The sequence below is a fragment of the Phoenix dactylifera genome, chromosome 17, assembly GCF_009389715.1.
Source record: "Phoenix dactylifera cultivar Barhee BC4 chromosome 17, palm_55x_up_171113_PBpolish2nd_filt_p, whole genome shotgun sequence".
NCBI lineage: Eukaryota > Viridiplantae > Streptophyta > Magnoliopsida > Arecales > Arecaceae > Phoenix > Phoenix dactylifera.
Genome location: NC_052408.1, coordinates 8406980 through 8551158, shown reverse-complemented (window position 1 = coordinate 8551158; position 144179 = coordinate 8406980). Strand labels below are relative to the sequence as shown.

The following is a 144179-nucleotide window of genomic DNA, read 5'->3' as shown; positions in this document are numbered from 1 at the left end:
AAGACGAATCCTCTTGTTGCTAGTCTCCTCAGCAGCTGTCCTGTTTTCCTTGGCTTCCATTGAACACCTCTTATATGGCTTGAATCCTGTTCGATGAGACAGCTTCCCCTGACCAATTTCACTTGTTAAAGAACTTTTTCCAGTGTTATCATTGCATCTGCTTGACATCTCCTTTGTAAAGCTATGAAGATGATTAAGACTGGCTGTCGCACATGCCTTCTTGTTAAGATCGACTAGCAAGGTAATAGCTTCTTTGTTGGCCATTGCGTCTTCAGTTTGTGGAGGCGAAAAGCTTTGTGGCAGCACTTCTCTACTAAAGAGCGCTTGGAAGGCAAGTCGACCCTAACAAAGAAAAGACAAAGATTGGGTAAAATTAGAACAGCGGTGATGGGTGTTCAAACACGCTAATGATGAACCAGAAAATTTGCCTGATTACAACCTCCTCGGAGACCTCTTTCCATGACTCGTTAATGCTCCCACTGTTTCGAGATCTGCGGCTGTTAGTCTCACCAGCTAACGGACTACTGAAATAGGCTTGTTTAGCTTCATCATCGACTTTCTCATGCCTATTCACTATGGTATCTGTTTCAACTTCACTGCTGGAAGGTGTATTGGAGCCACAGGAAGAGCGATCTGGTTTCTTCTTGCTCTCTGTCTTATGAGAATCATAAAGTCCAGTAGCTGCTAATGGTTTAAACTCACTAATTTTTGAAGCTTTGACCTCCGTGCAATGTGACCTTTCACCGCTTCTGCTATCATCTGAGCCATCTGCTTCTGATGACGCTGACTTGGGAGAAGGGTGTTGTGTATTTAAAGCCACAGATTGATCTGAATTTACTACTTGATCTTCTTCTACAATGTTCTGAAATGCATCTTCTTTTCCATCTGTCTTATCTTCTGGACCCTGGGCTGTGGCCATTGTGGGAATTGTAGTTGTGGGTGCTGGATTAAATGGGAAACCAATGTGAGGAGAGAATATTGGACATAGTCCCTGAGTTGCCCACCATGCTGATGCAGCTGCTACCGTAGCAGCAGCAATAGATGCCAGGCTTGGATAAGGGTTCATGTGCCTTACTGGAAATCGCCCAGCTAGGTTTTCTGGAGTTGAATCAGTTGAAGAATCCACCTCTGCAGATGGCCAGAATGATGCTGCCAGGTTGGCTGCTGCATGAACTGCTGGATTTTGTAACAAGGTATACACAATGAGACTTGAGAAGGTGGATGAGATGTTGAGGAATGACCTATAAGCATCATGATTGCTGTGGACTTGGGTAAAAGCTGGGAAGGCTGGAAATGGTTGGTGAATACACGGTATTGCAGAACTGTTGTGGAGCTTTGATGTGGCAGAAACTGTAGGATTGATGAATGACTTAGAATTTTCATCAGCTCCTCCCACTTGGCCGGTCACTGCCGTGAAATTATGCCCATCAGAGTCTGTTGTCTGCTTGCCTTCAGCACTGCTTCTTCCTGAAAAATGCACAGGAATATGTTTTGAGTTGCTTTGATTACCTTGCATATTGTCCCTTAACAAAGAACCAAGGTTCTCTTGCTGCTTTAATGCATCTGCATCCTCTCCATGAGCTAAATTTGTTTGTGAATCTATGCGAAATCCTTTAAGTCCTTCAATCTCCTGATCTCTATAGGATATGCCGTTTAGGTTTAGATCCTTATTCACTTCAATAGAGACAGAAGATTTATCTGTTGCAGTCTCTTTTATTTCTTTAATCTTGGTGGCAAATTCTGTGTATGTACAAGGATTTGGATTTGACAAGCTCTTCACAGAAGAGATGGAAGCAGATGGAGCATCTTGAAAGAAGTTAAGAACTTCTGAGCAGCTTCCATCTTCAGAAGTCTCTTTCCTTTGCAATGTTATAGTTGCAGCAAGTTTCTGAATAATGAATAAAGGGGCAAGAACTCAGGAAAGGGGGAAAAATGAAAAAGACAACTAAGAACCACACAAAAGTTTTTATAATGTAAAGCAACAGGGGGAGACAAATGTGTACCTTCTGAGGTGCATCACTTCCCTGTTCCAAGACTTGTTTACTGGTGCCCACAAGAGAAACAGATTTTGATGATTTGTTGTTCATTGCATCACCAGTTAGAGAGACAGAACCTACCCTACTCTTCCGAGGATATGGACCTCTTGGCTTCCTTTTAGGTCGTGGGGGAGGAATATCTATATCATGAGTTTGTCCTGGAGGAATGCCTTTCATTACAGCTTCTTTTTCCAACTGCAATTTGATTACTGTTAGTCAAGCAAAACATGATTTTCAATTACAAATCTATGTCAAGACAATATTAATGACCACTTGATGCTAAAACATATCATTTAAAAAGTCAGTGAACATCTAGTTCGAATAGTGAAGCTAACCACCACTAACACAAGAGCATTAAACTGTCAAAGTACCTATTAGTTCAAGCATATTATCATTTCCTTCAATTCCCAAGTGAACATTGGTGAAAGTTCAGCAAATACCCAAAATTACTAATGAAAAGGAGATTCAAGGATTATAATTTTTTTTCATCAAGCTGATCTTTTAGTACTTCATTAAACAAATAAAAATTGCAGAAAGCGGCATGTCTATTGACCAGGAATGGAGGATCTTAATATATTTTAGATATGTACAGCACTTCTATTACTCTATGGCATTCTCCTATATATGTGATCTAAATTTGTATTTTTTATTGCACCGAAACACTTCCAACATCTTTGGTATTCACCATCTATGCAGGCAGTCTTTAATCAAATGATTAGATATATAAAGATTTAAGTTCATGTCAAGATCGACGGAACCGGTACCGAGCACCATACCAGTTTTCCAACGACACGAGTCGGTACAAGCCGTGCCAAGCCTGTACCGACGGAGGAGAGGGCACGCAGACCGTGGGAGAGAGCAAAAGAGAGAGAGGAGGAGAGGGAGGCCGGCTGAGGGTGGCGGATGCCATGGCCAGTTCCCGTTTCTAACCTCCGCTGGCCTCTCTCCTTCTCCCTCCCTCCCCCGCTCGCTTTCTCTTTCCTTCTCCAGCTCCGGCAACGGATTTTGTTTCTATTGCCGAAACCGTACCGGTGAGCAGCCGGTATGGCTCGAAACGGCTGGAACCGTCCGGTTCGAAACAGTTTCGCCGACCCTAGTTCAGGCTAAGATGTTTGTATGTTAGATCTGGATTGCTGGTTGTAATAGGTAGTACAATATGAGTTATTAGGGAGACTTTATTCTTCTTCACTAATAAAGCCTGAGAGACATTTTGTGTTCCATATAGGCCAATAGTTGATATTGATATAAGATAGAAACATATGCATGTAAATCATGAAAATATGTGTCCATACCTATGTAAATATTTAAGTATCAAACAAGGATTTTACGTGCCATAGGCATGGGGGCAAGCTAGCTAATAGCCAGCATTGCATATTTCAAGCCAAGTCAGCAATTGTCCCCTTTTCCATTGAAGAGTGAAGGACTTAATAGGTTCATGCCTGCTAGTACAAACCAACACCATCAGCTTGAAACCATGGTTTCAAGTATTGCATCCAAAGTTTGTTAGCCCATGGTTGGCATGATATGCACACTGTGTGACACTTGGCATGCATTGATACACAAAGAAACATAAGTCTGTAAGAAGATTCATAAATTAAAAGCTAATACTATTATACAATATTCAATTGTTATAGAAATAGACTAACCTCGACCATTTCTGCTAGTCTGTAATTGTGTTTGTTTAAAATAAATAATTTTTAAAACCTATGAAAATCTAGTGTCATGAATCATCCTAAATATCAATATCCATTGTTGTTTAATGAGTGTTTTGCAGAAATTAACAAATATGTCATACAAAATTCATTGCACAATTATTACATTACAAAAGGGGAATTAAACTACACTTTCATATTAAAAATATATTACAAATGTTTTTATAAATGTTGTTGGCATTTTGCAAAGCTTATATACTACGGTTTATTATGATTTCAATCCCAGTCCATCACTTCAGTTTTTAATTGAAGGAATCTATAGATAGGGCTTCTAATCCTCAACAACATGGAAAATATTCATAATGGCAGAGTTCCAAACCACATCTTAAATGGCGAAAAGGTTATATAGAATGATTAGACAAGGGTTTAAAACATAAAGTAGGGTAGCCCATACCGTCAGTATATATAATCGTGCAGTCATATTTGTTGGCTCGAATGGTATTGAGGGGCACGCCCCCTATACTCAATCGATAACCTGTCGGCACAACGCACAATATAAATACAATATAGTACAATTAGGCAGATTGATCCTTGGTTTATATATATACACATATTATATAATCATGTATTTATATGAATATATGTGTAAATACTAGCATTAATATACACACACATCTATATATAAGTATTTGCATGTGTATAACATCACTCTTGCCGATTCCAATCCCAAATAGAAAAGGTGGGCTGGCTGACATCAAGTAGACAAATAGTTCTAAAATGTGTCCCAAGCTACGTAATATGTCCGAATTCGAAAATTGGAGATGCAAAGGCATCCCCCTTCCTGTGAGGATGCAAAGAAGTTTTAAATAAGATAAAATTGCTTAAATAGGCATGTTTAGTGAAGGAGAAATCACAAAGCAAATCTCGAGTAGTTTGGTCAAGGATTAATGGTTATAATTATGGCTGGTAAAATGTGTATTAAATTTAAAACATCTCATTAACTGATAGTGGATCATACATAGTGGTTGTCCAGGATTAAGGATCACGTAGTAATGTTTGAGTTCATTAGATATTAGTAAGTACATGAAGAAATATGGACTAAGGATAGCTGTTCAAGTATGATAGTGATGGCATGTGAATTTATAATTAACCTCAATATGCTGGATATCAATTAGTCAATCACTAGAATAGCGCTTGTGTTATTACCAAGGTTCTAAGTGTTGGCTGATGTTAGCAGGTAGAACCTTGCCAACTCAAAGGCAACATCCACATTTGGTCAGCATCATCAACATGGTACAACATGTACATGCTACCGACCCAAGAAACCTTCGTTATCACAAGAATGAGGGGTAAATACATTAAAAGAAACCTCATATCGCTACGATGCTTGGAGGTTGGGATGAAAAATTGTCATGCTTGTATGACTCACAGAAAATGAGAAATTTGACAAGAAATCATTGTAGTGACAGATTGGCAGCCTATCACAAAAATTGATGTCTTAATAGAAACAAAAGCTAAAACAGAGAAAAGGGTAAGAGTTGGGGCATGGTGATTCTGCCCTAAAAATTGCAACACAGAGAATTGCAACACAGATAGTCTCTGTCACAAACAAACTAGCTAACTACATAAATATTATAGTTATGTTAGGATGAAAAAAGTGCAAGTAGATAATACTGACACCAAGGCAATAAGTTATGCAAACCAAAAAAAAAAGTTCTACCATCTTTAAGCAAAAGACTTACACAAAGCATAGTGGATGTTCAAGTAGTCTTAGTTTATGTCAACTGACTGACTGAACATACGAGATCACAAGATCAGTCTCTTAAAACTCAAGTGGGCCAACCCATATGACATGTTACTTACTATGACATGTTACCGACTAGACCTTGCAAGCAAGCTGATCCAAAATCCACAAATCTATTTAACTCAAATAAGTTGTCAATCACGACAACCTTTCAAGTTGTTGATGTCTGACGATTGTTCAACCATGGGGCATCAATTAAATGCATAAAAACAAAGTTTAGTCCCTCAGATCTACAACACCATTGGACTGATCTCTCATGATCTCTCATTGCCTGATGGCTATTGCCCATTAGGATCACTAGAAAGGTGAGGAAACATGACCGATCCCACATCATGAACTCCTCGATCCATCCCTTGATCAACGTTGCCTATTCATGACACCAGAAAGAGGAAAATTGTTGCTGATGTTGTTCATTACCATATTGAAAAAGAGCAAACTAGCTAAGGTGGAATGATGGGCTTTGTAGGTTCCTAAATTGGCCAAATTGACCTCAAATTCCTAAAATTACGGATATTAAATCATGATCTACCTTTAAGTCAACAAACTAGGCAAACTGACCTATAAAATGATAAATTAGGAAAACCAAATAAATTAGACTTTGAGTAGGAGTGGCAATTGATCAGACCAGATGGAGTTTAAGCTAGGTAAAGTAGGACACCAACATACAGAACCTTGAACCATACCCGACCCAACATGACAACAGGTCAATACCACTTGATCCATACCCACCCACAAGCCATCCTGGTCGCTTATAACATCCTAACCTAATCTATTTTGCAAGACAATCCCTAATGGACCTAACCAAACATATCACATGCAATCCTTTATCAATTAGTCCCAGTGTGTACCAACCAAGGTCAGCCGAACCGGACCAAATTGCCTGGTTTAGCCTGTACCGAGCCGACCCAGTCAGGGACTAGGTTGGTTCGCCAATTAAAATCGGGACCAGATCCAAACTGGCCAGAATAGGTCTCGAACTAGCTGGAACCGGTCGGAGACGTTTGGAACCAACCGGCTCCGTTCAAACTCGGTGTGAACCGGTCCAACCGGAACCGTTCAGAACCGCTGATTCTGTTCGAACTCGGTGGGAACCGTCCGATTCGCACCGAGTCGGCCCGGTTCAGAATCAGGCTCCCTCCCCCTTTCTTTCTTTTGTTAAAAGAAGATGTTGGGAAGGCTTTTCCAATATTTCTTCTCTGTAACGTTTAGAGGTCTTCCGGCTCTCCCTTATCCTCCAATTTGCAAAATCACACCAATTCAGCATGATTGAAAGAACATCCAAGCCTCAATACAGTATACTTCCTCTTTCATATCTCATTCCCTCTATTTTTTAGAGGGCTCCAAAAAATAGCTCAAAATTTGCAAAATAAAAAAAAAAATCATCCCAAGATTTTTGATTTGGTTTTGATTTTATGATATGTTGTAGATCTATAGATGATCTACATAGTGACATAAAAATTTTTAATTTTCAGATTACATATATTTTAAAAATTAAATATATATTTTGTATTAAAAATAAAAAATACAACAAAAATAAAATTCGAAAAAATTGTAAAATCAAAAGCATATTTAGGAACATGCAAGCTACTCTCCAGCAAAATTTAGTATCCATTTATTCATATTGTAATACGATCATGCGCAAAGTGGCCTAAGCCTAAATTTGAAAAAAAAATTAAAAAATAAGTAGCCTTTAATGTATGTCCACAGGTCTAGAAAAATATATGTAACATCAATTGTTGGATTCTACATACATCTGAGCTGAAATTAATTATTTAAAATATTTATATTTAAAAATTATTTTTAATTTTTTAAAAAATAATTAAAAATATATAATTAATACCAAAAATGAAAAATTAGTAGTACATATTACATAATTCAGAAGTATTTTCTGCAGTAGAAAACATATTTTTCTGAATTTATGATATTTAAACATATTTTTAAATTTAAAAATTATTAAAAATATATAAATAAATAAATAATATAAAAAATTAGAATTATATATGAGATAAATCAGTTGTATTTTTTGATATAAAAAATTATCTTCATCATAACGAAATTTTGCTATTTTTAATAATTGATAATTGGCGTGCTTTATAAACCTGCAGGAATAGAACCATCAAAGAAAAAGGAGCCAGAACGTGACATTAGTTAAGATCATGGGCAAATACTCTTAAGTTGGCACTATTGGAAGTGAACTGGTGCACCACAAAGTTCAAGGAAGGAGAGGTAAGCAAGTTGAAGCAGCACTTAGCTGGTACTTATTTCGACGTATCTATGTGCTGGAAGGTTCGGCAGCTAACAAAGAAGCATTTTGCTGATTTTATAGCGGCGAAGAAAAAGGTTTCCAAGAAGGCGGAGGTTCAAAACCGACACGCCCAAGTGTACCATGTGTTTGTACCCATCCGCTGACCGGTACAGATCTCGGTACCTGTTCGGCGGATCTTGCTACCCACCGTACTGTATTGTACCGATACCAAATTGGTATGTGGTATAGTGGGAGTACCGTTTGTCGATATACCAAACTAGCCGCCATATCGAGCATAAGCATACCAACATAGTAACAAGATAGTACTAGTATGGTGTCCAGTACTGAGATGGTGAACTTTGGTGCTTACAACTTTTACAGGTTGATTCCAAAATTATTTAAACAACTAGTATTAAGAAAAAGGCCAACCATCTTATCCAAGATGATGACATCCCAGCATAAATTGTTTGATCCAAATAGAACTATACCTCGTGATCCAAGTCGGGCCAAAGCTCCAACCCATACCTGACTCATTTACATGGCTCAAAAAATTTGACCCATACCTGACCCTAGAAAAACTAAACCTCACCCAATTAGATAGAGTTGGGTTCTCAAGTTGGGTCAATTTTTGCCACCCCTAGCTTCGAGTCCTTGAACAAGGAAAGATGGATATCTAAAATTCATAAATTTTAAGGTTATATTATGTCAAAAAATGATATTATGGTCAACTAGTCATAAACGTTAAGGCCAAAACTATCCATTGCCTAAATTCATCAATTACATGAGATGCTTTCATAAACTAGTGTTGTGCTTTTTTGATGTTTCACTTCAATCACATCCCTCACTGAATGATAGCAAATCCTAGACTCATAGGAGTCGATCTACCACTCCTTATGAGATTGCGAGCACCTATCTAGTTAAGGAGGTTGAAGGAGCAGAGCCATACAATTCCTCCTCCACAAAGCAATGGAACCTAAATGGTGTGACAATCACGAGATGCTTGGACCAGGCTGATAGAGTTCGGTACAACTTCCTTGTGTACTCTAATAAGAAAATTATCATGCATTAATCTATTGATCCAACAAGGTATATTATGAACCATTGTATAATCATTAATTGTAACTGTAGAGGGATCAATGATTAGCATGTTCTCTAGGTGGTATTGAGAAAGAGCAACAACTATGTTTAGGAGGAATTGATAAACAGATATAAGCATCAGATCTAGACCATATAAGTGGCACATTGCATAGACTTGATCTTGGATATAGAGAAGAACAAAGTAAGTTGTTAAGATAGGGAAAATCATCATAATGTTCATCTTAAAGCATCTTACTATGTAAAAAAGCATCTTAAAGTTGTTAGGACCTGATCATGGGTTCTTCCCTTGATGTGTTAAAAAACCTGGGGGAGTTGTCGAAGCCTAGTGTGACCAGGTGCGTTTAATTTTCCATTGTAGTAAGAACATCTCGAAAAGACAGACTGAAATTGTTTAATCTATCAAGTAGGTGAAATCTGAATTTGCTACAACTGCGAAAAGGAGTGAGGTCAAAAAACTTTTCAATAACACATTATAGGATAAGGTTTAAAAGATTGTGAGCTCCTTGGAGATTTTGTATATTGTGTTTCAATTTGTCAACGGTGAGAAACATCCTTCAATGAGAAATATATACCATGAAATAAGCAGTGCTGCGTGAACACAAATACAAGAATCTAATTCAGACGCATATCAAGTGTTTGACTCGGCAAAGGGAAGAAGGAAATACAGGAGATATAGGATAAGATATAGTTTTAGCTAAAGTGTATATTTATGCATGTGAAAACTGTTTGTTTGAACATTAAAAATACTAAAAACATATTCTTCATTAAGATCTTTCAATTAAATTGTTTCTCATTCAAACAACCCAACATAAGGATATAAGAAAAATAATATCGTGCAAACTTTTTTTCAATATGTTTTGACCGATCTCTAAAAAGAACGAATACTCACTATCTGACATCAAAATAGGGACATCATTAGAAGAGTTCAAACCTCTTCCAATCTTTAAAAGTGGCTACAAAAAACTTCATAAGTATCCAAGTGTTTGGTATGTATCCAACATAAATTTTTGGAGTTGGATGCAAGTGTCCAAGTAAAAATAAAAGAATCAGCAGAGATATAAAAAGATTGATAAATGTTTAGGTCGGCAAAAAATTGATGCTAATACATACATGTTGGATATTCCAAAAGACATGGGGATGGCCGTGTTTAGCATGAAAAAAGAAACCCTAAAAGGGTGCATGTGGGAATTTCTTTTATAACCTTCTTTATCTTCACCCTCACACAACATGTCTCTAGTCTTTATATCACCTCTTCCAATTACTCTTTCTTGCTTATGTTTGTTCACTCTTTTCCGCTAATGTTTATCCAAGGAAGGTTCCACTGTTTTCAGAAAATCACCATACACAATTGGCAACCATATGAATGAATTACCCAAACTCATCCCAAGTTGTGACCAGTTTATAAAGAAGTATTCCTATCAAAGTTGCATATCTTCCCAGTGTAAGGAAACTCATACTACCAATAAATCACATCCATTATGGATGAAAAAAATAAAATTATCATCTTAAGTGCCTCATTAAATTTTCTCATAAAGTATATTTGTAGCTTTCCACCTTTACCACCACTTCATCCAATGGTTTAGTTCTGATATCTCCCTAACCACTAAATGTCTGAAAGTGAATATCTTCAACTACATGGAGAAGGCACTAAAGAGCTTTGAATTCATCAAGAAGTAAATAAGAAAGGTCAAAGGTTACTATTCTTGCACTTCCAAACTTCAGCGATGTCTGAAGTGGACTATGGCACTTCAAATGTAGAAATCATGTGATGCTTAACCAGGAAGGCAAACTCATTGCCTTCTTTGGCAAGTAATTGAATATCCCACAAAATGTATTCACCCTATAATAGGGAGTTAAGGCAGCCACCCAAGTTCAGACCTGTATATGGAAGTTAATATTATGGTGAAACATTTTAACCTATATTTTGATCCTTTATGTCTTGTTTGCAATCTTGCACATGAAACCATTAATCATATTTTCTTTGATTGTAGGCAAGAAAGGAATACAATGAACCTAATCTAAACTGAGATGGGATGGATGCCTGGAGATGTCAATGAAGCAAAGAATGGGGTTTGGCTTCAAGAGGATTTTTGCATGTTAGAAAACAAAGAAGTTTTCGTTAGTTATCTTAACATAATTAAGGACAAGTATAATAAAGCGGTTACTAGTATGAGAACTGCTGATGGTAAAACTAGTGAGTCTCCAATTATAATAAGTTTATACCAAGGATCTACTCTAAGTCCTTATTTTTTAGCACTAGTTATGAGCTTACTAGGCATATTGAAGATGATATTTCTTGGTAAATGCTATTTACAAATGATATAGTTTTAGTGATGAAACTAAAAATAGAGTTAATCGTACATTGGAATTACATATGAGTGCATTAGAATGTAAAGGTTTCAGGTTTAAGTAGAACCAAAATGGAATATATGGAATGTAGCTTTAATAAAATTAGCAAAAGAGATGTAAATGGAGCAAAAATTGAGGATCATGAAGTTTCTAAGAGTGACTATTTTTGGCATTTAAGATCGATTATTTATAAGAAAAAGGAGATTAAAGAAGATGTTATCCATAGGATTAAAGCAAGATGGTTAAAATGGAAAAGTGCAATTGGGATATTATATGATCGTCAAATACATGCCTAGTTGAAAAAAAAAATATAGGATGACCATACAACTAGCTATGCTTTATGGTGCAAAATATTGGGCAGTTAAAAAACAATATATGCACAAGAAACGCGTAGCTAAAAAAAGAATTTTGAGAAGGATATGTGGTAATAGCAGAAAAGATAAAAGTAAGGAATGAAGCCATTCGTAAAAAAAGAAAAAGTAGACAATATAGTCTGCCAAATCAGCCCAAACTGCCCGGTTCGGGCTGTCCCGAGCTTAATCAGAGCAGAACCAGGTCGGTTTGACTGTGAAGATCGATTCAAAGCAGAAGGTGAAGAAAAAGAAGAGAAGGAGGAGAAGGAGGAGAAGGAGGAGTAGGAGGAGTAGGAGGAGGAGGAGGAGGAGAGAAGGAGAAAGAGAAGGAGAAGAAAGAGAAAAAGAAGGAGAAGAAGGAGAAGGAGCAGGAGGAGAAGAAGGAGAAGGAGCAGGAGGAGAAGAAGGAGAAGGAGCAGGAGAAGAAGAAGAAGGAGAAGAGAAGGAGACGGAGGGAAAGGAGAAGGAGAAGGAGGAGGAAAAGGAGAAGAAGGAGAAGAAGATGAAGGAGAAGGAGAAGAAGTAGGAGGAGGAGGAGGAGAAGAAGGAGAAGAAGGAGGCGAAGGAGAAGGAGAAGAAGGAGGAGGAGGAGGAATAGAGAATGCAACTCAGATGTGGAGAAAAGAAATTCAATAACTCCAAAGGTCTGAAAGGTTCTTCCTCAACAAGGGTGAGGAGGTCCCCTTAAATAGACCCAAAACAAAGTTGGATTCCAATTTATTTTGGAGTCCGAAAGTTAGTTCTGACGCTCGTGGCCGACAAATAAAACAATGACATGACTAAAGAAAGAAAAAGAAAAGACCGAAAAGACTCAAAGTAATTTGCTTTCTGGAAAGAAAAGCATCTCGCTTTTACAAAAGCAACTTTTCGAAAAGTTGATTCCTTTTTCTCTAGACTGGAGTGGATTCTTCCGCCTGAATAAAGGTCGATGATGACTTGATGTGACCAAAGCTTCTTTTATTAAAGTAGCTTTTCCAAAAAGTAGATTTCTTTTGCTTGCTAAAGAAGATAATGCTTCGTCCTCATTGATGTGCTGGCAAAGCTGATTTGACTTAAAGCAGCTTTAATAAAGAAGATTCTCTTTGTTGCTGGGTGGAGGAGATATCTTCCGCCGAAAGCTATTTACTAATATAGACACAACATTGATATGACTCCGCCGAAAGTGGATTCCTTCGGAAGGATGGCTAGTGACTCAGCTATTACTTTGGTTGATCACATGGCTGTCATTCTGCTGATGATGTTCAGTCAGAATGATGGGCTGGCTCTTTGCCCTTGTCTGGATTGAACTTGATTGGTTGGAATTTAATTGCTCATTTTCTTGGTCTGGTGGCTAGAACTTTCTGCCACATGGCTTCTATCAGTTCCTCTGCACGAAGCTTCTGTGCATGGAGAGATTGTTCTTCTTTAGGCGACTGGGTATTCACTACATAGGGATCCTGAGATTCTCCTGCTAGACATCTGTACTTGTTCTGATCTTCAGGTGTGGAACATGATGAAGTTCTTGATACAGTAGACTTCATGAAAATTGTCCTGATTGGATTTGCTTCAAATGTAAAGCAGAATTGTTGCTTCATATGGTCCAAACATTTGGCCATGATTTTCTCATTAATACATTGAGGATATTTTCTAGAGAACTTATTTTTTAGGCTAATAAAATAAGCATCATCCGAGTCAGCTGATTGCTGAGATATTGCATGATCATTCATGCTCGTAAAAGAAACTATATTAGTTTTTATAGTGGTGGTTATATCATTATATTTATCCCTGGGCATGCCCAGCCACCACTTATATAAGAATTTTCTTTTGAGCACAGGAATATTTTTCTGGTTTCTATTTTTGCAGATATGACCCATTTCCATATCCAAGGTATCTTGTTCTCAATTATGAATATTATTGGGCAAAGCTCTGAGGAGATATAATTATCTTCGGGCTTATTAATGGTGGGATGATTGTCTACCCATTCTTCAAAGTATTTCATTATTTCTTTGGGCAACATGTTAAGGTCTGGCCCAAAGTACGTCCACTATTTGAGGAACTAACCTGGCAAGGGCTTCTGTAGCACGTCTGGATTAACCTGCAAAAACCATGAGTGTCTTCTTTTGGGATTCTCGTAGTAAAATACACTAGTAAAACTTTGGACATAGTCCCAGTAATTAACTAATATTGTCTACCCATTCACCACAATCTGCTTGCCCTGATTTGGGTCAAGTCTCCATTCATTGGGTCGAACCACCTTGTGGATTGTGCACTTGCTGAAGTTAATGATGTCACTCCTGATTGAGTAGGTCGTTGGTTATGATGCCTCACTATTCTATTTTTTCTTCTAATGAAGAATAACCCCATTCGTCAAAATATTTTTGACGTATGAACTATGGATCATTCAGATTATTAACTTCATTATGATTCAGATACATAATTACCTCCTCGGATTTTTTTTTACCGAGTAAGTACTATCCAGAAGATTATCCTATAGTACTTCCTTCATCGTTAGGCTCGACAATGAAGTTGGCTGCAAAGTAATTCCTTGCGTAACATCTATTTGTTGTTCTTGGTCAACTTTCTTTTGTTCCCTTCCGAGATAAGTTGCCAAATCCACCATTTGTGGAAATCTTGTGGGAAGTGCATTTGCACTGCGTCCCCGGCCATAATGAGTCAGAATATTTTCAGTACTCATGGGAAGTGCATTGGCACTGCGTCCCCGAACATACCGAGCAGAATTTCCGCCTCGATTATGATATGATCCTCTGCGAGAAATCATCCCTGCAAAAATTTTCTGTTAGAAAATCAGGAAGACAATTATCTTCAGATCTAATGAATTCAATTTGAAAATCAGACAATTGTGCCTGTCATTTAGCAAATATTTGCTTGGATACCAAATTTTTGACATCCTTTTCTATGATCTGTTTAACTGTACTGCAGTCTATTCTCGGCAAGAATTGCTGATTCAACAGATCACCTTGGAATTTAGAAATGCTTTTAACTATTGAAAACATTTCCTTTTTAATTGTTGAATATTTGCTCTAAGTGGGATTCCACTTACCAGAGACAAATCGTACCAATATTTCTTTACCAATATTTGGATCTAATTGTTTTAAGATTCCTTCAAAACCAATGTTTGATGCATCGGTTTCTACAATCTTAAACCAATTAGAATTTGGTAAAAACAAGCAAGGTAGATTTCTTACCTTAGACTTGATTTGCCTTACCTTGTCAATGTGTTGCTGCCTCCAGGGTACAGGTTCCTTATTTAACCTGCTGAAATTCTGCTCGGTATATTCGGAGATGCAGTGCCAATGCACTTCCCATGAGTACAGAAAATGTTCTGGCTCATTATGGCCGGGACGCAGTGCCAATACACTTCCCACAAGAATTCCACAAATGGTAGATTTGACAACTTATCTCGGAAGGGAACAAAAGAAAGTTGACCAAGAATAGCAAATAGATGTTATGCAAGGAATTACTTTGCAGCTAACTTCATCGTCGAGCACAATGATGAAGAAAGTACTACAGGAGAATTTCCTGGATAGTACTTACTCGAAGAAGAAACCCGATGAGGTAATTATGTATCTGGATCATAATGAAGTTAATAATCTGAATGATCCATAGTTCATACGTCAAAAATATTTTGACGAACGGATTTATCCTTCATTAGAAGAAAAAAATAGAACTGTAATGGAGGCACTCCTACTCCATACTAATTCTGCAAAAATTAATCATAATTTCTACAATAATTTAATCAGGAGTGACATTATTAACTTCAACAAATGCACAATCCACAAAGTAATTCGACCCAATGAATGGGGATTTGACCCATATCAGGGCAAACAAATTGTGATGAATGGATAGACAGTCTTAGTTAATTATTGGAACTATGTCCAGAATTTTACTAATATGTTTTACTACAAGAATCCCAAAAGCAGACACTCGTGGTTCTTAAAAGTCAATCCAGACGTGCTACAAAAGCCTCTTCCAGGCTGGTTCAATAAATGTTAGACTTACTTTGGGCCAGACCTCAACATGTTGCCCAAAAAAATAATGGAATACTTTGAAGAATGGGTGGACAATCATCCCACCATTAATAAACTGGAAGATAATTATATCTCCTCAGAGCTTTGCCCAATGATGTTCATAATTGAGAACAAGATCCCTGTATATGAAAATGGGTCATATCTGCAGAAATAGAAGATAGAAAAAATATTCCTGTGCTCAAAAGAAAATTCTTATATAAGTGGTGGCTGGGCATGCCCAGGGATAAATATAATGATATAATCACCACTATAAGAACTAATCTAGTTTCTTTTAAAAGCATGAATGATCATGCAGTATCTCAGCAATCAGCTGACTCGGATGATACTTATTTTATTAGTCTAAAAAATAAGTTCTTCAGAAGGTATCCTCAATATACTAATGAAAAAATTATGGCCAAATGTTTGGACCACATGAAGCAGCAATTCTGCTCCACATTTGAAGCAAATCCAATCAGAATAATTTTCATAAAGTCTACTGCATCAAGAACTTCATCATGTTCCACACCTGAAGATCAGAACAAATATAGGTATCTAGTCTCAGGATCCCTATGCAGCGGATACTCAATCTCTTGAAGAAGAAAAATAGTCTCTCCATGCACAGAAGCTTCGTGCAGAGGAACTGACATAAACCATGTGGCAGAAAGTTCTAGCCACCAGACCAAGAAAAGAAGCAATCAAGTTCCAACCAATCAAGTTCAATCCAGATAAGGGCAAAGAGCCAGCCCATCATTCTAACTGAGCATCATTAGCAAAACGACAGTAATGTGATTGGCCAAATTAGTAGCCATCATCCCGAAGGAATCTACTTTCGGCACAGTTACATCAACTTTGTGTCTACATCAGCAAATAGATTTCGGCGGAAGATATCTCCTCCAGCCAGCAACAAAGAGAATCTTCTTTATTAAAACTGCTTTAAGTCAAATCAGCTTTGCCAGCACATCACTAAGGACGAAGCATTCTCTTCTCCAGCAAGCAAAAGGAATCTATTTTTTGAGAAAGCTACTTTAATAAAAAAAGCTTTGATCACATCGAAGTCATCGTCAACTTTTCTTCAGGCGGAAGAATACACTTCAAGCCAGAGAAAAGAAATCAACTTTTCAAAAAATTGCTTTTGTAAAAGCGAGATGCTTTTCTTTCCAGAAAGCAAATTGCTGAGTCTTTTCGATCTTTCCTTTTTCTTTCTTTAGTCATGTCATTATTTTATTTGTCGGCCACAGGCGTCATAACTAACTTTCGGACTCCAAAATAGATTGGAATCCAACTCTTTTTTTTTTGGTCTATTTAAGGGGACCTCCTCACGCTTGTTGAGGCAGAACCTTTCAGACCTTTGGAGTAATTGAATTTCTTTTCTCCACATCTGAGTTGCGTTCTCTATTCCTCTCCCCCCCTCGGTCCTTGCTTCCCTAATTGGTCCTGCCTCGCTTCCCTAATTGGTATCAGAGCCAAGTTGGCATTGTTCAGTTCATAGTCCTGAGTTCAAGAGAGAGGCTACTGGTAGTACCTCGGGTCAGTTTGTAGGCAACTACTCTTGTGAGGGTTCATAGGCCAAGGGATAAGCGCCAAGGAAAGGCCTTGTCGAGCCAACCTCACGAGGGTAGGAGGAGGAGGAGGCGGAGAAAGAGAAAAATAAGGAGAAAATGGAGGAGGAGGAGGAGGAGGAGGAGAAAAAGAAGAAGGCGGAGAAGTAGGAGGAGGTGGAGAAAGAGAAAAATAAGGAGAAAATGGAGGAGGAGGAGGAGGAGCAGGAGAAGAAGAAGAAGGAGAAATATCAAAAAAACATCAAAAAACATCAAGAAATATAAAATTATACTTAAAATTATTGAAAAAAATTAAAAAAAATGATTACCATTAATTCAAACTTAAAAAACTTTGAAAAAAATTAACGTGCCGATTTAGAACTAGCACGTTATTGCATACTGTGTATCGTACCGTACCGAACCGGCCGCTAACCGGTACGGATTCAGATTCTGGTTCGATGGACCTTGATAGAGATAGCATCAATTTAAGATAGATTAAGAGAATGATGACTACATTGTTTGGACATATACAATACAAGCCCCAAAAGACACACTGATGAGAAAGAGAGACAGATAGATTAAAAATCATATGTGATAAAGTAGTAAGGAAAGATCTGAGATTGCTACATCTTTTAGAAAGTTTGACCCTAAATAGAGTGGAATGAAGAAAAAGAATTCTTGTAGCCAACCCTAACTAGTTTAGGACTAAGGATCAGTTACTTAAGCTGAGTCGTACTAATTTAGGATATATTTTTAGGTAAGTATTCTATCTCACAATTATCACAAGATATAACTAGTGGGAAGGATTAGTTAAGAATGCTATACCATAGAATGCAATACCAGCCCAAACTGTCTAGTTCAAAATGTATCAAGCTGTGTCAAGAGTGGATTGATTCGGTTCCATCCCTCGATTTGAGAAACCGACTTCATTTAGACACCACAAAATAAAAGAAAAAAGCACTCGGCCCTTATTTCGTTCGAAACAAGGTAACTGAGGATGGAAGCCCTTTTCCGACCCTCCCTCTCCCTCCCTCTCTCTCATTTCCTCTCTCCTTCTCCCTCTCCCCCACTCTCGCCAGCTCTCCCTTTGTTGGTACGTGCCAGAACAGAACCAAATGGTACCACACGGCCAGCCAACTGGAACAGGTGCTGATACTGGTATTGCATATCTTGAAAGTAACACTTTTCAACAAAAATAACAAACAGGTATAACACAGAAAATAGTAGAAAGAAGAAAAATAATATAGAGAGCAATAGAATACAAGACAAAAACATTCTTTAGCTGCAATTTTTTTTGGCGATACCTTGTAAATGAATATCATACTAAGGTTCTTATTACAGTCATATCAAGTTTAAGGGTTTTTTCTAAGAGGATACTCAAAAAAGAGGACAGAGAAAAGTGTAGGTTATAGGTTAACCTAGCCCAAGAAAACACATTGCTTCACAATGCCAACATCCATAAGGAAGCTTTGGGGGGTGTTAAGAATGGACACTTAGAAAATATGTTCTTGTTTCAATACTAATGTACATGTGTTTCAGATTTTTACATTGATGCCTGCTAACAAAAAAGATTAGCATGCATAGTTTGTGAGTGCTCATTAATCACCATAGCAAGCATGAATCTTCATTATATTTTCAACATTCTGATGGGATGATAATGAGATGCAACGCAAAAAGATAAGCTATGCTTCATGAGAAAATGACTGCATACTGCATTATCCAGACAAAGCAATCCCAACAATTATGCCAGCTTAACCTCTTGTGTCATGATTCATCTCAACTTTTCGTGCATTTGTAAAAATTTCTAACACACAAAATCAGAACACCAGATAAATATTCCTGAAAGATACATAATAAATGTTCATGAAACCAAAACAGCATGTGTAGCAGCAAAATACATGAATCTAAAAATGCAAGTTCTTCACTTATTTATCTATTATGAGCTTTCAAGTTAAGAGAATGATCTTTAAGTTGGCTCGTTAATAAAAGGTGGTTTTAGAAATTAATTAAGGTCCAAAAAAATAAATGCATCTAGTCAACTGTTCTATTAACAATGACTAAGAAAGTCGTAAGTGGTAAAAGGGCACTGGACCTTTGTGAAGAATTTTTGCGCATGGCTCCTAATCTGCACAGCTGTCTTTGTTCCTATATGCTCTGTGACAGAAGACAAAGGGTGAAAAGCATGTTTCTAAAAACTAAAAACTCGATGTATATTATAGTTCTTATATAAAAAATTCAACACATCTAAATTCAGGTTACAGAATATAAAGTACTCAATTTGGATAGGTCCCATAAGAAATATTTAAAATATATACATATACACAAATACATGTATATATACATATATACATACACACATACATCTATATACATCCATATATAGATGCATACATGTATACACACACACACACTATACATATCTATGTATATACATACATATGTACACACACACACACATATACGGGTGTGCCTTTGTGTACATCCATACATATATACGTATGTACATACATATACATATGTGTGTATATATATATATATATGTATATATATATATATAATTTAGGATGAGTGTGAGAAACATAGACTAGATCTACAACCTTCGATACGCTGCCAAGCTCTCCCATACAGTTTCAGAGCTTCCAGGAACCTATTATGCTCCTCCTCTGTCCACCTCTCTCGCTGCTTCGTGATCGTGTAAGGCTTCCTAGTCTACATTCCCATTCACATACATATAGTCATAATCAGAAATCCCTTTCATCATCCGAAACAAAACAAGAGCATGGGAAAAAGACAACTTCACGCATAACTAAATCGAACCATAAACTCACCTTCCCAACCAACTCTTCCCCGAAGGAATCCTCTTCCATCTCCAACCCCAAATTTCAGCAGAGCAAACACAAGAAAACAACCACAGATCACTTCGAGTTCAAATCATCCACAAACAGCAGCGATCCTCCCTCCATATCTTCAACCAGTCGCTCCATTTGCCGGAGATAGTACCTCATAACTCATCAAAATCTACTCCAATTCAAGAAAACAGCAACCAAATTCAAGAACTCATCCAAAAAAGGAAACTGGTAAACCCAAGACCACTACCATCAAATTCCTCACCAAACCGACTGAATCCAGCCGCCACGGTCTAAGAACAGATCAAGAAACACGAAATCGGCAGTCATAACCAAGAATCACGAAAAAACCAAACCCTAGGCGAGGAGCTCACCTCAGGCGACCTCCATGGCCCATGGGCACATCAAGAACACCCGCAGCTCATCCGTTCTCCTCCGCCCACTACCAGTCTCGCATCTCCAACTAGCCAACGATCGAATCTATCAATGGGCAAAGCAAATAGAGCTCGAGGTCAGTGGCAATGGCGCCTTGCGGAAGCTTCTCGGAGAAGGAAGGAGAGGAGGAGAGTAAAGCCTGCGTCCGGGCCTCGCTTTCTTTGTTTCTCTCTCGCTCTCGCTCTCGCTCTCGCTCTTCAGGGGGTGAGGCCAGGAGAAATCTCAGCCACTAAAATTTCTTGTGGGGGACAGGGGCAAATAAAGAAAAAGAATTAAAAAAAGGCATGGATGGTGGGGTTTTATAAACTTAAGGCTGGAAGTGGGCGGAGGGGAAAGACAAGGACCGCGGCGCAGGAGCTGGTGCCAAGTGGCGAGAAATTAGTGGCCTACTCAGAGGCCAGGTGCGAAAGGAAGAAGAGGTGGCGTGCCCTGATCCACAGGAACTGGAGCTCCCTGTCGTGCGCTACAACTCACCAGCGCTTGCATAAACGTTTTATGCGGGAGAACGATCAACCACTAATTCTAAAAGTAATGGCTCCGTATTTTTTGGGTAGTTCTATATACACCCCCCCTATTGCTCAGGACACCCCCCAAAAACCAAAAAAAAAATACCCAAACTAACCTTTAGTGTAATTACCATATTGCCCTTGAAATTTTCTCATACACCCCCCTTCCTCCTCCTCCGTTTCGTTTTGAAAAGAAAAAAAAAAACACCCCTCAAATCTCCCTTAAACCCCTCGATCCATTTACATCGTTTAGGCGATCTTTGAAGGAGATTTAAGCCCCATTCGAAGCATGGACAAGCAACTAGTGATTTGGGACGAAGAATCGGCCACAAAGGTACGTGTTCCACCTTGTTTCGAAATTTTTTTTTTTTTCACGGTTCGTGCTCCGTTCGGCACTGGATCGCCGAACAAAAGGCTTCTGTTCGGCTGAACAGTGCCGAACAGAAGCCTTCTGTTCGGCAACCCTCAACCGAACAGATCTGTTCGGCTGCACAGTGCCGAACAGAAGGCTTCTGTCCGGCACTGTTCAGCCGAACAGAAGCCTTTTGTTCGGCGATCCAGTGCCGAACGGAGCACGAACCGTGAAAAAAAAAATTTCGGGAGAAGCCGGCGAGGTGGTTCCGGGAGAAGCCGGCGAGGTGGTCGGAGATCGGGAGAATGCCGGCGACGAGAGGGAGAAGGGGGAACGGGGGGGTTTTGGGCGTTGGCGAGGTGTTTTGGAGGGGAAGAGCGGGGTGGGGGGGGGTTTGGGGGGTGTAGAGAGCAATTTAGGTGAGGGGTTGGGGAGGGTGGGGGGTAATTTAGGAATTTTAAATTTTTTAGGGGTGTCCTTAGCAAATGGGGGGGTGTAGAGAGTATTTAATTTTTTTTTAATTTTTGGGGGGTGTCCTGAGCAATAGGGGGGTGTATATAGAACCACCCGTATTTTATATATATATATATATAAGGATGTTTTACCTAAATACCCTTCTAAATATTAAATTTTACATTTATATGTATTTTCTGGTAAAATATTTATTTTACTATTCTATTTTTTTTAATTCTTATTTTTATATGAACCCATGCCAAAGCGGTTAAAAAATTAGTCATTTCAAATTAAAATGACTAAAAAAATAAATATTTATAAGGCGATCGTGATAAAGGATAAAAATAATTTTAAAATTTTATTTTATTTTTAATTAAATAAATATGATTTTTATTAACGGTGTTAGAATGGTTATATTAGAAAAATTTGTAGAAAAATAGTATTTTATGAAGGTACAGAAATAAATATAAATTTTAAAAAGATATTCAAGCAAATTTAAATTTTTAGAAAGGTATTTATGTAAAAAAAACTCTATACATAATAACATGAAAAAGATAATATCTATTGGAAGAGAAAAATTAGTATTATAATGATAGGTTGTAACACAAATAATGATTATATGTTCAACATAAGATACTTTATTCTAACTTAAAATTTAAAAAATTCTAAAATATTTGTTATATTTAAAAAATAGTTTTTTTATTGTATAAATAGTGATTTGAAATAATTATTTTTATTTCATTGTATTCTACTACAATATTTTTACAACAATGGTTATGATCTATTAATATAACAAAAGAACATTATTATTAAAGCCTGGGACCATCTTCACCATTTGAATAAAGGATAAGCGGATAGGATGGGAAACCTCTTATGATCACGCATAAAATCTTCTAGGCGGACCAGCGGGATGGGTTTGTGGGTGTCGCGATGCTTCTCGTGAGTGTGCGGCAGCGCTCTATTCTCAGCAGCCGGCGGCGGGACCCACGCGTGAAGGGGACGTGGCCCACTTGCACCATCACCTTATCTAGAACCGGTCGCCCGCTGGGCCCCAATTCCGGTGTTTTATCACGAAGAGCATAGGCCTTGATGGGTACATCACGGCCGTCCAAATAACTTAATTATTATTATTATTATTATTATTATTATTATTATTATTATTATTATTATTATTATTATTAGTATGGATACATCTAATAAAATCAGAAAATAATAAAACACAGAGTGTCCTATGCAACTTCTTCTCTCCCGCCCACAGAATACCTCCATAGTGACAGATCATAGAAGAAATAACTCAACTCGCAGCTTTATTGGCCTAACAATAGCTTGATTATTAGAATGGATTTGCGGGCTTTCCTTACGTGTGTTGCATGGATGGACATGATAGAGTGGATAGGTCCCTTACGTGTTGGAGAGGGCATAGCAAGCCCATGCTCCAATATCAAAGCAAAATCTAAGCATGGGATCCAGAAAGGAGACACCATGCATGTGTGTATTGTTTTGTTCATGCAAGCTCCATTGATGGGAAGAAAGTGACCACGGGGAATTTGCTATAACCTTACTTGGTATTGCGTGTGGAGTTAAAATTACACAGGCGAGGAACAAAGATCTCAAATATTTAGCTTCAATAGACTGGCATGCTAATTACAGCTATCTTGCAACAACTACCTTGTGATGATATGTGATATGGCAATGGTGCATGTGGAAGATGCAGGTCATATGGCAAGGGATCATATTCGACATCTCAATTCATAGGTGTCCTTCATCTCTTATAGATCATCAAGGATCAATTCTATCAATTATTTTTCTATACATGTATATAAAGATGATGGAATATTAGAGTTAATAGGAGATGTGAGGGTTAATTAATAGGTAAGTTCTCTTTCCTCTTATCCATGTCCCATATGGGATCTAACTATAATTTTCCTTTCACTATAAGAGATTAGCATTCTATAACACCCATTATATATTCTATTTTAGCCTTGTACTCCATCACAACTTGGATTACACCTTGATAGAGCCAATATAATTTAATACAAAAGATAGATCATAGTTATAAAACTATAATCAAACAATTCTATAATGGTTAGTAATATGTGGGCTTAAAATGTTCAGGAAGGTGTCATTTTGCTTTTATAAGTCACTACACGATATTACCAAATCTATAATAATTTTAAAATCTATTTCTAGGAAATTGTTGTTGCAATTTTAGCTTTATAATGTGAGTACAAGGGGGAGAAATGATTTTTCAATTTGCATGCTCGATATGCATTCAAAAATCATTAATTTAAGGAAAATGAGATTATGCCTTTGGCCCATATAAGAATCAAGAGAAGCACACCTCGATGCTCTCATCTTAGACAAAAACCAATATTTTAGGTTCATGGGTCAATATTATGGGTGATCAGTTGCAATTAATATGTCAAGGCATGTCTGATAACTTCCATACTAATATAACATGACAAAAGGCCTACTATGTATACTAATCTTAAATATAATGCTTCGATACAGTATATTTATTATTGTAACAACTCAGGATCTCATCCTAAATGGCGAGCCAAAAAGTATTATTTGGATTTCATGATCCTATATAAGTACCCAAGATCTATCCAGCGAATAACCGATATGGGACTAGACACATGCCCGCACGGATCCTCACATACTCTTCCTGTTTAAGCTCTGACGTCCTCGTCAGACTAAGAATTCAAATTTAATCATAAGTATCATGATCAGTCTGTAGTCAGGCTCAATAAATCCGTGCTACAGTGTCCCCTAGTCCACATAGATCATGGGCCATATCTGCTCTTATACCATTTGTAACAATTTAAGACCTTACCCAAAATAGTTAGTTGGAAGGTATTATTTGAATTCTTTGATCCTGTATAAGTATCCAAAATCTACCAAGCGAATAACCGATATGTGACTAAATGCACGCCCGCACGGGTCCTCACAATTATTGTCCAAGATAATTTAGATCGCATCCAAATACTATTTTCAATTAGGCGTAGAGTAAACGTAACAATGCTTGAATATAATGGTGGTAATGATGGCAGCGATAATAACCATAATAATGGGATGATGAAGATGGTATGATATTGGCTAATGAAGGCAGCCTATAACAAGTTGGTGGCAACAATAATGATGGTTTGGGGCAGACGACAGTTATAGCCAGTAATAAGGGTGGTGCCAACGATGGCAATAAAGGTGGCGGTCCATGGTGGTCACAAATGATTTTAGTTTTCAAAATCTTTAGGAAGCAATTTTCTCAGCTTTTACAAAGTTTGAGAAAAAAATTTCAAAATACTAAAACTGAAAATAAGGTCAAAAAAATACTACTCTTGCCTCAATTTCTATAATTTTTTCAAAAAAAATTGAAAACAAGAAATCACAACCATGCCAAAAAAGGAATTTAGTCATCCTCAGCCATTATGGCCTTGGAGATGGCTAAGAAATGTATCTTGTTTCTTTTCAACCAAATTAGGCATTAAAGAAAATCATGAAGGAAAGTTAAACATAGTCAACAAAAATGGTCGAACTCTGGCAACTTTTCCATCTAAAAAGCACATTGCAAACTTCTACCTAAAAGGTGAGCATGCTTGCATTCTTTGCTTGTTGGATGTCAATTTTTGGTTGATAGACTAAATATATTCTTGTTATTCAAGAAGTAGCAAACTCATGTTCTAATATATGACATGACCTAAGCATGCGACCAATGCAAGGAGACAACATGCATGGCATCCCTCTTTCACTTAACCCATCACTGTAATTGGAAGATACGACCCTTGAAATTTTATGGTAGTCGTACTTGTGATAATGTGGTTGTATGACATCTACTCATGCAAGAAATGAATCAGATCGCATGCATGTTTACAACTCTAAATAGACAGAAAACTTCAAACAGCTATGCTGCAGCGCCCTGTTTGCTATAAACTATTGTGCAAAAGCCCTTGTGAGAAACGAAGAACCCATGGCTAAAAGTCTCATTCAGCTGGTGAAAAATTAATGTTTTCAAAATCATTTTTCTGAACTTTTAGCTTCATAACAATTAGTGATGTTTCTCATGATGGTCATTAGCATGTGAACAGCAATATAATAGAAACAGTGGAAGCTGCTTTTTTGCTATTGGTTGCACAGCCTTGTGATAAAAGGCTATTAAATATCGAAACAAAGCTCAAGCCTTTTTGAGAAAGAAATGATGCTTGCCACCAAGGTGGTAGCACAGTTGGAACGGGGCTTTACTTCCACTGGCGCGGTCCAGGTTCAAAACGCATGGGCGTCGATTAAATATGGGGACTGGATGCCCCCACCTTGGACACACTTGGTGGGACTACTATCTGGTCCAGCTGGTACTGAGGTGGCGCTGGGGTGACGTACTCACACGTGGGGTAACCCACGGGTCGGAGAGGGCACGCGTAAACTTGCGACCCGCATCGAACATTCTCTAGTGGAAGGAGGGCCAGTGGGGGCTACTACGCGGGTGGGTTGTCCTTTCCCCCCTCCTATTTTTCATCAAAAAAAAAAAACGAAATGATGTTCAAGTTAGCTTACGGTACCTTTTGTACATTCTCTCCTCTCTTCAAGTTGTATACTACCATGTCTCAAACCCACCACCACCACTCAGGGTGGCATGTGACATGGCCGCATATTTCATAGGGTATAATACCCTGTGAAATATGCAAGGCCTACTAAATAAACAAAATATCAACAATATAATTTTCATTTTCAAGAATAAATTTTTATAGTTCATTAATTATTTCAGTTAATAGAAGTAGTCCAATTATAATACCCCAACATCCAAGGGTATCAAAATGTTCTAGATTCTCTCCATCTCCCACTAGAAAGTCCCAAGTCTCAACTAAATGCTAGGCATCTTGCATCTCTATAAATAAAGATTAGAAAGTAATATGAGCTACCAATTAAGTAAGAATCCACATACACACGCACAAACCAATAAATAAACTAACAGTGAACAGCAGCATTATATGTCAATAATAAACATTGGAATCATACTAAATTATTATTATCGAGAGATGCACATGCTAGTTATCTAGAACTCAATAGACCACAATATTTCAATGCATAACATACAATCCAAATGATAATTCTCTCCATAACTAATTCATTTTTAGTTTTAGATTAACTTAAATCACGTTTCCTTGCCATGATGGAGCAATCGATAGTGCCATGTTTCCTATTCGTGCAAGACAATTTATAATATCACATTTCTTGCTCATGATAGGATCGATAGTATCATATTTTTCGCCCATGATGGAATAATTGATAGTGATTATTAAATTAATGTGGCTATTCTAGAACTCTTACCCATCAGTTCATTTCAATAATTTACAGTGATTATTAAGTTATTTCAACTTTATACTAACAAATGTCATATTTTCTATCCATGATTGGGCAAACGATAATTTATAGTGATTATAATTTTCTAACCCTAAGCCCTAGGTTTTCCAACACTAATTACCTAAATTAACTAAATGAGGAAATTAGAATTTTTACAACAATTCAGGGGTTCAAGTATAGAACCTCCATGCCAGACCACTGCTTGATTGAACGATTGCACCCCTACATGAAACCATGCAAAACTAATGAATTAGGGAAGAATTTAGAGGAAGCAAAGGGTCATGGTAGATATAAACAATGAGAGAGGAGGGAACAAGACCGGCCAAATGATAGTGCTTGGCCACCAAAATTATTTGAATGTATGACACCTAGTTGGATTGAGGGTTAAGGGTTTGATCTAGGCAGGGACGGCATGACAATTGTTGTCAATGATAGCATCCAATGGGATCTTGCAAAGATCAATTGGCTGCAGGAGACAATAGGGTGGATTCAAGGGAGAGATATCAAAATGAGAAGAGGAGAAATTGCTCAGATCTAGCAATTGGATCAGGCTCGGATCCTGATCAAGCCCTATTGGATACTGATCGGCCCTCATCTCCTATTTCTCCACCATAGTGGATTTAGAAGTTCCAAGGTGACACAAAATGAAATTCCCATAGGGAATAAAAGGAGGCCTGGTTAGAGTGAAACAATGGAAACAATAATATGTTTGAGAGGAGTATGTTGCCGACATAAGGTTCAAAAATTCTCCTCCTATAGCTTATCCACATAATTCATGAAGACTTCAGAATCTTTGGAAACTAATTAGCACCCGAGAGGTACGAGCAAACAATCAGTAATTTATTTCAGCTGGCCAAGGGACTTCATCCATGAAATGAGATGATATGATAGGGGAGTACAGTATAACCTTAATCATGTTCGTGAATCAGAATGAGCAATTATGATCTAACTGCAATAAACTACCTCCAAACACTCCACCCACAACTAGATATGAAGAATGAAGCCAATTATGCTTGAAGATTCCAAATTCTTCACTCTAGATATCCTAGTCCTTGAATCTCTCATCTTTAATCAGTGATTGGAAATTAGTAGATCAGTTCTTGTTTTTAAGAAGAATCTTTTAACTACATTCGTTAGGAAAATCGTCAATAGGAAATCCAGACACTCCACTAATTTTCGTAGATCGGGAACACTATTATTACAAGAATTACTGCTGCATAAACAGTGTGCAGTTCCTATGAAGTTTATTAATACAAGCATCGAGATCTACAACTAATAGACCTGGATTATGTTTGAGAGAATATGGTGATGTTCGATCGATCATTTAATTCGTTATATATCAATTCTTGCTATCTCAAAAGATTGTGAGATAACTTACATCTTTCCTTGTTACATAATGATACTATTCTTTATTTATGTATAGTACTTGGTTAGAGCTTGAGCTTAACCAGTCCATGGGAATAAAAAGCTATCCAAAAAGCCATTCAGGCAAGTGGTTGATCCTCTCAATAAAAAGGCAACATGTTTGCATTAACCATGGCTTCGCTTTGGAGTATCTTTTTGAGAAAATCCCTTCGCAGAATCAGAAGTACTAATCTTCCAAAAGAGACGTCAAGTTTTCCTTCACTGGTCAGTGCTTAGCCAAGACTTTTATAGACACGCTTCAAGAGTTGCATGGAACGCTTGCAAGATGCACTTTCAGTATAGTATTTTTTTGTGTCAAACGTCTAGGATATCATAAAGATGGTACTAGAAGATTTGCATAAAAGGCTTGCTACTAAACAAATTTGCACAAGGATTCATATGATTTCCCATTGCACTCTGACTCTGGAATCCTAATTAAATAATAATTTGCATCTTGATTGATAATTCTAATACATGCTCAAGCGGATCTTTTTTTTTTTTTTTCGGTGTGCAATTTAGTAGGATATCATAGTAGATATAAACTTCGACCTTTTGCAGTATGATACCAATGCAGGCATGCCAGGGTTCCATCCTCTTAATCATAAATTTAACTTTGGACAGAAAGGTTTGTATTTCATATTAATTTCGAGATGTTTTGCCACCTATTGAAGGTATATCTTGAGGGATAGAATGATATGCTGCTTTGTCCACCCTTGAAGATTTTACATAGAGAAACTGGCATTATTGTTGCAAGACTGCAAGTTTGAGACATCCAAGGCTTATGATCTAGACCAAGGTGGGCTCAACTCTGGCAGCTTATGACCTAGACCCAGGGGCCCAAAAACAATTGAGCTTGTTGGGCTTTCAGCCATGTCAGACTCTAATACCCAAAATCTTAGCTTGGCCCAAATTTTGTGGGGTTTAGATTCTTCTTTCGCGACATCAACCATTAGACTGCACCTTGCACAGCTCTCAAATCACTCCAAACTCTTTTTTCCAGCCTCTCTCTTCCATCCATCTGTACAGCTCTCGAAGCAGTCATTGCGCAATCCAACAGTTGAGGTTGTTAAAGAAGGTAAATCATTCTCTCATACGAAAGATACAACCAAAACCCAATTTGATGAGGCTAAATCCTAGATTGGTCATGGACGTAAAAGAATGTTGTTTCACAGCCAGCCACTTGGCTTCCACCAATATTTGAAATGGTGACGCTTTACTTGTGAGGTGACGTGAAAAAGAGGCAATTGTAACAAGCATCCAAAGTTTTCCTGTGACTATGTAAATTTAAAACATCTTGTAGTAGTTAGGACAGATGACTGGTTGATAAGGACGGGTTTTAATTAATACTACTACATATGTTGATGAGGATGATTTAAGCTTGACAGCATGCTGTCGTTGTATTAAGATAACTATAGCCGTGTCGAATGTAACTTCGGAGATTAGATGTAAGCAACGCTAAAGTTTGAGTGAAGCCTGACTAAAAGAAGCCTAGGAGCTTAAATGTGAAAGATCTTCCCCCTTTATATTGATCATAATTAAGTAACAAAATTTGAGAAAGTCCTAGCTAAGAGATTCGGTAAGACGATAAAGATAGAAAACAGGGATTTGCTCAGCAGATTTGTCCTCGGATGGGAAGTAGAAACAAGAGAAGGTAAGAACTGAGCCCCACAAATGAGCAAGCAAAGCCTTTCTCAATGTCAGTGTCCACCTTCCAAGATGCTTGTGTTAGTGGTTAACCAAGGATTTAAAAAAGTTGAGATGTTAATCATCCTGATGGGTGACCAAGATCAAGATGAATCAGCATTTCATTTTATATCAATAAAGGATGGAAGGTGGAAATTTTTTGAATTGAGATATGTTGCCTAATATATTGGGATAAAACTTAGATTAGCAACCACATTCAAACATTGGTTCTATGATCTATCAGTTAACAAATTTCATTTTAAAGTGGTAAGGCTGGAAATCATTGACTACATATATTAATATCATGTTGGCTGGTATCTTGAAAAATGTCACCTTATATCAATAAAGATATAATAGTATCGATAGGTGCTTGATGTTGACAAATACCAATAACCAGCTAATTGGACCAAGTCAAGTTTTCGAACATATATTTACATGTATATGTACTTTTCTATCTTAAGTGATATTTCGCATTTGCGTCAATTGATTTTGATCTACTCTGCTCAGAAGTAAACCATAATAGTTGATAGGCTGAATGGTTTGACTTAATCAAGTCCAATTAGAAATAGCTCAAATCAGACAAGGTCAACCTCCATCTAGCCCCAAAGTATCACCTTGGTCTCATGAAGACATTACAAACCACTCAATGTTTAGTTTGCTCACATAATAGCTGTAATGGAACTGGTTGTTGGTTGATATTGATGGTTAAACTCCTGACTCTTAATTGTCAGCTTTGGCCACCAACTCCCTAACCTAGACGGCATACAAGCCTCTCACCCCTCACCAACTCCCTACTTATTCACCACTGTTATCCCATCTCTCTTTCATTGGATGCTATCTAAACTTATCTAAGTCTGATTTGGTATAACTTAGAACGGTCCAAACGAGATGTTTTTCTAAATAATTCAATCAAGAACCAGTACATCTAACCACGTCCTGCTAGAATAATCTTCATTTAAAATCTTCAATCATGGCCTACAGCTCCCTTCAACTAATTCTCACATCCTCTCGACATTTCAACTCACCTAGAATTAGTAGTATTATTCCCAGAGGACCAACCCAACCTTTTTCAAATTGGTGATCGGTTGCCTCTTTGATTAGCAAGAGATTATTGGTGATAAATTGATGGATCATTCGACCAGTTAAATCTTTTCATATATATATGTCAAACTCTCAGTATGCAGCACTACTGTCTTACACTGTTTTTGGTTGTGGAATAAGTTAATTGGTTTCATTTTAATAGAATGCCTACTCTAATCTTGGGCTCAGGAAACAGAGTTTGACAGGTTGTAGTGGAATAAATAGGTTAAAATGGCCTTAATTTGAGAAGGATGGGTTGAAGTGGTCTTACTCCACTACATAGAACAAATAAAGGGTTAGTTGTGCCATTACTCAAAGGGTACCTTCTATGGAGGGAGGGGATGGAGATATTTGGAAGGTGAGTAGTTCCATCTAGTCAATATTTATGAGACCCAATCTACCAATATGCCTACTGGCTCAGAAAAATATCGATTAATCTAAAACAACTCCTCAACTGCCCACCATATGTCATACCTAAATGCCATTTAAGAACGGTACATCGAACTAATTGTATTAGGTTTGTCTTCTTTTTTGTTGAAGTGTAAAGAGAGGCTGAGAGAGCAATCTTTTATTAGAAGATGGAATAATTACAGCTTTCTTTTGGAGTGTCGGTGGTCAGGGATGTTAAGTGATTCAGTTGATAAAAAAGTTTTAGGTTGGGTTACTGCCCTAGGTCTGACTTGCTTCCACCTTGGTTTCAACTAGACTGGACTTCCTCCCATCATAGTTCTCAGAAAGGGAAAAAGAAGTTGGTGGTTGTAATGAGATTGAAAAAAAGATCTCTATAGTTTATCTACTAATTTGAGAATTATCTATGCTAATGATCTGTTAAACATCTATTTTTCCAATTAAAGCAAAAGGATCTAAAGCATGTCCCATAGTGCGTTTTGGACTTCGAAAATAAAAAAAGATTTTTCTAAAAATAATTGTTTGACAATATCATCTAAAAAGAGTTTTTTTTTTTTTTTTTTTTTTTTTTTTGCGCTAAGACGGATGTATCCTACAGACCGAGTGCGAATACAATCAAAAAAAGTCAAAAAATAAAAGGATAGAATTCTTTATTTTGTTGGGTATTTTCAAAAATAACAAAAACAAAGAATTATTTTAAATCACAACCAGCTGACCATTGTGGTGGTGGTTGGCTGACCCTTTTTTTCAAAAGAGGTTCAACCTCGAGTCTCTTCTCAAAAGGTGTATTCCCTCATCTCTTCAGGGAAAAAAGCCAGACCATGATACACCACTATTATTAGATCAACTTCATTACGTAGACATTGGTGAATGCTCATTATTAGATCAAGCCTTGAGCTTCATTGTATCCTAAATTTTTATTGTATATTTTCCATGCATACTTGTCTGGTGGGAACAAATAAAGCCTTAAGAAAAGCGCTGCAGTCCAAATCTGATATCATGAAATCTTTAGAAGGGGACTTTCGAACCACCCTGATAGAAGCATCTCAACTATTCTACGATGTATTGAACCTTTTTTTTTTACTTTTTCCTTTTTCTTTTTCAGGTGACTCTTTCCCCTTTAAAGATACATTGCTCAACCTTTGAAAAAGGTTACACTTACCTTGTTGCCCTGGGCAAAGGTTAGCATAACTGACAAACAAGATTAACAATAAAGTGTATTACTGACCAATATATCACAATAATGAGTTTGGAGTCACAAATTTTTCCTGCACCAAGCTACTAGAAACTTATCCATAATATGTACACTCTACATGGATTATATATGAAACTATTTGTGGTAATTTCAACCAGTTCCGGCACTTTCGAACTGAAATTTTAATACCGCAGAATTCATAGGGCTCTTATGTAAAAACACTTCCTATTCAATTTGATCAGCTAAAAAATTAATGTTACAATTTTAGCATACAACCCACAAGTTGTACGTGCACAAGCTGAATAATGGTTGCTCTAGTTAATAAGATATGAAGGTGGCCTATAAAAATGGTAGATAAGTATTTTATTGTTGTATACTTAACATTTGCCATCTTTAATGTCTTATTATATACTTATTTGTTATAGAAGTTATTTTGTACATCGGTGACTTTGCTTTGTATGATATATTATAACTTGTTATTGTATACTTATTTGTTAAATATATATAGTATTTAATGAATTTATGTATTATATATTACTGATACTAATTTATGTAAACATTAAAACTTGCACGCATCAAATTTTGTTAAAGAGTATGATCCTGAATTATATTGACATAATGAGCATATAATTAAGTTATAGATTATGGTGCTCTAGACTAACCATGTTGTCGATGCCTACCACAGACCAGAAATGTGGTATTTATCGATGCCCTGCCACAGGTCGAAAGTATGTGTTCGCTATGCTCATTTTATGATTATGATATTTTTTGGCATATAATCTATATAAGTAATAGTTATTATCATTATAAAAATATGGGTTTGTAGAAATACTTACTGAGTTGTAGAGCTCACATCTAAGGCCGGTCCGAGCATTAGGCGACCGAGGCGGTCGCCTAAGACCTCGGATCCCAATGACCAAGGAAGCAAAGGCCCCGAGCCAATGATCAAAAGAAAGCAAAGGCCCCGTATAAAACGGGAACAGGAGCTAGAGTCTTCCCCCTTGATGGAAGGGTCGTGGAGAGAGTTTCCTGGCCTGCAGAGGGGCAATTTGGGAAGTTGGGGACAGTAGTTTTGTTTTGGGTGGAGAGAGAGAGAGAGAGAGAGAGAGGAGGGATTTGGTTGGCTTGATACACATCTGAAGCCACTCGTATCTTTCATCCCCCTCTTTTTTGGTTTTGGTCTTGGTTTTCCTTCCCTCACATTACTCCTGATCCAGCTGGGCCATCAGGAAGAAAGATAGGGTGATTGGAGATGGACTTCTTGGAGGGTGGAGATTCTTTTAATTTTCTCCTTCGGTTTCTTCTCCCCTCTTGGTTGGTAGAGAGAGAAAAGTAGGGAGGTTGGAGATTGAATGGCTACTGTGCTGTGAGGTTGCAGTTGCTGCTTGGGTACTCGCTTGAAGGGGAGATGGTGGGATGGGACTTTTATTAATTAGATGGAGTGAATTTTCCATAATGCCCCTACTTTCTCCTATAGAGAGGGCCCTTTCTGGACAAATTCTTTCCTTTACCTTGACCATGAAGTGCCATAGGATAACCTTTTCCTATTCTGCACTTGCTTGACATGGTAAACATTACTGCCAAGCATTATCTCAGTTATTTAATCAATTTTATGGACTTTTCTTTAGTGTAATTACTTTTCCATGCCTCCATTCAAAAATTATATTAAACTGAAAAAAAAAATTATCGATTTCATTCATGTATCTTCCTTGAAATAATATGCTTGATAGCTATCTATTTTTAATATCTTTTTTTAAAATATTTTATATTTATTAAAAAAATTTATTATTAAAAAAAAGGCCTCATTCACTAAATCCGCCTTAGGCCTCCAAATGTATTGAGCCGCTTCTGCTCACACCACTTTTTTTCTTTTTCTTTTAGAGTTGGAGAATGCTTAGTCTTGGATGGGTCAGACGTAGAGTTTGAGTGATGAAGTCCTTAATTAGTTTAATTTCAAACGCCAAACGGATAATTGAATATTTTATAATCAAACCGGTTTGATTATTTGAATACAGTGAATTTATTTAGTTGGATTCTTTAGCTATTATCTATTCAATTTTTAGATACTCATTTATCTTAGACCTTGCATGATCTCTAGCCGATCTAAGTGATGGATCTAGAGTGTGACAGAAAAAATTCGTTTTTATTAAGAAGAATAAGGAGGCTTTCGAGCATACAATGGTCGACCATAATCCATATTTATATGATCTCAGCTCATGACTCGACATGTCGATGAGGGAAATTTCTAATCAATGGGCGCCCACAAAATGATTCTTAGATATTAAGCACGAAGGCATGCGGTGTAGTCTCACAAGCGCCACTAGTGGTGGTTTTTTGGACCCACTCTTGTTAAAAGGGTGATTATGGCTAAACCCATACTTCACAAACACGTTTCCATGATACTCATATATCTTGCACCTTATTCACGAAATGGCCCACTTGTGTAATGTTTTTCATTCTTTGAGTGTAATGGCCCGCAGGATGTTGCAAAATGAAAATATTTGCTAGACTTCTCTCAGACAAAGGACAGAACAGTTGTTAGGCACTCACATCTTCTGGAGGAGGGAGTTCCTACCGACGACGTAAATAAAACGCTACTTATGATATCAAAGCCTGTCAACCACTAGTTATTAGGAGTCACATTCGAGGATGCAGAGTTGATCCTTTCCAAATGGATGCGTGACATGAAAAGGTTATGCAGGAGCATTTTTTTATTTGTTTATTTTATTGCAGGTCTGCCAAAACTCTTTGGAATCATTCTTAGGAGCTGGGGTTCAAGGGTAGAGCAGATCCTGTTTACCATAGGGACTTAAAAAACAAAAACAAAAAGGCTATAAATTGGCTGGGATGTGTTGATTGTGGCCGGCTGGGGGAGAGGGTGGAGATAGATGATTTTTTTTTTGAAAAATAATATCTAAATAAGGATGATAATTTATGACCCGTTATATCAATTCGGCTGGCAAACAGTTTATTTTAAGATTGTTTGGATTTGACATGAATAAATTTAGGTTATAGACGGATTGACCCATCTTAACCTATTTATTAAATGAGTTAGGTTGAGATTTAGACCTTTAACTCATTTAATTTATTTTGACCCGTTTAATAGTTAGGTCTTATTTAACATGTTTAAGATACATTTAATCTTTTTAAAACCTACCTAACCTATTTTATCTTATTTAACCCGACCAACTTAACTTATTTAAATATATTTAATTCGTTAAAAGTATGTTTAACCCATTTGGCCTAACTTCACATATTTAATAAACATGTTATATGGGTCGTATCGAAATACCTCTTTAATAAATCAGTCGGATTCAAACTTAAATTTTTGACTTATTTATTAAACAGGTCGGATTCAGGTTGACGAATTTTTGACCAGGCCCATATCTGATCTAACACATACCCAACCTGACCCGACCCAACCCGATTCGATTGCCACACCTATATCTAATGTTGTGGGTATCATCAAAGAAGTGGGGCTTGATCTTTTGGTCCGAATGGGCTAATTGGGTTTCTATTGAGAATGTAGTATATATATTTTTTTTAAAATCTCTTTATTTTGTATTCTTCTCATCAATATTCATATTATAGTTTTCTAAAGTGAATTTATATTAATGCCCATCTTTTTTTATAAGCTGATTCCTTCCTCTGCAACGACAAACTACCATCTTCAGCGAAAACTTCCATGGTTGCTTACCCTCTCTAGTGGTCAGCTATCTCTAGTCGGCTACCAGACCCCTCTTCCCCTTCCCCTCCCCCTCTCTTGCTATCACCTCTCTCTCTTGTATTGTCCCCCCCTCCCCCTCTCTCCATGAATGGATTCCCTTCTCGCTGCTTCTCCCTTTCGGGTCCCCCTAGCCTAAGTTAGCTTGGGAGTACCCCTCCCTACTAATTCCTAGTCTCCTTCCCTCCTCTCCTCTCCCTTTCCTTCCAGTCGTGCATCTCTCTCTTAGAGTAATGCCCCTCCTTTCTTTTCTTTCACCTTCTTTACCCCTTTATTTTCTTTCCTCTCTATGCCCTCCCTATTGGACCCCATTCTCCTTGCAAGGCCTCTATTGTGCCCCCCTTTGTATGTGTCTCTTCTCCTACTATTTTTTCTTGACTTCCCCTCTAAGCCCCACTCTATGTTGTTATATGACTTCTTGATTTTTTTGATCTAGAAAAATCATCAGACTCAACGTAGATCATTTTGGCCACTACAAGTGGAGCTGGATAAGATTTAGGAGCAAGATTCATTATATTAGAAAGTTGGTTTGCGTGCCAACTTTCAAATGCCATAACTTGGCTGTAAAATGTGTGATTGAAATTATCTTTTCAATACAAAGATAATTTTTCAAGCTCTACAATGCAACGCCACCTTTTAAGGATAATATATTGAGCGATAAAGCTCCAATTCCATCATTTGGATTTTGAAATAGACTGGTTAAATCAAAAATTTACTTTTAAAAAAACTTTAATCGGATGTATCTCCTAATCCAGAAAGAATTAGGCAGTGCAATCGAATGCAAAATCGATGAAAAGTCAGAATCTACCTTCTATAGATTTTAGCTTTTTTTATATTTATTTTTACTGATCATGTCTATTTTAGAAAAGCCGAATCTTATTAAAACTAAAAGAGCAATCAAATCTAAATTATATAAGAGTGGACCTCAATACCATAAGTAGAAACTATGTATCACATTTTATTATTCATCAATGAAAGAAAAGAAAACTTAGATTCTACTTTCAACAACTTTCTATTTTTTCTAAATTTTTTTGAAAGATTCGAGTTGAGCAAGTTAAAAAAATCCTTTCTCCTCTTCTCTCCCACTATATCTCTTTCTGTCTTGTACTTTTCTGTTTTATCTTTAATAAAATTCCTATGAGACTCTTCCCATCCTTTTCCTCAAATATTTTTTAAAAATTTCCTTTTGATGCGTAGAAAAAAAAAAAAACCTCAGAATGGATGAGATTTACGAAGCCTGTAAAGCATAGTCATGAGCATACCAACTTGCTCTTTTTGAAGCTCAAGTTCCCAAGCAGATCGAGCTTTGAATTCACAACTCGAAGACCTTGACTAACGGGGGCTGAATTGAGGGTTTTTGATACCTTTCGAGATTAAATACTCACCCTAAACTCAAATGATAAGAGTTGGTACTCTCCAAACTAAAATTCATTTTTCTTCTCCATAGTTGAGCTTGTAGGGTAGTTTATAATATAATAAGAGCAGTCCATCCGACTCTGAACAAGTAAAATGGAGTAGTAACCATGGAAATGCCGGTCCAATTGGCTTGACCAAATCACACCATGCCACCTGATCATCCAGACAGAGCTAGACATGGAACAACCGACATTGCTTATCCTTTACTCTCATCAGCATGACAGTACGAGGCCCCACATAGAATCATACATGTTGATTGTGACAGGGTAGTGGCATTAATTCTTACTTACCTTGGACTTGGAGAGGACACCAATGTGGGTCCCATGTAATTGGGTGCACCAATATTTTCCTGTAGGTGGAGAATGACCCTGCCTGTCTTCTTGCACAAGCATAGAATTCCCAGTGGCGAGAGTTTTTCGCCCACTTTCCGTTTGTCAGAGCCCAAACTAACCCTTTTGCAACCACGCCACTTAACAACGATGGATTGCCAATAAGATCCCCACTAGGCACGCAAAATATCTCCACCAACCGCAACGGGCATCTAATTTGGGAAACGCGGTTCGGAACTATTGCTTACATTGGCATTTTCCGTTTGGCAGGCCTCTAACGTGGAACAAAAGTTGGCAGTTTTTTTTGCTATATTTCCCCTGAAGCCCATGTTTGTTCCATAATTCAGAAAAAATAAAAAAATCGCATATAGCATCCTCTTTCTCCAACCTCACATAGTTTAGAGAAGAAAATATATAAAATAGATCCTCTTTCTTTCATGTTCGATCATGCATAATTGAATGGATCTCACATGGTACGGAAATATCCATGTGCTTCATATTTTAGAGACCGGATCACATTAGGCGAGCGTAGAAAATGTGAGAGGTTCCCAACTCAAATCATTCAAGGGGAGAAATGAAGTTAATATCTGAAGTCAATTTATCAAAGAAAGGAATAGTTTTCTTCTGGACGGAGCAGATCAAAGTCAAACGAACACACGGATATAATCAACTAAAGTTCAGTCCAATCCTCGGGAAACGCGTGCTCCGGCCAATTATGAAAGCTGCCAATCCTTTCCCATACCGTTTAGTCATTTACCGAATAAAAAAAATAAAAAACATCAAGTTCTAAAATAATTACAAGTCCCCGTCGGTAGGTGGCGCGGTTGTTGGACCCAAGGCCCTATAAACCCTCTCCCTTGAGTCCCCCTTCCTCCTCGCTCAGTAGTCCTCTTAAGATACAAGAAGAAGAAGAAGAAGAAGAAGAAGAAGAAGAAGAAGAAGAAGAAGAAGAAGAAGAAGAAGAGAATGGGGTCCATTGAGAAGCAGGGGGTGCCGACGATGTCGCTGGAGAAACAGGCGGCGGACGAGGAGGCGTGCATGTACGCACTGCAGCTGGCGAGCGCCTCCATCCTGCCGATGACTCTCAAGAACGCCATCGAGCTCGACGTCCTTGAGATCATCGCAAAAGCCGGCTCGGCGGCGAAGCTGAGCCCGGCCGAGGTGGCGGCCCAATTACCTACCAAGAATCCGATGGCCGCGGCCATGCTGGACCGCATGCTCCGACTTCTTGCCTCCTATAACGTTCTCACTTGCTCCGTGGAGGTCGACGCCGATGGGAAGCCATTGCGGCGATATGGCCCGGCACCGGTGTGCAAGTGGCTGACTAAGAACGAGGATGGGGTGTCCATGGCCGCGCTGACCCTCATGAACCAGGACAAGATCCTCATGGAGAGCTGGTAAGAGATAAAGACAACCATTTCTCTAAAAATTAAAATCCTCTCTAGCTCAAGCACAGATCGCGTTTCACGTCTAGAAATACCTTAATTTCCCAGAGTGTCATATCTGGGATTGGTGGACTGGAATGAGTTTGAGACCATCTCCAGCCTTGGGATGGGTCTGTATCTTTCGCCCTCTTTGAAACCACCATTGGTAGATCTCAAAGTAATCTTTCCTTCATCATTTATTTATTTGCACAAATCTCAAAGTAACTAGTAGATGATCCAACGATGGATTTATGCAGGAAAAAAAATACAGCTATTTTCCCTTGGTTGGGAAACGAGGTTCATGGCGTAGGTTTGAAGCTTCCAATTTTATTCTCTTGTCGTCTAGTACTAGAGAGTTACTTTAGGATAAGAACGCAAGATAGCATACGCAGAATAAACTTCATTACAGCCTGACAAACCATAGCTTGTCAACAAGGCTAATAAACATAAGATTAGCCAAAATAACGATCATAGATAACTGTGAAAAAGATATTCGATTCTATCCATCTTAAGACAAATATTCTGTCTATCAAGACAAGATTTTGAAATATTAAACACTTTGGGATATCTTGAACCTTTGGAACATGTTCTAAATGGCTAGATGACAATGAAAGAACAAGCTCGAAGATGCTTTGTCATCCATGGATTGTTTCCTATCACAATTGTTTTTTCATGATGCTTTGTCATCCATGTAGCTCTTATATAGAAGAATTAAGAAAAAAAATTAAACCTCATGATTGATCTTGTAAATTATCTTCAACAACAAAATTAGGTACTACTTAAAGGATGCGGTGTTGGACGGGGGAATTCCCTTCAACAAGGCTTATGGCATGACGGCGTTCGAGTATCATGGCACCGACCCCAGGTTCAATAGGGTGTTCAATGAGGGCATGAAGAACCACTCTATCATCATCACCAAGAAGCTCTTGGAGTTCTACAAGGGCTTCGAAGATGTTAATGTGCTCGTCGATGTCGGTGGTGGCATTGGTGCCACCCTCCAAATGATCACTGCCAAGTATCCTCACATCAGGGGCATCAACTTTGATCTTCCTCATGTCATCTCTGAAGCACCACCATTCCCAGGTTTGTTGTACTTGCTAGACCCTGTTTGTGTTCTTTCTGATTGCTTTGTCATGAGAAATTCCCTCAGATTCATTGGGTCCTACATGGCGTGATTTTGGTGCAGATGTGGAGCATGTTGGTGGAGACATGTTTGCTAGTGTTCCTAGCGGGGATTCTATTCTCATGAAGGTCAGTTTTGCCAACTACTTCATGATAGAAGTTAAAATGTTACATATTTAAATTAGTATATGTTTGTATATATTGGAGTAGTTTTGGTTAGGTACACGGAAGAAGAGAGGCCTAGACAATCAAATATAGAGTATATATAAAGCAAGAGCTGAACTAGTTTTTTAAGAGGCTTTTGCAGAGTATATATTACTATATGTATGACTAATGTGCAAGTGAGATATGTCCTTTTGGGTAGGTGAATCATCATTTGTGTTTATACTGGGTGCAAGCAGGTCAACTTAGGTCTAGAATGACTTGCAAATAAGCCCTGAAGTTAGAAATTTCTAAGTTGAGTCATAAAAATGGTGATCACAAAGACACATGGCATGCCAAAATTATGGAGCAGCACAGTACGTTGTCGCTATCAACCTACATCATATCCTTTGAAAATTCCTTTAAGAAAAACAAAAGCAAATTGAGTATTTGTTAGGATCGTACATCGTGGTTTATACTATATCCAATTTGGACCAATTATCTCGAGCCCTTTTTCATGTTCGAGTCTAATTGTCCAAAGAGGACCACATTAGCCTGCCCAACCTAAAACCACTAGAAAATTGCAGAAGCACACCACTATAAAATTGTACAAGCAATCTAGTGATTTTTGCCGACAAGCAATCTAAAAACACTAATTGAATGGTGAAATTTAGGTAATTAAAGCAAGTGCACAAGCACATTTCCATGGCAAAGTCTCTTTAGTCTAATTGATGTTACAAAAGTCTCCCAGAAGTATCACTTTTCTAATTGTTGTTCACATTGGCCGTCCAATGTCTCCAAGCCATTCACTATCAGAAGATCAAGAATTTAAAATGAGGTTTGCTGAAAACTTGGCTTTAGTTCCATAGAAGTCGCATTCACGAGTTTGGAACCTGTAAACACAAGACGTTCTTATCCTTCTTTCTTTACATTTCTTCTTTCTTTTGGGTAGGCAAGTGGAGCAATGCTTCCACACCTCACAACCACAAACACGAGGCCTGACCTAATCTTGAATAAAATATAAGCTAGCGAAAATGATTAACCATCCTTGTCCAAGCTTGTATCAAATGATTATTTGAGCTGGTTTTAACAAAAATTAGTTTCCATGCAAAGAGAATGGGCGAGATTAGGTATAAATCAAGAAAACCAATGGTCAATGTAGCATGGGCTGCATGTTTAGTCTAGGCATAGGCGAAAGCAACCTACATTTATATGGAGCTGCACCATCCTTGACAAATAATCTCCAAGTAAAGTTCAAATTATCTTATTCTTGCCAATGACTGCAGCGAAAATAGTTTTTTTTTTTTGTCGTAAATCTTAAAGTTTCACTTGTGCTCCAACTCATTTGAAGTGAAAATTATCTTTGCTTTACAATGAACATAGGAGTAGTGAATGCACAAGTTACAATCCCCTAGGCATGGAGAATGAAATTTATCTATAATAAATTTTTAAGATAAAGAAGAGAGATCCACTTGCACTATAATTGTCATGTCCACAGCTCGGCAAGAGGTGTGACTATCATGGAAATCCCTATTAGTTTTAAATAATAAATTCTTTAAATGCTAAAGAAATAAATTAAAATTTGCAATTGGATCACTAGTAAAAGAATCCTAAAGACTTGGACACATAATCTACCCTATATAGGTGTCTTATCCAAAGAAATAAAAAAGAAAAAAGAAAAGAAAAAATCTATGCTGTATAGAAGTGCCAGAATATCTTTCCTTGGAGTAGTTAATAGATATAGATTTTTTTTTTTGTTTTTGATAGACACACACACACACACACAGAGAGAGAGAGAGAGAGAGAGAGAGAGAGAGAGAGAGTAGCTAGAGTTGTTAGTTTTGCTTAATATAATTCCTTCAGTAGGAAGATTATTTTATGATATTCTATAGGTTTTTTTCAACTTCCATGTGCATTGGAACTAATCACACCTGCCATTATATAGACATTAAAATAGCATGAATAAAGACGTAGCAAAATACAATTGCGGGTTGAATCGGTCAATATCAACTTCTGGTATTGGATTGAGATGCTTCCATCCTTCTGCATCCTATATGTTATATCTTATCTCGACCACTCAACTCCACTTCAGATGTCTCCGACTGGCTTGGTGGAAGAAAAGAAAAGTCCTCGGCTAAACATCTTGGGCCAATGGCTTCACTTTTGACTTGATCATTACCTCCAAAATGTTTTTTTTTTTTTGGCTTGCAACCTTCAAACCAAGAACTATGAGTACCCTAGATTTAGCAACTAATTAAGGTTGAATAATGTGATTTGCAGTGGATCATGCATGACTGGAGCGATGAACACTGTGCGAAGATCTTGAAGAATTGCTATAAAGCTCTGCCGGACAACGGGAAGGTGATCCTTGTCGAGTGTATCCTTCCAGTAGCTCCAGAACCAACTCCTTCAGCACAGGGTGTCTTCCATGTGGACATGATCATGTTGGCTCACAACCCTGGTGGGAAAGAGAGGACGGAGAAAGAGTACCAGGCTTTGGCCAAGGGAGCAGGCTTCACAGGGTTTAAAGCACAGTATTGTTTTTCCACTGCTTGGGTTATTGAATTCACCAAGTAGATCGGAACATATATACTTTGTTTGATCTTTGCTTGTGTCGTCGATATTTGGTTGTTGGTTTTGGTTGAAAGTTCTTCACTCGAATCCTTGGTGTTGTCATCATAATAAATATTGCTAAAGAGCTGTACTGTTGTTTTAATTCCTACTTTTGTTTATGTAATCTATTGTTTTCCTACTTCTGTTCATATATATTGGTTTTGTTCCTTTGTAAGTGGCCTGAGTACAAACATATATAATAGGATTGGCTCCATGCCAGCATTGCCTCAACTAAGAAGTATCGGTCTAGAATATAGATATGCAGCTATCAAGCATCCTGCTCGGTCTTTTAATTAATTTTGTGAAAGAAAGTATTGTAAGACTACACATATCCAATCTGATTAACTAATGCTGTTATCACTGAAAACAACTGAAAAAAACTCCAGTTCCTTTCATATGCTAATTAATATTAGTTCTTTCTCTTGTAGAGAACCAAGACATCAAACAAGTACTTCCACAGATTACATGAGACCCAAGCCGGTCTATGGTTTTAGGCATGCTAATTTTGCAGAGCACAGAAGTCTTTCTGGAATTACCTCAACTATATAATCAGAAAAATTGTGGCATTTCTAATTTCTTTTCACGCCGGCCGGCCGAAAGGTCTGAGCCTTGACCTAGTACAACCCCGAAAATTTTAAAATGGTTATCGGTTGCCAATTTGGCTACATAACTTGTTTCTTTTTCCAAACCGACCTTGGGGGTTCGAAGTCATTATCATGGATCTTCTCTAACAACGTTAAGATGCACAACAAATACTTTAAGCATTCGAATAATAAAACTTAGCAAGCAAAATTGGTGAGCTATATATCCACATATTACATGTGTATGTCTTTATTGACTAAAGAAGCAAATTGCATAATATCAACTGCCGTAGGAAGCAAATGTGCTAATCTCAATGCTAGAATTTGATAAGTTCGTGGCCACGGTCAAATGCACTGTAGGCTGCATCCTTAGTCTAGTAGAGACAGTGCCAAACCTATGCATGTGTGCAGGTGAAATAGATTTACATACACCTACACCCAATTTACACGAAAAATTATATCGAGCACTGCGTACATCATGTGGCTATGAACCATGCCAACTAAGTCGTCTGATTTCAGTAGGCTCCATTCATCATGTATGCATCTCGATGATTGGCCCATAGAAATGAGACGACATGATTGGCATGGTGTACGGTCATGTTGGTATATGTGGTGCAGGATATAATTTGCCCAATTTACATAGTGTTTGCATACCAGAAGAGAGCAGGCAGGTCGGTCCAATGAGAAACAAGCCCAAGAGTAATTAATCTATTCTGGTTGGATCCCATTTAACAGGTTGGCATGGTCACTACACTTGAGATGGTAAATATTGCTCTCAACAGTGGGTTATAAGCAAAATGTCAATAAATGAATTTTGAACTAGTTTCCACGGTCGCATGACGAGACTAGTTGGAATCTTAACGTAAAGTATTTTACATATAACCCTCTACATAATATTAAATTTACAGATATATTTCATTTGTTTTGTTTGAACTGGTCTCAGAAGACTGCTTGACATGACCAGCCCAAAATTTATATGCAACTCGACATGACCACGTTTAAAAAGACTAAGGTCATAATTATATACAAATAAAAGAAGAGAACAATAATTACGTGCAGGCCACCATGAACCGCGGTGCTTGTGGTGACTTAGCACTGTCAACCCTTGCACATACACACAAATAAAATAATAATAATAATAATAATAATAATAATAACTTAAATTCACTCTTAGGTGAATAATGTCCAACCTCTTTGTTTTCTTGCTCAGCAGCTGATGTGTGTATAATATCAACAATAAAAAGAGTGCTCATTTGTGGGCACACACGAAGCATTATTTGATTATTTTTTTGATCTTTTAGGACTAGAATGGGTGGGAATTTCAGATAAAAAATCAAAGAATAGCGTGACTCAAGCCCAAGTTATTCATACCAAACTCCACGACTTTACTGACTGCACTAGTTAACACTTCTAATAGTATTAAAAAATAAAATATATCGTCAATTTGTTTGTTATTTATACCGAGTCATTAAAATGATGGATGGTAGGGCTATGCATTATTTAGTGAAGTCAAAATTTCAATGGACCAGACACATGGTTATCCGGGCTTGAGCCTAGGCCCGAGCCCAGCCCGAATTATCCATTTGGGTTGCATTTGGACCAAAAATAGATTCGTCCTACACCCGATTGAAGTTTAATATTTTATAATATTGCTTCACAACTAAATGAGCTAGTTAAAAATTTAGCTCTTTCTTATAACATAAGTAAATGACACATGATACGTTATTTCCAATTAAACCTATTTTAATTTATTATTTACTTTCTCATTCTTCTTTTAAATAATAACAAACAAAAATAAATTGATTCGGGCTTGAATTCGGGCTCTATTTTGGGCATTATTTGGTCTCGGGCTTGGTCCGGGCGCTGGCTGGGCTAATAACAAATCTGAGTCCAGTCCGAAAAATAAATGAGCTCTATATTTAAACCCCAATCCGATTTAAACTCTTTTGAGCCTAGTCTGAAGCTCAACCCAATGTTAGCCCGGTGTGATGGGTTTCGGGCCTGCCTGATCCTCTGCACACCGCAGGGGATCCTAATTGCACTCCATAATAATAGATGGATGGCTCGTATAGAGTTTAAAAGAGAAGCGCAAATGATTGCCAATGTCAAGGGAAAAGAGAGGGAGAGAGGGAAAAAATTATTACTCTATTCAATGAACGGTAGTTGGGGGGGCTTTATATAGAGTGATAACATGTCAACTAATACATACTGGAAGACTAAAAGAGCTGAAATTGAGACTTATGATGCGAGTGGTTTATGCAATATCTATTTTATGAGCTAACAACATAACCTTGAGTAGGGACTCTGGGATGGTTATCATACATATTAGTATAAAGTCAATAGAACTGCTGATTGGGTTGCTGCTCATATGGCCAACCATAGTAGCACCGCATTACGAAAAGTTTTTTCTATTTTGCCTCGATACATCTAGGAGAATATTGTTATGGTTGATATATACGAGTTGTTTGTATTTGAGGACTTTGTAAAACCGTTGTTACGGGCTTACAGCAAAAATAAATAAATAAATAAATTGTGATAGAAACCTGCGTTGCGTGAAGCTTTTCTGAATGATAATAAAAAAAGGTACTAAAACTTCCAATATTTCGCGGATTTCCAGCAAGTTAAGTCCTCTCCGTGCTGGGTTCCGGTCCCCCACCGGGCTCCCGTCTGCCCTTCCGTGACCAATGTGGGCCCACCCAAAGGCAGACCCAGTTTGGCTCGGTCTGGTCTTCTTGCGCAGCAGTTGGTGTCCCCCCCACTTGTCACCTTTGTTCTTTTCGCTTTAATCATTAAACATCAACCAGCAAAAAGATACATATAATGCATTTGCCACTTTGTAAACATATATCTTTAATTAGCAGCACTAAATTGTCTTAAAGCTATAGCATTATTTTCGTGCTTGTTGTAACGACCGTGTGATCATTTGTTTACTCCCACACTGATTATTCACTAGATAGATATTGGGTACTTATACAAGATTAAGAAATCCAAATAATATCTTTCGGCTAGCTATTTTGAGCGAGATCCTGCATTGTTATAAATGATATCAGAGCGGACTCAGCCCATAACCTATGTAGACTAGGTGACATTGCAGCACAGATCTATTGAAGCTGACCACAGCCCGATTGTGGTGTTTGTAATTAGATTTGAATGAATTTGAATTCTTAGCTTGACGAGGACGTTAGGGCTTGAACGGAGAAAGTATGTGAAGACCCGTGCGGGCGTTTGTTTAGTCCTACATGTTTATTTGCTGGGTAGATCTTGGGTACTTATATAGGATCAAAAAACTCAAATAATACCTTCCAGCTAGCTATTTTGGGTGAGATTTTGAGTTGTTATAAATAGTATCAGAGCGGATCCGGTCCATAACCTATATGGATTAGATGACACTATAGCACGAATCTATTGGGGCAACCACGATCCGATTGTGGTGTTTGTAATTAGATTTGAATGGATTTAAACCCTTAGCCTGACGAGGACGTTAGGAATTGAACGGAGGAAGTATATGAGGACCTGTGCGGGCATTTGTTTAATCCCACATCGGTTATTTGCTAGATAGATTTTGGTTATTTATACAAAATCAAGAAACTCAAATAATATCTTCCGGTTAGTTATTTTGGGTAAGATGCTGAGTTATTATACTTGTAGTGCTATTCTTCTACCAACAGCTACGACTTCTCTTCTTCCATTAGATTAAAAAGGCATCGTTGCACCATGACCCTCCTTATGTGCACCAAGCACAAGGCTTACACCATTAACAATGTCCTAATGGCCGCATCCTTTATTTAATTAAACGTAAGAAGGCCTAAGAAATGCCACCTCTTAAATAATGTTTTCAATGATGCTAAGATTCGCGTAGTCGCCCATTTGGCGCGCATTCCACTGTTTTATTATATAAACATTGTACGGTTAATGAATCCAAAGCCAATGAAGTAAAAAAAAAATATATATATTCATGCACCGCCTTTTCTGGTATAGTACTGATTCTAATTTGTATATAGAGATAGCTGCACCGTCCTGTCACTCAAAATATAATCAAGGCTCTTCTCTCGTGCCTCCCAAAGAGTCTACAGGAAGCTTCTCAGGTTCAAAAGAACCAGCCATTTGAGTTCACCAACATTAAAACCAAACATTGAAAGCATAATTAAGGCTCACTATTATAGTATTATACTATTCTTTTGATACAACCTGCTCATGTCATGCTTGGGGGTGAGTGCGCTACTTTGGTTGCCTCTATCTTATCTTGTAAATGCTAATACTATTGATTGTCCTGATATAAGAAGTTAATAAAATTGAGACCTGTCTCGCTTACACACACACACACAAATAGGAATAGTATTCTAGGTCGCAATTAAATTTGATTATTACTATTGCCTTGTGACCTTGGTAAATTTTAAGATTAATTAAGACGGCTTGAAAAACATAAATTACAGTCTATAAAGACTGAATACATGCTACACATATAATAAATCTATTATTTATTTATAGATTACTACTGATTTATATATTTTATTTTAAGGTGAAATCATATTATTTGTAGATATAAGGATGTAGATCCAACCATTATATGCTGCCATGTAGTGGGCCATAATAGCTGTTACAGTACATCGGTTAAATAGTTGACGGAGGCCATGGTAAATCAGTAAATTTTTAGCCAAAGAAACGTTCATAATTCCAGCGTCCTTCCTCTCGTACCTCATTCTTTTTCTCTACTCCATGTACTCCTGCATCTCTTTAATATGTAGGTTTGACGTCCCTATCTCTTTTCTCAAAAAAAAAAAAAAAAAATCAATATACCCTAATAACATTGACAATACGGGTAGCCAGCCATATTAGCATTACGAGAACACCTGCATCCATTGAAATAGCTATAATTATTAGGTCTATTATTATCATCGCAAAACAAATTTATAATATATTAAATATTTGGAAGCAATAGTTTTTTTTTTGTTAAACGGATACAGCCAAAAAATTTGAAAAATAATAAATTTCCAAATACAGTAAATCTCCATGGCTTAGTAATTGCAATAATCCATCTCAAAAAATAATATTAGGCACATAATTGTACACATCATGGTGTTAAATTTGAAGATGGTATTTGCGGATGTGTATTTTATTTTATATTAATTGTGTATCAGATGGACCTTAGGTATGTATTTAAAAGTTTAGATTATATATATACACACACACTAGAAGATATTGATTGTTGTAAGTTTAGATTATATTTTTTTTTCCCACACAAGGTCCAATCAATCAATAGCTCCAAAAACAGGCAAAGGCCGGCAGTGGGAGAGGACGTCAGCAGCAGTCGTGAAGTCGTCTGTTTGGTTCGTACAGTAAAGGACCAGATGTCACATGGCGTGTCAACCATCTCTACTTCCTCCCAACTTCACAACAGCCTTCCTATTATTTATAGACCCCACCATTCAACCCCTTCGCCATTCTCTCCTCATCACCACCCACACCCTTTGTTCCTTTGTCACCACCATATCTATTCTTTCCTTCACCTACTTCCTCCAACTTAAGCAAGAGCACAACTATACTCCCATCTCCATCATGGGCTTCCCTTCTGTTTGTTATTGTGTCATCCTTCCGAAACCTCTGATCCTTGTAGTCCAACTCCTCGCCCTTCTAAAGCTCGCAGTGGCGATGATCCTCTACTATCTTGGCCTCACTTCATTGCCTGAAGACTACGGCTATCCTCTCTCGGCAACCGACTTCTCGGTCCCATCGTCTCTTCCGAGCACCCCTTCGGCGATCAAAAGCGGGATTCCGGTCGTGAAATTCTCGAGCTTTCGCAGGAGTTCATCTCAAGGGGAGGAGCCCACCTGTGCTGTTTGCTTGGGAGAACTGGAGGCAAGGCATGAGGTTAGGGAGCTTGGCAACTGCTGCCATGCGTTCCACAAGGGGTGCATAGATAAGTGGGTGGACAGGGGTCAGGTCACTTGTCCATTGTGTAGAGCCCAGTTGTTGCCCAAGGGAAGGGATGAGAAAGGGATAGCCATTGGCTTGATGTGAAGCTTTGAAGATGATCATGACGCATGTTTGTCAGGAATGGTTGCTGAGGGGGGTAACAGTGGTCTTGTGCACCCCCACTTCTTCTTTTTTTTTTTTGCCTCTGGACCACTGAATCATGTGTGCAGTTCTAAGTGATGGTGCATTTCCTTCTACCCTTGACGCTAGGGAGACCCAAGTGTTTCTCTATTCATTCCTGCAGAAGGTTAGGGAGTATTGTATGATGAGTTCCACTTCCAAAGTAAAATAAATAAATGCTGGTGCTCCTATTTGAGAGATGCAATGGATCGCATTGCCTGGGTCCCAGTCCAAATAGCTTGATGGCAGCCAAGGATAAACAAATTGCTCTGCAGCATTTTCTAAAACCAAACCCATTTCATGGGCTCGACCATGTCAAACTTTGCTCTTTTCTCTTAGTTAACAAATGAAATAGATGACTATGTTATCATACCGAAATCAAAACAGAAAATTAAGAAGGAGAAAAAAGTTTTGTTTTCGAGTCAAGGACAATCTATTAATTTTCAGGCTGGACCTTGCTCACCCTTACGAAGCGCCCTTTTTTTTTTTTGCTTTGAAAATTAGGGCCAGAAAAAGACACGTTCTTGAAAAAGAGAGAGAACTCAAAAACCCCAAAGTCCAAGCCAGGAGTAGGAGATGCCTACCCTGCTATTTCTAAATTTATCCTACAGGTCTCGCCTATCAATAGTTTAATAGCTTGCGTGAACAAAAAGGAAGTGTACCTGAGTATTTTAATATTTGATCTTTGCGTTGGTAGAAGTGAATTGGGCATTGCCTTCGATCATAGACAGGTCAAAGATATTTTCTCTCTAAAAGACCAAGATATTAGCAGAGGATTCATCCGAGACGTTCGATATTCATCCATACACAATTTTTGCTTCAATTTTGATACATAGTTGACCCTTCTAACTATTGGTTCTAGGATGACAACCAAAAACCAAAGCCCGGTCCAAGTGCAGGAACAACGAAAACCACCATCTCGCTCTTTCCTTTCTTCGGTGCGACCTTTTTCTTTCCAATGGATGGGGTTGGGGTGCATAAAAACCTATTTTTTGAGTATGCCCAGGAACAACTCCACTTTTGAAAGGGAGCTGGTAGATCTGTATGACTTGAAAATGGTACATACACGCATCAGAAAAAAGGATCTCTGCGATAATGTATTCCAGAAATTTGGTAAGCCTGTTCAAATCCTGGCTCTTGAGACTAATTCTAGAACAGTACTCGGGCTGATGGATGATTGATCAATTCTTATAAGTTCGAATGATGAAAAATTGATCTCATAGGCCTGCAGGATCGACACTTTCCTGGTCTTTCCAGTTCCAGTGCCTCCTCTAAAACAACCTCAACTTTGTGAAAGCAGCCACACAGCCTCAAGGAGAATGAAGTCAGATTAGAAGTTGACTCTAATTTGGAGATCATAACCTCTTGTCTCAAACATTTTCAGTACGGTCATCCATATTTCAGGAAAATTCTACTTAAACGCCATCAAAAGACTATGAGTTAATAGAACAAGAAACAAAGGGACCAGATTTTCATAGTGCATGTTAATTGGTTAAATTCCGGTTCACACAATTTTCAACATGAAATTTTGCAACTATGCATCACCATCCACCAGTCTTGCTTTTATGGTTTAATTACTACATCACCGAAAATGGCATTCTTCGTAAGCGAAAATTACTACAGAGTCAATGTTTATACAGTGAGCAGGTTTCACAACACAATACTGAAGTTCAGATTAAGCAAATAAACAATCGATTAAAAACTTATGACAGACAACACAATACTGAAGTCCAGCTTTAGCAAACAAAAAACTGCTTAAAGATTTCAATCATTATTTTTCATCAAGAAGGCATCTCAGTCTTTAAATACTGGTGTTGATACCCTATGTCTAACGTCAGGGATCATGTCCATTCTGTTCAAAGAACCAGCCCTGCATGAAATTATTCTCCACAGTATTGTTCCTTGAGGTGGTTGTTTCAGGAGGGAAAAAGTGGTGATACCTATAGAACAATAACTCTTGTAAGAACAAACTATCTCTGTAGTTTGGAAAAATAAATATAGAAGAAACTAATTTCAAACTTGAAAGATTGACCCAAATGAATAAGTGATTCAGCTCGTGGGTGGCTCTATCTTTTAGCAAATGACTTCCTGATCTCATCACCAGCAAACTGTGACAAAAAAGGAATTATACCCTATTTGTAGAGCGGGTTCGCAGACCATCGTGTTGGACTGAGAATGATGCAAAGGGAATGGATTGCCTTCAATCATGGTATTAGATTCCAAAGATTCTTGAATGGCCCTTAAGGAGCATCCTCCAGACTCAAGCTGAAAAAATAAGAATAGAAATATAGTTACATGGTATACAAATAGCAGTGCAGGAACTACTATATTGCAAGTGCTCTGTCTGATTAAAACAAAACCTTATTTTTGAGCTCCCTGTTGATGTCTTCCAAATGATGCTCCTGACAGTTCAACACACAAATTAAATGATATTTATAGCATAACATGGTAAAAATAATCAAAATAACACATATGAAAAGAAACACAACCATTTTAAATATCAACATGTTATCATTATAGCAATGAGCAATTTAATTACAATCAATGACCTGAATTAAGCATAAAAAAGCTCAAAGAATATCAATTCTTTGATTATTTCATAAGTAGATCAGAATAATTGTAGTTGCCTCCCTATGGTTATTTAGGCTGATGCTTGGTCTTCAATAGGTTTATATCAAGGATAGCCATACCGTGCTAACTTGGCAAGTTCAGGGCATGCTAAACCGGATGGGTTGATGCAACCGGTTTATATATCAAATTAACTTTTGTCTAATAACCCTGTAGAGTAGACAAAAAGAAAAGGAAAAGAAACTTTTGCTTATAGTCGCCCATCCTGCCGTGAAATCGGCAGTTGCTTTCATTCTCCCAAAACCCACTAAGAAGGCTGCAGGCCTCTTTCAGGCAAAATAATACGAGTCAGCCAGAGATCCTCCCTTGCAAGTAGTTAACAATGCATATTGATCACATTTCAGCTAAAATATCTGAATCCACTTTGGTGATAATAAACAAATTTTCATCTCTCATAACAACAGGCTCGACAACTCCAATACCTATGGCTTGGCACTAGTCAGCTAAAGCCGGTAAAAATCTTACCATATCATCTCTCAATACAGCCACAGAACCAGCTCCTTCATCTTAAACATGTACAACCAATAGTGTTTAACTTCAGCCGGTTCGGTTTAGACATTTTTTGTGAGGACCTGTGTGGGCGTGTGTTTAGTCCCACATTGGTTATTCGCTGGGTAGATCTTACTTACTCATACAGAATCAAGAAAGCTAAATAATACCTGTTGTGGGGGGGGTGCACCCGAATTTAGTCCCACATCGGCTAGTAGCGGAAAGGTTCTGTGCCTTAAATGGGGGGTGGAAATCCTTTCCTCTCGAGGGCCCCTCTAAGGTGAGACAAAACCGTGCGGGCGACGTCCCGCCAATCCCAAAGCGGACAATACCACATCGGCTCTGAGCTGAGCTGCTCCAGCACTCTCTCACGACCGAGGGCCCCTCTAAGGAGGGACAAAACCGTGCGGGTGGAAAGGGCTAAGGCCCGCGGTGATTGTCATTGGGCCAAGGCCCTGGGCGACGTCCCGCCAATCCCAAAGCGGACAATACCACATCGGCTCTGAGCTGAGCTGCTCCAGCACTCTCTCACGACCGAGGGCCCCCCTACGGGGTGACAAAACCGTGCGGGTGGAAAGGGCTAAGGCCCGCGGTGATTGTCATTGGGCCAAGGCCCTGGGCGACGTCCCGCCAATCCCAAAGCGGACAATACCACATCGGCTCTGAGCTGAGCTGCTCCAGCACTCTCTCACGACCGAGGGCCCCTCTAAGGAGGGACAAAACCGTGCGGGTGGAAAGGGCTAAGGCCCGCGGTGATTGTCATTGGGCCAAGGCCCTGGGCGACGTCCCGCCAATCCCAAAGCGGACAATACCACATCGGCTCTGAGCTGAGCTGCTCCAGCACTCTCTCACGACCGAGGGCCCTTTTGTGGGACAAAACCGTGAGGGCACCAGTCTCCCCCCGTCTGCGCTGGACGCACGGGCCGGAGCGCCCAAAGCGGACAATACCTCGGGAGGAACGCAGTCCTCTTTCTCTGCTAGCTTAATGTGGGCTAACTGTTGCGTGAGGCTCCGGCCAAAGCGTCCGTCCCCGCAACAGATTGGCGCTAGAGGAAGGGCTGCGCCCCTTGCCGCAGACTACCCCCTAGGACTGGGAGGCGCCACAGGAACCTTCCCGCTAGGGGGGCTATGTTGTGGGGGGGGTGCACCCGAATTTAGTCCCACATCGGCTAGTAGCGGAAAGGTTCTGTGCCTTAAATGGGGGGTGGAAATCCTTTCCTCTCGAGGGCCCTTTTGTGAGACAAAACCGTGAGGGCACCAGTCTCCCCCCGTCTGCGCTGGACGCGCGGGCCGGAGCGCCCAAAGCGGACAATACCTCGGGAGGAACGCAGTCCTCTTTCTCTGCTAGCTTAATGTGGGCTAACTGTTGCGTGAGGCTCCGGCCAAAGCGTCCGTCCCCGCAACAATACCTTCCGGCTTGTATTTTTGGGTCAGGTCCTGGATTGTTAGATTTTCTGAATCATCTCTCTCCAAGTTTTTCCTTTTATCAGCATTTGACTACAAATTCCTCTATCTAGGGACCTAAAGGACATTCTCCAAATCCAATCTCAATTATACCTGCTTGCAGCATTAATCCAAAATCCATGTATTATTTTAGTGTTGATCCTTTCCCTCCAAGCATGGACACCATGTTAAAGGTAGATTTTCCAAGCCACCAGCTTCACGAGCTCTTCCAAATAACAGAACAGAGCCTCTTTGTATTTCCTACCAGAATTACATCATTCAATTTACATTTAGTTCTAGTTATACAAGTCTAGAAATTTTCCTTATAATTTAGAATATATACTACATCTTTAGGAAAATGCCACTTAAAATTTAGAGAGGTAGATAATTCCTAAACTGTCCATATCTTTAGGATCACTTAGCTTATCCCAGCTAAGATTGGCTGTTGCACCCACCTCTATTCCACAAAAAAATCTTTCAGTGTCTTCTCTACATCATTTCTGACTTTCCTTGCAACCTGGGTTGCTTCCACTGCATATATTAGAAGTATCTGAGGAATAGATGCTTATTCTAGCGTCCTCTAAAAGTTCTCCATGCTTTCCATTCTGCTAATAGCCTAATATTCTTCAGAACCCTGCTTCCGAGGGGCATAGAAGCCACCGGCTCTTAGCCTCTCACTTGCTTCAGGGACTTCAGCACAATTATATATTCCTTCAATTTTATGACATTAATAAATGTCTAATTATCTTTAAGAGTCAATGGTGAAGTGTTGAAGAGAATCCACATCAACTTGTCTTGTCCAGACACTCTTAAATTCTTGCATTATAGCCTTGATATTCTGACATTGTTGCAGTTAAGCATTAAAAACCAGTAGGTGGTCCTCGGCATAAATAAACACAGGTGATTTATCTGGCTTCTACTACCACTATTAACACCTTGATTCTTTCAGCTTCCTGTTTTTAATTTTACCAAGCACCTGTTAGAAAACCCCCTTCACAAAAATGAAATCATAGGGGAATATCAGTTGTTCCTGTTGAATTCCATGCTCATCATGGACGTGCCCAGGTATTTTTCATTGATTAAGACAGGAAAACGATGATTAAAGTGCCACTTTTATCAAGAAGGAAAATAGTCACCCTTAGAAATCAAAACTTTCAAATGTTTTGAGGAACCAGCATGAATTCATAATTTAGAATGTTAGTTAACAATGACATAGAGGAAGAGGAACCGTTTTTTCCCAAACTTTTTCCTTTCAGCTCTTTCAAGTATAAAATGCCATAACAAAGTGATTACAAATATTCTGTAGGACATCTAGTTTCCCAAGGTAATCGACAAAGTCTGAACAGAATTAATCAAGATACGCCAAGGACAATGATGACAAGGTTGAAATTCATGTCCACTAGATATTCTACAGAAGTTTATAACATGTGGTACTCCTTTTTTTTGGGATTGAAGGGGAGGTCAGGACCACCCAAAGGATATGTAGTAATCAATATATGAAAGAAGGTTTTCTGAAAAAGAAAGGAAATATCAAAGAAAGAAGAATTCTAACAAACCATATTTGATATATTCTGAATAACAATAAGATATTCCAATAGATCTCATTTTTTAACTTTATTTTCTAAACACAGGTTCATATTAAGTTGCTTACTTTTTTCTGAAGTTCTTCCATCTGGTCCAGCATTTTCTGTATCTGCACTAAAGCAGTAAATAAGTGTAATCTTGTCATCTAGTAATAATCTCTTCTCCAGTACTGGAGAGTTCCTTAAGAATAAGAACACAAGATAGCATATGCAGAATAATCTTCATTACAAGCAGACATATAGCTTGTCAACAAAGCTAATAAACATAAGATTAGCCAAAATAACGATCATAGATAACTGTAGAAAGGACATTCTATCCATCTAAGACAAATAGTCTGTCTACCAAGACAAAATTATCAAACAAGATTTTGAAGTATTAAACACTTTGGGATATCTTGATTCTTTGGAACAAGTTCTAAATGCCTAGATGACAATGAAAGAACAAGCTCAAAGATGCTTTGTCATCCAAATAGCTGTGGTGAACTTAATCACTAAATCATGGATTGTTTCCTTTCGATAGTTTCGACAGCATAGATCAGTTATAATGTGGCAGGTAGTCTGAAACCTTGTGGATTGTGCTAGAAGTCTTCGTCATCCCGATTGCGATGAAGACTCCCTCCCGATCGCAATGAAGATCGGAAGTTCATCCTGATCCAGAGACCGGCTGGATAAGGCCGGGACTATCTATTTAAAGACCCTCTCCCTTCTTCTTCGAGTTCATCCGAGATCGAGCCACCAATCCCGAGCTTCTTCTTCAATCTTCTTCCTTGACCTATCGCCAGAAGGAGCCATCGGACCACCTCGCTGGACCAAGGTAGGTCTTCCTCTCCTTCTTCTTCTCTCTCTCTCTCTCTCTCTCTCTCTCTTGTGGTATTTTAGCTGAGTTTCGCCCTATTTTGGGCCGGCGAATCGCCGAAAAACCATTTGAAATAGAGGTGGCCTGTTACGGTCTATTTTCTCTCACCGTGGGCCGCCGGCTACCGTAGATCGCCGTCCACTAAGGGCGGCCATGCGTCCTTTGACCCGAGACACTACCACAACCTCTGGCATAGTTGTTCTGGTGCTAATGGGGGGAAGAAGTTCCCCTATTTCACCAAAGAAGAAGAAGGAAAAGAAAGAAAAAGAAATAGAGAGACCATCTGTTAGATTTGATTACCTTCGATCTCTATTGAATCATATGTGTCCTAATTCGAGCATGATTCCTTAAAATCACCTTGCTCAAACCGACCCATGCAGTCGAGTATCATTGCCTGATTGACAATGCCTTTCATCTATCCTGAATTGGGCATGAGGTAGTATCCCCTGATGCAGGGACGGCATTCTGCCGGAGCCTCACACAACAGCCTAGCCCACATTAAGCTAGCAGAGAAAGAGGACCGCGTTCCTTCCGAGGTATTGTCCGCTTTGGGGGTCGAGCGTACCCGGAGCCCTCCTCACGGTTTTGTCCCACAAAAGGGCCTTCGAGAGGAAAGGATTTCCACCCCCATTTAAGGCATGGAACCTTTCCGCTACTAGCCGATGTGGGACTAAATTCAAGGCCCCCTCCCCCACACAATATAGCTCCCCCAGCGGGAAGGTTCCGACCAGGTTTTACCCCAATGGGCCCCCACAGTCCTAGAGGGTAGTCAATGGAGAGAGGAAGCGCCCCTACCTGGCGCGCCATCTGATGCGGGGACGGCATTCTGCCGGAGCCTCACACAACAGCCTAGCCCACATTAAGCTAGCAGAGAAAGAGGACCGCGTTCCTTCCGAGGTATTGTCCGCTTTGGGGGTCGAGCGTACCCGGAGCCCTCCTCACGGTTTTGTCCCACAAAAGGGCACTCGAGAGGAAAGGATTTCCACCCCCCATTTAAGGCACGGAACCTTTCCGCTACTAGCCGATATGGGACTAAATTCAAGGCCCCCTCCCCCCCCCCCACAACATAGCCCGGCCGGGAAACTTCGGCTCTTAGAGGACGAGATCTCCCACTTTGAAAGATTTGACTTTGACTCTGGCGTTATAATATTGCGCCGTTTTTTGCTGATATCTCGCCATACGGATTTAGGCAGCTTTCCTCGTTTCCTCGACCAGGTCCAAGTTGTTCTGGAGCTGCGAGGAGTTGGAGCCATCGTCGTAGTGTTCTATCCTCGGAGAAGGGAGTCCGATTTCCAGTAGGATGACGGCTTCCATTCCGTATGTCAGGTTGAAGGGAGTCTCGTCGGTAGGGACACGGAATGTAGTTCGATATGCCCAGAGAACATTGTACAGGTCTTCGACCCACTGTCCCTTGGACTGGTCGAGCCTGGCTTTGAGTCCCTGCAAAATAGTTCGATTCGTTACCTCGATTTTCTCCGTTTGTCTGAGGGTGCGCAACTGAGGTGAACTGATGGTCGATGCCGAAGTCGGAGCAGAACTCTCTAAAGCGAACGTTGTCGAACTGGCGACCGTTGTCGGATATGAGGACGCGGGGAAGTCCGAATCTGCAAATTATCGACTTTCAAATGAAGTCCCGCATCTTTTGCTCGGTGATCCGGACGACCGGCTCGGCCCGACCCATTTTGTGAAGTAGTCGATGAAGACGACCAAAAATTTATTCTGCCCGGTGGCCTGGGGGAATAGCCCCAGGATGTCAATCCCCCATTGGGTAAAAGACCAGGGGGAGCCAATCGAGGTCAAGGGGGCAGAGGGTCGGCGTTGGATGCTAGAGTACCTTTGGCATCGATCGCATTTCCGGACGAAGTCCAGCGCATCCCTTTGGAGTGTCGGCCAGTAGTATCCCTGGCGTAGGATTTTGTGCGCCAGCGCACGGCCTCCCACATGACTTCCGCAAATCCCCTCGTGGACTTCGCGCATCGCGTAGTCCGCTTCTGTCGGGCGGAGACATCTAAGGAGAGGGGAAGTGAAAGACCTTCGATAGAGCTTGCCCTCATGAAATATGTACCGGGCAGCAAGGCGCTTGACTCGGCAGGCCTCGCGCTCATTGCTAGGGAGAGCCTCATCTTGCAGGTAGCTGATTAGCTCGTCCATCCAGCTTGGCTCGACTTCGATGCATAGAGCCGGCTCGGGCTCCTCCGTGCTGGGCGCTCGGAGGTACTTCAACACCGCTGTCTTGGGGAGCCCCCTCATCCGGGAGGATGCTAGCTTTGACAACTGGTCAGCTCTGGCATTCTCCGCCCTGGCGATGTGTTCGATGTGGAAGGCGCCCAGTGTCGAGGTGAGGTGCCGCACTTTCTGGAGATATTTTTGCATTGATGGTTCTCTGGCCTTAAAGTCTCCCAAAACCTGGCTCACGACCAGTTGGAAATCGCTGAAGGCCTTCAGATCCTCGACCTTCAGCTCCTTGGCTAGCTTGAGTCCGACGATGAGTGCTTCGTATTCCGCCGCATTATTGAGGCTGGAAATTCGAGGCGCAGTGCTTGTTCGGCAACTACCCCCTCGGGGCTAGAAAGGATAAGACCTGCTCCGCAACCCCCCGAGGTTGAGGAGCCGTCCACGTGCAGGGTCCACGACTGCTCTGAGTGCTCCGCCGTAGGTGTAGGCTCAGGCTCGTCGGGCACTGTGCATTCGACGATGAAGTCGGCGAGCGCCTGGGCTTTGATGGCTGGCCTCGAGCGGTACTCGAGGTCAAATTTTTCGAGTTCTACCGCCCAATTCATAGTCCGACCGGCGCGATCCGACTGTTGGAGAATTTGCTTGATCGGCTGATCGGTCAGTACGGCCACTGTGTGAGTCTGAAAATAGGGCCGGAGCCTCCGGGCCGAGACGACCAACGCGAAGATGGTCTTCTCCAGTTTGCTGTACTGGGTCTCAGCATCTCTTAAGACCCGGCTAGTGTAGTATACTGGCTTTTGGAGCTTGTCCTCCTCTCGGACCAGGACCGAGCTCACTGCCACTGGCGAGACGTCCAAGTACAGATAAAGGAGCTCCCCTTGATGAGGCTTCATGAGCAAAGGAGGGGAGGCGAGGAGGTGCTTCAGCTCTTCAAAGGCCTGCTCGCATTCTGCCGACCACAGGAAGTTCTTCGGCCGCTTGAGAGCTGCAAAGAATGGGAGACAGCGCTCGGCCGATCGGGAGACGAATCTCCCGAAGGCCGCCACCCGCCCTGTAAGTCGCTGCACCTCCTTGACTGTCCTTGGGGGCACCATTTCTTGGAGTGCCCGGATCTTCTCAGGGTTGGCTTCGATCCCCCGCTGGGTTATCACGAAGCCAAGAAACTTGCCAAAGGTAACTCCGAAGGCAAACTTTGCGGGGTTAAGCTTCATTCGGTACCTTTGGAGTGTGGAGAAGGCTTCATTAAGGTCAGCTATATGATCTTCTGCCATTCGGCTCTTCACCAACATGTCGTCGACGTAGACCTCCATATTTTGGCCTATTTGATCTTTGAATATTTGGCTGACCAACCTTTGATAGGTTGCTCCAGCATTCTTTAGGCCGAAGGGCATCACCTTGTAGCAGTAGGTGCCTCCATCGGTGATGAAGGCCGTCTTCTCCTCATCTTCTGGCGCCATCCGAATTTGGTTGTAGCCTGAGAAGGCATCCATGAATGTGAGCAATTTGTGTCTCGAGGTGAAGTCCATGAGCTGATCGATGCTGGGAAGTGGGAAGCTATCCTTTGGGCAGGCCTTGTTCAGGTCAGTGTAGTCCACGCACATACGCCATTTTCCACTCGCTTTCTTGACAAGGACAACATTGGCGAGCCATTCCGGATAAAATATCTTTCGAATGAAGCCGGCCTTGAGGAGTTTGTCTACCTCCTCGGCCGCCGCTTGCTGCCGCTCGGGGGCGGTACTCCTTTTCTTCTGCCGCACGGGCTTGCAAGTCGGCTGCACCTGGAGTCGGTGGACCGCAACCTCCGGGTCTATTCCCGGCATGTTAGCGGGCGACCAGGTGAAGATGTCCATGTTGGCCCGCAGGAAGCTGACAAGGCGATCTCTTTCGTGGACCTCAAGGCCGGAGCCGACCTGCACGGTGAGCTCAGGGGAACCATTTTGTAAGGAGATTTGGATAAGTAGCTCACCTGGCTCTACCCGTTTCCTCTGGGGGCTAATCCGCGCCTCCAAGGTTTCCGCTGGGTGTTCATCGCTCGGCGCTCTAGTGGTCGGTTTGGCGGATTGTTTCGCCCCGTGGGTCGCCATGTAGCATCGCCTTACCACTGTCTGGTCCCCACGGGCTTCGCCAACTCCCTGACTAGTGGGGAACCGCATGAGCAGATGGCGGGTGGAGACCACGGCTCGAAGTGCGTTGAGCCCTGGTCGTCCGAGAATTGCATTATAGGCTGATGGTAGACGCACCACGAGGAAGTTCATCCTCACTGTACTCTCTCGGGGAGCGAGCCCAACCATAACTAAGAGGTCGGCCTCGCCTTCCACGGGGACCGAGTCCCCGGTGAATCCGACCAGTGGGGCATTCATCATTCGTAGTTGCCCTTCCATCAACCCCATTCTAGAGTAAGCATCAAAGTACATAATATTCGCCGAGCTTCCATTGTCTACTAGAATCCGTTTTACATCAAATTTATTTATGACCATAGAGATTACCACAGCGTCATCGTGGGGGGTTTCGACTCCCTCCAGGTCCTCGTCCGAAAAAGAAACTTCAGACGTGCGAGGGCGCTTTAGGAGAGGTCTTCCTGCGTCTGGCGCTTCGGCTGGGACCCCCCTCTCTATGGTGTTGATGACGCCAGCAATAGGCTTGTTGGTGCTCGGCTCTCCATGCTGCGCGGCCTCCTCCACGGGCCTCTTCTCCTCACGCCGGCTCTGCACGAACCGGTTGAGCACCCCTCGGCGGATGAGTGCCTCGATTTCGTCATGGAGCTGGAAACAGTCCTCCGTGTCGTGGCCATGGTCGCGGTGGAAGCGGCAGTACTTCCGGGGGTTGCGCCGAGCTCCGAAGTCCCGCATCAAGGGGGGAGGCCGAAAGTAGTCCCGGCCTTCGATCTCCATGAGGATCTCGGTCTGAGGAGCGTTGAGGGGAATGTAATTATCGTACCTCCCATTGAGTGCACGGGGCCGCATTGGAGACCTTAAGCGAGGCGGGGACCTTGGTCGGGGCGGTCCCCGTGGTCGTGGCGGACTCTTTGGACGAGGCGGGTTAGCTCGGCGTGGAGACGGGCTCCGGGGGCGGCCGCGCTCTTCGCGGCGCCTCTTGCTTTTTGGAGCCCTGCTCGGCTCCACCCCGTCTGGAAGCAACGGCTTCCTCGGCCTTTGCGTATTTCCGCGCCCGGACCAGCATCTCGGTAAAATCAGCTGGAAAGTTCTTCTCGATGGAGAAGAGAAACCTATAAGATCGAGCTTCAGTCTTGAGCGCAGACATGGCTATCGACTGGTCTAGCTCGTGGACTTCCCACGTCGCAGCGGTGAAGCGGTCCAAATATTCCCTGAGCGACTCCCCCTCTTGTTGCTTTATGTCGAGGAGGGAGTCGGAGGTCCGCCGCTGGGGTCGGCTGGCAGCAAAATTGGTGGCGAACTGCCTGCCGAGCTGCTCGAAGTAGAAAACAGTGCTGGGCTTCAGCCCGATGAACCAGAGCTGAGCTGCTCCCCGGAGTGTCGCCGGGAAGGCCTTGCAGAGTATGGCCTCCGAGGAACCTTGCAATGCCATCAAGGCTCGGTAACTCTCCAGGTGATCGAGGGGATCGGTCATGCCGTTGTAGGGTTCCACCTGGGGCATCTTGAATCTCGGCGGAACCGGCTCGCCCTCGATCTGTCGGAAAAAGGGGGACTTCGTGGAGAATTCGAAGTCGCCCTTATACCTTGCTCTCTTGTCGTGGAGCGCCTCAATCTGGCGCTCCAGCTTCTCAACCTTTTTGTCGAGTCCGTCGCCCTGGGGAATCGTGACGGTGGTCTGCTCAGGGGCTAGTCGCCCCGGGACTGACTCGACCTCTGAAGATTGCGGCTAGTCGCCTGGGGCCCTCACTAGGGACTCCCCCCAAGGGAATGCTCGGGCTGACCCCTGGTGATGGCACTGCTCCCCGTCGTCAGCCTTCGAGGAGGCATGAAAATCCCGACCCTGGAGGGCCGGGTCATTCGGAGGAGGCTCCGGTTGCACCGGGGCTGGGGGGAGCGGTGCTGTCTGGATGCCCTTAGGCTGCAGGCTTTGGACAGCGGCAGCCAGGGCCTGGACCTACTGCACTAGGGTGTCAAACTGCTCCGACCGAACATGAACCGGATCGGCCGGAGGCGGAGAGTTCTGGACGGAATGTCCAGGGCTGGGTGGGAGACGCCGGGAAGCATTAGAAGCTCCCCTGCTTCTCAGCTTCATGATCGCGACTCGGGCCCTTCCTCTAGCACCAACTGTTGCTGGAATTTGGACCCGGGGGCGACCACTGGGCCGGAAAGGTGGAGCGCGGGCGGAGACTGGCAGGCGGCGGCTTGGCGGCGTGCGGCGTCTCCTGGGGACCTGCAACAAGCCGGTGGCCGGGATTTCTGGCGCCGGCCCTCCGATGCCTAAGTCAGAGGGGGCAGAAGAACATATCTGTGGTGCAGCAGAGTGTCTGGGATAATAATGTTTTTCCCTCCCCTCCTCCGAATGGGGAAGTTTCCCTTTTATAGAGGGGGTCGGGTTACCTGTGACATGACGATGCAGCCGGCCAGTCGTATGATTGGGTGCGTGGTAGAATTCAATGCTCGATCATGTGCATTAATGCTGTCACTGTAGGAGATCTGGCCGGAGCACTCGAACCGGTCGTGGAGTCATTCGCTACCGGGCCGGCTGGCCGTAGGGGGCTTGATGTCTGTAGACAGCGGAGGCCATACTCTTCAATGGCTGAGTTGGCTGCACAGCCGTTGGAGCCATATGCTTTAATGGTTGAGTGAGCTAGGCGTTTGTCGAAGCCATGCGCTTTAATGGTTGACAAGGACCTGGCTAGGTTTACTCATCGTACTGCGAAAGAACGTTCTCAGCGTGGGAACCGGGCGTCCTTAGGCCGGTAGCATCGTTCGGGTGCCTGTGCGCCTTATAGTCGAAGGGTCTGCTCGGAGGCACCGAGCTCCCTGATCGGAGAATCCACTCGGTCGGCCCCTGCTCGGAGGGGATCTGCTCGGTCGGCCCCTGCTCGGAGGGGATCTGCTCGGTCGGCCCCCGCTCGGTTGTCGTGGTGATGTTTTCCCCCAACATCCCCAATAGTATCTTAATTTTTAACTTTATTTGGCTTCTAAGATAATGATAAAATTAATGATGTTTTAATAATATTAAAATAGATGAATTTGACCCGCCTACCTGAAAGAAAGAAAGAAAAAAATAGAGAGAGAAAGAGAGAGTTTAGCTTCTCTCTCTTATTCTCTACTCTCTTTTCTCTCTCTTTCCTACTTTCTCTCTCTTATTATTCTTCTTTTTCTCTCTCTATAAAGTTTTTCTCTATCTAAACTTTTTCTCTCTAGAGTTGATTGGACCTCATAAATATGACTCTTAGTGATTTTTGGATCGATCTTGGTAAAAGGTCCAAATCTAGGGTCATTGGCAGCTTGCCAGCCCCCATCTCGGTCCTTACCAATATTATTAGATTTGATCACCTTCGATCTCTGTTGAACCATCTGTGCCCTAGTCTGCACATGATTCGATTAAATTACCTTATTCATACCGACCCATGCAGTCGAATACCGCCTCCTGATTGACATTGTCTTTCATCCATCTTGATTTAGGTATGAGATCGTATCCCCAATAGTATCTTAATTTTTAATTTTATTTTACTTCTAAGATAATGATAAAATTAAATAGTATTTTAATAATATTGTAACGAATGAACCTAACTTGCCTACCTGAAATAAGGTTCTGAAGCAAGAAAAGGTAAGTAACCTAATGTTTCAAAGTGTGTTTTCTAAATTTTTGGTAAAATAATAATTATTTGATTAAATTTGATTATGATATCCATTTTATATTTATTTAAATGGGTGAGGTATGTTAATGTTATGATACTAATTATTTTAAAATATGTTATATGCTATGTTATGAAATATGAAAAATAGGACTAGACAAATTATGAAAAATTTATTTTCTCGGTATGGCTATGATCTAGCCCTACTAATGGAGATTATTTGTTGGCCCTGTCGACTTGTAATCTATAAGAAACTGATTTCGACATTGCACCACCAGTGATAAGAATAGTGGTATTTGAATACCGTACCACGGATGGTTATAATAGTGGTGTTTGGCACTTTTTGCATTTTGACCCATGACGCTGGGTTACGTGGCCATATCCTAATGTCGAAATTCTAGTATTTTTTTAATGAAAACAATAGTATATTTCAAAAAAAAATGTATTACTCAAGAATTGATTTACTTCCCAGTCAATATCTTGCTCTTTAATTATTTATTTATTTGATAGGTTCATATCCCACATTAGGGTATTATATTGCGTACTAGAATAGTATAGCTCATTATTACACTTTCTCTATTTTCCTTAGATCTAGATGCATGATTGCTCAGAACTTGGAGTGAGCTAGATATTTTGAAGATACTTTTAGTTATTGGAGTTTTAGTTAGAGTAGTTAGAGTATTTTATTTGATTTATATTATTAGTTAGCAAATGTTGACTTATGTCACTTTGGAACTATTGTAAGAATTATTTGGATAAGTTTTTGATTAAATAAATTTTTAAAAATTATTATTACTTTGATATGATCTGCAGCCTTACATGCTTGTATAGTCCGTCATACGGGTATGTGGCGTCTGCTATACTCTGGATTTAGAGAGTAATAGATAGGTTGTGGAGTGGCCAGAAACTGAAGAACTTGATGCCACTAATTTTAACAACAATCGCTAATCAAATAATTGAACTTTGAGGAAAGGGCTACTTAAAATGCAGCCCTAGACCTCTGGAAAAAGGAAAGAAACACGATCAAAGAGAATGAGCGAAGAAGAAAAAAGAAATAAAATAAGAAAAAAGTAATTAAAAGGAGAAAAAATAAAAAGAAAAGAGGCAGGCCATGGAAAGACTGGTTGCTCATGTACACTATTAAGGTCACTGCTTTTCATAAGGTAGATGTGTAGTTCTAGTCCCATTTGTATGCAGCATGATTTTTTGAACATAATATAAAATATAAAGCAGTTGTTTCAAAAAATTAAAATATAATGCAGAAATGGGAAAGCAGGTATATCTCTTTCCAGTTCCCACATTTATTGCAAGATTGTAAGAACCTGCCCATACACAAACGCTAGGTCTCCCTCCTTAAAATTAGGAAGTAAACACAAACCACAGGCAACTCTGCCATCTTCCACTTGGCGAGAAAAGTTGTTGGAAGCAGAGGTGAAGAACTTGGCCTTTCACTCTTCCTCTATTTCTCTACTTTTCCGCCTGTCAGCTTTATTTATTTTTTTTGTTTCCATTTAACGAAAGAGAAATCCCATCAACTCCATCAAAGACAGCCCTGCCCCTCAACCAAAAAATAGTTATTCATCTCTATCAACAGGAAAGCCCCCCTTTTTGGAAGGATATATAAATTACTTTTTTTTAACTTCCATATCCGTTCTTCGTGTTAGAAAAATTCTCCTCCATTTTTTTTTACCAAGAAGAGACAACTCCATCTTTCAGAAGGAGAAGTAAACCATTCTTATATATTACACCAAAACCTTTCCCATGAAAAAGAAGATTTGTCTTTCCTTTTCTAGGAGAACATGCCACTTGATCCCATTTCATTTACCAGACCATCCCATAAAGTTTGAGGTCCTTAATTTATCAGTTGATTTGATTGCAATTTACGAGTTTCATCCTCTCTATTTTCAAGAACTTTTCTAATATGCACGACAAAAGTAACATGATCTAAGTGAAAAACAGAGAGCATTTCATATATAAAACATAAAAGAGTCCTAATAAAATAGAAACTTAGCTAATTTCAGGTTTTCAGTAACCTGCTTGACAATAAACAAGACTAATTAAGAAAAACAAGATAAAAGATGCATCATGCAATACCCTCATTCGTCGGGTTCGTGACAGAGCTGATTCAAGTTGTCGTTCTAGTTGCTGCAATTCTTTCCCACTCAAGGGCCCAAGATCTTCTCCTAGCAAATGCCTAAATAACAATTAGCAATTAGATTCTTCCATACTATGACCAGAATATGTTTTGTCTTCATCTATGTAATAGACCGATTTCATTATAACATGTTTACAAATAGGTAGTTTCAGAAATATGTTAAGAGATGCTAAGCTGCTGTACAAGAATTGATAGTTGTCTTCAGAAGAAAATTAACCTTTGCGTACGCTGTAGGGACACATATTTTGCCTTCAGCTTTGAAAATTCCTGGTACCAGTTCTGTATTTTGATACAAAAATCAAAATGCTGCGGTTAGATTTTCCAATCAGAATTATGGGCTTCGTATATATATTTGATGAAAAGAAAAATTAAAACTACAGCTGCAACTAATAATGTTTTGTTAGAAAATTAAAGATTAGGGAGACAATATTCCTTACCTGACCCGCCAACCTAAAAAGAAGCTAGTTGGTTTCAGGTGGATATAATAATGTTCTAGTCCTAGATGGGTTGCCAAAACGCTCTCATTTGTTAAAATGGTCAGGTTTGGGTAAAGATGCTTGACCTGTTTATTGATCAGATTAGTTGGTATGACTGTGGCCTGGACCTTTAAAAATGACACATCATCAATCCATTGTGAATTATGTTTGAATTAGGGAGAAGACGGCTCATGGTCTCATGGAACAGAAGAGCAGCATAAAACATAGTAAACACCAGGAACTCAAAAAGTAAAATGGACAGGTTCCATGTCTAAGTGAATGGGAAAACTATTAGCCATGTCTAGACTTCAGGGAGAAGCAATTTAGAAGCTTACCAGAACAATATATCACCAACTACCAAAAATGTGCATATCCGCTACTCAACGGAGCGCAATATCTCAATGCATTGCATATGATCCAAATGAAATTTCCCTTTGATGGTGGTTCAGTGTCAACAATTTATGATCATGTCATAACATATGGCAGGGATTAAATTCGACCAATATTCACAGAAGTACTCCATAAGTAATTTTTTTCTAGCTTTGGATTAAACACAATCACCTTTCTCACCCATGGTGGAATTAGAATATTTCTGGTGTGTGCATTTGTATAGCGGTTCTTATTGAGTTGTTAGCCGATGCCACTTCTTCTCTTTCTTTTCAAGCCACATAATGCTTAGCATTCAGCTGAAATTTGGGGTTTGCTAGTGAAAGGAGGAGAGAAATAAGAACATTTCTGGTACCACTGGTTGTTGGATATTGTAGTTGTACTATTTTTATTGTCTAAAAATAATGAACTATTTATTTTATTCTTGAAAATAGTGAATTGTATTGTTGATGGTTTGTTCATTCAGTAGGTCTTGCATATTTTATATGACTATACCTTGGGGAATATGCAATCATGTCACGCACCAGCCTGAGCAGTGTGTTTGGTGCATGGCATCGAAATTTCATGATATTATGTACCTTTCATCTTCCCATCCAACTTGTTATCTTCTAATGCTATTCCTCATCTTCCCATTTTAGATTCTCTAGTATACTACATATTCTTCTATGAAATATCTACATGTACTCATGCACATAATAATAATGTAGATGATGAAGAACCATGTTAACACAACAATTTCAACACTCCCCTTTGTGGTAACATGAGAAATTATACAGAAATTTCTTCTAAAATGTTCAAATTTTCTTCTGGACAAAGCCTTTTGAAAATACCTACCACTTGGACATTGGTGTCCACCTTGATGGGATGAATTACTTCTTCTAGTACCTTTTCTCGTATGAAGAGATATTGAACTTCTATGTGTTTCATCTGAGCATGAAACACGGGATTGGATGCTAGTCAGATGGTGCTAAGGTTTCCTCCAATCTTCACCAATTCATCCAGAAGATGAAAAATATCTTCAACGAGCTTTCCTAACCAAATGAATTCTTATGGAGCAAGTATCATTGCATTGTACTCGGCCTCAATGCTTAATAATGTCTCAGTCGGTTGCTTCTTGCAACATCAAGATATTGCTGCTAATCTAATACCGAAGACATCCTGATATCGATTGCCTTGTAGAAGGGTCTCCCACCCAATCTGTGTCCGTGAAACCATTTAAAAAGATTCGTTCGTCCATTCTGTACAACTAGCCACATGTGATAGTTTAATTTAGATATTGAAGAATCATCTTTATTGCATCAAGATGAAGCTTTCTAGGCTTTTGCATAAATTGGCTAATTGCAACCATCAGAAAAGAGTTATCTAGTCTTGTAATAGTCAAATAAATTAAACTTCCAGGAAGCATCTGATAAGCATGAGCATCTTTGAGTTCCTTTCTTGATCAACTCTTCATTTCAAATTTTGCTCCATCAAGGTAGACATGGGCTTGCAATTCATCTTAATGATTTTTTCAAGAATTTTCTTAGAACTTCATGCTTGAAAAACAAGGATGCCTTCCATTCACCTTATAACCTCCAAGCCAAGAAAATGTTTGTGCTCCCTAAGGTAGATAAGCGATGCCCAACTTGCAATGGGATAATCATCTAAACCTCACTAATTATAGTGATTTCCTTCTCTTGTTGTTATTCTTGTTGTTCTCTTGGTTGCTTCTCTTAAAGAGAGTTCAACTTCTTGAGATTGTGGCCAACTCAGCACATTAATGCTAAAGCAAAATATTGCCAGCCCTACTTTCCTTCTCTCTATGCCTCCTTTCCTCCAACAAATTTCATCCTCCATGATTGATGGTGTTCAAGGCAAGGAAGATGGAGATGGGAGGGAAAACCTAGAAAGATTGAACTTTTCTCTCTTCTATAGATTTACCTATGATGAACTTGGTGGTTGTGGTGGTGGCAGAGACCTATTTCTTAGATTTCTGAGTTGGTCGGTAATGGAGTTAGTGATAAAAGAGATGAAAAGATACAAGAAACATAGACCTATTTTCTAGATGTCTTGGTTTGCCTCATCATTGACTGGAGCTTGACACTATCAATTGCTCTGTTGGGGGTAAAAAATATGATAGATTTTTATATCATGGGCGAGAAATATGATATTATCGATTGCCTCTTTATTGGTGGGAAATGTGACCATAGCTAGTCTAAAACCAAAAATAGCTTCAATTTCTTATGGAGCACTCCTAGGATGTTTGCCAAAGCTAGCCCTTGTTAGAGGTTATAAAATGATCATAAATTGTTGATATTGAAGCATTGTTGGAAGGAATTATCATTTGGGTTGCATATTAGGTATTGAGATATTGTAGCCTGTTGAATAGTGAAAATGGAATCCAAATTCTAGTTAACTGATTTGTGCATTTTATGATAAAACTATTTCAATAATATTTCAATGGGTTTATTTATTATTGAAAATTTGTTGTTAACCACCATTTACTTATTTATTTATGTTGGGGTGTGTAGGGGTGGATTCTTACTTAGCTGCAACTCATGCTACTTCTTTGTCTTCCTTTTTATGGCTGCATGGTGTTTCATACTAGGCCGAGGTTTAAAGTTAGCAAGAGGTGAGAAGGAATTAGAATGCCTCTAATACCAATGTTTGGAAATTGTAGTTAGACTATTTTTATTATCTAATAATATTGGAACAATATTATATTATTCTTGGATGACAATTATACCAATGTTAAGGTTTGTTCATAAGTAGGCCTTGCATATTTCCTAAGGTTATACCCTACATCATGTGCCAACCTAAGTGGTGGGTTAGGCATAACAAATGGTAAGAAGTGTTCATATCTAATTTAGACAATTTATTATGAAGAATCTTGTGGGAGAAATAGTACACCTTTAAAGGTGCCAGCTCAATGAGTTCATTGGGTGTCCAATACAAGTGATCTAGATTTGATCTCACCATCATCTTTATTTTGGATGAACTTATCCTAGTTCTTAAAACAAGAAGGAAGAAGAAAAAAAGAAGGGATAGATGGTAGAACTCCATTTTATCCTTTGAATATCCACTTGTCTCAATCCTGACATCAATGTTACTAGAAATGGGATAGTACTGGTATTTTTCTTGGCGAAGAGTTTGTATTAATTTATAGACAATAGGGACTTGGTCTTTGCTTCTGCTAAATAATTGGTTCCCTATTTTCTTTCATTTATGCATAAAGATAAAATCCTTCTAGCTCGAACCTCAAGAAAAGGAACAATATAGCAAGTTGCACACATGCAATACGCACCCCACCTAATTCTATATTTATCAAATTCTACTAGTTAAAGTAATCTCATGATAGATTACAAATGTTGTAAACCCTAAAGTCTCCATGAGACTATTTCGATAATTCTTTTCTTATGCATCTTGACTTAAATTTTAGTAAATATTAATGGATTGACATCATGTTTTTAGATTGTTTCCTCAAATTATATTAGAACTAATTACTATATAAAAATGGATCCCAAATAGATTATCTGCCAATGGAGAGTTTTCTAATTTTCATGCTTGAAGTTTATTCTAAAATTAACATTAACAATTGTAATTCCTTGTACATAAGGAAGTTTTAGGCATAAATAGTTTTTATTCAAAAATGGAAAGATGTAGCACATTTAGAAATAACTACATGACTAATATTACATTCAATAAAAGAAAATAGCGCAAACCTGTGTTCCATGTTCATCTATAGTAGCATCTTGAGATGCATAACAGCAACTTTGATATCGCTCGATAGTTTTGCTTACCCTAGTAAAAGAAAGTTAGCAAAGCGTAAATTACATGTTTATTCTATATAAGTTACTAGCACAAGGCATATGTAATATATGATGAAAAGCATAATGGTCGTGACATCAAGTGGAAGTAGTTGTGAGAACCCAGGAGAAAAAAAAAAAAAGAGGATGGATGGGCCGGCCCGAAGAAGCCAGGCCCATCCTCATTTACGATCGTGCCCTAGGCACGATCGTGGAAGGGGGGCTGAAACGCAGAGGGGAGCCGACTCGCGGGGGGGGGGGGGGGGGGGGGGGCAGTGGTGGAGGAAGCCATAAAGCCTCTCCTCCCTTCAAGAAGATCCCCACAAATCGGGTGAAGAGATTTTGGATCCGTTCATGTAGATCCGAGTTTGCTCAAGGTTTCTTCCTTCCGGTTTCTCGCCGGAAAGGTCGCCGGAACACCCCCATCGGACCGAGGGGAGGAGTCAGCGATGCCAGGAGATTTTGATCAGGGGACTCTGCACCCCAGCTTGTAGGTTGTAATTCGGATCCGTATTTGAGTCAGTCCACAAATTTCTGTAAGAATCCCTACATCTGAGCACCTCTATGCATATATTTGATTTATTGTTGGGTTTATTTTATAATTATGTTGTTATTTATCTTATGAGCTGATATGACACATATGAGGTGTGCATTTTGTTTATTATGAAAATATTGAAATAATTAAATTGGAAAGAATTAATATATTTTTTAGAAGTTATGAAAATATGTGATCTGATTGAAATTGGATTAAACATGTAAAACTAGATATGTAAATTGGGTTGGACTAGCCTTGTCATGAGATAGCCTCTACGAGCTTATGCGTAGGATAGCTGCCATAAGCTGATGCGTGGGATAGCCTCCACGGGCTTACGCGTGGGATAGCCTCTACGAGCTTATGCGTAGGATAGCCTTCATGGGCTTACGCGTGGGATAGCTGCCACGAGCGTATGCGTGGAATTTGTGCAGTCTTGGACTGGATCATGATCTTGGTTAGTCCAAAGCCAGAAGTGAAAAATCTTAAAACTTGAGAATAAGAGTAATACGAAAGTGGATCACATAACGTGTAAAAAGGATTTATGTATATGTACTGGTTATATATACTTGTTGTTTGTTGAGCTTTTTGAATGATGAAATAGCATTTATTTGATGCTTTGATTATTTTATTATTATTACTATGTGTGGCTGTTGGGATTCTTATTGGACTGGAAAAGCTCATACTACACTTACTTTCTTTTTCAGAGGCACTGAATTTGTAGAGTCCATCGGGTGGGACAAGAAGTGAGATCGATCTGGAGTCAGACTGCTAGATAGTTAGAAGTTAGCTTATCTTTTATTTACGGACATTCGAAATTATGTAATCAATCAGTACATTTTAGTTAGTTTGGTTTAAATACATTAAACGTTAATTTTTGGTATTTTTGTGAATATTGTACCTTTTTAGGCCTTACATGATCTCTAGGGTTTTACTTTAGGGATTATGTGGCCGTGTCACATGGTCGCCCCGAGTGATGGGTTTGGGGCGGGACAGATTTAGTATCAGAGCTTAAGATTTAGGAAATCCTAGGGTTTAGGCTCGAGTAAGCATGAGTGGGGAAAATCACTAAACACATAAGATATTAAATAGTGTGTTTAATATATTAAGGATGCAAAATTTATCTCAATCTGATAATCTTGATGCTGGAAAAATTATGTAGGTTGATATGGCGCGAGGGCGTGGTTGTGGGCGTGCCAGAAGGCCGACCCGATTTGCGGACGGCTCCACGGCTTGGGCACCCTCTGGACAGTAGGAAGATACCTCATCCACGCCGACTCGAGGTGTGCAACAGCAGGAGCACACTATCGACCCTACTGGCAGTACTTTAGAGATGGGAGCTCCGGAGATTGGGACATCCGAAGGACCAAGTATTCAGCTTGGGGAGACGATAGGTGCTTCACAGTTGATGCAAATGATGGTGCAACAGCAAGTTGCTACCATGGCAGACATGATGAGGATGGTAGAGGTACAACAGCAGTTCTTGCAGCAGCAGAAAGCAATGTATCAACAACAGCAGCAGCAGCAACAGTTTCAAGGCACTACAGCTCAGCCGGAGCACCGAGTCAGTCTGTTGGATTTCCAGAAATATGCACCCCCAGCATTTAAAGATACGGCTGATCCGATGGAGGCTGAGAACTGGCTGAAACAGATGGAGAAAGTTTTTCAAGCCTTGAGGTGCCCTGATGAGAAGAAAGTCCTTTTTGCCACCTTCATGTTATAGGGTGAGGCAGTTGACTGGTGGGAGATAGAGAAAGGAAAGCTTGGTCCGAATGAGGCCTCCTTCATTTGGAAAGAATTTAAAAAGGTTTTCTATGAGAAGTATTTTTTCCAGGGTATCCAATTTCAGAAATATAGGGGAGTTTGACCGACTGTAGCAAGACGATATGACAGTCACCCAGTATACAGCAAAGTTTGAAGAGACGTCCCGATATGCACCGACCTTGATATCAGAGGATAGTGACCGAGCAAGAAAATTTAAAAATGGACTCAGGGGACGGATTCAGCAACAAGTCGCTGCTTTTGAACTGACTACCTATAAAGATGTGGTTAACAAAGCCCTGGTGATAGAAAAGGGGCTTGACAATGCTCAAGCTGCTAGAGAAAAGAATTTGAAGAAAAGGTTTCGACCCACTGATTCTCCGAGCCAAAACAGTAGACTTTTCAAGTCGAAGGATTTGAGACCGAATCAAGTTGTCACCAAAGATAGAGGGCAAGCCCGAGGTGCTATTAGATGCTACCGCTGTGGAGGACCTCATCTCAAGCGAGATTGCATATAGGTTGGAGGGACATGTTTTTCTTGTGGTCAAGAAGGGCATAAGGCTATTGTTTGTCCTAATGGAAAAGAACCGTAGAGGCGACAGGCACCTCAGTCCTCTCAGAGAGCTCCTGCAAACCGAGTACTTCAGGAAGGACAGCAACAAGAGGGAGCAGCAGAGGCCTAGGACCCAGGGGTGGGTCTATGCACTCACAGAGCAAGATGCCAAGGCTTCTCATTCAATGGTGACAGGTAATAAATCCATTCCTAATACTCTCTTATTTAGCATGTCATAAATTTTGTTAGGTTATATATGTTTGTGCATGTATAGTTAAAGATTATGATTAGGCGTCTTGTGACTATGTTTACAGGAATGATTAAGTTATTGTCATATGATGTAAATTTTTTATTTGACTTGGGTGCTACCCACTCCTTTATATCGGCCAATTTTGTTAGAAAGAATACTGAAATATCATCTGTGCCATTAGAATTTGATCTCTGTGTCTTAACGCCAAGTGGAGATGTTATATTAGTTAATTCAGTTTGCAAGAATTGTATTTTGGGCATTGAGGACAGAAAAATGAATGCAGACTTGCTGGTCCTAGAGATGAATAATTTTGATTTGATTCTTGGAATGGACTGGTTGGCAGCATACCATGATACTGTTAATTGTTTTGAGAAAACGATCAAGTTTCAGATCCCTGGTCAGCCAGTATTTGGTTTGGTGGGCAGCAAGTCACCTCATCAAATGAAGTTAATCTCAGCTCTATAGGCTGAGAAACTTCTTGCAAAAGGTTGTGAAGGATTCTTAGCTGCTGTGTTAGACACCTAGAAAAAGGAGCCCAAGTTAGAGGATATCCCTGTGGTGACAGAATTTTCAGATGTGTTTCTAGATGAATTGCCAAAATTACCCCCTGATAGGGAGATTAAGTTCTCCATCGAATTGATTCCTGGCACTGGTCCAATATCAAAAGCTGCATATCGAATGGCTCCAGCTGAATTGAAAGAGCTGAAGAAACAACTATAGGAGTTACTGGATAAGTTATTAGGCCTAGTGTTTCTCCTTGGGGCGCTCCTGTATTATTTGTAAAAAAGAAAGATGGTAGCCTCCAACTCTGTATAAACTACCGGGAATTAAACAGGGTGACAGTACGGAATAAATACCCACTACCAAGAATTGATGACTTGTTTGATCAACTGCAAGGGGCTCAGGTTTTCTCGAAGATTGATCTTCGTTCTGGCTAGCACCAATTGAAAACAAAGGCGGAGGATGTGCCCAAGACAGCTTTCAGGACCAGATACGGGCATTATGAATTTTTGGCCATGCCTTTTGGTTTGACAAATACACCGGCTGCCTTCATGGATCTTATGAATTGGATATTTAAACCTTATCTGGACCAGTTTGTGGTAGTGTTCATTGATGACATTTTGATGTATTTAAAGAGCTCACAGGAACATGAAAAACATCTAAGTATAGTATTGCAAACTCTCATAGAAAAAAAGCTTTATGCTAAGCTATCAAAGTGTGAGTTCTGGTTGGATAGTATTTCCTTTCTCGGGCACGTAATCTCCAAGGAAGGTGTCTCTGTTGACCCAATGAAAGTGGAGGCAGTAGTTGGGTAGAGTAGACCTACCAATGTAACTGAAGTGCGCAGCTTCTTAGGATTGGCTGGATATTATAGAAGATTTGTTGAGGGATTCTCCCATATTGCCATACCTCTAAATCGCTTGACTTAGAAGCGAGTGAAGTTTAAATGGATAGATGACCGTGAACAGAGTTTCTAAGAGCTGAAAAAGCATCTGGTGATAGCCCCAGTGCTAGCTATTCCATCTGGAACAGAAGGCTTCACCATCTACAGTGATGCATCTCGTAAAGGACTTGGGTGTGTTCTGATGCAGAATGAAAAAGGTGATAGCTTATGCCTCTAGACAATTAAAGTCATATGAACAGAATTACCCTACATATGATTTGGAGTTGGCAGCAGTAGTTTTTGCTCTAAAGATATGGAGGCATTACTTGTATGGAGAACACTGTGAGGTTTTCACAGATCATAAGAGTTTGAAATGTATCTTCACATAGAAAGAGTTCAATTTGAGGCAAAGAAGATGGCTAGAGCTATTGAAGATGGCTAGAGCTATTGAAGATGTTATATTAGTTAATTCAGTTTGCAAGAATTGTATTTTGGGCATTGAGGACAGAAAAATGAATGCAGACTTGCTGGTCCTAGAGATGAATAATTTTGATTCGATTCTTGGAATGGACTGGTTGGCAGCATACCATGATACTGTTAATTGTTTTGAGAAAACGATCAAGTTTCAGATCCCTGGTCAGCCAGTATTTGGTTTGGTGGGCAGCAAGTCACCTCATCAAATGAAGTTAATCTCAGCTCTATAGGCTGAGAAACTTCTTGCAAAAGGTTGTGAAGGATTCTTAGCTGCTGTGTTAGACACCTAGAAAAAGGAGCCCAAGTTAGAGGATATCCCTGTGGTGACAGAATTTTCAGATGTGTTTCTAGATGAATTGCCAGAATTACCCCCTGATAGGGAGATTAAGTTCTCCATCGAATTGATTCCTGGCACTGGTCCAATATCAAAAGCTGCATATCGAATGGCTCCAGCTGAATTGAAAGAGCTGAAGGAACAACTATAGGAGTTACTGGATAAGTTATTAGGCCTAGTGTTTCTCCTTGGGGCGCTCCTGTATTATTTGTAAAAAAGAAAGATGGTAGCCTCCAACTCTGTATAAACTACCGGGAATTAAACAGGGTGACAGTACGGAATAAATACCCACTACCAAGAATTGATGACTTGTTTGATCAACTGCAAGGGGCTCAGGTTTTCTCGAAGATTGATCTTCGTTCTGGCTAGCACCAATTGAAAACAAAGGCGGAGGATGTGCCCAAGACAGCTTTCAGGACCAGATACGGGCATTATGAATTTTTGGTCATGCCTTTTGGTTTGACAAATACACCGGCTGCCTTCATGGATCTTATGAATTGGATATTTAAACCTTATCTGGACCAGTTTGTGGTAGTGTTCATTGATGACATTTTGATGTATTTAAAGAGCTCACAGGAACATGAAAAACATCTAAGTATAGTATTGCAAACTCTCATAGAAAAAAAGCTTTATGCTAAGCTATCAAAGTGTGAGTTCTGGTTGGATAGTATTTCCTTTCTCGGGCACGTAATCTCCAAGGAAGGTGTCTCTGTTGACCCAATGAAAGTGGAGGCAGTAGTTGGGTAGAGTAGACCTACCAATGTAACTGAAGTGCGCAGCTTCTTAGGATTGGCTGGATATTATAGAAGATTTGTTGAGGGATTCTCCCATATTGCCATACCTCTAAATCGCTTGACTTAGAAGCGAGTGAAGTTTAAATGGATAGATGACTGTGAACAGAGTTTCTAAGAGCTGAAAAAGCATCTGGTGATAGCCCCAGTGCTAGCTATTCCATCTGGAACAGAAGGCTTCACCATCTACAGTGATGCATCTCGTAAAGGACTTGGGTGTGTTCTGATGCAGAATGAAAAAGGTGATAGCTTATGCCTCTAGACAATTAAAGTCATATGAACAGAATTATCCTACATATGATTTGGAGTTGGCAGCGGTAGTTTTTGCTCTAAAGATATGGAGGCATTACTTGTATGGAGAACACTGTGAGGTTTTCACAGATCATAAGAGTTTGAAATGTATCTTCACATAGAAAGAGTTCAATTTGAGGCAAAGAAGATGGCTAGAGCTATTGAAGGATTATGACCTGACTATCAGTTATCATCCGGGGAAAGCAAATGTAGTGGCTAATGCTTTGAGCAGAAAATCCTCAAGTGGGCTGGCAGCATTGATCACTATGCAGAAGCATATTTTATTAGATTTGGAGAGATCAGAAATCGAGATACGGCTACATGATCCTAAGGTACAATTGGCTACCCTCACTGTGCAACCTACTTTGATTGAAAGGATCAAAATATCTTAGAGAGAGGACCCAGAGTTACAGAAGATCAGAGAAACAGTAGAGTCAAGTGTGCAGTCAGAATTTCGAGTACATGAAGATGGCTCTTTAAGATTCAGGAACAGGGTATGTGTGCCGAAAGTACCAGAAATGAAGAAAGAGATTCTTGATGAGGCCCATAACTCAGCTTATACAGTGCATCCAGGAGGTACTAAAATGTACCGGGACTTGAAGAAAAATTTTTGGTGGAGTGGCATGAAGCGAGATATAGCTCAGTATGTCGTACAGTGTTTAGTGTATCAGCAAGTGAAAGCTAAGCATCAGAGGTCTGCTGGACCATTACAGTCTCTTCTCATTCCTCAGTGGAAGTGGGAGCATATCACCATGGATTTTGTGACTACCTTGCCTAAGACCCCTCAGGGTAATGATGCAGTATGGGTAATTGTTGACCAACTGACTAAGTTAGCACATTTCTTACCTATTAGAGTAGGCTTTTCTCTGGAGAAATTGGCAAGTTTGTACATAGAGCAAATCGTGAGGCTGCAAGGAATTTCAGTTTCAATTGTGTCTGACAGAGATACTAGATTTGTGTCACAATTTTGGAAAGGCCTTCATAAAGCCCTTGGTACAAGACTGGACTTCAGTTAGTTTTTCATCCACAAACTGATGGACAGTCGGAGCGCACTATTCAGATCTTGGAGGATATGTTGAGGGCTTGTGTCATGAATTTGGGAGGTGCATGGGATAGTCATCTGTCGCTAGTTGAGTTTGTGAGATACGGGCTGAAGTCGGCAGCCCCAGCCGACTTCAGCCCCGTTCTTCTTTTGGGAAGAGCCGGAACAGAGGATCGCGATGGCGATCCTCTCCGGCTCCTCTGGGGACAAACAAGGCAAGGGCGTCGCGGGTATCCTGCTGCACCCCCGCCCTCCGATCAATCCGCGGCCAACCGCGGCTGCGGATTTCGCTCGACCGTCGTGATTTTCGCGGCGGAGAGCCGTTACGAGGGGGTTGATAAAAACCCTCATTTTCTCCTCAATCGGTCACCTCCGAGCCCCCTCTTCTTCCTCTCCTTCCTCTCCTCTCCCTCTCCTTCCTCTGCTCCAGCTTCCCAAGCCGCCGGTGGGCTGCCTCGGCCATCCACCACCACAACCCGAGCCTCCCCTGTTTCTGGATCTACTTCCCCTTCGGAAAGTGTTGTCGCCGCCGCCGCTTGACCACTAGATCGAGGCTGCCACGGCCGAGATCTTCCTCCCACCGTCGGTAAGCTCCCTCCAGCCTTTGATTCCAAGATCAATCATGTCATATTTTCTTTATTTTGGCCCCAAACCGAGATCATTCTCGGTTGTTCTTCTGACGCCGGCCACCGCAGCGGCCATTGGCCGCCACTGCAGTCGGCCAGCCGTCGACCGAGGGATGGCCTCCGGCCACCCAGGCCGGCCATCATGCCGGCCCTCTTCCTTCCCCCCAATTTTCCTTCTTCCTCCTTTTCCTTCCCTGTCTGTGGGGTTTTGGGGAGGAAGAAGGCCCCTACGGGCCGAACAGGGCCAAGCGTGGGCCCTGTTCACCGTGGGCCCGACTTGGGTCCAGTTAAAAAAAAAAAATCCGAAATCCGAAAATCCGAAATCCGACACAGAACCCGGAACCAGAAACCCAAACCCGTTTAGCCAATAAATGGAATTTTGCAATTAAGCCCTGACAATATATTATTTCATAAAAAGGGTCTTCTGTAATTTATGATGGATCTCTATAAGAAAGATTTATTACGTAAAGGTCCTCGAATATGTTGTTTGGTTCCTTTACTCAAGTTTTATTATAGAACAGTATCCTGTAATTAAGTATTAGTCCCTGCAATAAATTTTATTGCATAAATGAACCAACTAGAAGCCAACCTTGGGGGCCCTATTGGGCCGAGTCTATGCGGGCCCATTGGGCCGTGTCCGATATGGGCCCTATCGGGCCATGCCCATTATGGGCCAACTCTGGGCCATGTACAATAGTATTATTTTTTTTAGTTCTGCTTAGCTCTAAAATTAATAAAAAATTAATTAAATTTAAATAGGTAAATTTGATCTGCCTATCTGAAGTAGGGATTAAGCGAGAAGAGGTAAGTAACTTAATACTTCAAGTGTAATTTCTAAATTATTTGATAAATAGATTAAATTCTGATAAATATTTTGTATTCTGTAAAATGGGTCAGGCATATTAAATTTTATTTGAAAATTACGTTATATGCTCTGAAATTCATAAACTATGACTGGACAATTTATGAAATTTATTTTTATATATATGCATTCTCAGCATGGCTATGATCTGTTCTGTTCTGTTCTGGCCCCGCCAATGGGGATTATACGTTGGACCTGTCGACTTGTAATCTGTGAGGAGCCGGTTTCGACACCGGCTGCCATCGGTGGATAAAAATAGTGGATTTGGCACTTTTGTGCAACATCGGCTGCCATCGGTGGATAAAAATAGTGGATTTGGCACCTTGTGCAACCCATGCCACTGGATTACGTGGCCGTAGCCTATTATGTTGAGATTCTGGTATCAGAGTTTTTGAAAAAATGATAATAAGTTTTGAAAACAGTAAAACGATGTTATTTATGATTTATTTCAGTCATTATCCTATATTTTGACCTGATATGCTTTGACCCCACTTTGGGGTATTTTGTTGCTTACTGGGCTAGTGTGGCTCATTATTTTATTTTATCTGTTTTTTAGATCCAGAGGCTTGATCGCACGGGATTGGGGAGTGCGTTAGATGTTCCGATGATTCCATCAGTTATTGGCATTTCAGTTATATTAGTTTGGACATTTGAATTATGTTAGCAAATGTTATTTTGAAATTTTGTAAGACTGCTTTTAAATAAATTTAAATAATTATGTCAGTTTTGAACATCTGTATTTGCTTTGATATGATCCGATGCCTTGCACGCCTGTGCGGCCCGCCGTGCGGGCTTGCGGCGTCTACCGCGCCTCGGGCTCGTGGCGTGACAGATTTGGTGGTATCAGAGCTTAGGTTTAAGATCACTAGGGATCATAAGAGAAATAATTATATTTGAGACTAAGTTTTAGGATTTTTAGGATTCGTCGGAAAGGTTGAGAGATGGGTAGGAACTAAACAAGAGGATAATGTTTATTTGTTTTTGCTAATTATCTCATATTATTTTGTTTGGATGATTTTATAACATTTATATATTTTCACTGAATCAGAATGCCGCCTCGCCGTGTCCATAGCTTGAATCGGATGGTTGGGGGCTCTCGGGGAAGAGCCCCCACTAACCAAGTGGGCGAGGCATCGCATAGCTCAAGGGCCCAGGGTCAATCAACTCCAGAAACTGTAGTCGGAAATCAAACCCGAGTGCTCGAACTGATCGAGGAGGTCGTCAGGTTAGTACGCCAACAAAGGCAACAACCTCAGTAACCAGTCCAACAGGATGTTGCTCCTCCTGAGCAAAGAAGGAGTATAGCATAATTCAAAAGAATAGCTTCTTCGGCTTTTAAGGGCACCACTAGTCCTTAAGAGGCCGAAGCCTGGATAGATGAAATGGAGAAAGCCTTCCGGGCAATGGAGTGCACCGATGATGAGAAGGTCAGATTTGCCACCTATATGCTTCAGGACCGAGCTCATCATTGGTGGATGTCTGTGGAGTGCACATTGGCACCCGAGCAGGAGTTACTTACCTGGCAGAGATTCTGCACAGCCTTCTACTCCAAGTATTTCCCTTCAAGTCACCTTAGGGAGCTAGAGAGGAAATTTCTAAATCTGTCTCAAGGAACTATGACAATGGATGAGTATGAGGTAGAGTTTGACAGGTTAGCTCGGTTTGCTCCCACCCTCATCATAGATGCAGAGTCCCAGATGAGGAGATTTGAAGAAGTATTGAAGCCTCACTTACGTCGGGGTTTGGCCGCAGTGCACTCAACAAACTATGATGACTTGGTAGATAGGGCTAAGAATATGGAAATTGTCTGGAAGGAAACACAAGATTCAAAAGATAGAATACAAAAGAAGACGAGCAGGGATGATGATACTCATAGTGGATAGAATTCTAGCAGGACAGCAAAATCTCGTAATAGGTCTGGGCAATCAGAAAAGTAGGGATCTTATGGAGAGACTATTCAACAAAACCAGTCTAAATGTGAAGCATGTGGAGGTGCCCATAAGACATAACTTTGTAGACGATTATCTGGCGCATGTTTCAGATGTGGCCAACAGGGTCATAAGATAGCAGAGTGCCCTCGCAATCGGCAAGTATCACAATCAGATCAGAAGCCCCAAGCTAGAGGGACCCACCAAGTACAAGCTTCTCCTGCTCCAGCTCAGTCAGCTCAGCCTTCTTCTCCTAAGCAGTAGCAAGGGGAGAGGCCGCGCACACAGGGTCGTATTTATGCACTGACTCAGCAGGATGCTCAGGCATCTAACACTGTGGTGTCAGGTACACTACCAGTTGCTTCTGTTTATGCTCATACGTTGTTTGATTCTGATGCTACACATTAATTGTATCATCGATGTTTGTGCGAAAATATGACCTACCTTGTGTGCCGTTAGAGTATGATTTGCATGTTAGCACCCCTGCCAGTAGTGGGACGATTGGTAATCAGGTCTGCAAGACTTGTCCAGTTCAGATAGTAGGTAGAGACTTGCCTGCTGATTTGATAATTATAGATATGTATGACTTTGACACAATTCTCGGTAAGGATTGGTTAGCATCACATTTTGTTGCCATTAACTGCCATGAAAAGCGGATAAAATTCTAGATCCCTGGAAACACTGAATTTGGCTTCATAGGTAGTGGTGCTCATACTTTCCCTCGAGTTCTCTGCTATGCACATTAAGCAGTCTGTACGTGTGGTTGATAGAAAGGAACAAGTGTTGAGGAGGCGCACGATTCCTTATGTTAAGATCCAGTGGAGCAATTACTCAGAATTTGAGGCTACGTGGGAACTGGAGGACGAGATGAAGGAAAAATATCCGGACCTTTTTGCAAGCTAAGGTATGTTAAATTTCGAGGACAAAATTTTTCTAAGGGGGAGAGAATGTGAGATACGGGCTGAAGTCGGCAGCCCCAGCTGACTTCAGCCCCGTTCTTCTTTTGGGAAGAGCCGGAACAGAGGATCGCGATGGCGATCCTCTCCGGCTCCTCCGGGGACAAACAGGACAAGGGCGCCGCGGGTATCCCGCGGCACCCCCGCCCTCCTGTCAATCCGCGGCCAACCGCGGCTGCGGATTTCGCTCGACCGCCGCGATTTTTGCGGCGGAGAGCCGTTACGAGGGGGTTGATAAAACCCCCATTTTCTCCTCAATCGGTCACCTCCGAGCCCCCTCTTCTTCCTCTTCTCCCTCTCCTCTCCCTCTCCTTCCTCTGCTCCAGCTTCCCAAGTCGCCGGTGGGCCGCTTCGGCCATCCACCACCACAACCCGAGCCTCCCCTGTTTCTGGATCTACTTCCCCTTCGGAAAGTGTTGTCGCCGCCGCCGCTTGACCACTAGATCGAGGCTGCCACGGCCGAGATCTTTCTCCCACCGCCTCTGCCACCGCCGGTAAGCTCCCTCCAGCCTTTGAGTCCAAGATCAATCATGTCATATTTTCTTTATTTTGGCCCCAAACCGAGATCATTCTCGGTTGTTCTTCTGACGCCGGCCACCGCAGCGGCCACCGGCCGCCACCGCAGTTGGCTAGCCGTCGACCGAGGGATGGCCTCCGACCACCCAGGCCGGCCATCATGTCGGCCCTCTTCCTTCCCCCCAATTTTCCTTCTTCCTCCTCTCCCTTCCCTGTCTGTGGGGTTTTGGGGAGGAAGAAGGCCCCGACGGGCCGAATAGGGCCAAGCATGGGCCTTGTTCACCGTGGGCCCGACTTGGGCCTGGTTCACTGTGGGCCCAACTTGGGCCCGGTTAAAAAAAAAACCAGAAATACGAAAATCCGAAATCCGACACGGAACCCGGAACCTCGCACCTAAAACCCAAACCCGTTTAGCCAATAAATGGAATTTTGCAATTAAGCCCTCACAATATATTATTTCATAAAAAGGGTCTTCTATAATTTATGATGGATCTCTATAAGAAAGATTTATTACGTAAAGGTCCTCAAATATGTTGTTTGGTTCCTTTACTCAAGTTTTATTATAGAACAGTATCCTGTAATTAAGTATTAGTTCCTGCAATAAATTTTATTGCATAAATGAACCAACTCCAACCTTGGGGGCCCTATTGGGCCGAGTCTATGCGGGCCCATTGGGTCGTGTCCGATATGGGCCCTATCGAGCCATGCCCATTATGGGCCAACTCTGGGCCCTGTTGGGCCATGTACAATAGTATTATTTTTTTTAGTTCTGCTTAGCTCTGAAATTAATAAAAAATTAATTAAATTTAAATAGGTGAATTTGATCTGCCTATCTGAAGTAGGGATTAAGCGAGAAGAGGTAAGTAACTTAATACTTCAAGTGTAATTTCTAAATTATTTGATAAATAGATTAAATTCTGATAAATATTTTGTATTCTATAAAATGGGTCAGGCATATTAAATTTTATTTGAAAATTACATTATATGCTCTGAAATCCATAAACTATGACTGGGCAATTTATGAAATTTATTTTTATATATATGCATTCTCAGCATGGCTATGATCTGTTCTGTTCTGTTCTGGCCTCGCCAATAGGGATTATACGTCGGACCTGTCGACTTGTAATCTGTGAGGAGCCGGTTTCGACACCGGCTGACATCGGTGGATAAAAATAGTGGATTTGGCACTTTTGTGCAACACCGGCTGCCATCGGTGGATAAAAATAGTGGATTTGGCACCTTGTGCAACCCATGCCACTGGGTTACGTGGCCGTAGCCTATTATGTTGAGATTCTGGTATCAGAGTTTTTGGAAAAATGATAATAAGTTTTGAAAACAGTAGAACGATGTTATTTATGATTTATTTCAGTCATTATCCTTTATTTTGACCTGATATGCTCTGACCCCACTTTGGGGTATTTTGTTGCTTACTGGGCTAGTGTAGCTCATTATTTTATTTTATCTATTTTTCAGATCCAAAGGCTTGATCGCACGGGATTGGGGAGTGCGTTAGATGTTCCGATGATTCTATCAGTTATTGGCATTTCAGTTAGATTAGTTTGGATATTTGAAGTATGTTAGCAAATGTTATTTTGAAATTTTGTAAGACTGTTTTTGAATAAATTTAAATAATTATGTCAGTTTTGAACATCTGTATTTGCTTTGATATGATCCGATGCCTTGCACGCCTGTGCGGCCCGCCATGCGGGCGTGCGGCGTCTGCCGCGCCTCGGGCTTGGGTCGTGACAGAGTTTGCCTACAACAATAGTTATCAGGCTAGTATTCAGATGGCTTCTTTTGAGGCATTGTATGGCAGAAAATGCCGATCCCCAATTTGTTGGGATGATGTGGGAGAAAGAAAAGTATTGGGTCCAGAGATAGTACATCAAACTGTGGATAAGATACAGGTGATCAGAGAATGGCTCCTTATAGCTCAGAGTAGACAAAAGAGTTATGCTGACAATAGGAGAAGAGAACTGGAGTTTCAGGTTGGTGATCATGTTTTCTTGAAAGTATCTCCTACTAAAGGTATGATGAGGTTCAGGGTTCAGGGCAAATTGAGCCTTAGGTATGTTGGTCCGTTCGAGATCCTAGACGGAGTTGGAGAAGTGGCATATTGTTTGGCTCTACCACCAACTTTATCAGGTGTATATAATGTATTCCATGTTTTAATGCTGAGAAAATATATTCCGGACCCGAACCATGTGGTAGATTTTGAGCCTATATGTCTGCATGAGGACCTAACTTATGAAGAGTACCCAGTACGGATTGTGGATAGAAATGATCAAGCGTTGCGATGTCAGACCATTCCTTATGTAAAGGTGTAATGGAGCAATCACTTAGAAAGAGAGGCCACTTAGGAGCTCGAGGAAAATAAAAGCCAAACACCCTCAATTCTTTGGTATTCCAGTACGTTAATTTTATGGACGAAATTTTTTTTAAGAAGGGAGAATGTGAGAACCCAAGGAAAAAAAAGACGATGGATGGGCGGCCCGAAGAAGCCGGGCCCATCCTCATTTACGGTCGTGCCCTAGGCACGATCGTGGAAGGGGGGCTGAAACGTGGAGGGGAGCCGACTCGCCGGGGGGGTGGGTGGGTGGGGTTTGAGCGCCGGGGAGAGGCGATTCCCAGAGCCGGCCGGTGGTGGAGGAAGCCATAAAGCCTCTCCTCCCTTCAAGAAGATCCCCACAAATCGGGTGAAGAGATCTTGGATCCGTGCGTGTAGATCCGAGTTTGCTCAAGGTTTCTCCCCTTCGATTTTTCGCCGGACTGGTCGCCGGAACATCCCCATCGGACCGAGGGGAGAAGTCAGCGGTGCCAGGAGGTTTTGTTCAGGAAACTCAGCACCCCAGCTCGTAGGTTATGATTCGGATCCGTATTTGAGTCAGTCTACAAATTTCTATAAGAATCCCTACATCTGAGCACCTCTATGCATATATTTGATTTATCATTGGGTTTATTTTATAATTATGTTGTTATTTGTTTTATGAGCTGATATGACACATAAGAGATGTGCATTTTGTTTATTATGAAAATATTGAAATAATTAAATTGGAAAGAATTAATATATTTTTGAGAAGTTATGAAAATATGTGATGTTTTGATTGAAATTGGATTAAACATGTAAAACTAGACATGTAAATTGGGTTAGACTAGCCTTGTCTTGAGATAGCCTCTACGACCTTATGCGTAGGATAGCTGCCACGAGTTGATGCGTGTGATAGCCTCCATGGGCTTACGCGTGGGATAGCCTCTACAAGCTTATGCGTAGGATAGCCTCCACGGGCTTACGTGTGGGATAACTACCACGAGCGTATGCGTGAGATTTGTGCAGTCTTGGACTAGGTCATGATCTTGGTTAGTCCAAAGCCAGAAGTGAAAAATCTTAAAACTTGGAAATCAGAGTAATACGAAAGTGGATCACATAACGTGTCAAAAGGATTTATGTATATGTACTGGTTATATATACTTGTTGTTTGTTGAGCTTTTTGAATGATGAAATAACATTTATTTGATGCTTTGATTATTTTATTATTATTACTGTGTGTGGCTATTGGAATTCTTATTGGGCTGGAAAAGCTCATACTACACTTACTTTCTTTTTCAGAGGCACTGGTTTGTAGAGTCCATCGGATGGGACAAGAAGTGAGATCGATCTGGAGTCAGACTGCTAGATAGTTAGAAGTTAGCTTATCTTTTATTTATGGATATTTGAAATTGTGTAATCAATCAGTACATTTTAGTTGGTTTGGTTTAAATACATTAATCGTTAATTTTTGGTATTTTTGTGAATATTGTACCTTTTTGGGCCTTACATGATCTCTAGGGTTTTACTTTAGGGATTATATGGCCGTGTCACGTGGTCGACCCGAGTGATGGGTTTGGGGCGTGACAGTAGTGGTGGCCATGATCTCTCACCAGAAAATGCATTCTCCCTTTTATCTCCATTAAAAAAGAACTTAACTAATTAGGGTTTACTTTTATTTAAGAAGCGGGAATAGATAAAGCATCAGATGGCTAGGTGGCATTACTTTTGAACAAAAAAAGAGACAAGGACCTAAGATGAAGTCTTAAAGGATTAGAGTAAATATAGAAATGCTTATGGAAAGGAAAAAAAAAATAAGGAATTTATTATGGCTAGCATGTTAGACATATAAAAATTGTAAGATATATGTATAATTGGAAACTATTTTGTTTATTGCAATTATCCCCACTTAAAGTAAGGTTTTGATAGAGTAACCACTCGAAGAACAATAAATCTCTTTAAAAAGAATGGAAGAGTAGTGGTAATACTGTTTGCATGTGCAGTCAAGGAGGTTTTAAGAAGGAGATGAGGAGATTCTTGAGGATGTAGAGAAAAATTTATTAGTTAAATGACACAATATCCATGACAAGTAGGTAAGGCAGGTTAGGGAACAAAAACTTGCATTAATTTGCAAATTGGGAAGAGAACCTTCAAGTTAATGATAGCACAATCAACTATGAATGCAAATGTTTCCTTTAAAAAAAAATTATGAATGCAAATGTTTGTGGCAATGGTGTAGATTGAATGCAATAATACTAATTAACAAGGTCTACCGGAAGATAAGCTGGTTGGCTAGAGATGTAGTGTTGTGACAAGAATCTAGATCTAGGAGAGCAAAGTAAATAGTGGAGCACAAAAGGATAATGATTCATGTGATCCTGCTTATGGCTAACATCAATAGACATGATGATCGTGAGAAACTGAACTAAAGGTGGTAGAGTACATAAGCGAAAAGAAACATTAATACATGTCCCTTAATCTTACTGCCACTCGAACCCAAAGCAAAGTAGATAATCCACAAGACCTAAAAGCTTTAAAATATGTATAAATCTTTATATATCCTCACATAAATGTAGAGACAAAGCAACATTTTTGACCCAGCACTGAATGTTAATCTTGACTTGAAGGCTATTGCATATGTCTTCATCTTTCCTTTATTATTATATAATATGTTTTAAATAATAAATCAATCACTTTCTGGTGTCCTTTGCTCATCAATTTTGATTAGATCTCCTTTTCTCGTAATTCATTAAAATTACATTTCATATGCTCCTCTTGTTTTGCTTATCTCTAAGCTCTCAATTTTTTTTAAATTTGTTACATGAAATCTAATTTCCCCTCATCAATCAAAACTATATCCTTTTTTTCTTTGAAAAATCAATTAATACTATAATATTTGCAAATAGCATACACCATTGTACACATCTTCCAAATTCTAATATTAATTTGGTCTATGTGTAACACAATTAACATAATCATGGACATGATGTTACTAACTACAATTAAACTTAAATATTAACTGCTAGTCTCAAATAAAATAGAGTATTAGTTAGAAATATTAAATATTACCATTTAGAAATATCAAAAAGTAGTTTCACTAGGCTGCAACTCAAGGTTATCTTATGATAAATCAACTTGATGGTCAAAGTAATCGCGAGACAAGTTGTAACCTTACTATGCATGCAGTTCTAATTACACCTTTTTATCTATATTTTATAATTTCATTTTCCTTCCCTACCTAGTTTCTTTTCATGAGTATGCATAAGTTTACCAAACTATGCCTATCTTTTCTAAGTTAGAAACTGAAGCATCACAGCATATTAAGTAAACACTCACATATATACATACATACATACTTCATTATACCATTTGAAATTGTTGCAAAACATTCACACTCTAAGCCATGTCAATTAGATTAGAGACATAGGGTTTCTTTATTGTTGCTACCATACTTTTTGTCCAACTGGCCTACTAGGAGTTTGAGCTAAAAAAGGGAAACACTAGGTTGGTTTATAAGTATCACAAGTAGAGCACAACGACTAATTGACAATGATTTAGATTATATACTTTTTTGTCTATGTGCTATAGCACATGAAGATGTGTCTTTGTCTTCTCTTTTGGCTTACAACTTTCTCTCTATTGAGTATAGAACCATAACTTTGAGCTTTCTCAAGGCCCCCTTCCACTTCAAGCATCAAAAGGATTTGTTCTACTAAACTTTGGAGGAAACATGGACAGTCCTTTTGCTTTAGCATTGATCATAGTATTCTTGTATTCTCTCTCTCGATCTAAAACCTCATTTTATTTTTGTGTATATCCCACTATGATTGGTGTTCCACTCCATCGCCAAAAAAATTGTCAAATTCATTAACATCGATAATAGTATTCTTGTAAAGTCTTGAATTTTTCGAAATGTAAATGACTTCTAATCTATCTCATAAAATAGACATGCCATTCTTGTGTAGTTATCAGCAAAAGGAATGAATTGTTACTACCCTAGCTCCCCATGTAGAAATAATTTGTGCTATTGTTCTCCGAGTAGTCAAATATCACAAATTTTGTTCTTCTTATGTATGGAAGGTGTCTCATCCTTTTGTTCTAATATAGGATTTTCAGAACATGGAATTGAAGTAAACAAATTGCAAGCACCAATAGCCATGAGTCATCAACTTGTTCCGTCATTAGTATATTTTTCATATTTCACCATTAAATATAAAAATTAGTATCCAAAAAATGAAAAATTAGTGTGCTCCTCTACCTTCACTTTAGCTCTTTATCGACTCCAACTATTATGGTCATATATGGTTTGAAAAAAGCCATAAAAGTATATTCTAATAGAATATCCATTTTATATCATCATGTGACCCCTGAATTAAGTTGATGCAGGACAAAATACTCAATCCAATAGTAATTTGATCTTGGACCCTCTTACACAACAAGTACCATGATCAAAGGTATTAAAGGATAGGCGAACATGACTAGACATCATCAAAATTAGAGAGAACATCATGGATGCATAGAAAGTTGTATTAGAACAAGGTCAAGGGCCAAGGGTGACTCTTCGTTGCCATAAGTCACTTGTGTCGCCTTCGAACCTCTCTAAGATTGAATGAAGGAAAGGACAAGATGACACTTGACTCACAAGTGTCCAATAAGCTCAAGTTTTGCAACTAAGTCAACAATAAGCTAAGATGCAGTCTAATTCACATCAGTCCTAAATATAGCATTACCATAATTACTATAAATCAAATTTGAAGGTCAAACCAATTTCAAGACATATATCAGTCTTAAGAACTGACATCCCTATAGATACTCCCCATATACTTGATTTTGATCATTGAAAAATTAATAAAGCTTCTCCTTTATTGGGTGCACTTTTGTTCTCTTTCTGAATGGTGTATCCAGCATAATCTTTATAGATTCTAGGGAATAGCGATGTGGCAGTTGGTGAAGTCCCTAGTTTGGAGCATCTTAAAGGAATTAATTGGAAGAGTCTCTGGTGATAACGAGACCCTCTTGCTAGCAAGGCAAGAGTTACTAGCTATTCCTTTTCTCTAGTTTTGCTTCTCATCTAGAACTAGCTTTCAAATTATAGGCTTAAGTTTTAATTTTTTTTGCATCACTTGCTTTAGTCTTTTGTTGGATAACTTTGAAGCTTACACAAGGCCCTCCAATCCGTGTTAGAGTTTTACTTGAGGTTGGAAACTAGTGGACCATAATTGATATGTCATTCTTCTCTGGATTTATTATTCTTTTACCTTTTGCCTCTACTAATGCATCATTCTCTATTTTAACTTCTAATTTGATCGATGTATCAATATTTTCTATCTCTAGTCATGTGATGTTACGACTGCTTTTAGTATCATATATTGTTAAATTTCTTTCCATATGGTGTGACATTACAAGTGTGGTTGTCATTTCTCCTCTTCAAAACATGATTATCCTTGAAGCTATAAGCTTTTCTTGCATGCTCAAATTATTTTGGAATTGCAGCTTTCCAAAATGCTTACAATCTTTCTCCATCTAGCACTGCCTCTATTTTCGATATTGGATCCATAGCCTTCATATGGACCCCTAAATAGCAAGATATTGTGGCTTTCTACAAGTGGAGCATGGTGCATCAGCAGCCAGTATATATGAAGCTAGATGGCTACAATAACTCTTGCAACAGCTATATATGTCATTAACAAGAAAGCTCCATTGCCATATATATTAAAAAAGTGTATCATGAGACCAAGATCCATCACTTCATGTTCTTACATCATGATCTTCTTGAGTTCCTATACCATAACTGAATCAGTATTACCAAAGATAAGATCATCAACATTTGAGAAAACAATTAGATATTATATTGATGTGCTTAAGCTTTGTTTAAAACAATTTTGGTAGAAATATCTAAGAATCTCGTCAATCCATTTATGAGGAGCTTGCTTCAAGCCAAGTAATGCCTTATCACATTGATATTTTGTACTCTTTTTAGTTTATAACATAGCCTTTTATTTGTTCAACATAAACTTCCTCTCCTACTTCATTGGTTAGGAATGCTACTCTACTTTTACATCTAATTTGAAGGTTTGCAATTCCAATATATCATCTAGAACAAGATGACTACTTTTTATCTCCATGGCAACAACTAGTTCAAATGTTTCATTGACATTTATCCTACTGCTAAGAAGCCTTGTGCAATTAAGCAAGCCTTTGTGCTTTTTGATGGAGCTATCTTTGTACTTGATATTGTAAATCTTGATGACATCCTTTCCTTTAGGCAAGGCCTTTAGCTCCAAGTTGATTCTTATCAATTGCTATCATTTGTTCATTCATTGCCTTCAACCATATATGCTTTCTTGATTCTTCAAGATTCTGTGGTTCATACACAAAAATGCTAGATCATAAGATTTTTAGATTTCACTCAAGAAGCATATCTTCCTTGGGTTTTTTGGAGTTCGAAGAATCTTGTCTTGAAGTGTCTTCTCTTAATAATCTTAGTCTTCTTGATTGGCTTAATGATATCATATACTTTTGACATATTGGAAAAACTATCTTTCTAATTCCATATTGCCAATTCATCAACAATAACCATTTTTTGGAAATCAGAAATACATTTACTCTTGGTTTAAGAAAGCAACAATCTTCTGATTCATTAGTCTTTCTAATAAAGATGTATATTTCTTTTTTTCATCAATTTCTCTCTATTTTATAATAGAATAGCACATAAACTATGCATTGAAAGATTTATTTAAGACTTATTTTTGTATCATTCTTTAAATGTAGTTTTGTCTTGTACCACCTTGGCAAGAGATTGCTTCAAGATGAAAACTGCAATGTTATTAGATTGCCTAATAATTGTTAGGAAGCCCATTTTCTTTTAGCATGCTTTGGGCCATCTCTACCATAGTCTCATCTCTACATATCACTATACTATTTTAAGAATGGTTGTGGTGAATCACCAGCTACCCTTTCTTTGCAATAATTCAAAAATGGTTTAGAGGCAAATATGCCTCGACTTGTTCTTGGAATCTTCATTTAGTGGCTTTGTTGTCTTTCAACATACACACCTTGCTTTGAAAGACAATAGCAAATGTTTGTATCTTTTTCTTAAGTAATCCCACAACACTTTCAATATAATCATTACCAAAAAGAAGAAAATATCTTTTTGATTAAGAAATGAGGTTCCTATAGGACCACATATATCTACATATGTTAATTCTAATACACATCAAGCTGTTTATAGCGTTCTAATATAGCCCGCATATATTTGCTCTTTTTTATTGATCGATGGTCGCTCAACAAGCATATTCTCCTCTTTTAATATTTTTAGGTTTTAAGTGGCCATATCTTAAGTGAAATCGGCATGACTTATCAATTTCTTCCTTCTTGAAGACAAAAGTTCGATTTAGTGGCGTATCCAGAAGGATTTTTTTTTAATTGGTATCATTTTTAACTTTTTTGCTTTGTTATATTTTTCTTGTTATCAAAAATTTTGCATTCATTAACATTAAAGTTCACTAGGTATCCATTTTTAGTAACTATAAACTCCAACTAAAATTTGAGATAATGAAAGGTGATAAAGAGCAGTGTAAACAAATCTTTTTCAGACTACTTTTTATGGATACTTGTGACTCTTTTTCAATCAACTTACTACAACTTTCCATCTCCAAGATTCACTTGAGAAGAATCACTCCTTTTAGCCATACAAAATGTTTTCAATTTTCTATAGAAGGTTGCTACATCCATAGTCCAAATTCCAAGTGTTTTCAAATTCTTGTTGCATATTCATTCAAGAATAAAATTGTCGAACAACATCATCTTCTTTGTCTAAATTTGCATCATTTTTTTCTTTTGATCTTTATGCGAACAATCACTTCTAAAATAATATGGAAATCTATATTGATTATAAAGACAATTTGAAGATCTATGTATATATTTTTTTTGGAAAATAAAGTATTGGAAATTGAAGTTAGCATTTCTTTGGCTGAATTGTCCTCTTCTACCTCTTTTTGCTAAGCTTCAAATATCCTGCTCTCAACTTACTCTTCTTTGTTGTTCCCTGCTTTGAGATGTGTCTCTTCCTTTGCTTTCTTGCTCCATTCTTCTATTGCTTCCTTTTGCAATATTGATCTTGCACTGGAATATTTGTTGTTCAGTCATTTTAAATAGCCTTGTTTGTTCAAACAATGAGAGTCTAAACAAACTGTTCGACTCTTTAATTGCAACATCGAATAGCAACTGGAACTTCATTTTCCAACATTGGAAAGCATCTCCATATCTTCATACTTGATTAACCGTAACTTCGGAAGAAAAGTCCCGAATTGATGCTCTTGTTCATTGCCAAATACCAAATGCTCTCCTTCAAATTTGTAGCTTGATGGAAATTTCCTCATCAAAAAGCCTTAAAACCCCTTAAGCAAAATTTTCCTTGCATCTTTTGACTTAGTTACACACAGTAATTTAGAAAAAACACTTCTGATTGCCCCTTACTAGATGTGAAATAGTGGTCTCGAATCTCTCTTTCTATTTGTTTTACTTCCTTGGCATTGCTTAAGTCCATGTTGCAAGCACTTAATTATTTGATAATTCTTCATACCTTCATAGTATTGTTTTAAAAATTATGGCTTTCCCAATCAAATATGGCAGTCAAATTTTGGGAATAATTGATGTTGTTGTTAGTCTTTGTGACCATAGAGGAAATTTATGTAAATCTAGGACTTGGTGGGAGATAAAAAAGTTGACATAACTGAAAATGAGAAAATCTGAGACACCTACGGTAAAAGGTGAGAGGCATGGGGAATGTCTTTGATATCGCCACAGTCATTTGCAAGAGAAATACAAGGGACAAAATGCAAAAGAGAAACTTTATCAGAACTGAAGAGTACATTTGATAAATATAAGTATATTTATAGGGATATTTATAGGGTCTAATGAGGTACAAGAGATAAGATTCATTGGGCTCCTTCTTGATGGCAATGCCATGGTTGTGGTCCCCTCTATATATAGAAACATTTATGAACTCAAGACTTCTCTGGCCTTACCTCTCAATTTTTGCTTGATCAATACTTCTAGAGGAGACTATATAATGTGGTGACTTTTTTCTTTTCTGAGAATATGGTGGTTGTTCACTGCCACTCAAGTTTAAACTTGAGACCTCTTAGTTGGAGAGGAAGGTACCAACCAGCTGAACTAAAAGCTATCTGTTAAAATCTCCAACTACTTTCTACATTAAATGCTTTTTCTTGATTTTGAAATTCGATAACTACAATTTTAACCTTTAGAAAGAGCGAGCATTCATATTACAAATGCATTACCATTTGTTTTTTAAAGAGACATATCTAGTATTTCATGAATACAATAAATAAAGGGAGATGGATTGTCAATTAATTTAGCAAAAAAGAAGTAGCTGTTCAAATCATCAAAAGATAAGCACATGTAATTTTATGACTGTAATATTTTATATCTATTGTCAAGCATTCTAATATTTGCTCTAGGTCTAAGCATCATCCAACTTGATGATGCTGGCAAGGAACTGTATATTCCTCAATGTTCTTGAGAGTGTTAAGAATTTAATGGTTTCAAGTCATTATATTTATATTTCATTGAATTAACTTATTGACGGTCATATTAATATTAGCTAGACACAGACATGTAAATATTGCATGGACATGTTTCAGATACCTCTGTTTCTCTTTCTCTCTTTGTTTTTTGTTTTCTCTTCTACTTATTTTCTTCTTCTGTTTCTTATGTGATAATTACCATGTATTGAACAAATATGCCTTCTCTTTTTTCCACTAGAAAATTGTTCATGAGCACAACAAAAAAGGTCTAATTAATTTAAAAGACAGATATCTGCATTAAATAATTGACTGTATGACTATCAACCTTTTTATTGGTACTTCATAATCCTATTTAGGACTCCAGCACAATGGCTGGGGCTTCCTGTGCTATATTCATTTCATCAGAAATGATTCATGCCATAACTGACATTAGGATGCCCAACTCATTTTTATCAAAGTGATCAGAAAAGATGGATGATAAAGTAGATAAGGATTTTCCTAAAGCAACATGCGGAAATTATATTTCTGGTATAGACTGGATAATGGATTACATTCACTTGGATAATCATTTCCATGTATCTTAATATTTTGATAAGATGTCCTAGTATGATCTTCATAACGCCCTTCAAATGGCAGATTGGGAAGGCATTTATCGCACTCCATCAGAAACATCCTTCTGAATAGTTGCTATTGATGTCATAGTTCACAGCCAAGCTACAAATTTAACACAACCTTCTTAACAATATCAATCTGGGTCATAAGATACATTATTATATATGTTCCCCAAGTTATCCTTCATAAATAATATAGCCAACTGTTGCAATCCAATCATGAATCCTTTACAAGTTTCTCATCATTGGATTTTAGTTTGATCACGGACAGTGCCTTAACATGCATCTTTCTAGAAGAAAACTATAATTATTATGATATACTATATTATACATCTTTCTTGTATAATAAAGGAAGCACTTGCAATTGATATCAGAAATTCTAGCATGCTTCTTTCCATTGGTCTTAAGTTGATCATTGACCTTCCCTTCTTTAAAGCATCCCAAAGTGAGCACAGTGCATAGATCCACCCTCAATAAGATTTTCAAACCACCAAACCATAGTCCAAACTCATTCTAGGAACCTAAGCTTCTGCCTGAAGCTACTTATTTATTTTTTCCGACATTTCCTGAAACTATGTCCCTCAATGGAGTCTGCGGATATCTTTTAGACTGACTATTGTTTTGGAAGTATCCAAATTAAACCGGATGCTATTTTTTGAAATAAAAAAGAATTAAATGATCCTTTGCTATTTGTAGTTAGTATTCAGCGTGCATTTTTTAAGAGAAAGGGAGGGAGAACCACCCATATTATAATTACCCAAGCCCAGAGACTTGGAGGTGCGCCATCCAAGACTCCAAACAGAACCTCTGGTTCCTACATGGAGCAGTATGACCATTGGGGAAGGCTCCAATTAAGTAACTCTACGTTGCTTTTTCCCTTAATCCAGATCTTTGAATGTTAAAAGAATACATTCTTTAATCTTAGTACATCTCGGCATATGCCTTTTAAATACGCTGTTGTTTCTGCTGTAAAAGGAAAACATATAGAGTCTCATTTCGGTCTTTCTGTTGTCCATGACAAGGTTCTAGCCTATTCCTTGGTGACCTAGGTTATAGATGCTATGTTCTTTCATAATTTTGGCTGTCGCATTTATCTTAAGTAGTGCTTGAAATGGAGCCAATTTGCTTCACTAGAAGCAAACATTTGTCATTTGATGATCCACTGTTGCAGCACATATATATAGCTAATTCTCCATTAATTTTGTTATGAACAACCAGCAACAAAACTTTAATTTCCTATGATATATGCTATGGAGTGAACGGATGCTTAGATTCCTTCTTCCAAGAAATAACTTTTCAATACTTTCTCAGTTTTGGCCTGGTTAATTAACTGGACTAGGAATACAACTTGACAAAATCATAGACATTTTTTCTTCTCAAAGAGAGGGGGGGGGGGGGGGGGGGGGGGCGAAGGGAGGGAGGGAGGCCCATCCACATTTTCATAATTACTTAGGTCCTAATACTTGGGGATGCATCACACAAGATTCAAACCAAAAACTCTAGCTGCTAGGCAAAGAGGCATGACCACTGAGATAAATCCTAGTTCATTAGACGAATTTAAAGAACCAAGAGATGTAAGTGGCCAAAATACAACTAATCACTACAGTTTTTGCCAAATAAAATCTCTTCCATTTGCTTGCCCATATAATCACATCATATATCATCAACACAAAGAAGGTAAATATATAAAGATGGAGACTTTTGATTTCTAATAGCTTAAACGTCTAGTAAAGGCATGATTTCACCAGCTGAAGTTATGTCCCTTGAATGGTCAGATCTGGTGGCTCTAAGAGCTTCTCTAAGATCTCTGATATGTAACTAACTGTGGCGAAAGCAGAAGGCTTATCATCTTCTTTGCGGTAAGAAGTAGCTTAAAACCCATCAGAGGAGTACTCTTCGATCCACAAAGAAGTAAAAGGTTGTGCAAATGTCACCATCTCTCTTTAGTTATCCATTACATATGTTATAATCATTTGGAACAATCTACATAAACTTAATGTCCTAATGTACCTAATTTGTTGTTCCAAAACTAATCAAAAAATCATCTTGGACAACTACAACACTAAGTGAAGCTAAAACCAAAAAACTACAATAGATGGTAAGTTCTTGGTTCGGATTGACTTCTATACATGATGAAGACTTTTTTGCAAATTTATTATATTTAAGTAATAGAAAGATCTACAGATTCTCAGGCTAAATCAAGAGCTTAATTTCCAACAATGTTACAAATAGTCATCCTGACTTCAGGTAGGGTATCTTGCTCCTCAGAATTATAAGCACCTTCAACAAAGAACGGTTGCTGTTTAGCCCCCCTATTTAAGGTTTCATACACATCAAAAACATATCAGGCTGAAATTGATCAAACAATATTTGTTTAGACATCTTTTTTCCCTCGACAGAAAAAATATAAAGCCAATGGAGAAACCCCGATTTCTATCTTTTTTCCAAATTACACTACTATCTTAATTTTTCTTCCTATAATCACTAATATTACACAAAAAGATAGGCATCAGGATTTTTCTTTGGTACCAAAAAGCATCATGACTTATAGATCTGTTTGTTAATAATTGTGATTTTCTTTTGGCTTTCTTCTCGTTATTAAATCTCATTCTCTTTTATTATCATTTTTCTTTTCTTGATTCCATTTAACGATGACAGTATATCCTAGGAAAATTATTCTTATCAAAACTTAGGATCATACCAAGGAAATAACTACAGCATATAAATAGCTTGGTCCATCCAAGGAGAGATTTAGATGAGGAGAGAGGGAGTAAAAAAGAAGTAACCTCTCTTTCAATCTTTTCCAAGACTGTTCTGTCGTTTTCAGCTCAAACTATCTCTACCCCTATCCCTATACTCTATGAACGAGTGAGAAAAAACAAAGGAGAACGGCACCTAGGGTTTAATGGTGGAGAGGAGAACCTCAAGGAGAAAAGAATCTTAAAAGGAAACCAAAAATTGAAGTATAGCGTGTCGCCGAAAAGATTAGCGTGCGATCTCTTGACTCCTAAACTCTTCTATATCCTCTCTCTCCTCCTTCCCTTAGGCGGAAAACAGAGAGCAATATGAGAAAAATCCATAAATAGTTCTACTCTAACCCTTGCGTATGATAAATCTAGGAAATGAGATACAAAAGAAAAAGGGCAAAGACTAATAACCCATTAAAGTATCATGTTTCTTGCATCAAAATAGCAGTGTCTCCTACCTATAGCTTCCTTAATTTCCATAGATTTCCATACTAGATATCGCCATAATATCTACCCAAAAGTAAGCAAGCATGATGTCAATAACATGCAGCAATCTACATACCCTAAACAATAAATTCATACGAAACGCAGTCGATATAAGCTTATAAGAGGAGTGTAGAAATCATGAAGGCATTACCCGACGCTCCCGAACTCATAGAGCTTTCCACGACCGGAGAAGACGATAAGGGCGACCTCGGCGTCGCAAAGAACCGACAGCTCATAAGCCTTCTTTAGGAGCCCATTTCTTCTCTTGGAGAAGGTCACCTGGCGGTTTATCTTGTTCTCAATCATCTTCATCTCCACTCTCCCCCTCCCCATTATTTTATTTCCTCTTTCTTTCCCTCTCTCTCTCTCTCTCTCTCTCTATTGCTTCACCTTGGAAGATAGGATGCTATTACTAAGGTGGGCAAAGAGACCAGCTGAGGCAAAGAATATAACAGATGGAGTAAGTCCTTTCGTTCATTAAAATTTTCCACTCTCCATGCAATAATACTTAGTGATGAAATGGGAACATATGAGTGCCTTCCAATGGCCTTTGTCCCCCCATCAGTTTCTCTCTCTCTCTCTCTCTCTCTCTCTCTCTCTCTCTCTCTTTTAAGGACCACACGGTCCTTTTCGAATGAATGGAGCTGCAGACTGACACGCAACGTGTCGAGTAACGTATCATGGTTGGCCCTCTGAAACGTGCCCCACCTCGCTTCTTCTTACACGAGATCCATGATTCCCTCCTGTCTGGCTACGCGTCCATTTTCAATTCATTCAAACAGTGGGCCCCACGAGGATTTATCCACTTTATTATTGCAGGGTAACTCAGGATGTCTATTCGCTGTCGCGGGAAAACCTTAACTGCGAACAGCGTTGGCCCGTCGATATTGACCGGCTCAGTCCTCGGCATTTGCACCAATAACCGGCATGTCCTGCAAGTTCCCGCCGCTCGGCCCTAAGATTTTTTTTTTTTTTTTTTTTGGCTCTCCCTTGTACTTTCCATGTTTTGTGGAATGAAGTGACGTTGGCGCGGCGCAAATCCATGCGCAGCTCCGACGAGGCCTTAGGGGCATTTGTACAAACAAGTGGTGGTACGCCGGGCTAGCTTGGATAGCTTTCTTTGGTTATCTTTTGCAACCATGCGGGAGCAGGACATAAAATTGGAGTGGTCAAGGAGGATTTTTGTTTTATTTATTTATTTATTTGCTTAGAAAAAGGAAAGAAGGAGGTGAGGAGAATATCACCCGCATGGCAACTCTCACTGGCTCCGTTTTCGCTGGAAAATATTCAATACGAGTATAACATTTTTTACTCATACCCTTCCCATCTGTGGGGAAGCCCCACCAGCGTGGCAGCCTCTTCCATGTATGAGTACGTCACACCAGCACCACCTAAGTATCGGCGGATCAAATGGCGACTCCATCGGGCAAATTAGATGGAGGGCATCCGGCCTCTGCATTTAATCAATGCCCGCGTGTTTCGAATCTGAGCCACTCCGGTGAAATCTTAGCCCCGTTCTAATCGTGTTACCACCACGGTGATTTTTTTTGCTTTATTTTAGAGTTAAGCTAAGATTCAAGGAAGATATGGCTTCATAGCAATCACACGTTTGGAAGATTTTATTTGGTTGTCAAAAAGAGCAGTGATGCGGACTATTGGGATGGACCAAAAATTTTAGATTATTCGTCTCAGATTTTATTGGATCTCCGTACAACAATAATGGAAAAGGTGGGTCCTCTATTCTCAGACCTTTTTTTTTTTTTTTTTTGCAAAAAGTATAACAAAACAAACACCAACCATACAACGGAGAGATATCAACCCATACTTTACAAACCATTTTGAGTTCTGCTGAACAGTAAATAGATAAAATGAAATGGACCATGATCGTTTTGAGAACCCTCCGATGGCTTGGCATGTCCATTAGCTCCTACATACAAGCTCCAAAAGTGAATGAATCAGAATTGATTCTTTGAGCAAGACAGGAAGAAGTATGCACGACCATGATAGAATATAACTGTTTGCAACCGTGAACTCAAATCTGAGCTTTATTTTGCTATGTAATCAGCAGTTCAATTAGCCTCACAATATGCACGAGAAACCCACAAGGTTTGAGATGCATGTATTTTTCCAAACCATCAAATCCTGTATCAAAGGATGTAATATCCGATCAGGCACATAAGATTTATAAAACCATTGTACTGCCGTTAGCGAATCTCCCTCCATCCAGAGTTGGTGTGCATCCATCTCAAATATAGCCACTTTAATTTCCACCCAAGCAGCTACTATTCTGTTTTCTGATTTTATTGAGTGCATTCATATACGTAATGTATAAATTACTTGCTTTAGCAAAAAAAAAAAAAAAACAGCTGCCATTTCACCAAAGGGTACTGAAGAGGGTGGCAGTAATTTGCTGCCGGCTCTCAACAGTTTCTCCTGATGATTACGAATAACATAAAAAGTAGCTGCTTTAGAAGAAGACACCGAAGTATCAAAATTCAATTTGATAACTACCATGGGAAGGGAAAGCCAACTTACAAGCTTGAGTGACCCATTTGGTCCTCGAGATGAATTAATAGCTCCCCAGTGGTTCCCTGATTGAAGTAAGTGTCAGTGTTGAGCATATTGTTGCAACATATACGTACATAGCTTTTCCATCCAGTTGAGCAGGAGTTATAGAGTTTTGTTGAAATATCTATTCATTGCAGGTCTTCCAGTGGAGCCATGCTTTACATGCCATAAGCTTCTCCAATTCTGGCAAAGTAGAACAAGCTACTGCAAAGGTGCAATGCACCATCACATTATGGCAATCCTCTACCTCAGTGATACACAAGTCACAAAACTGGTGCTACAAAAGAAGAATATTTCGCCTCCATCAAAATGTTTTGACCCTCATTGGCACATCCAACTTCCATACCCATCTAAAAGAAATATTTTCCTATGATACAACTACCTGCTCAAGGATTGGATATATATCCTTCTTCTTTTTTTTTTCCTTAGGCAAAAGGAGGGGGGAGGGGAATTAACCCCACCTGCGTAGCAGCCCCCACTAGGCCCCCTTTCACTAGAGAATGTTCGATGCAGGTAGAAAGTTTCTCATACCCTACCCACTAGTATGGGCGAACCTGCGTGTAAGTACGTCATCCCAGCACCACCTCAGTACCAGAGGATCAGTAGCGCTTCCAACAGGCAAACCAGGCAGGGGGCATTCGGTCTCCACATTTAATCGACGCCTGCGCATTTCAAACCAGTGTCACTCCGTTGGAAACAAAGCCTCGTTCCAACTGTGCTACCACCTTGGTGGTTATATCCTTTAAAGTAACATGATTTTCGCAACTATTGCCCCAGCATATTTGATCATACTAGAGACCCTGCCCAATGGCAATGGTACTAATCTGGTTCATCATGTAAGCTAAAAACAAAGAGGCCAATATGTCCCTACCCACATCCTATTAGGCGTAATGAGATCCTGAACCAAAAATCCAGCATGATCAATATCCATGTTGGTAAAAGTAGGCCAAACAACTAATGGAACTGGGGCCACCCAAGGGTCATGAAGCAAGCTAATAGACGAGCCAAAGCCTACAGACCATAAGAATTGAAATTGTATCTTGGGGTCCACAAGCGAAAATCTTGGCCCAAATTGTAGAGCTCAAACAATCTGGCCCCTAGAAATTGAGGCTTCAGAACCAACTAAACAGCAAGCTTGCATGAAAGAGCTTCTTTCCTGAGATACAAAGAACATAGACCCAATCCACCACTTTGTTTTGATGAACAACCATTTTTCCAAGAAATAAGATGGTGACCCTTCCGCTCCAAAGGATGGCCCTACAAGAAGGTCTAGAATTCTTTTTCTATTTTTGCAAGAATAGAAAGGGGCACATGCACAGAAGACATACAATAAATAGATATTGACAAGAGTATCGACTAAAGTAAAGTTGCTCTACCAGCAAGAGAGAGGACCTTCCATTTCCAACTTTCAATTTTTACTGTCATAAATAGATTGAAAAGAAAGTTTACTAGAAAAAATATTTAATTTGGTTTATTGGTCCGCAATGTAAATGATTTAACTAAAATAATGTTTTAAGGAACATGAAACATTTCCTTTCTTGGAAATAGTGATTCTTAATTAAAAAACTAGGGTGCATCTTGCACAAAATCTACCATCAAAATTTATGAATGATCAAGATCTCAATTTAATAAACATTAAGCCAATAATGATGCCCCAAAGCTCTTTTCAATTGAGTAAACTAAATTAACATGGCATAACCCAACTCCACCTTGCTAACCCAACCCGACTTGAACTAGCCCAACTCAACTTGTATATAGCTTAAAATAGAGAATTTCCAATCCAAGTCCAGATTGGATTAGATTAAGATTAAGAAATTTAAAGATTGGACTAGGTTAGGGTTTTCCTTTAATTCGACCTAACCCCCTCAAGTTGCAAGCCCGGCGAAAGTAGTTGTCCCATCCTAAGAAAAGTCTTAAATACACTGGTGGTTCATAACAGCAACGTGTCTGGATGGCTCTCTATCATCATTTTAAGTCAAATAAACATTAAAAAGAATGCTAACAACTTACATTGTATGCATTGACATGATGAAAAAGGAGAATCAAATTCATGTGAGCATTCTAGTAGTACTTGTATCCTCTTAAAACAAAAGAAAACAACAATTGAATAGCTCAAAAGTGTTTAGCGCAAAAACGAGTTAGGTCAACCAAGGACTCAAATTACTCGGTCCCGACCCAATTAGACTTGACCTCCTTCGTGTTTAAGGACCAGTGAGTTAGGTTGGATTCAAAAATTTTGGATCCAATCTAAAAGCTAGGTCGACTCTAGGTATTCTATTTCACAATGCGACGTGATTTGTACCAATCTGCAGAACATCCCGGTCTAATATGAGTCAATGGGCTCAACTTGACCTTAACTTGACCTAACTCAATCCCGACTTGGATGCAAATATGTTGGGTTGGGTCTGGATTATACTTGGCCTTGACCCAACCCATGACCAGCTGGATCTAAAATATTTTCATGGACCTAACATTAACCCATTAGCTAATGAGTTGAGTGCAGGTCTAAAATCAAGACCCAAATGTGAAACCCGGTGAAGTCAATTTCAAGCATGCCCCGATCTGACTAGACCTATTTGAAGTCCAAAAAGTATTATGGAAACTTATGTTGCCTAATATGCCTAGCGCCCAATGGATTATTCTTTCTTGGAATTAATAGGCCATTACCAGATCAAGTCCTATATCGTTAGCGGTCATAACCAATTGGGATTAGATTTCATATTGTAATGAGGAACTGAGCAAGAGACCCTACACACGTACACAAATGCAAACATACAAAAGAAAAATGTTTAAACAAAAAATAATTAATTAAAAATAAAAAAGAAATATATAAATTGAAAATATATATTTTTTTATATAAAAAATATAAATTGAGAAAACTGCAAAATAGAATATCAGATGCATTAGCCAGCTGTGGTCCCAGTAATCTTGGGTCTTGATAGGGGCAAAGAGAGAACTAACCTAACCTTTAGTATTATTTTATACAAAATAGCTGACCCAAGACTCGAATGTACACGATTTGCTTGTCATATTAAGCCTTCTACTATTCCACCAAACAATGGCTCCTATAAAATTAGTAAATTAGAATATATATAATGATATGGGATCTCATCCAAAAAGGCTAAGTGTTATTTAGATTCATCGGTTTGATACAAGTATCTAAGATTTACCCTGTGAACAATTAATATGAGACTAAATATATATCTGTATGGGTCCTCTCATATTTTCTTTGTTTAAGTTATGGCATCACTTCTAAGCTGAGGGGTTAAATTCAATCACAAACATTATGATAGTCTATGGTCAATGACAAAAGAACTCATACTACAATCTTTCTTAATCCACAAGAGCCACAGCCAGGATCCGCTCTGATACCATTTATAACAATTCAAGACCTCATCCAAAAAGGCTAACTCAAATGTGTTATTTAGATTTTTTTCGTCCATATAAGAACCCAAGATCTACCTAGTGCCCAATCAATATAGGATTATACACACAATAATACGGGTCCTCGTGTATGAAATATGGACTTGCTAAGAGTTCACCCATTCTAGAATTACTCTCACCTAACACGCGTAGCTGCAAAATTTTAATGGACGATGTATACTAAGGAACACTGTAACATAGGCCTTTTAAAGCTAACCATGGGCCAGTTGTAGCATTAATTGTTACTAGATTTGATTCAATCTGGACTTTTAGCTCGATAACAATCCTTAGCTTAAACAGGAGAGTATGTGGAGACCCATGTGAGCATGTCTTTAGTCACATATAGATTTTATACGAGGAAGATCTTGAGTATTTATCTAGAACCAAACAAAGTATTCTAACTAGCCTTTTGGGTGAGGTTCTGGTTCATTATAAAATGTACCAGAGCAAATCGAGCCCATGACTCATGTGTGACTAGGGGATACTGCAGGACAAGTCTTTTGGGATTTGACCACGAGCTAATCATGATGTTTGTGATTGGACTGGTTAGATTTAGACCCTTCAATTGCAAGAATGTGAGGGTTTAAATGGGTTTAGTATGTGAGCGCTCATACAAGCAAGTGGTTAGCCTTTAATTAGATGGGTGCTGAGTAAATCTTGGATCTTATAAAAGGACCAAAGAACCAAAATAACATTTTTCAATTAGCCTTTTTTGGATGAGATCCTGATAGGAATGGTAACAGCATAGACGCAACCCAGAGTGTATGTAGACTAGAAAATATGCAGCATGAGCCCCATGAACTAATTGTAATGATTTCGATTATATTTGGACCTTTAGCTTGGTGAGAATGTTTGGGCTGAAATCAGAGAAGCATGTAAGGACCTATGAGGGTGTATTTAGTCCCACATTTGTTGCATGTTAGGTTTTGGGTCATTATAAATAATATATATCATAACCGACTTAGCCTATAGCCCATGTATGTAGGGGACACTGCAACATGAGCTTTTTTAGGATTGTCCATAGGCTAATCATGGTGTTGTGATTGGCTTAAATAGGATCTGGATCCTTAGGCTAGTGGGGATGCTAGAATTTAAATGGAAGAACCATATGAGAACTTGTGCAAGCATGTATATAGTCCCATATTGATTGTACGTCGGGTAGATCTTAAATACTTGTATAGAGCTCAAGGAATTGATATAACACCTTCTAACTAGTTTTTTTTAGGAAGGTTCTAAGTTGTTACAAATGATATCCAAGTGAACCCAGCCTATATCCTATGTAGAAGTATGATCTCTTGTGGCACTAAACATAGTTTACTTATGGTGTTTGTGATTGGTTTTATTTGGACTTCCTTATTCCTATGATGATGCTAAGACTTAAACAAGAAAAGTATTTGAGGACCTATGCAGAAATATGTTTAGTCCCACAATGGTTGTGCACATAAGAGATCTTGCGTATTTATAAAGAGCCAAGGAATCAAACAATATATTTCAGCTGGTCTTTCTAGTGAGATCCTAAATTATTACAAATTGTATCAGAGCAAACTATGCATGTCATTCATGTGGATTAGACGAAACTATACCATGAGCCCTTTTGAGGTTGAACATAGGTCAATCGTGATACTTGCGATTGAATTTAATTGGATTTGGACCCTTAACCTAGAAAAAATACCGGAGCTTAAGCAGAGGGAGGGGGGCGGGAGGGGAGGGGAGGTGCGAGGACCCATGCAAGCATATGTTTTATCCCCTATTGGTTGTGCTTTAGGTAGAGCCCGAGTACTTAAAGAAACCTAGATAATATGTTCTTTTGAGCCTTTTTGACTGAGGTCCTAAGTCGTTACAATATATATGAAGAATAAAAGTAGATAAATATTAAATAAATAAAAAATAGGATAAACATTAAAAATTATGAATATAAATAGGATTTATAGGATCCAAAAGATAAAATATAATGGCAAAACAAAAATATGAACAAAGTACCAAAAGTAAAGAAACAAAAATGTAAGACAATATTAAATCAATTAAAATTTCAAACGAAACCCTTATCTTAAAAAGACAATGAAAAAAACAAAATGCTAAAATCAAAAGTACAACCAAAGTATGATAAGTAAAATGAAATAAATATAGGATATTATTAAATAAAATTATTTGAAAAATAAAATCAAAAACAAATAAAGTTAAAAATAAACTAAGAAAATGATAATATGAAGAACATACAAAAAACATATAAATTAAGAATACATGAAGAAAATTTAAACATAAAATACAGCAAACAAAAAAAAAGTAATAAGATAAAAGTTATCGAATATGTAAAGCATAGCAAACAAACAATTAAACAATAAAATTGGACATAAAACATGGATGTATATCTCTTACAAAATCCAACATTGGAATGGTAGAGGGGAGGAGAGATGGCAGCTTGAGAGGAGGTAAAATAATGAATAATATTGGACATGGGCAAGATCTGGTTGGATTTTCCTACAGTTTGTGTTGTATGCCAAGCTTGGGCTTGAAAATTTTTTTCAAAGCTCCTGCTTGAACCTGATCTAACCACAGCTTGAAGCATAGATGGTCTTGACCTAGCCGAGCCCAATTGAACCTCTAGGCTTGACCCAACCCAAATCCAAGACACTTATATAGTTTAAAAAGTTGCCACAAGTATATATTCTACCGGCACCTTCCACTGTCCATGTTATGTTAGTGCAAAAATGGGAGTGACAGAGAGAGAGAGAGGAAGAGCAATCTAGAAAGAGGGAGAGGAGATCTAAGAGAGATGGGTCGAGGGAATAAGAAAGAGTGGGGAAGGAGAGAGAGATTGAAGAGAGAGAGGAGAGAGATTGAGAGAGGGAGGGAGAGAGAGGGGAAGGGGGTGCTGGGATAAAGAGAGAAAGAACGGAGAGATCAAGAAAGAGGGGGGCGCCGGAAGGGAAGGAGAGGAGAAGAGAGGAGAGAGAGCTCAAGAGAAAGAAAAAGAGCAATATGGGGGAGGGAGGAAGGAAGAGAGAAAGGTGGAGAGAAAGGAGGGGACGGCGGGTAGGATTGCTTAAGGGCCTGGTCGGATTCCAAGTAGAGTTTCAGGCGAGACTTGTTCCGAGCTTAATCTCATTTTCGGCTCTACAACTTAAGCCCTAACTCTCTTGGGGTTAGCCTAAAACCTGATTTGAAGCCATCCCATCCCAACGAGTCTCAAGTCAACCGAGGCCATTTCTAGCCCTTGTTTGGATTATGAGATACAATTAAAAAGGGTTTAGATTAGGGTTTGTGAGTGAGGATACAGGGATAAGGTGGGAGTTCATAAAGAATATTAGTTATTAGAGAGATTAAATTGGATAAGAAAGTGAGAAGATTAGTTAGGGAAAACAAAGATCAAATAGGAGAGATAGAATTGATTTTAACATAAATCGGAGATACAATAAGAGAGATTGGTTGGAAAGAAAAGAGTTTGGATGGGAGAAATAGGAATGGATTTAATTTTATTTTCAACACAAGTGAGTGAGACGAGAGATGATACATGAGAAGTTTTTAGGTGGAATTGTCTTTCTATTATTATTCTTTTATAATAGAAACATATAATATTTTTTAAAAAATAAGAATAGTTTGAACAATAAATTTGAAAAAAACAAAATCTATTCACCATATATTTCTGATTTTAAACATAGGAGTAGATGTTGGAGAGTATGCATATCTTGCGCTCATCCTCATGCATGATGTTGAGTAGCCCATCTGTCACCATGTATTTACATTTAAAAGGTGAACAGGTATGTCGTAGTCCTCATGTAGTGTGGTCTTGATCTCTAAAGGCTTGCTCCCTCACCTCTACGACTGGTTTCTTTAGTCTCAAGATGCTATCAACCTCTCCTATGTTGTACATATGTATATACCTTTTCCAGCATTAGTCTAACAAAAATGATAGGCCCATGCAATATAAGCCTAGAAGCATTGTATAAGTTGCTACGTGTACTAGACTTAGTTGTTGGTGCATCTATACCATCTAGTTGGATTAGCCCAATAGCATATTAAGTATATTCCTATGCATGGACCTAAGTTAGAACCACTGTCAAATTGGTGTTTGCAATGGAATGTTCTTAGCTCGAGACAACCCCCACCATGCTTAATTTGGTTTAAAATTCAACTTCATAAAACAATAAATTGATTTCTATGGAATTGGTTTGAAACACAATTCTCTGTTCAAGCCTTTAATAAACCGGGCTTAGGATTACTAAATGCATAGCATCTATACCAAGGATGATCTGTTCCAAGAGAGTAATTGATATAAATTAGTCATAATATGTGATTTTGAGCTATATGAATGTATTGCATCCCCTAGTCCTTCTCATTTTAGGATTGTTTGTAAGAGCTCCAAAACTTTGAGATTTATAGGATTTAAATGGATCTTTTTCTAGGTATACATTATCACAATTTACACTTCTTAGCACTCAAAAAACCGTGCCATGCTTGGCGACAAAATTACACTTTGGAGTTCTGCTCCTATGAGTACAAAAATATCATGCATACTGCTTGAACTATCATGCCCACAGAGTTGAACTCCAACATTATCTCAAATCTCTAACCTCTTGAGTATTGCTAGGTCGATCCACTTATTACCTTACATTCGATGAGAAGTCCCAAGGTCAGACGCCTACTAGAAATTGATGTTTATCAACATCACCACCCTACAGGATGCCCATATCCACATCAAGATAGAATTCATTAACAACCTTGACATAAAGCCTCATGTCATATACTTGTATATGAATAGGGGGAATATACTTTTCCTTCCCATCTACCTTTGTTTGCCCAAGGAAGTATTGGTGGACTATAGCTTTTGTGCTTTTATTGGTGTATCCATGTATGGGTCTCAATCCTTTGGAAGATGTGAAAGCTAAGAATTGTCATTGAAGATATTGATTGGCAAAGTTGGTATATATAGGTTCGGCAGTTCTAAACACTGGTTTAGTTTTCTTTGCCTGTCCTCATTAGTAGAACTGGATTAAAGGAGGATATATATGTCTTTGAGTAAACACAATGTCCAATTTTATTAGGCATGGACTCACTTGTGATTGATGATTCTCTCTTAAGGTTTATAACATATTGTTTTTCTTGTGTTTGGTTGCATGACTGATGCGTCCAGATCAGATGAGATTTATCCTGTCAAAATCTGTGAATGCGTGTGTCCATACTGCAGGCCATTTGGCCCTTGGCCTAGGTTGAAATGCCACATCATGGCCATTGCCCATAGGACAAGGCATCAAAATTGGTGGCAGCCTTTGAATTCTGCTCCATGGCCCATGGTTTGCATGATCCAAACCAAGTTCATATCTTAGTTCGGTTAAAATGTTTGAGTCCATTCTTGATCGGATTCCGTGCAGATTGAGTCAGAGCGGTTTAAGATTTGTTTTCTCGATCGATCGGATTTTCTAGACTGATTGTGTCAAAAATATCCCAAAGACATGCCAAAGAAACATATATGGATTAGGTTAATAAATGGTATCCTACACATATCATTCAAGAAAAGAAAACTATAATATGAAGGTGTTACCGATAATTCCACAATAATTAAGTGCAGCATAAATTAATGATTTAATAAACAGCTTATAATTAACAGCAGGGTACATTTGATAATGGCCAGGGTGGTCAAACAGACACATATCGTATTAGCTTCCACTCGGTTTGGGCTCTGCTCACAAAATCCTTAATCAATCCATATATGAAACAAGCAGGATTTTAATTGTTTGAGCAATGCATTTTATCCTGAGACAACCATGAATAATACAAACAATTCAAGAATTCAGTTGCATAACTGAAAGAGAAGTTCCAACCAATCTTAGAAAGACAGGAAATATCCACCTATTTATTCATACAGGATCAGTAAGAGAATAATTAGTTGAGCCACTTCATGCTCTTTGGATTTTACAATCTTTCACAAAATAACAGAGTTGATGTGCCCTTATTTTCAATGGGCATTTATATTTATGTGTATCCATTTAATCCATAAGTAATGATAACATGAATCACTTGACCTTGCAAGTCCCTGGCCTGCCAATTACCAGCTCTGTCTCTACGTCTGTATTCGGACTATCATAATCCTCAGAAACAGCAGAAGCACATAGCTGTAGCCGAGGTTTTGCGTTTAACTTAAGATAAAGGACAAATATCAAGTTAGTTAAGACATTGTTGAAGAAGTCACTAATCATTTAGTGATAGAGACTTTAAGGAACAATATAAAGGCCAAATTCTATTCAAATTCTTACCTTTTCTCGTATCGAAGCAGTGAGCATCCTTTCCTGAATTTGATGACCAAAATGTAAGTGGAAGTCTCAGTAAGTACTACAAATAAAAATTGATGTAGTTCCTTATCAAAACAGAACTTCCTTGCAATCACAATGAACAATTAATAGTCTACCTTTTCTTTTAGCTGAGTGATTTGCTCTTCGAGCATTTGATACTGAACAAAACATAAGATAATGACCATGTCAGAGACAATGAGATTTTGTTGATAGCTAAAGCCAAATACAATAACAAAGGAAAGGCCTTATATCGTACTTTTTGTTTTCTGATGCTGCTTAGGCTGCGCTCTAACTGGAGCTCCAGTTCATGCAGCTCCTCAACTGCACATGATTCCAAATTTTCACCTAAGAGGTTTCTGCACAAAAGAAAATGTCAGGATTTTATCTTATGACAAAGATTTTCCGGTTCTACTGAGAGGGAAATTCTCAAATTTTCAGTCTGCACCTTTTAGAAGCTTCAAGCCGTTCAATCTTCTTCATCAAGCTTGCAGTATCAGACTTCAACTGCTGCAGTTTAGGCAATTAATTTCAAAACATATACAAATTTATTTATAAAAAAATGACAAATTAATTTATGGGAGTTTGTCTTAATGATTTTTCTAAAGGTGTATTATTTTTTTTATGTATGATTATTTAAGACTCGTTCACAGTTCATGACAATGTCTTATGTGCCTGATAACCATAATATAAGTCCTTCAATGTTTATATTCCTATGTTACTGGTTACTATTTTCTGATCCTTCCCATATGATGTCGCCGATGGTACTAATGAAAAGCATTTAAAGATACTTCAGGTGCTTTGCTTAACCCGACACTTGGCTTTGGAAACAACTTTTTCTTCTCTTCTGCCAATCAGCTCTAGCCCAGTTGGTTGGCATCAACCACCTTATTTCCACAGAAAAAAAATGTTCTTTCTTCTATTCTGCATGGATTTGGGGTTGGTTTGAATTTATATTTTGAATTTGGGGTTGGTTTCTTAACTTTTCCATTGTTTGTTGGGCCCTAACTATTGCTATCCCTTCATTTTATTAGGAAATGGGTGGGGTTAGTCCCTTCCCTTCTTTATAAATTTTTTTAAAAAAACATATTGACTTTGATAATTATTAATGAAACTATAGGTATATTTAATTATTTATGCGCTTTTAGTAACTAGACCCAAAACCTAGCTACTGAATGCTATGTTTCCTTCTTTGCTAACACAGCAGATGAAATATAGGTAGACTAATACATCAAATCGAACAGATCACTCTGATATTAAACAGAAATCATATAATGTAGTAATCTCATCAAAGTAAAATAGGATCACTGAGAATGGTGAAGGAATGTTAACTTGTGTATTATGCTCTTTTGCTTTCTTGCTGACGCCAACATCTTTCGTGTGCATTATGTAACGATCGATTGTCTTTTCCATGCTGAAACACCACAAATACAAAAGTTAGGGTTCATTCATGACTATGTTCAGATAACAGGAATCTGCAGAGAACATTTATTAAAAGGTATTAATTCTTCAAACAACTTAGAGGCAGATGCAATTGCATTTGGATCAAAACCAGAGAAATCTCTAAACCACCCCAGCATGTTCGAAACAGTAGATGAAAAATGAGCATTTTAATTAATTGACTTCCGAAAAAAGAAGGTATCTAAGAGATATATCTCACCCATTGCAGCCAATCAAACATGTAAATTAAAGTACAGTATTGCAATACAAATCAATGCTGTTGTCACCGGAGACATCTCATAAACATACTGGACTGGATCATGATTTATACGATTCTAATTACTTTAAAAAAAAGAAAGAAGCGGAAAATTGTTAAAATTACAAAGTCTAGAAACATATTCAAATGAACTTAGAGTAATTTCTTATATATAAAAATAAGAGAATATAGAGTGTAGACCATCGAATTTGACATATGCACCTTAGCTGTTGCCAGAGCTCGACTGGTTTGATGTCTAGAATAATTTATTTGGATGATCCCAAGTCAAATGAGCTTCAAGTTTTATTCTTTCACTCTCACATAGAAAAATCTTGAAAATCTTGAATAGAAGGATAGAAGTAAAAATAATAAGAATTAGTACGTCAAAAATAGCTCCAATAAAAATTAATTGCTGCCGCATATGCACTGATTCAACCTGGTAGTCGACGAACATGCAAACGCCAAAATAATAAAAAAACAGGCAACTATTAGGAAGAGAATTTTATATGCACTTGCTTTTAAAGTTCATTATGAAACCCTCACTTTGTAACAGTCCAAAAAGAATAAGCCAGGAAGTTATTAATTAAAATCCTTAACCTTGTTTAATTACCTAAGGCCTTCCTAATGCATCCTCAGTGTGAGACTAAATACATATCTACATGGATCCTATCACACTCTTTTTCTTAAGACTCGTCGTACTCACTAGGGAATGGTCCATCCACAAACACCACAGATACTTGTGGTCAGCTTCAAAGGACCTACATTGTATTTGCACAAACAAAAAGAAAAAAAGGAACCTACACTGTAGTGACTCCTAGAGCCACATGGCCATGGGCTGGATTCATATTGTTAGCATTTATAATAACCTAAGACCTCACTCCAAAAGGACTAGCAAAAAGATTATTAGCTAGGTCCTCATATTTACTCCAAGACTCCTCAACACACATGAAACAACCTAGGATCTCGCCCCAAAAAGCTAGCCAAAAAGTATTATTTGGGTTCCTTAGTCTTATATAAGTACTCAGGATAGTAATCCATTATATAGCCGGTGAAGGACTAAACACACGAAACACATAGATCCTCACATTCTCCTTCAGTTTAGGTCCTAACATCCTTACTAGGCTAAGAATCCAAATTTATTCAAATCCAGTCATAAATACCACAAATCCAATCTAGACTCATGCTATAGTGTCCCTTAGTCTGCATAGGCCGTAGGCCAAGTTTGCTTTGATACTATTTAATAACTTAAGATCTCATATAAAGAAAAAGATAGCTAGAGGATATTATCTGGATTTCTTAGTTTTTTATAAGTATCTAGGACATACCCATTGTATACCCTATGTGGGACTAAACACACACCCGCAGGGATACTCACAACACACTTGATATAGCATTAAATACATACATGCATAGACTTCCCATCATCAGGAGAAGGATCTAATTACAAACATCAGGACCAATCGTGGTCAACCCTCAAAGGACTCATACTACAATATCTTCTAGCCATACAAGTCATAGCTGGATTGGCTTTGATACTATCTATAATGATCCAGAATTTTAACCAAAAAAGACTAGAATAGTAATTGAGATTCTTAGTCATACTCAAGTACCTAGGACCACCTCAACATACACCAAATGTGAGAATAAAACAAGCTCTCATGGATCCTTACAAACTTACTAGCATCAGTAGATCAAAAACAAAAAGAGATTTCATGCACTATGAATTTTTAAAAGGATCGGGGAAATGAAAGCCTACTCTTTTGTACATACTAAAATAAAGAACTTGAAAGAAAGCACATGTTATAAGATTGTTCATGCATAATGGAACTTCTTGCATAATATAGGACCAATAATTTCAACTTATTTAAATGTTGCAGCAATAAAATAGAAATTTAAGCCATTAGATATGATCTACAAGTTCTAAAGTGCATCAAAAATCATATTTTTCATCAATTCCTCACATATTCATCAAGTCAACCCAACATTAGTACCGTGTGAATAACTAATCTGTTATGAACCAAGGCAAGAAGTCTCTGAAACATTTGATTATCTGTTTATAAGCAAGTTAGATTTTGTAAACCATATCATGGTTCAATTTTACATATTTCTACTCCCATGTGTGGGTTTGGTATGTGTCAACATCTTATTTTCAACCTTTATATATATATATATATATATATATATATATATATATATATATATATATATATATATATATATATATGATGCAATAGTTACCTACCTATATCCAAATCTTGGGAAATCTCTCTCGAGTTTTGCACTCTGAACCTCCTCTACTGAAAGTAGCGTAGAACCACTCCCCTGCAACCTAGCCTGCATAAGCCTTTATATATCGACCATATATATATATATATATATATATATATATATATATATATATATATATATATATATATATATATGTCTCTGTATGCGCACGCATGACTATGTGTGTGGGAGCCCGTGCGTGCTTTGCGTCTGCGTGCATGAGCGTCTACGCACGCGCGCATCCCATGCATGTTGTAGTAAGTAGATTTTTAGCGTTGAGCACCAAAATTCCCGTGACTACGTGATGGTGTGTTCAGGTCAACCATGTCTCAGCAGTCCCTTGACCTAGCATGATCCAAAAAAGGGAGCTACAAAATTTCTTATTTGCATCATTTAATACGATTCGGATCCCTGTTCTTCCTCCTAGCCCAATCCCATTCCTCTGTATGGTTTCTCCAGCCATTTCCCCCATCAACATTTCTTCACACGTCGACCTCATGTCATCTTCTCTCAATGCTAGTGCCTCCCTAGCTAGGCAACAAGTAAAAGAACTCCTTAGATGGCTTCCCCGCTACTTGACTCCCATCCGCCTCATTTCATTACCATATTCAATCCATGGTTTCCAGCCCTCACTGATAGTGCCTTCAAAGACATCACATATACAAATTCGCAAAGCATTTCGTAATCTGCCTCCTCACATATTCATCTTATCCCCACCTCTTCCCATCACCATCCCTTCTCTCACAGCTCACATTTTCCAAAACAACCAAAACTATTGATAATAGGTCCAATATACAAAGTTTGAGTGAGATGGAGGTGAGGGATGAATAGCACAACATGATTCACCTTCCCTACACCACCCCGTTAATTACCAAGTGCAAAGCCTATACAACCCTGGTTGTAGCGAACCCCTGCAAGAAGCTATTGGAGAACTTTTTTTGTTTTTGTGCAGCTCTGGCTCAGAATTCATTTAGCTAGTGGAGGCTGGTTTCAAATTGACCAGGATTCTTTTTCAGCCCTCAAAAATCTGCCATGTACGTACCTTGGGTTGTAGATAATCCGATGCCTACCTAACCATCTCGAAACTGAGAGGTGTACACATACCAAGACTTATGTTGCTCACTTGCTCGGTTGGCCCTTTGAATAGCAATTTTGTTCAAAGAACATCAAGGAACCAGACAAAGTATTATCGTAAATTTGTGGTCCTTTTCAGCAGCGTAGATAGCATGTCCAGCTTTGAACATAAAACCACAAAATATACCTGATTCCTTCTGTGTGTGTGTATCCAAAGAACCTTTAATGTTGTATCTAATGTATGCTTTAGTAAACCTACACTAATGAAATATTTAATTATTTAAGCATGACGATATATAACAAATAACTAAAAGAACATGATTTTGTAGGAACCAAGTTTTGTCCTGAAACAAGACTCTTTTTTTATAAAATTGCTGCTATTTCTAAACCCTAAAATTTTAATAAAAATTATGCAAACTTTCATATTGCTTTTCCACCAAACTCATCAAAATTAGCTTTCTAATGAAATCAGCTATTGGCAAGCTTGTAGATTTCTTGCTAGTAATGAGAAAAAAATTATTGCATGAATGCGACATTCATTGACTTTCAATTCAAAAAAGAATGTTGAAGTTTTCTGAAGGTGGCCATTTGAGCTACCAAGGAATCCAACTATGCTTAAGCTGCCACGTAGATGCCTAGTTTAAGGCCCAACTAACAAGGTAGTTAGGCCTATTGTGTACTCTAATGACTTTTAGGGCGTATTTGGTTCGCAACCGAAATCAGAATCAAAGTGCTCATATCCCCCGATGTGTTTGGCTCGTGACCGAATTTGAAATCGGGATTGGAATGAAATTTGAATAGTACAGGAGAGTAGGAATTGAGTTTTGGGAGATTGGAAAAATCCTATTTCCGCATAATCAGAATGGGAACGGGACTCTCCTCAATCAAATGGTTATAATGGGAGTCACACATTCTCATTCTCAATATAGAGTCCAACTTCCACCAACCAAACATGCTCTTATTGCAGTGCAGATGGTTAGGAAGCTTGTTTATAGGCTACTTAATTTTCTCGAGGTCAGATGGCTAGAAAAATTGTTTCTAGACTATCTTCCATGATGGGTTAGATGTTGGCGGGCTAGGTGGTGTTATTAGCTCTCATAAGAAGATAGCAAGCCCACTTTAGTATTTGTTTTGGTTCCTAATGTCATAATCCCACATTGACTAATAAAAAGGGTGCCATATAGATTTAATAGCCCTGGCCGATCCTCCTCCAAATAACTGAAGTTTTGGATTGTGTCTTCTCAAAAAGTGGTATCAAAGCCAAATCCATTATGTGTCACAATCTCTACATGTGAAGCCCTCACTGGGAGATACCAAGGTCGAGGAGGGCCTAGTAAGGTTGAGGGCATCAGGAGGTTGAGTAAGACCCAGGGTTTAGGGTTTAGGGTTTAGGATTTAGGGTTTAGGGTTTAGGGCCATGGGTGGGTCCCTTCTCTCTAGTAGGAGCTAACCATGATGAGGGCATCAGGAGGTTGGGTGCGAAAGATTGTTATAGTCCCATGTTAACTAATAAAAGGAGTGCTGCATCGGTTTATCAGCATGGGTTGATCCTCCAACAACTTAATCTTTTAGGCTAAGTTAGTGACACTAAACACCCTACAAAATTAAAACTTAGAGGTTTCGCTACCTTTCAATTCATTTCTTATTTCCTATTTTGCATTTGCTGATTCATCCTTTCACACTTCATGTTGCATTAACTTGAACTCTTGGGCATATTTATTTGGATGATCAATTTATATTATGATATAATTAGAAATAATTGTGGTCCTACCGATTCACAAATTTTCTTTAAATAGTATTGTTCAGAATGTTGCAGTGCAATGATATAAAAATAAACATCACAATGTTCCTTTAATTTACCCTCTATCTCCTTAATTTATTTAAATTTGTCTAATTTTCAATTTAATTTGAATATTTTTAGTTTTAGTTAGATTTTATCCCCTTTATTTTCCTAGGAGGATTCGCCTAAACATCCATCTAAACACCCATCTTCAGCTAAATTTTTATATGGTCTATACCTAGTAGCAAACTGCAAAGTGAAGATTCCTTAAATTTTTTTAAGAACTAGAATGGCAAGAATTCCTTTCGAAATTTGGGCAAGGACTCAAGTTACTAATACCCAACATTCAATATCTTTTACCCTCAACTAAAAATCATTTTTATTGAAATTAGCTGACACATTTTGATACGAACAAATCTATTAAAATCAAGATGCCAACATGAGCATGAAAGTGCAAGAGATGCTCTGATGCATAAAAGAACTCATTTTTTTGCCATGCTTCACTAATTCACACTTTTCACTACCACCCTTTGAGCATCATTTCCTTTTACAATACCGTCTTAGGTCAGTTGTTATATTGTTAGCTTAATTTTTTAAGCTATCTATCATAATTTTGTAGCATGATGGCTTGTCATCTTCGATTTCTATCTAGTTAACGATATTTTTCAAATTCTTTTACTTTTTGGGTCCATTTATTACATAAAGTTCACTTCTACATGCTAATCTTGTTTGATTACTATAAGGGTGATTTTAGCAATATGGGATGATAAACTCATCCCTGTTAAGTAAGGGTGGCAATTGGGTTGGGTTAGTCAAGGTATACGCTAGATCAAAAACCTATCAATCCGAACCTAATTTTTTTTTTTTTAACCGGTCAAACATCTACATCCAAATATGGCAATTTTATTAAACAAGTAATCTAGCTCGATCTACAAAGGGTTGAAATAAGCTAAACAAATTAAACGATTAAGCATGGCCGCCCTTACTGCAAAGTAGTATGGGAGTGGAAATTTTTATTAGTTATTAATGTTGTAATACCCATAAAAAAAAAAGGTCTCGTGGGCCGGCCCAGAGTGGCCAGGCCCAAAAACTTGACCCGTGCCTGGCACGGGGGCAGTCGAGAAGAAAACCCGGCTGGGGTCTTCTTCCTCCCCAAATCCAGCAGAGAAGAGGGCATTTCAAGAGCTCTCCGAGTTCGAATCGAACTAGGAGATTTTGCCTATATAATTCCCCCTCTCCTCCTCTGATTTTCTCCACCCAAATTGCTGGAAATCGCTGCCGAATCTGAAGCTCCTCTTCCGAGTCCTTCTTCCTTGATTTGTCGCCGGAAAGCCACTGGAGTGCCACACCGGACTGAGGTAAAGCTCCTCCTTCTTCTTCTCTTTCTTCTCTGTTGTTTCCGGCCTTGTTCGTCGTGATTGGAGCCGATGGATCACCAGAAAATCACCGAAACAGGGATGCCTTGTTTCAGTCCTCATCCCTCTTGCTTCGACAATGCCGGCCGCCAGTTTGGCCGGGGCTGGGGCCGCCGGTTTGGCCGAGGCTGTGGCCGCCGTCAAGTGGGGGCTGGGTTGCCATGGCCGCCGCCCCTTGGACCTCTGAGGGGGGGAGGGGAAGGAGGCGGCCGAATATGAAGAGTAGAGAGAGAGGGTTTCTCTCTCTTCCTTCTCTTCTTTCGCTCTCCTCTCTTTCTCTCTCCTCTCCCTTGATTTCTCTCTCATAGTTTCTCCCTCTATGTTTCAATCTGTTGGAACTCTCTCAATGAGACTTTCTCACTTTATGGGTTTTCTCTCTCTAGTTTCTCTCTCTAGATTACAGTTTTCTTTCTAGTTTGATTCGGGGAGATCATCGTTTGTAAGGACTGTTGGATAGTCGTGGGTCAATAGAGGGTTTTGCATTGTCAGATACTCCAGATAATTTTTAATATTGATTTGGTTCTGTAGGGAAACAATCTGTTGGACAAAGAGATATTGAGCAGGATTCTACGCACCCTAGTTCGTAGATCACGGTGGTCTGTCTGGGTTGTCAGCAAAGAGGTAAGAATCCTTGTACGCCAATCCTGCATAATATAAATATTTTGCACCTATTAATGTATGATGTTCTATGATCCAAATAAGTAAGAAGCAAAAATGATTTTATATTAAATTGTATTTTGATCGTATTCGCTTGTGGTTGGTATCATGATGGATGCATGCATGCGCATAATCTACACCTACATAATTAGATTTATGGATGTGGTGCTATAGACTAACCTTGATATTATTGGTTGCCTGTCATGGGCTAGAAACATGACCGAATTAGTCTAAAGCTGGAAATTAATAAAATGGATTGACGTGTGGATGTGAAATTGATTAAATGAACATTAACTTTGAGCCATCTCGTTATTATTGGTTTGCTCGTTACAGGCTCTAAGTGTGACAATGTTGGTTTGCCGGTCACAAGCTCTAAGTGTGACAATGTTGGTTTGCCCGTCACAGGCTCTAAATGTGACACTATTGGTTTGCCCCATCACGGGTTGGAAACGTGACCGGAATTTGGCCCAAAGTCGAAAAGATAATTGATCCGGATCAAGTTTAAAAGGAATGGAATTGAAAGCATTGAAAACGGTAATGAAGATTTATGAGCTATCATATGCTATATCATTCTTGTGTGGCTGGATTTTCATTGATGGTTGATGTAGATACTTATATTGATTATTTGAGCCTGTTGGAAGCCGTTTATGATTTCATGAAATGTGCATCGATTTGTCGTGGTTTTCAAATCTATATTATTATTATGTTGGTGTGGATGTGTAGGGGTTCTTACTAGGCTGTAAAGCTCACCCACTTTCTTTTTTCTCTTTTCAGAGTTGCAGGATGCGTAAACATGGATGGGTTGGGCGCGGAGCACGAGTATCAAGGTCATTAGCTAGTTAGTTTATGTTTCTTTGATTTCGATGAACATTTGAAGATCTTGTAATTGAACCAAATTGATTATCTGGATATGTTGGATTTGTCAATTTGAATTAATTAATTAGTTGTGGATTTATTGGATTTTTGTTTATCTTAGGCTTTGCATGATCTTTAGGGCACTACTCTAGGGCTCATGAGGCCGGTCGCGTACCGGACCCGAGTGTTGGGTTTGGGGCGTGACAAACGTAATCACTATTCAAGAAAGGCTTTTATAGCCTAAGGCTCTATTTGGAAAGCGAAATACAAACAGAATAAGTTATCCTAATCTATCCCATCCAAACAACTAAAAATAGGGTGAGTTGGACCCCTACCACCTGATAGATCCATCTATCTAGATCTGAAAAACTGCTCCAGCACCCTCCTGATAGTGTCAGAGTCATCCACCATCTACCCACTACTCTCCCTGATACTGCAAATTCTATTCCTTTGTCGTCGAATAATTGTCGATTGGTGAAAAAATCTAGTATTCCGGTCTCCCTCTATAATCCATTATATCCTCGACTTCTGCCTTCATAAAATCTCCTGCCGCCGAAGGAGCGAGTGGTGCATGGCCAACTGAACCTATCTCAACCTTCGCTAAGTTTGACATTCTAAGTCCTAACTCTTGTCAATGTTGTAGGACCTCCGAAAATCCTAGGGCTAATTAGGATATTACAATGCAAATCCATTTCTCGGTCTGTACACCCTAAGAAACTCCAATGATGTCTGAATCCTACCATATCTGGTCCTGAAACTCCAACGACTCCTAAGCTAATATTTCCATTTGCAAAATACATTAATCATATTTTATAAAATTAAAAAATTGATCAAAATATAAAATATTCTGCCTAGCAAATCAGTCACCTGTTAGTATTTTAATTATTTAACTAAAGTGTGTAGTTAATTATACTAATGACCAGAAGTAACAAAAAAGCTCCGTTCATTAGATCCAAGGGTTTAAATCTTTGTGCTGGGTCTAGTCTCGATTTGTTCCTGGATGGTACTACACTAGGATGCGACAAGGCAGTCAAGAAGATCCAAAACAGCCGGTAGCAACAAAAATATAAAAAGATAAAAATAAGAAAGGTGTCCTGGTCCTTGTTTTAATTATCTCTGTAAATCTGGTGTTGAGACATAAATGGGATGGTTGTTATGAAACTAAAACAATCAAAACACTAGGATAATCAAAACCTCCTAATCCAAAAGAGAACCTATGTTTGGAGGCCATTCACTCCTACGGGGAGGCGAACAGGATGGCCAATTGGGTGGCCTCTTATGCATGTGATACAACTTAGGCTCTATAGTATGGAGTTCGGTCCAGCATATCCTATCCCAGTTACGAGATATTCTTCATGCTGATGCTACAGGTTATATCTACGCTAAAGCCTTCTAACCATGCCTTCTAAACAAAAACAGAGAGAAATAGAGAGAGAACCCAAGTCCCACACTCATCTTGGTCCAATTTGCTCTCAGAATAGTGCTTATTGAGGATACCATCCTACTCGGGTGCGACCTAAATGCTTCATTAGTATGAATATGGTTGCGCTAGATTGGATGGATATTATCTATATTAATAAAAGGTTTCACCAGTTTCATAATGGACTGTACACTGCCACTATAGATGTCTGAAGGTACACCATAAGGACACTTTATCAGTTACAATGATAAGAATCCCTGGCCCTCGCACGGTGGTGTTCATTGCAGTCTGATATTTGTTTGATTACAAGAGGCTTTCCTTTTAACATTTTAATATCTCAAAGGACCAACATTACGGGCTTCTGTGAAATCCAACCGTTATCTACAGAAAAGTGTCCTGGAGTGGTCTGCCTTCTATTTGATTATGTTTGCAAGTCATTCAACATCTATTTTTCAATTTCTGATTTCATATACATTTTATCTTATTATTCTCTTTATCCATTTTCATCAACCAAATCAAAATGATTGCATTTTGGATCTGTCGCAAATCATATTAGAACTTTCAAAGTTTAGTTAATTGACTATGTTAACTAATTTAAAAAGAAAACTATATATACACAACCATACATATATACTTAAATGTACGTACGTACGTCCGTATGTATGTATGTACAAGCAATAGTTATCATGGGCTGAAATCATGGGATGGGAAAACCACCATCACTTCATGCCACTTCATATAATTTTCTAAATAGGCCATCTTTCATTTGTAATCTTTTTTACCTCCATTTCTAATAACATGAGGCCAGTTGAGCCAAACTAGATGTGGATGAATTGGCCTTTTTTTAATGAAATTCATGATAAGGCGATTGTCAAAACCCAAAACAGTGTTGAGCCGTTGAAAACGAATGTCATTCTGTGAAAATACATTAAGTAAGGATTTCCTTTATTACTTTATATCAAGAAGATTTTAATAATAAAATAAGATGCAAAAGGTTGATTTATTTATTGTTCTTCAAAAAATTGATCTACTTATTTCACTCCATCTGATAATCTCCCATATGGTATCTATAATAGTTTATTTGCGATATTTTGAAATTCATTTGTATAAAGTAGATTGCAAGCAAGGCTCAAGAAACATGTAAATCATAAGAGTTCCAACACTAGACCACAAATCTGTAGAATGGCATGTTACTCGGTGTAGATCAAACAACAATAGTGGAAGAAAAATAAAGGTCAAAACAATGAGTTCAACTCCTTTCACAAAGAATCCTCAAGCCTCTCTAAGACATCTCTTTATTACTCTCCCTACCACAAAGACGTAAACATCGCTATCCCCCACTTTCAATAAGAAACAAACAATTATATAAAGCTTCGAGCTCAACCTAACTTAACATGGACCTAAATCCTAAAGTTATTAAAACTAATGATCAGTTAAATAGAAATCCTAGTAAGATTAGGACTTGGCAATGAATCTTAACACTCTCCCTTATTGCAAAGCCCATATCGATAATGTTCAATTGCCAATATCGTGAAACATCATCATAGCTATTGCCATTATTACCACAGTAACAGCAGCATGCAATGACTTGTCGAATTAATAATTAAACAACACAATTCCTTTATTAGCTCGAATAATCACTCCTTTATTAGTTTGTCCCCTTCGATGCATGCTTGCAATTGATGATATTCTTCAACATTTCTTCTTAGTATTGACTTCATGGCTACCATGCCGAGATTCCATAAACCATTCAGCTTGTGCCAATGAACATCAAGTTGCTAGTTGTAGTCATTGCTTACTAGAGCATCACCATTCCTTGTGAATAAGTAAAATCGGCAAGAAAACTTTTGTCACCTTTACTTGCCTCTAGTTTAGTAGTTCTATTTATCTGCATACAGCTAGCTCCAACATACAAAATTAAATACTCATGTATAGAATTTTTCAACTTTAAACTTTGGAGTGGCTTTAAAATCAACTAGTGTACCAAAAGTCTTATCGAATACTAAAGAACAACAGGAATCTACACCATGCATATCTTCTATTACTTAATCTTCAAAGCTACTTCCAAATTAGTCAGCTCATCAATCTCATCACTCACTAAATCTCCACCTAAAATATTGATATCTTGGATAGCTTCAGCATAAGACTCTTCCATATAATTTGACTCCTAAATGCGAATCTCTATGATCAGATCAACTATAGCTTCCTTCAATTTTTTCTGAGCAATTTCAAAATTAATTGGTTCTTCAATGATAATTTCTTTTGAACTTTCAAATGTTTTGAGGAACTAGTATGAATTCATAATTTAGAATGTCCGTTAACAATGACAGCTCTTCATTCTAAACTTGATATAGCATCCATCTAATTAGACTCCTCTTACCCCAGATTTTCTTCTAGACTTGATTGATCCTTGAGACGATCTCTGACCGATTAAGCTCTTCCTGCATCAAATCTTCATCTTTAAACCAACTCTACTCATCTTTTGGATTTTTAGAAAAGTCTGGAATCAAAACTCACTCTTCATGTAACTTTTGTTTGAGAACACCTTGATTTCTCATCATACTAGATGTTCAGTGGACATCTGTAAGAATATCTCATGCTTTCTTCGACTCCATTATATCTTGGATATGGGGAAAATTTTCTTTATCCATTATAGCTTGGATACTTCACATCACCTTCCTAGAACCAAAACCCATTGTAGCTCTAATATCATGTAAAACCACAAACACACGAACCACCTGTTAAAATATTTGCAGAAGAGGAGGAAAACAAAAGAAAAAGAGAGAGAAAAAGAATTTTATTTCTCTCTTCCAGCACATTCAATACATCTCAAGGGTTATATATACTCATATATAGATTCTACACAAGAAAAATAATATAGATTGATATAGAATTATGCTAATAAAAGAAAATAATACTCGCTAATACAAGTTATTATATGATCCTTAAAAATATTCTAACAAAATCATGCTAATATAAAAAAAATAATACTGACTGATACAAGATCATGCTAATATAAAAAAAAATATTATGGGTTGATATAAGTTGTTACATGATCCCTAAAATTAGGCTAATATTTTCTCTCAAACTCAAGATGGTACTACACGTGCCAATTTGAGTTTAGAAACTAGATCACAAATGTATCTAGAAACTGAGATACTAAATCAAGAGCTGAAGTAGCAGCTCAAAAGCTGATATGATAGACTAGGAGCCGATATAGCAGCTAAGAGATATGGCGAAAGATCAAGAGCTGATGTGGCAAAACACAAGTTGTTATAACAGCTCAGAAGCTGATGTAGTAGATTAGGAGTTGATATAGAAACTCAGAAGTTGATATGACAAACTGATGTGATAATACAGAATTTGATATTGCAGAACAGAAGCTGACATAGTAGCTAAGGTAGACTAATGTGTCCACTGACACAGCTAACTAACATAGCAGATTGGTATACCTGACTAACGTGATAGACTGACATGTCTATCAATGTGGCTAATTGACTTGTCTGATGATGTGGCAGTGAGAAGACATATAGAAGATGTCAGTTGTAGCATGAACAAAGCTCAAATAGAAGGCAACCGAAATTCGATGATCCTTATAGATGGAGGCACTATAAGGAGTAAAATACCTCAAACAGGATGGTGATAGAGCCAGAGGCAGCAAATGAAATCGGAGATGGAGAGAAAGGGGTTGAGTGGCGGTGAGGAGAGACAATCGAAAATCTTAAACTGAGAAGAAAAATGGTGGAGAGGAGCTGCATATCTATTAGATAATAAAAGATCTTCAAATATTAATCTATCAAAAATAGAGGATATGCAGATCTACTAAGAAAGATAGAATCTTTAAATATTTATTCACTAGTAAATAGAGGATCTGCAAAAAACATAGGATGCAAATCCACCAAAAATAGAGGATCTTCGGGTGTCGATTCATCAGAAAATAGAAAATCATAACATGACAATAGAGGTCCTCAAAGCTTCTAGACATGGTAACAACGACCATAGCAAAAGTGAAAGAGATGGCAGCAATAGATTAGGTAATCGACGACTCTGATACTATGTTGAAATATTGATAGAAGAAGAAAAAAAAAGAGACTTCATACAAGAAAAATAATATAGGCTCATATAGAATCATTCTAATAAAAAAAATAATACTCGTTGATACAAGTTGGTATGTATTCTCTAAAATCAGTTTAACAAAATCATGCTAATAAAAAAAATAATACTAACTAATATTGGCTGATACAAATTGTTACGTGATCCCTAAAATTACGCTAACACCACCAATCTCAAAACCTACGGCTCTAGTATCATGTAGAATTATACACTATTCAATGTAGATCAAATGTTCTGACCTAAGATCACCAAACAAGCAACAGTAGCGAAAGAAAAAAATTTGAATGAGGAAAAAAAATTATTCAAAAGAATTTACTGAAATAATGAGTTTGGCTCCTCTCGTAAAGAAGCCTCAAGCCTCTCTAAGGCACTATTCTAAAACTCTCCCTACCATAAAGATATAAACATTACTATCTCACTTTCACTAAAAAACAAACTCAATTGTATTAAGTCTAAAGCTCAACCTAACTTATATAGACCTAAATCCTAAAGTTACTAAAACTAATGACCAGCTAAATAAGAATCCTAGTAAGATTAGGACTTGAAAATGAATCCCAACAAAATTCAGCCTTCTAACAAGTCACTCATTGTTGATCATAAATGAATGTGAGCTTTAAACATTGTAACCATTTACATGTCAAAGCAATCAAATTCGATAGCATTCAAGCAATGATAATAAGCTTGGATGAATTCTATGGCTAGGTAACTAAATACAATGATACATACAGTATGAGAGTGTCATATGTGCTTATCTATACATGTTTCTTTCTCCAACGGGGAAGGACATTACAATCGACATGCCCACCTTCATTTGAACCAACAATAATAAGCTGGGCCAAATCCTTTATGGGGGCTCTGAACTTCATGTGGCATTTTCTTGCTTATGTTACTGCCTCGTGTTACGATTCACAAAATATAAACATCAAATATAACTGCAATGTACAAGTGGAGTAACAAGTTTGCTATGAAAGCATACAAGTATGACTACATGTCATACCTTAAGCAATTCAAAAACCACCACAACTGAACAGTTTATTGCCCCTAGAGAAAGGTTCCACCTAGCAATTTGCTGCATTTCTTCCTTCTTTTCATAAGGTATGCAAGCCTTTATTGATGGATGAGGGGGCCGAGCCAATTGGGCAACATCTTTATTTTCTATATTTCTTGAAATATAGTATCGATAACTATTAGAAAATTCTAGTGAAACGAGCATAGAGTATAATTTTTTTACTTGCTCAAACTTATCCTCCTCACCATTACTTATTCTCTTCCTCTCTCTTTTAAATATGTCATCCTAGGTGTTCACTTACTAAATGCTTATTAATCAAATCAAAAAAAATGTGCAAGTTTCCATCAAAATAACATTGTTTGTGCAATAATATAATATTATGATCTCAGCCACAATTTAAAGATGCAATGAAATGTTATGAGAAAGGTGGCAAAAGAGATGAGTTAGACATGATATTCTTGGCATTATATGTAGCTAAATATTTCAGAAGATGGAGGAATTTCAACATAATTTATGCTAACATTTTTAATCCGGGACATGGAGGAAAGAACAACTATCATGAAAGCAAAAAGGTGGATGGGCTAATATAGTTACGTTGATGCATGCAAGAAGAAAAATAGGTTTTTCACAAGTATCTAGTATGTAGAAGTCATGCAAAAATTTGCCTTCTTTGATAGATTAATGTGGGTCTTGCGCTATGTGCTGATTGCTTATAGTGTTAATAGGCAAAATCAAATCTCCCTCGTTACAGTCAAACTTAAGCCACCATGCACAATGGTGTAAACAAGAACAAAAAGATGGCAAACAATGAAGTGAGTAGCACAAACTAATGATGAAATATACCAAAAGCCTTGCTGAAATATAGATAAACTTTTGTTTTCTAAAATAGAGGGAGAAGACATCCGTTAATAGAGAAAAACCAAAAGCTCTATATCATTTGCAAATGCATTCACATTCTTTTGATGAATTTCATGAACTACTTTTTTAATTAAAAAAAAAACAATATAATGTCTACAACATAACTAGGAATATGGAATTGATGAAAAATGAATTTTATATGACTTTCATATAGCAAGAATGAAAACAAAGCCAAGGAACCTCAAAACACCTTTCCCTAAATTGTGGAAGACAACATTCATTATGAGTTTTATGAGAACACAGAGTGGCAATTTCCCAAGATATGTTAACATGCGAAAGCCTGTCATAATCAATGCCCAATCGAGATAATTAACAAAACAAGAAGGAAGTGCTTTTAACATTACAATTGCACTTACATTCGCTCTTTTTTCATAAAATTGTTCAAGTCCAATACTAGATAACTGCTTGGTGAACACAGATCATGTCTATTCCATGAACATCCATTCACACTTCTGAATTGCTATAAGTCTCATGAAGCAAATTCATTCTCTTAATATTGGTCATTGATCAAATTGATTTTAGTAAGTTTATAATATTGAAAACATTGAAAAAAAAATTAAAGTAAATGGTATAGTTGTGTAACATGCTTAGACAGTTGGAATATCGTCAAGACATGCCTACAAGAATTTTTTGTGATAACAAATCTGCAATTGCATTGACAAAAAATCCTGCATTTTATGGTTGCAAGAAGCATACGGATATCAAGTTACATTGCATTCGAGATTTAGTAAAGGAAAAGGAGATTGTGGTTGACTTTTGTTCATCTGAAGATCAAATAACAGATATTTACACAAAGCCACTAAAAGCTGATGTTTTTCTAAACCTTGAGGAGATGAGCAGGATGATCAAGTTTGAAGAACCTGATTTAAGGAAGGCAATGCAGGTGTTAGTAATCCAAAGTTAAGAAAGCATTTTATTTTATATTTTTATTGGTTTCTGTTTGGTATTTTGTGTTAGATATGTTACATGGGATCATATGTCCCATGGGTTTCCTCATTAATTTTCAGGGGTGTTTACATGTCTACCTTAAAATGCTTAGTCACATGGTAAGAAACTGAATATTTTGGGTTAAAGTGCCCGCAAAGATATAAATATATAGCTGGCCGGACAAAATGATGATTTTGGTTAGAGTTGATTGTTTCACAGTGTTAAGCCTAACATATATTGTGATCATTTTTTGGGGAGATAGTGAGTTGGAATCCCTTCCCTACTAATTATTTTTTTAACTATCCCTGTTATTGTATTACTTATTTTAGTCATTATTGTCCCTCCATGTTTATAGTCTAGATGCATATATGGAGGGCGGATATTAAGCCTGATATACATTGTTGACCCTTACCTTATCAACTTAAGTTTTTGGAGTTAATTGATTACTCGAGACATAGTGAACAAGAAATAGTAGAGGAAAAGCAAGTCTTCCAATTAGGGACGGACTAGCAATGTAAGAAGCACATTCTCACACCCTACGTTCCATCATATTTTCTGCACTAGAAATGACACACATGATGTTATTAAGGTAATGGTTTTCAACTGCAGCATGCGAGATGTGGTGTAATTGCATTTACAGCTCACAAAACCCCTTTCCAAGTGGGTGGCCTAATGAAGGTAAGAACTCTAGAAGCATCTTATATAAGTGGTTCTATGCGAAATTTCTTGAGGCATTCAGAAACAAGGAGTTTGTCTAATTTCCCATCATCTAAGAGTTTATATAGAAAGAAAATGATTATCATCTTAAATGATGTCTCATGGTGTTGAATTGACATCAGATAATTTAATATGCTTTAAGTAATTGTAATAAATTAACATGGTACTTGCAAAAAAAATTGCTTAGTTTACACTAGAAGGGTGCTGAAAAGAGCAAGACAAAGGAGTACATATGGAGATAGCAATATTGAAGGAATAGGGCTGCAAAAGCTGTGCGCACCAAAACAATAGCTAGTCCTATGTATCTCATAGAGCACGGAAGGGGGAACATATGAACCAAATAGATCGATTTCAGTACATATGAACCTAATCGACTAAATGATAAATCCTAAGTGCACATTACATCTGAGATTATTTTTTTCCCCAAAAAGATAGATGATAAAAGTATTCAATTTGCATTTGTTGGGTGCCAGTGAAAAAAGATGAGATACCATAAAAGTATAAGATGTTACCGACGAAAGTTTGGACATGGAATATACATTTGTCTCTGAATGGAAGAGTTCTTCACAGAAAGGTTGTTTGAACATAAAATATCTGAAAACTAGAAGTCTTTACTGTTTTCCCCTCTTAATACAGTAAACCCAACAAATTATGGTGTTTGACCCAAGGTTGAATACTTAATTTGATTCTTCTTTGGTGGGAGAAAATGAGCTTCGTTTCTGTGGTTCTGGTTTCAATTTCACGTTTTTAGCTGAAAATTCTAAAATCAAAAAAAGAAGTTAACGGGAAGTACGGAAAAACATACAAAAATAAGTCAAGAAAATGAATAAGATATCATTCTACAGTAAATTGTACTATTTCAGGACCTTATAATGCATCATTTTGGTGGTTTCAGAATGAAAAGATCAAATCTGTTTATTAGATCAAAACACTAAAAACATCATGCTAAGGGTAAAGATTTTGATAGCAATCTAACATATGACAATCTAGATACAACCCAGGAGATTCTAAGATTTCGGAAAAGTCAAAATAGTACCAAAATGGTTACTTCCCATTAATATCCTTTAAAATACAAAGTTGAAAAAAACGTGTGAAAAAATATAAGTTCAATATATATAGTACATGAAAAAAAAAGCTTCTTGTTATTTAAAGAAACCCAGTTATGGCAGGAACAATTGCCGAACGCCATGCGTCATTTGGTGTCATAAGTCAGTTCCAGACTAAATTCCGGGGCCAGTTTTGGTTTTTGAAGTTCCCAGTGGTTATTGTACTATCGCATGATACTAAACCGGAAGTGAGCAATAAAAATATAATCTAAAACATAAAGTACAACCTCTAAACCTATCTGACGCATCCAACTTGCATTTCTAGGGTACTTTTTTTTCCTTTATTTCTCGTCTCTTTTCTTACTTCTATTCAGCAGATATATCAACACCAATCAACAAGGCAACTTGCCTAGTCGTCCTAAAGAATCCTCCTGCTACTTGTAGTGGAAATCGCTGCAAAAACCATAGGCTATTGCACTATACTTCAGAAAAAAAAGAGCAACCCATTTACCCATTTAAGCGCAGAAATGGTACAGATTCTTGTACCAGAAACGCAGCTTTTTTTAAAAAAAAGAAAAGAAAAAAAAAAGTTTCCATTTCCCAGAAGAAATCATGAAGTTTAAAGCACAGACATCATGGATCATTTGTTTGTAAACAATTGAAAGAACTTAAGAAGAGAACCAACGCTCATATGGCTACCAAATATCAGTCCTGCAAAAGAGTTAGGTATTGTCCTCATACCCTTGCCTTTATTCTAAAACCTATATCACAAGATCTGAAACAAAGATGGAAGGGAGTACTGTACTGGTTCTCAGATAGCCTCAGAAAAGATTATATAAAAAAGAATCGAGAGGGATATTTATGTTTGATAGAGAGAGAGAGAGCGGGAGGAGGAGGAAGAGGAGGACCTGGAGCTGGAGAACTCGTAGAGCTTCCCCCTAGAGGAGAAGACGATGAGGGCGACCTCGGCGTCGCAGAGGACGGAGAGCTCGAAGGCCTTCTTTAGCAACCCATTCCGGCGCTTGGAAAACGTCACCTGCCGGCTGGTGGCGTTCTCGATCCGTCTCACCTCCGTCTTCCCTCGCACCATTACGACGATTACCGATCTCTAATCTTTGATTTGCTTAGATTCGTCCTCAAGATAGAGGCTATAAAAGGAAAGATAAGGAAGCAGCGAATGAGATGCAAGGTATAATGCTCTAGCCATAATGGGAAAGGACTTTTGTTACTATTTCTTCCCACCTTTTCTGACGCCTCTCTCTCTCTCTCTCTCTCTCTCTCTCTCTCTCTCTCTCTCTCTTCTATTTCCTTTCTTATTCGTGTAAATTCTTGACGTGATTTCCTCCTATTCGCGGATCACAAAATACCAAGAACTCCTCATCTGATTATTTTGTAATAATAAAATATAGATCCAAAATTTGACAATCTTATGCGATCAAATTAGAATTTTATACATGGGGTCCGACTTTTATCGAATTAAACTCGAATCTAGCTACATTCAAATTCGAGTACACATGTATAAGTTATATATGTGATATAAAAAATAAAAACATAAAAAAAAATTGACAACATAGCTTGTATTAATTTTTGTTTAATATCTAAATTATATATATATTTTTAATGAGTGTCAATAGGAGACGGAAGCTTTCTTATTTTGATGATCCGAACTCGACTTCTTCACCGAATTTGGAAATCAATATGGATGCAGTATGCATCTCATACAAGTTTTACCTTTTACAACTCTACACCTAGGGAGTGTTCTACTTTTTTTTCTTTTGAAAAAAATTATAAAAATGATAGCGTGCATCATATGATCGTGTATATTATTGACCACATCTGCTTATTTTTGTGGACCAGATTCATCAAGCATATAGTTTGGTGAACTGTTGTTGTGATTGGTGGTATGCACCGCCACTTGGCGTACATATACACGTCGGTGTGGAGGGTGTTTGGTGTAGGGAGGTGAAGAGGGGATGGGGATATTTTGGGTGGATTTGAGGCCCTTGCATCGGTGGAGGTCCCCGGGTCGTACGAGGAGGCTCGTACGAAGAGCCTACGAGGATTCGACACGCGGGAAAGCCGGACTGCATCAGGCCGTCGCCTCGGTAGGACCGCGTCACGTGCCACCACTTGCGGACCGCGTCCTCCTTGATGCTTTTTTTTTATCAATTAATATAAAATAAATTTACTACCCCTTTGGATTATTTAATAAACCTCTTTAATTAAGTTTAATTAATCTAAGATGGGCGAGACCGGGGGGGCGGTTGCCTTTATGGTTCCCCTCCCCCAGTTACACCACTGTTCTCGTGTTCCGAATCCAATTCCTGACAAAGGTTTCAATAACGATGTGCTTCTATTAGAATAAATCCCCACTAAAATCTTGTTAACTATTGTAACGGCTATAATTTGTTCTACATTATACGAATTGAGAGTAATGATGACTATTATAATAATTGCTATTAAAAACACAAAAGAAAAATGACTATGCTATTTTTCAAATCACTAATTGTAACAATTTAAGATCTCACCTAAAATGACTGGCCGGAAGTTATTATTTGGGTTCCTTGATCCTGTATATATATGCAAGATTTATCCAGCGAATAATCGATGTGGAACTAAACACACGTCCGCACGGTCCTCACATACTCCCTCCGTTCAAGCTCTTACATTCTCGTCAGGTTAAGAGTTCAAATCCATTCAAATCTAATCACAAACACCATGATTGGCCCATAGTCAGCCTCAATGAATCCATGCTGTAATGTCCTCTAGTCCACATAGGTTATGGGCTAGGTCTGCTCTGATACCTTTTGTCATCCAAAATGACTTACCGGAAGGTATTATTTGGGTTCATTGATTCTGTATAAGTACCCAAGATCTGCCCAGCGAATAATCAATGTGGGACTAAATACACGCCCACGCGGATCCTCCAACTAATTATTTAATTAAGAGTTACACCAATGCCAGGGTATATATATATATATATATATATATATATATATAAAATCTCATATAAACAAAACATGTTGCTACAGGCCCACAGCATTACTAAAAAACTATTATTTTTTAAACTATACCATATTTTTTAAAAATAGATAAAATTATATATATATATATATATATATATATATATATATATATATATATATATATATATATATATTAAAAGTAGTATAGATGAAAAACAATGACTATTATTTATGTTATAAATGCTAAATAATTTATTTTAGTTATTATGTGAAGTAAATAATGAACGCTTGAAATGGGCCATGGTTCCCGGTTCCGAGCTACCTTGCCTCCGAATTACTTCAAATAATGGACCGTACAAAGTGGTCCCGGGTTCCTTTCAATCGTGGCCGGTACAAAGTGGTCCCAGGAACATTGTGTCTGAATGTTTGGATCTCCAGTAGCCTTTTTCCAGAAATGGTGTTGGCGGGACCCACTGGTATCTTGTTTCTTCTGCCATGGACTTGTGCTACAGCACCGGCCAAAATTGGGAAAACAAAAAATTATATCCTACATCTAATATACCAGCTAAGTTAGAGTTGGGCACTGGGCCCGCTTGCTATAGTGCCGGGCCGTGCCTGGCACGGCCCATTTGAGAGGGCCGTGCTGGGTCACAGGGTACTGGCCCGCGGGCCGAGCCCGGCACGGCCCGCTTCGGGCCTGGGCCGGAACGGCCCGCTCTAGGCCCGCGGGCCAAGCACGGCACGGCCCGCGGGCCAGCCCGGCACGGCCCATAAGGGCCTGGGCCGGGCTGGCCCGCGGGCCTGGCACGGTCCGGGCCTGGGCCCGGCCCGGCCCGATAAAAATTAATGCTTCATAAATTTCCTAAAAAAATTAATAAATATTGAAAACTAAGGATTTATGAATATAAAGCCACCTTAATGGTGGGGGGTTTGGCATAGACCCCTACCAGTTTATTAATTTAAATCAAAATGGTACATGAAGGGAGGTTTGGACCTTGGTCTGACCTCTAGAATACAATAAGAAACTAAGAAAGGGCCGAGGTTTGGACCTTGGTCGGACCTCCAGAATACAATAAAAATGTATAATTATAAAAAATTAAGAAATCTTACTAATCATCAGTGATTCAGTGAATCAGTATTCACTCTTCAGTCTTCAGTCTTCAGTCTTCAGTGTTCAGTCTTCAGTAGTGTTTGTATCATCATCATCAGAGGATGTTGTATTATGTCCACCTTTATCTTGAAGTCTTGCCTCAGCATCCAACCAATCCTTGAAGCAGAGAAGCATCTCCACCGTTTCGCCCGTCATCCTACTTCTCTTTTCGTCAAGAACACGCCGACCTGCACTAAAAGCGGATTCCGATGCTACCGTGGACATCGGCACAGCTAAAATATCGCGTGCAATTGCAGACATAACAGGATATTGATTTCTAACACTCTTCCACCAAGATAATACATCTAGATTCTCTATTTGATTTTCATCATATGCAGAATGAAGATCATTTCGTAAATAAAATTCTAGTTCACTACTTAAAGATGAAGAAGATGAAGAGGAACTTGAAGCATGTGTGTGTCTTCTCTGTGCAATGAATGAAAAAATAGATGACGAACGAGAACTACTAGAAGAAGAAATAGAGGTTTGTATTTGTGTTCTAGATCCACGAATTTTTTCATCATATATAGCATAAATATCATAAAGAAGTTGTTTTACCTCATCTTTAGCAGATTCAGAATCTTGATTCATATTTTCAGAATATGCATCAAGTAAAATTAGCACGCCATTTAATTTAACTCTAGGATCAAATACAGCAGCTAAGTTATGCATAGGACATATCTTGTTCCAATACTCATTCCATTTAGGTTCCATTAGGTCAATAATAGGCATTAAAACATCATCATATCTATGTTCTGCAAATTTTTGACTAATTATATATGCTTGTTGTAAAAATGAACATGAAGTAGGGTAATAAATACCAGAAAGAACATTGGTAGCATTATAAAAACTAAGCAAAAAATCTTCCAAAATTTTTCCTTTATTCCAATCAGTTTCAGACAATGTAAAGCCTAATCCATGATCATTAATATATGCACTTAATAAGTTTTTATATGGGTATGCATCATGTATCATGCTATATGTGGAGTTCCAACGAGTAATTACATCAAGTTTAAATTTTTTAAAATGTTTACCAAGATTTATGCATAATTCCTTAAATTCTTGAAGTCTTGATCTTGAAGCATGAATAAAAGAAACTGCATTTCTAATTTTTGAAATCACATCTTGAATCATGCCCATGCCAGCTTGAACAGAAAGATTTAAGATATGACATGCACATCTAATATGCAGTAAATTTCCATCTAATATGGGATGCAATGAGTCTTTTAATAATGCAACAGCAGAATTATTATTAGATGCATTATTAAAAGTAATAGACATAATTTTATCATTAATATTATATGAACATGCAGTTTGATAAATAATATTTGAAATTTGTTGCCCAAAATGTGGAAAATCAAAAGCACGAAAAGCAAGAATACGTTTATTTAATTGCCAATCATTATCAATATAATGAGCAGTAATGGCAATAAAACAATTACTACCTACAGATGCTGACCAAATATCAGAAGTTAATGAAATTTTTACATTTAAAGTAGAAAGTGTTTCGATTAAATTTTGTTTCATTACTAAAAAATTGGTCATAGCTACTCTTCTAAATGTACGCCTACTAGTTCTTTTGTAAGCAGGTTGTAGGTTTAATTGAACATATTCTTCAAAATTAAAAGATTCACATAAACTAAAAGGTAATTCATCCTTAACTATCCATTTTACAAGTGCTTTTTTTTGATTTTCATGATTATATGCAAAATTACCTACAAGTAATCCCCCTTGTATATTAAGGATACTTTGAGTTTGAGCATGAGAATCATGCATCCTATGACTCTCTTGATGTCTTTTTAAATGCTCTGTTCCCCCACTACTACTACAACTATAAAGTTTGGCACATTTTTTACATCTAGCTTTCCAGACTCCATCAACCATAACTCTATCAAATTCATTCCATACAGCACTAGTCCTCTTACGAGAAGAGGTTTGATCTTCACTCGGTTCACCAGTTCTAGAGGAACTAGGAACATGGGGTTGGGGATTAGTTTCTTCTCCCTCAGAAACAGGAATGCCAAACTGACTTTCCTCAAAAGATGACATATCTATGATTAATTCAAAAATAAAAACTAACCGCAATGAGGAATTGAGTAGAGGGTCGGAGGGCAGAGGCAGAGCCGAGATTCCGAGCTTCCTCTTGTGCTCTCAACAGAAGCGACCTTCTCTTCTCAACAGGAACCTCCTCTTGTGTAGCACTTGAACAAACTAAAAATTAAATTGCTAGAAGAGCACTTTAGAAGAGAGAAATAATAGCAGTAGAGAAGGAGAGAATGAGAGGTCTGGTGTGGTGAGAATGAGGGAGGAATGGGCTATTTATAGAAGCCCAAAATTTTTTTTCCCAAAATACTCCTCAATTCAGCCGTTATTGGACTGTTGGGAGGGGTAAAATGGACTTTTTCCCGAAAATAGCCGTTGGAAACGGCTATTTTCCTCCCCCTCTCCAGACGGGCCGTGCCGGCACGGCCCGTCTGGAGCCGTTGCGGGCCGTGCCAGGCACGGCCCGTCTGGAGCCGTTGCGGGCCGTGCCTGGCACGGCCCGTTTGCGCCCGTTACGGGCGTGTCGTGCCCGGCACAGCCCGTGGCGTGCCGTGCTCGGCCCGGCCCGCCAATAGACGGGCCTGGGGCCGGGCCGGGCTGGCGTTCCGTGCTGGACGGGCCGTGCCAGGCACGGCCCGCTTCATAAGCGGGCCGGGCCAGGCACGGCCCGTTTAGTCCTTTGGCCCGGTGGGCCTGGGCCGGGCCAGCCCGGCACGGCCCGTTGCCCAACACTAAGCTAAGTAGATTGATAATGTATTATAATATAAATATTTTTGGTCACCACAGCATATGACAAGAAAAAAATAGTAGCCCTCCTCCAAGATCTTCATCTTGTTCTTCTTTGCCGCCACGAGGCCGTAGTTGTTCTCAAAAAAACAATTTTGGTGCTTCTTGTACAACTTCCGGCATCTGATGGGGTGAATAACTTGAGGGCTCAGATGCTATCTGACATAAAATCAATATGGTGCTGGCTTGGGAAGGGATTGAGCCGCATCAAGAGGCCTACCCAAGCCCTAATCTTGGACTTGATGGTCGAGAACCAAAGGGGCGGTGGCGTCTGTTGTTGGAGTTGTCGGAGTAGGAGAAGAAGAAGGAGGTGAGCTTTTCAGAAATGATTCAGCTAGCAGGCAATGGGGGAGCTGCCGCCGATGTGAAGGTAGAGCTTGGGGGCGGTGTTGGGGTTGTTAGGGTTTTGGGAGAAGAAAGAGGAGGGCTCGGAGTATTTGACGTTGAGGGATCGCAAAATCTCATCAATGGCGTCGATGGAGGTCAAAATTAGGGTTAGGGTTTTGGATCAGCTTCAATAAGTTGGAGATCGTGAGGGTTGATTTTTTTCTTCTTCTATTTTTGTTTCTTCTTTCACATTTTCTTCTTCGATGTAGAAATCAGAGAGCTCTAGATCCTCACGGCTCTGGAAGCCGCCCATGGCTCTCCACATGTGTGTGTTTTGTTCACTTGGGACAGGAGGCGGAACGCTCGGCTAGGATTTCGTTCCCTTGAGGAGAAAGGGTGGAGCGTTTGGGCGAATCTACTTTTCTTTTTGTCTTACGCTAAGACAGCCAAAAATTCCATGTGGCGGCATATAATTAACCTGGTGCACCGCTAAGTTGGTACACCTAGTGTAAGATATAATTTCTGTGAGCAGACTCGGTGATGTTGACAGCCAGTTACTTTAATACTTGTTGCATTACTTTAATATTTATCTTGCATAATTTTTTATTTATTTATACTTTTATAATTTTTAATATTTATATTTTATTTTATTTATTTTTGTTGAGTGATAAGTCAGAATCAGAAGGAACTACTCCCATCCTCATCTACTCCATATTCATCCCACCCCAATCTAACCCAACCACTATTCACAAAGTGATTTACTTATATGGGGTCGAAATGAGAGTTAGTGATGCCAATAAAAAAAGTATGAACGAAATTTTTTAATTAAAAAAAAGTACATCGACCTCACCCCACTAAAATGGTCCCCTCCATATATAATTCACAAGCGTGTCCTCAAAGGAACCTGGTGAGGGACAACATGGATCGTCCTGCTCACAACAAAGGGACCAATCAATCTCGGCCAAATGGGCCCCCAGCACCGGCCGAGCTGAATATTAGTCCCCGCCAAGAGCCAGTCCAAGTCCAGATTCCGCCAAAGGCACAGTTTACTTTGACCGAATTTCTCCGCTGCCGTGACCCACAGTAACCCTCGGGATGCTCCGGCCGAGCCCGAAGTGCCTTCTGTGTTCGCCGACTCACCTTCTGTGTTCACCGACTCGCCCCGGCCGAGCTCGGGGTGCCTCCTGTGTTCGCCGACTCGCCCTGACTGAGCTCGGGGTGCCCTCTCCAATGGTACGCCCCAACCCTTGTGCTCGGGGCGCTCTGCCGAGCACATTTCGGAATCCAGGATTAGGCTAACCTCAGCACCCGTCAAGCCGACCTCACCAAATGCATGATACAACCTCTCAATGAGCTCGACCTTGCCAACGGCCGCACCCATGTGCGTGCCTACGCCCTCCTACGTGGTCGTACCTTGCGATGCCACCACACCATGCTTAGCCTGCTTGCCCACGACAGTCAAGGACAGCATCATGCTACTCTGGCCATATCCTGCTACGATTGTCAACGCCTTACCGTCGCCAAGAACGGACTGCACCGCACGCCACAAGCAAGCTCTGGCTGCGCGCTATCCCCACTCATAATGGAAACGGGTCATACCTCCGCCACCTAAGCACCCCTACTAGGACTATAAATAGCCCCGTCAGGTAACACCTAAGGAACTTTTTGGCTGGACCAACTGAATACCACCCTAACTTTATCATCGGAGGGCCCTCACCAGAAACTCCGGTGATGCTTTGTGCAAGTACACCGCCGCATAGGTAGTGGCTCCCGTTCTCTTCTTCCACACTCGGATAATTCCCTCGACTCCTTCGGCGTGGCCACCCTCGGGCCAGATTTGAACTACAACAGGACCTATGCAACATTTTATCTGCAGACCATGGTCATGGAATCATCTCTAACGCACATGCCCATGCCCAGGGAGTTAATAAAAATTTAACGGCCTGATGAGGGCTTCCTGGCTGTTCTTAGCTTCGCCACATAAATCCATCCTGCTTCGGTTGCTTGTATTTCATTAATAACTAATATAGTAGATGATCATAGAATAATGAAATTAATACCTATAACATCATGAATCTATGCTTGGAACATCATCTTTTTAGCCGAATGATGGATATGTCTTCCATAAAAAAAATTCTAATAATAATAATCAGTTAATTAAAAATACTCAATAAGATGAGTATCTAAAATATTTAGAAAAATTAAATAAAATAGAGCCCATCATTATTTATCGTTTTTTACCATCATTACATCCATTTGTTCAGTTCTCCCTCTCGCATTCTCTGCAAAGACTGGTTCATCACTAAGTTACATCCATTGTGAGCAACTCGACCGGTCTTACGTGCAACGTCCGGTTTTATGGCGCTCACGGTTTTGCGTCACATGACCGCCGGCCTTATGGCATGAACCCCCATCAACGTACGGGGTCTGCAGGACCCGGACGAGCCCAGTACGGAATTCCTCTAATTTTTAGCCAATAAAAATCGAACTTTTTCATTAAAAAATTTATTTCTATAAAAAAGTATCTTTTTTCTATTTTTTTTAAAAATTAATCAAATATAAAATGTCACTTTTTCTCCCGCTCGCAAGGGCCAAATGGTTCCCAAGGGTCACACCTTTCGCTTGCCAACTTTGAGAAATCAACGGTCACAGTCATAGATAGCGGACTAGGTGGTTCGCTGAAGGAAGAGAGAGAGAGAGAGAGAAATATTATCCATGTAGAGTCTGCTCATAGACCTTTGATAGCTCGGGACACTTGGGGCTCCTACATTGCTTCGGCAGCTCCGCATCGGGTATTCTTTACCTGGGAGCCCCCACCTCCGAGTTTCCTCAAGGTTAATTTCGATGGCTCTGTCTTGGACGGTGGCAGAAGGGGAGGGGCCGGATTTATTGTCAGGGGCCCCGGCGCTGATGCGATGGCAGCTGGAGGCTGTCAGATTTTTGATACTTTGGTTCCAGGGGCGGAGCTGCACGCGGCCTGGATGGGTCTGTCCTATGCGCAGCGGGTGCTCCACGCGAGCTCGATCCTGCTCGAGGGTGACTCAGCTACGGTGGTCAGCTGGATCCGCAGGGGTCCGAGCTGCCATGGTGGTGCCCATCCCTTACTTCGTGACATTTGGATGATGGCGAGGGAGGGGGTTACATTACAGGCTATGCATGTGTATCGGGAGGCTAATGGGGTGGCCGACTGGGTGGCATCGTATGTAGCGTGCCACTCGGAAGGTACCCTATGGGCTGGGGAGAGAGATATGTCCGGAGCACTTCGGGACCTTTTGTATTCTGACTCTATAGGGTGTATTCGTACCCGCTATGTATGAATCGCCCGCTTTAGCAAAAAAAAAAAAAATGTTAGTTATTTGATTGGAGTTTTTCAAAAAAAAAAATCGAAAAGTAGTGGTAGAGCGATTTATAAATGTCTACGCGGTGAATTTAATTTATCAAAGGTGATGCAAACGTGAATTCACAACCACTTATGCATTAGAGCGACTATTTCTTATTTTGTGTCGAAGCAATTTATCAAGCGCATGCCGAAATAGGTGAAATCAAAGGGTAATGATATTGCGGATACATATGAAGAAATAATCAAAAATATTATATTTGCTATAGAATTGGGAGTTTCTACCATAAAAGCGCACCTTTTGTTCCCTTTTCTTTTCTTTGATTTAGCACAACGAGAAGCGAGTCTGGCGAACCTTGTGCTTAAAAGTTTTTCTTCTTTTTTTTCAAAGCCCAAAGCCTCACATCAGTCACACTTATTATGTTGGTCCATTAGAATCCTAGACAATCCTTTTTCAGTAAGGAAAAGTATTCCAAAAAAAAAAAAATCAACAGTAAGATCCTGTCTATAACGAGATGAATGAGCAAGCATACTTCATCTTTCGAGCTCCTGTCCCATAAAAATAAAATTCTCATATTTTATAAAAAAGAAAAGTTCATGAAGCACATAAAAAAGCAACTTTTCTTTAGATTAAAAATTGAGGTCTTTTTTTTCGAAAATACCAATAAGCCATCAAAATTTATAAATAATTTTTTTTTATTATAAGTATAATAAATATTTCATACAACTTTACTAAGAAAGTAAATATTCAACCAAACATAAGTCATTTTGAAATACGTCGTTTTTCCATCATCAAATAAATAGATCAAAATTATTTTCTCACGCATTATATATATTTTTAAAAATTATTTTTTAAAAAAATTATTTTTATAATATTGCGAAGTAAAGAGCACGAAAGGATAGGCGTTTGATGCTCCCACGTCACCGTCTTCTGCCATCACTTTCTGAAATCACTGCCTCTACACTGATCGGTGTATTTATTAGACGATCCAGAGCCATCGTCGACCGAGAGGGAAGGGGAAGCATCCCCTTCTTCTTTCTTTGCTTCTCATTAACAAAGACTGAAAGGGGCTGCAGCATCTCATATCTTTGGACACTGCATGTTTGCCTGAAAAAAAAAAAAAAAAATCAACTATTACAAAGTAGGCAGCAGACCTTCGTGTGCAAACTTACCACCTAGATGACGCTTTGTGGGCTAAACTGGTGAGTGCCAAGTATAAATTTAAAGCAGTTGGATGCACGTCCTATCATACAGAAGCGGTCCAATGCATTTGGAGGCCTAAGATGAATTCATTAAGAAAGATCTTTTTTTTAATAATAAAAAAATTTAATGAATACAAAATATTTTAGAAATTTATTTAAAAATAATTTGTGTAGTTTTTTTATATGCAAAATTACTAATCAAACTTTTTTAGTGCTTAAGTGA

At 39.0% G+C, this 144179-nt stretch overlaps 5 protein-coding genes and 1 long non-coding RNA gene across 13 annotated transcripts in view; 2 read left to right on the top strand and 4 right to left on the bottom strand.

Annotated features, from left to right (window-relative positions):
• The window catches only part of LOC103706413 (protein LATE ELONGATED HYPOCOTYL-like), a 20874-nt gene extending 253 nt beyond the window's left edge, over window positions 1-20621 (bottom strand). Inside the window, exons 1-8 of one of the 6 annotated variants that reach the window (XM_008790504.4) lie at window positions 20303-20559; window positions 20194-20221; window positions 19911-20100; window positions 19680-19791; window positions 19175-19236; window positions 2004-2231; window positions 440-1888; window positions 1-342 (exon numbers count right to left, since the gene is read on the bottom strand). The exon at window positions 1-342 is cut by the window's left edge and continues 253 nt beyond it. In XM_008790504.4, coding sequence (XP_008788726.1) covers window positions 1-342; window positions 440-1888; window positions 2004-2231; window positions 19175-19236; window positions 19680-19791; window positions 19911-19949 — 2232 coding nt within the window. In that variant the 5' untranslated portion in view covers window positions 19950-20100; window positions 20194-20221; window positions 20303-20559. Of the gene's footprint in view, window positions 343-439; window positions 1889-2003; window positions 2232-4142; window positions 4224-19174; window positions 19237-19679; window positions 19798-19910; window positions 20101-20193; window positions 20222-20302 lie in introns of those variants that run through there. The other 5 variants (XM_008790502.3, XM_026804408.2, XM_026804409.2 and 2 more) reach the window with 5 other exon arrangements.
• An 18547-nt stretch (window positions 20622-39168) lies between these two features.
• On the top strand, window positions 39169-43743 carry LOC103706414 (tricetin 3',4',5'-O-trimethyltransferase). The gene is made up of 4 exons (XM_008790507.4): window positions 39169-39665; window positions 40465-40775; window positions 40879-40943; window positions 43236-43743. The coding sequence occupies exons 1-4, from the start codon at window positions 39235-39237 to the stop codon at window positions 43530-43532; spliced, it is 1104 nt and encodes a 367-aa protein (XP_008788729.2). The 5' UTR covers window positions 39169-39234; the 3' UTR covers window positions 43533-43743.
• Window positions 43744-49489: 5746 nt separating this feature from the next.
• Window positions 49490-50447, top strand: LOC103706415 (E3 ubiquitin-protein ligase ATL4-like). The gene has a single exon (XM_039114879.1). The coding sequence runs from the start codon at window positions 49505-49507 to the stop codon at window positions 50165-50167; it is 663 nt and encodes a 220-aa protein (XP_038970807.1). The 5' UTR covers window positions 49490-49504; the 3' UTR covers window positions 50168-50447.
• A 1356-nt stretch (window positions 50448-51803) lies between these two features.
• LOC103706416 (agamous-like MADS-box protein MADS3) lies at window positions 51804-100526 on the bottom strand. Of its 2 annotated transcripts, XM_039114877.1 has the most exons (8): window positions 100126-100522; window positions 71894-71972; window positions 67547-67608; window positions 67269-67368; window positions 56454-56495; window positions 52603-52644; window positions 52374-52507; window positions 51804-52182 (listed from the first exon to the last, which is right to left on the bottom strand). In XM_039114877.1, the coding sequence occupies exons 1-8, from the start codon at window positions 100305-100307 to the stop codon at window positions 52077-52079; spliced, it is 747 nt and encodes a 248-aa protein (XP_038970805.1). In that variant the 5' UTR covers window positions 100308-100522; the 3' UTR covers window positions 51804-52076. The 2 variants fall into 2 exon arrangements, with proteins under 2 accessions (XP_038970805.1, XP_038970806.1); XM_039114878.1 differs by lacking the exon at window positions 56454-56495 and having other exon boundaries at window positions 100126-100526.
• LOC120104204 lies at window positions 53012-56445 on the bottom strand. Its single transcript, XR_005506672.1, has 2 exons — window positions 54769-56445; window positions 53012-53529 (listed from the first exon to the last, which is right to left on the bottom strand). It is a non-coding gene; the product is annotated as an uncharacterized LOC120104204 (long non-coding RNA).
• An 11218-nt stretch (window positions 100527-111744) lies between the features above and the next one.
• LOC103706417 (MADS-box protein SOC1-like) lies at window positions 111745-133402 on the bottom strand. 2 transcript variants are annotated; one of them, XM_008790511.3, is made up of 8 exons: window positions 133387-133402; window positions 133053-133292; window positions 113582-113663; window positions 112698-112759; window positions 112509-112608; window positions 112369-112410; window positions 112217-112249; window positions 111745-112099 (listed from the first exon to the last, which is right to left on the bottom strand). In XM_008790511.3, exons 2-8 carry the CDS (start codon window positions 133232-133234, stop codon window positions 111977-111979), a joined length of 624 nt encoding a protein of 207 aa, XP_008788733.1. In that variant the 5' UTR covers window positions 133235-133292; window positions 133387-133402; the 3' UTR covers window positions 111745-111976. The 2 variants fall into 2 exon arrangements, with proteins under 2 accessions (XP_008788733.1, XP_026660211.1); XM_026804410.2 differs by lacking the exon at window positions 133387-133402 and having other exon boundaries at window positions 112698-112756; window positions 133053-133358.
• Between the last annotated feature and the right edge of the window lie 10777 nt (window positions 133403-144179).

What these genes read in the sequence shown, in the direction of transcription:
- LOC103706417 (XM_008790511.3), bottom strand. Translation starts at nt 133,234, where the DNA reads ATGGTGCGAGGGAAGACGGAGGTGAGACGGATCGAGAACGCCACCAGC. An exon ending in CAAAAGAGCATAATACACAA is followed by an intron (nt 112,760 to 113,581) that starts GTTAACATTCCT and finishes CCTAAACTGCAG; the next exon opens with CAGTTGAAGTCTGATACTGC. An exon ending in CTGCTTCGATACGAGAAAAG is followed by an intron (nt 112,100 to 112,216) that starts GTAAGAATTTGA and finishes CTTTATCTTAAG; the next exon opens with TTAAACGCAAAACCTCGGCT.
- LOC103706416 (XM_039114877.1), bottom strand. Translation starts at nt 100,307, where the DNA reads ATGGGGAGGGGGAGAGTGGAGATGAAGATGATTGAGAACAAGATAAAC. An exon ending in CACGAACCCGACGAATGAGG is followed by an intron (nt 56,496 to 67,268) that starts GTATTGCATGAT and finishes GCTTTAGTGCAG; the next exon opens with ATACAGAAAATGCTGGACCA. An exon ending in GAACCCGCTCTACAAATAGG is followed by an intron (nt 52,183 to 52,373) that starts GTATAATTCCTT and finishes ATTGTTCTATAG; the next exon opens with GTATCACCACTTTTTCCCTC.
- LOC103706415 (XM_039114879.1), top strand. Translation starts at nt 49,505, where the DNA reads ATGGCGTGTCAACCATCTCTACTTCCTCCCAACTTCACAACAGCCTTC.
- LOC103706414 (XM_008790507.4), top strand. Translation starts at nt 39,235, where the DNA reads ATGGGGTCCATTGAGAAGCAGGGGGTGCCGACGATGTCGCTGGAGAAA. An exon ending in TGAAGCACCACCATTCCCAG is followed by an intron (nt 40,776 to 40,878) that starts GTTTGTTGTACT and finishes ATTTTGGTGCAG; the next exon opens with ATGTGGAGCATGTTGGTGGA. An exon ending in GGGATTCTATTCTCATGAAG is followed by an intron (nt 40,944 to 43,235) that starts GTCAGTTTTGCC and finishes TGTGATTTGCAG; the next exon opens with TGGATCATGCATGACTGGAG.